Source organism: Ochotona princeps, chromosome X (genome assembly GCF_030435755.1).
Source record: "Ochotona princeps isolate mOchPri1 chromosome X, mOchPri1.hap1, whole genome shotgun sequence".
Classification (NCBI taxonomy): domain Eukaryota; kingdom Metazoa; phylum Chordata; class Mammalia; order Lagomorpha; family Ochotonidae; genus Ochotona; species Ochotona princeps.
This window is the reverse complement of record NC_080865.1, coordinates 2,546,596-2,656,590: the sequence shown is the minus strand read 5'-3', so window position 1 is coordinate 2,656,590 and position 109,995 is coordinate 2,546,596. Positions and strand designations below refer to the sequence as shown.

The 109,995-nt window shown below is 45.2% G+C and overlaps 2 protein-coding genes across 3 annotated transcripts; both read left to right on the top strand.

Moving 5' to 3' along the window:
* Nucleotides 1–2,650: 2,650 nt before the first annotated feature.
* On the top strand, nucleotides 2,651–24,705 carry LOC131478610 (sex comb on midleg-like protein 2). 2 transcript variants are annotated; one of them, XM_058659031.1, is made up of 5 exons: nucleotides 2,651–2,788; nucleotides 18,624–18,737; nucleotides 19,240–19,494; nucleotides 21,800–21,951; nucleotides 22,958–24,705. In XM_058659031.1, the coding sequence occupies exons 1-5, from the start codon at nucleotides 2,767–2,769 to the stop codon at nucleotides 23,096–23,098; spliced, it is 684 nt and encodes a 227-aa protein (XP_058515014.1). In that variant the 5' UTR covers nucleotides 2,651–2,766; the 3' UTR covers nucleotides 23,099–24,705. The 2 variants fall into 2 exon arrangements, with proteins under 2 accessions (XP_058515014.1, XP_058515015.1); XM_058659032.1 differs by lacking the exon at nucleotides 2,651–2,788 and adding an exon at nucleotides 9,450–9,562.
* A 9,702-nt stretch (nucleotides 24,706–34,407) lies between these two features.
* On the top strand, nucleotides 34,408–85,418 carry BEND2 (BEN domain containing 2). The gene is made up of 14 exons (XM_058658714.1): nucleotides 34,408–34,520; nucleotides 39,118–39,222; nucleotides 40,527–40,660; nucleotides 51,684–51,779; nucleotides 52,335–52,659; nucleotides 53,717–53,854; nucleotides 67,796–67,918; nucleotides 70,739–70,831; nucleotides 72,680–72,844; nucleotides 76,111–76,311; nucleotides 76,477–76,598; nucleotides 78,196–78,415; nucleotides 81,093–81,296; nucleotides 85,249–85,418. The coding sequence occupies exons 1-14, from the start codon at nucleotides 34,508–34,510 to the stop codon at nucleotides 85,416–85,418; spliced, it is 2,109 nt and encodes a 702-aa protein (XP_058514697.1). The 5' UTR covers nucleotides 34,408–34,507.
* Nucleotides 85,419–109,995: the final 24,577 nt, after the last annotated feature.

The window sequence follows — 109,995 nt, the reverse complement described above, 5'->3', positions numbered from 1 at the left end:
TCTTGGGTTTGTGTTCTGGCTGCCTCAGTTCTGACCCAGCTCCCTACTAATGGCCTAGGGAAGGCAGTGGAAGACAGCCCAAGTGTTTGGCGCCCCTGCACCCACATGGGAGGCCTGGAAGAAGCTCCTGGCTGTTGGCTGGCTCGGCACCGCTGATGCCGCCGTCGGAGTGAAGCAGCAGATGGAAGGTGCATCTCCCTAGCTTTCCCTCTCTGCCTTCCAAGTAAATGGATACATCGAAAAGATTTACCTGCTAAGCTACAGTGCCGGCCCAAATAAATCTGCTTTAAAAAATATAGATAGGTTCATTTATTTTTATTGGAAAGGCACATCAGATTCACAGAGAGAAGGCGAGGGAGACAGAGGGCAGACATTCCATCATTTGGGCAACTTCCCAAATGACCACAATGGCCAGACCTGAGCTGATTCAAAGCCAGGAGCCAGGAGCCTCTTCCAGGTCTTTGCTGTGTGTGCAGGTGTCGAGGTTTTGAGCCTTCCTCTAGTGGTTTCCCAGGCTACATGCAGGGAGCTGGATGGGAAGTGGAATTGCGGAGACATGAATAGATGCCCATATGGGATCATGTAGCGTATAAGAAGATTCAGCCACTGACCCTTTGAGCCAGTCCACAACTCTGGTCATTTTCTCATAAATCATTTCATTAAATTGATAGCATTTGGTTTAATGCATGGTATCTATATGTGTCTATGGGGTATAGTGAAACATGTTCATATACAAAGGATAAAGTAAGCTTGGTATCTTTACAGTCTCTTTGTATTTGCATCCGACCGTTCCTTTCATTTCTTCACACAGTGTGTAGTGCATTATTATGTTGCAATGTCCTCAGAATGTAGTGCAAAATTATAACTTGTTAATTTTGAGGGAGAAGGGGTGTATCATTTTCTCAGAACTACATCTGATAAAACAGATGGAACGAGATTGTCTTAAATGAAATCCACAAGCCACAGAAAGATAAACTATATATTGTCTCTTATTTTGGCAGTTAAATAGTCAAGCCAATCTGTGTCACATAATACAATGTAATTAATGAATAAATAAAAAAATAAAAATAAATAAAAAGATAGTCAATCCAAACTTGCAGTAGTGATTACTAGAAGTTGGCAAGAGGGAGGCAGGGCAAAGGATCAGTAATGGGTAAGCTGCTTGCGCCCCACAGGAAAGGCCAGCTGGCCGGGGCAGTGGGCAGTCCTGACCCCCGTGTCCTCCACGCCTACATGGACGTTCATAATTGCTCCCAGAGTTGCCTTCTGCCCCTCTGTTGTCACCTTCTCCTCCACAACACAGGAGCACCCGCCTTGTCAAGAGAGGCTCGTGGTTTCTCCAAGCACCTGAGCCATCCTCTGCCACTCTCCTAGGCTGCAAGCAGGGAGCTGGATGGGAAGTGACACAGCTGGGATAGGAACCAGCGCCCATGTGTTGTGCTGGTGTCTGCGACGCTTTCAAATAAAATAAATACATGTTTAAAAACTGCTCAGCCCTGATAAACATCTGTTCTTCCTGATGTTATTAAAAAGGAAATAACATGTCCCACCAAATAGAACGACCTTCTTTAATAAAAAATAGCAAGTGTTGGTGCTAGGAAGATCGTGTCACCTCTGTACGTTTCCAATGGGAGTGTAAACTGGCACAGCTGCTGTAAAGGACATAGCAGTTGCCATGCTATACTTCAGTTTCACTTCTGGGTACAGCCCAAAATGTTTTTTTTTTAATTATTATTATTTTTAATTCATTAATTACATTGTATTATGTAACACAGTTTCATAGGTACTTGGATTCTCCCCACCCCTCCCCAAACCCTCCCACCACAGCCCAAAATGTTAAATCCGGCACTCAAAGACATACAGCAGTGTTCAGTGAGTGCATCATTGCTCACAACAGTCAAGAGGCAGAAAGGTCTATCAACATGAGCATATACACAAACTGGTATGAAAGTACCGTGAAACATTTAGGAAAGGAAAAGCAAAAGCAAAAATACATGAATCTACTTAGATGAGATGCTTAGAACAGCCAAATGTGTAGAGATGGGACACAGAAATTGCTAAGGGTATGTGGGGATCAATGAAAGGGAGCTATTAAAGGATACAGGGTTTATGTTTGGTGTGATGAAACTGTCCTGCAGATGAATAGTAGTAATGGGTGCATGGCATGCAGTCCGTATTTAATGCTAATTTTCTACTTAGAAATAGTTAAAGTGGTTCATTTTAGATGTGTCTTACCCCAGTATATTAGCATAGGGAAGGCTTCAGCCGAGCAATATGGCATAAAGGTACACTGGTTTCTTTGTCCTCTCAAAAGGCAATGCGGGGAGCCCCGTATGGTAGCGCCCAGTCCCTTGAGCCATCCACCATGGTGAGCTCCCCAGGGTCCCCGTTGTCTGGCAGGTGAAGTGAGGAGCCCGAGGCCGGAGCTGAATCTGGCCCTGAGAGTGGGATCAGCGAGGCTCACCTGGGGTCTCTATCGCCCGGTCAAATGTAGGGCCCTCTAAGGATCCTTTAAGGAGGCGGCCTCGTGCCGAGGCGTAAGGCTGCGCCCCATGCAGCCAGTGCGCATGTGCTACTGTTGTTGCACCTTGTACGCATGCTCTGCTGTTCCCTCATGCAGTGCGCATGCTCCGTCCCACGACCACGCTCAAGGCCTTCTGCGTAGTGCTCCTCAACTGTGCAGGACTCGTGGAAGGTGGAATAGGTGGCTTCCAGGTGTTCGCCTGGGTTGCTGTGGGCCAATGAGGTTTGGGGTCGCTGCAGGAGATGGGAACTTCGGCGTCTTGTGGTGAGTGTTTGGTCCCAATCTCCTCCCTACCGTATTGGACCCATCTAAAGCCCCTTGGGTGTTGGGGTGAATGTAACGCCCCAGGTGTTGGGATGAGAATAAAGCACTCAAGTGTTGGGGTGACTGTAACACCCCCCCCCCAGGTGTTGGTGGTGAGTGAGATGACCCGGATGTTGGGGTAAGTTGACGCTGCCCAGCTGTTGGAGTGAATGTAATACACCTGGGTATTGGACTGAATGTAATGCACTCAGTTGCTGGGGTGAGTGTAACACGCCCTGTGTTGGGGTGACTGTAACACCCACCAGATGTTTGGGTGAGTGTCAAGTTGCCCAGGGATTGGGGTGAGACTGACACGCCTAGGTATTGTGGTGAGTGTATTGCCCCCTCAGGTGTTGGGGTGAGTGTGACACACTCAGGTGTTGGGGTGAGTGTAACCTGCTCAGGCGTTACATTGAGTGTAACAAGCTCAGGTGTTGGGGTGAGTGTGATGTGCTCAGGTGTAGGAGTGTGTGTGATGTGCTCAGGTGTTGGGGTAAGTGACCCCCACAAGTTTGGGGTTGAGTGTAAATGCTCAGGTGTTGGTGAATGCATCACCCCCAGTTTTTAAGGTGAGTGTAACAACCAGAGTGTTGTGGTGAGTGAGACACACTCAGCTGTTGGGGTGTGTGTAATGAATGTCCCCCTCAGGTGTGGCGGTGATTGTAACATGCTGAGGTGTTTGGGTTAATGCATACCCCCAGGTGTCGGGGTGAGTGTGATGTGCTTAGGTGTTGGAATGCATGTGATCCCCCCCAGGTTTTAGGGTGAGGGTAAATGGTCAGGTGCTGGCGAATGCATCACCTCCAGTTTTTGGAGCAGGTGTAACATTCTGAGGAGTTGGGGTGAGTGTAGCGCCCCCAGGTGTTGGGGTGAGTGCGATGTGTTTAGGAGTTGGGGTGAGTGTGAACTCCCAAGGTGTTTGACTGTGACACCCCCTTAAATGTTGGGGAATAATGTAAACCCCCAGTTTTGGGGGTGAGTGTAACATGCTGAGGTATTGGGGTGAGTGTAAAGCGCTTAGGTTTGGGATGAGTGGAGTGACCCAAGTGACCCAAGTTGGGGTGATGTGACACTCCTTGTTGTTACAGTGTGATGTTTTGTGTTTTGGGATAAATGTGATGCCCCAGGGATGGGGTGAGTTTGATGCCCTGGCTGTTGGGTGCCTTTCTTTTGACTTTCTGGAGGAACGCTTTCTCAAGAGCCTCCCCAGGCAGCTGGGCCCTCCTGGGTAGCAGAGAAGGTTGAGGCAGAGGGGCAGAGGGCAAGTCTTGGGGCAGCGGTGATGGTCCATGTGGGTGTGGTGGACAGAGGGGCTGGGACTGGGCGTGAGCACGGCCAGCTTGCCTTTCCTGTGGGGTGCAAGCAGTGACAGCATCATGCAGGAGAGTTGGGGGGCCTCTGGCAGGGGCTCGTAACTCCCGGGATTCCGTGTCCCTGTCAGGGAGGGCCTGCGGTGCCTGCGTGCTTCAGGAGTGCAGAGGCCCATGGTGCTGCAAGTGTATGGAGGCCAAGCTCAGGGTGAGAGAGCCAGGTCATCCCCCATGGGCCTCTGAGCAGGGGTTGATGCAGAGTCCGGTGCTTGTGGGGCCACTAGCAGCCGCCTTGGGCTAGCCAGGGCCAGCCAGGGCCAGCCTTGGGCCAGCCGGGGCCAGCCAGGGCCGGCCAGGGCCAGCCAGGGCCAGCCAGGGCTGGTGTGGCAAGCAGTCAGCCCCTGCAGCCCTGAACACCCCAAATCCTCAGGCCGCCCTGGGCAAGTACGAGGACAGCGGGGCACGGGGTCCAGGTCTGGAAGTCCAGGGAGGTGGGAGAGAAGGCATGGCAGGGTGGTGGCCCTGGGTAGGGGCTGAGTGCAGGGGGCCCGGAGGAACGTGTTCCCGTTACACGTGGACCCCACGCAGACTCTGGCAGAAGCCACCCATCTCCACATGGCTCAGGGGGTGGGGAGAGTGTCTGGGCCCCTACAGGCAGAGCTTGGCTTAGTGTGCTGCATACCCCTCCTTAGTGTGCTGCACGCCTCACTTCAGTGTGCACTGCACCCCCTCAGTGTGCTCCATGCCTGCTCCTCAGTGTGCTGCACACCCTGACCCAATGTGCATACGCCTCCACCTCAGCATGCAGCACACCCCCTCCTCAGTATGTTTCACGCCCACACCTCAGTGCACATTTGCCCCCACCTCCGTGTGCTTCATGCCCCACCTCCGTGTCCTGGATGCCCCCCGTCCAGTGTGCACCACACCCCTTCCTCATGCGCAATGCCTCCACCTCAGAGTGCTGCATGCCCCTACAGCTTTTCCTGTGACTGCCTTGGCAGTTTGCTCTGTGCTGGGTTCCCCCTGGTAGACAGAGGGTGCATGCTCCCTGTAGGTCCTGCACAGGCCAGGTGGGATCCAAAGTCACACCCCACAAACACACACTTCCTGTGGGGAGAGACTCTGGCTTGGAGGCTGCGTGGTCCGGGCCTGCTTTCTGCCCACCAGAATGGGATCCCGGGTACCTGGGTGCTCAGGGCTCCAGGAGGCTCACAAGCCCAAGGGTCTGACCCACAGGGCGTCAGACTGGCCAGCCCTTCCTGTGCTCCCCTGCTGTGCCCTCACTCCCTCATCTGTGCCCTGTTCCTGCCCCAGGTCCTCAGCCCCTGCCAGGGAAGCAGCCCCGTGGCCTTGCTGTGAGGTGGCCCAGGTGCCATGTGGCCTGGGATCAAGAGTGCTGGGTAGTGCCTGGGACAGTGAATGGCCTCCAGTCATGGTGGGAAACAATAAAAGGCAGGTGACTGGGGAGAGACACATCACAGCATGATATGCTCAGTGTGGAGGGACCAGTGGCAGCTGTGGGGCCAGTGAGAGGCAAGAGGCAGGATACTGAGCAAACAGCACATGCCCATCATGCAGGTGATTTCCTGTGCGCGCAGCTTCCTTGGAGTCACCTCTAGCAACTCCATCGTGCCTTCTTCCGGGTGTTCTCAGAAGAGTAGCTACCCCTCAGAGGGTAGGCCGAGTTGTGAGGTCAGTGATAGTAAGAGTGCACTTAAGTACAGATTTCTTTCTGATAAACCCAAGAGTGTTTGAGGTATGAGAGGCTGAACCTTTGGCAGTAACTTTGTTGAAATTTTCACTAGAGCTTTTTTTTGAAGTTTACTTATTTATGTGAAAGTCAGATTTATATAGAGAGAGGGAGAGACATCTGCCAACTTACTGTTCAATCCCCTGCTAGCCAAGAGCTTCCCCCACGTCTCCCATGTGAGTGCAGGGGCCCAAGTGCTTGGACCGTTTTCTGCTCCTTTTCCCAGGCAAGTAGTAGGAGGCTGGATCAGAACTGTCGCGGCCATTACTCGAACAGACACCCATCTCAGATGCCGGTGTCACAGGCAGCAGCTAAATGTGCTGCACCACAGTGCTGGCCCCTCAAGAGAGTTTTCTAATGACCACCGTGCCCGCTTGCTTTCTCAGAATCGAGTTGCCAAGGGTTCAAGTCCAGACAGGTGACAGAGTACTGGGCATTCCCGAGCTGCATTTGAAGCTACAGACTCCCCATTCAACCGGCCTCCGGTTCATAAAACTCTGGGTTGCACGGGAGGGCAGAGTCCCCTGGGACCGTCGTGCTGGGCCCTGTGAAAAGGCAGGGTAGTGGGGACTGTCCCCCACCCGGCCAGAGGCCCCCAAGGAGGACATGCATTGTGTGAACACGTTGCATCTGTGTCCCCAGCACAAACAGGCAAGGGTGAGACGCAGGTCGGAGTTGTGCACCTGCACAGTCAGTGTGGCCCACATGGCGGAACAGGTTACCCCTCAGGTCCCTAAGGAGCCTCTGCTGCCCTCTGCCCCAGCTGTAACTTGGAGAGTGAGCCAGTGGATGGGAACTGTCTTTTTCCTCTCTTTGCTTCTCTGTCTCTTTCTGTCTGTCAAATAAATAAAGTACAAATTACATATGCATATACATTTTCATAATATGTGTTTCTTTTTTTGAAGATTCATTTATTTTTCTTAGAAAGGCAGATTTACAGAGAGAGGGAGAGATGGAGTGTCAAAAAGCTGCAATGGCCGGAGCTGCAGTAGTGTGAATGCAGGAGTCAGGAGCGTCTTCTGGGTCTCCCCTGTGGGTGCAGGGGCCCAAAGTATTGTGCCAACCTGTGCTGCATTCCCAGGTGATAACGGGGGAGCTGGATCAGAAGTGGAGCTGCCAGGACTCAAACTGTGCCCCATCTGGGATGCTGACACCACTAGTTGAGCGTTAGGCTGCCACAGCACCACGTTGGTCTCTATGCTTTTCCTTTTTAGAGTGTATTTTCACTTTTCACCCAAGAGAAGAGAGATGTGTTCATGGCAGTCAGTGCATGGAGCTGGTGTGGCATAAAAGGCTCGAGGCCTGACTGCTCCACCTCTGATCCAGCTCCCTAGATATGGCTGGAAAGCAGTGGAGGATGGGATACATGCTTGAGCTGCTGTCCCGGACGTTTCTGACTCCTGATTTTGGCCTGGCCCAGCCCTGGCTGTTACAGCCATAGGGGAGCGAACCAACAGGTGGCATATCTCTCAGTCTCTGTCTCTCCTTCTCTCTCGTAGCTCCGCCTTTCCAGCAAATGAAATAAACCTCTAATAAATGATAGACAAATGGAATCAAAACTCCAGGCATGGTGTGGGTGCTTTACAGCATTTAATTCTTAGACTCTCTGGGGGAGGTGCTGTTCAGATTCATGTAGGATTCTGTGCTGTTCTCTAGGGACTGAAAGGAGGGAGGCAGGGGCCACTCCTGTGACAGAGCAGGTAAAGCCACTGCCTGTCGAGCTGGCGTTCCTTATGGGCGTTGGTGTGAGCCCTGGCTGCCGCACCTCTGATCTAGTTCCCTGTCAGTGGCCTGGAAAAGCAGCAGCAGATGGCTCAAGTCCTTGGGCCCCCGCACCTGTGTGGGAGACCTGGAGGAGGCTCCTGGTTCTGGACTAGCCCAGCACCAGCGGTTGCTGTCGTATAGGAAGTGCAGCAGCACACAGATACACCTCTGGCTCCCCCACCCTCTGTGTGATTCTGCTTTTCAAATTAATTAGTTAATGGCTTTAAAAAGAGATGTATTTATTTTTATTGGAAAGGCAGATAAGATTGACGGAGAGCAGGATAGACAGATCTTCCATCCACTGGGTCACTGTGTGAGGGGCCATGATGGCTGGAGCTGAGCCGACCTGAAGCTAGGAGCCAGGGACTTCTTCCTGATCTCCCACACAGTTGCAGGGTCTCAAGGCTTTGGGCCGTCCTCTGCTGCGTTCCCAGGCCTCAAGCAGGAAGCTACATGGAAAGTGGGGCAGTCAGGACATGAATCAGCACACATTCTGGACCACAGCACTTCCAAGTTGAGGATTTAGCTACTGATCCATTGCACCAGGCCCAATTAAGAAATGTTTTTTATTGTCCCATATAAGATACTGGACTCTATGTTTGGTATACGCTTGCAATGGGGAAATCTCAACTGAACTTGAGCTGTGGTTATGCAACAAGGTGGAGGAATCCACCATGGTGGGAGGGTTTGGGGAGGGGTGGGGAGAACCCAAGTATCTATGTAATTGTGTCACATAATACAATGTAATTACTGAAGTTAAATAATAAATAATTAAAAAAAAAAAAAGATGTTTTTTAAAGTTTTGTTTTGGGAGGCGGATGGGGGCTATTGACAAGGAGTTCTAGTGTCAGGCAAAGTGGTTGAAGTGCTAAAAGGGAGAAGAGGAAGGCTGCTGTGGGGTCCCAGGAGAGCGTCTCATCCTTGCCAAGGGGCTGAGGAATAGATTTGGCTGGACCATTATTAGAACAGGTGGGGTACTGGAATAGGGCCTCAAGGACGAGGCTGGTGAGGAATAACAGCGAGAATAGGAGCGCATGGCCCTGTGCTATGGCGGGTTGCTAGGAGGGTTCAGGTGTGGCTCTGCTGCTAGCATTGTAGGTTTGAGCAGCATCAGTGCTGCCAGGCTCAGCTTTGTCGTCTGTGAAAGGGACGCGCCAACGTGGACTTCTTAGGACGGCTAGGGGTAGGAGGCTTGGGGCGAGTTGCGGTGGGCACTCGGTGAATCGTGTTATGCAGAAACGAAGCCGGTAGCTTTATGGAGAATGGTGTGGAGCGAGGGCGGGGTGGCTGAAGTCTAGGGTGGCAGGGAAGAATGGGTGGGAGTTGTTAGGCTCCCACTTGGCCAGTTTGTTTGCTTTGGGATCTGTTCCCGAAGCCAGAGGTGGATGTGTGCACTTGCCAACGCTGAACACCCTAGACAGTCCAAGCTGACTTCTGTTTCGCTACAGATGGTAAACAAACATGCTGTGCTCCGCGTGAGGAGCGTTTTGTGTTTGGGCACGCACTTCCATGTGTACATGCATGTGAGGGCGGGCCTACGCATAATATACATGTGTATATATTTGGCACTACTTTGGAACCCCCGGCCCCACCTCCAAGGCGCCACAGTTGAAACATCTGACGCCACCCCTAGTCACGCAGATGTAGGGGGCGCCACTGCGCAGGCGCTGAGCCCACACAGGCAAGGAGCTGGGCATCCCGCCTCCCTCTCACCTCACGTTGGGCGGGGTCGCCTCCTGTGTGCCCCTGGCGCCTCCCTCTGGCGTCGGGCGGGGTCGCCTCGTGGACGCCCTTGGCGCCTCCCTCTCACTTCGAGAGCAGACGCCTCGCCTCGTGAGCAGGACCCAGTTGCTGCTCAGCACCCTGGGCCTCAGTCGCTTGGGCTCTGGCGCCTCACGATGTCTGAGCAGGGTAAGGGAGCCTCTCCTCAGCTGCCCCTGCTAGTTTCTGCCTCGGGTGAGGTGCTGGTGGCACCAGTAGAGGGTCGCCCCGACGGGTTAGCTGGTCGCTGGCGGGGGGGGGGGGTGCTCTCTCTCTCATGACGGGGAGCCCTGTACCGGCTGTCAGTCCAGGGCGTTTCGGGGGTTCTAGGCGTGTTAGCGCTCGCCACTCGACGTGCTGCTTGGGCTCTGGGCGTCGGGCTCTGGGCGTCGAGTTGGGTTTGGGCTTCCCTGGGCGCGAGGCGACGTCGGGCTGGCAGGTTGTGAGGAGTGCTGAGGCGAGGAGCGCCCCGGGATCGAGTGGGGCGCCGGGCAGCAGCTTTGAGGTGAACCGGGTTAGGGCTGGCGGCCTCCCGGCACCGTAGCTCATTCCAGTGCTTAGGGCGTCTGGGCGGCCGGGCCGTTGGAGATGGTTCTGGGATTTTCGGCGGTGCCAGGAATGGAGCTGGTCCCAGGCCCGCGCACCTCCGGGAGGCTTGTGGTGACCTGGGGCTCTCGGGGCGGCGTCTGTCAGCGGGAATTGAAAATACGGTGCCCCGGTGGTTAGGGGCGGTTGTAGGGGCTTGCGGCGGAGGGGTTTGTGCTTTGGAGGGCTCTTGGGACCCAAACCCTCGAGGTGGGCATAGGGCTCGTGGCGCCCCTTGCTTTGTTTTGAGGGTTTATTTATTTTAGTTGGAAAGGCAGATTTACGGAGCGAAGGCGAGACAAAGACAAAGATCTTCTGTCCGCTGGTTCACTCCCCAAGTGGCCACGACTGCCAGAGCTGAGCCGACCCGAAGCCAGGAGCCAGGAGCTTTCTCCAGGTCTCCCACGTGGGTTCAGGGTCCTTAGGCTTTGGGCCGTCCTCCACTGCCTTCCCAGGCCACAAGCAGGGAGCTGGATGGGAAGCGGGGCTGCCGGGATTAGAACTGGCGCCCATATGGGATCCTGGTGTGCGAGGGAGGATTATCCAGTGGAGCCAGGATCGAAGGAGGTGATTTTAGGGCTCATGGCTTCTCGGCCCGACTTTGCCCTGAGCTCCTGAGTAACTGGGGCTCCAGGTGTAACTGCTAGTGCTGCTGGTGGCTTCCTGGCTTACAGGGTTCAGGGCTCTGGGAAGGCGGCCTCGGAGTGGCGAGCTCACCTGAGAGATGGCGCCTTGTTCCCCGGTGTGTGCGCCAGCTCTTTCTGGAGCCTGGGCTGTGGCGGTGTGGCGGGCGGGAGGGGCGGCCATTTTGCCTCGCCTGGTCTTGGAGAGTAACTTCTAGACACGCCTGTGGAACTTTGCCCCCTGCCTCTCGTGCAGCCCTGCAGCGTGGTCCTCAGCAGGGACGTGCTGGGCCTCTGGAGAGGGGGTGGGGCGAGGCGGGGAGGGAATGTGCTGTGTTTTCCACCAAAGCAACATCAGCAGCCTGGGGGATGCCATGTTCCAGCTTCGAATTTCAGCAGCTCCCACGTGAGATTCCCAACACCTGTCCCTGCTCCATGGCCCCCTCCACGCAGGCAGCCTTTGAGAGCTGACCATCTCCTGCGTGGTCCTCTCAGCCCTGTTTTACTTGAGGGAACTGAGTGAAGAATTAGGACCAAGACTCACGGATTTTCACAGTTTGCAGTTAAAAGATCAGGAGTTGATTCCTAGAATGTGTTTTGGGCTTGAGATGTGCGTTTCGAAGCCTTGCTGCTGACCCTCTATGACCAAGCGCAGACAGTAGGATGGTGGTATTTTAGGAAAACAGGTTTTTTTTAGAGGTCTTTCATTCGTCACTGGGAAGTGCCCCTCTATGAAGAGCTCCATTTGTTTGTCAACCATCTCATTTTCCCTTGTTTTTGTTAAACCCGAGTGGGCAGGGGCCAGGGACCCCTCGCCCCACGACGAACGGAGCCCTCCGGCAGACACGAGATAGGAGACCAAGAGATGCAATCATGCATGAGGCAAGGTTTATTTCACACGGGCTCGTGGGCGCTCCTGCTTGATCTAGTAAGGAGTCGCCCCGAGCCGCACAAGCTGGGTCTTTTTATAGGATATGGGAAGCAGGAAGCGGGGTTACAGAAGCAGATGCATAGCTACAGGGATCCCATTGGCACCTTTAAGTCACACAAGGCTATGATTGGTACAGGAGCTGCCCTTGCTCAAAGCAGTCTTCAAGAATGACTCAATGTCTGAGAAATGGAAACTTATCTTTCTTTTGTAAAATAGAAACTTGGGAAACTGAAGCTTACTGTTCCTAGTTCTTGGAAAGCACCCAACGGCTCCTAGCTCTCTATCTTGCAAGGTCTTCTACCGCTCCTTATCTCACAAGGTCTTCTGCCTGCAGGCATCCTATTGACCCTTTTTCTGCTGGAGCTAAATTTGGGCTCTACATTCCCCCCTTTTCTTTTGGGCATGAGGCAAATCATTGACTCAAGTTGCTTCTTGTTCTGGCCTGAGGGCTTGATACTGGTTTGTTAGTATAGAAGTCTGGATCACTGACAATCTTTCTCTCATGAACCATACTAGTCTATTGATAATATATGGCCCAATGGCAAAAACAGAATGATGAGTGGTCCCAGTAGTGAAGAGATTAAGGTAGTCAGCCAGGGTGAGCGGTTAAACACTCCTTCGAACCAGCCCTATTGGGCCTCAAATTCTCTCTGTCTCTGGTCTAGTCTTTTTCTCAGTTTATTTAATGTTTCAGTAACTATGCTTGTCTGATCCATATAAAAACAACACTTTTCTTTTAGGGCAGTGCACAATCTTTCTTTTTGAGGAGTGGTCTGCTTACGTGACTTGTCAGGTGTCTTGTCGGGTGTCACGTAGACTGTCAGGCCTGGAGTTTACACAGTTTTTAGCCAAGTTATTAGGGCAGAATCATAAAAGGCAGAGAATATTTAGGTTCTTTATTTTTCATTCATTTTTTAGTAGTTAATTAAATATCTGATTTAATAATACTTATTAATACAATTAACAATGTATAAGCATCGTTGAAAATACTAATATTTAAGAATCTTTTAGTGTTAAGATGTTACATGTATACGACACAGTTCTGTCAGGAACCGGAGACTTGAACTGTCAACTGTTAAGGGAAACGGGACGTCGTTGTCCGCTCTTGACTACTTCCTGCTGAAAATGGGCGCAGCCGAGTAACAGTAATAGTAGGGGGGCCTATTTAATGGTTTCTGATGGAAGGCAGAAGTCATCAGGTGCTCGAGGCACAGTCTGGCACATGAAAGTCTTTTTTTTTTGTTGAAGTCTAGATAACAAAACATAACATCAGTTTTAATACTTGAGCTTTAGAGCTTAGATGTAAGAGAATTGTTAGGTTTTAACCTTTGTTTTACTCAATTATAAAACTCTTTTTGAGCTGTATAAATAGTTGACCTAGATTAATTAGAAGGCACAGTAACAATATAAGGATTAGTATATATCATCAGGATATAAGTCCGCTACAGGACATGTAAATGCAAGCTGACTTTTTGGAAATTATTGCATAGGTAATGTCTACCACAGTTATTAGAGGAAGGTAGAGTTTACTTTTAATTAAACCTGGAATGCATGGCAGAACTCTGGTGGGGCCTCTTTCAGGTTGTGAAACCACTGTAGCACTAATGAGGGGGCACAAACCCACATTATTCTACTAAACAAGGGCCGAGGCGACCTTTATTTTAGTTTGTATACCAAGCGGAGTCTAAAAAAAAGGTTTTTTCAGATTTACAAATCACTACTTAAAAAAATCTATGAATATTAATAATATATCTTTTTAGTATAACTCCGAAGATAGAGGTCCTGCATGGGAAGTCAGTACACAGTGACTCTAACGAGTTTAACAAATTAACACTCTTATGTGTGACATCAGTGATCACCTGAGGCTCCTGACACACGATGCTTAGGCTGTGGAAGCTTCTTCAATCCACAACACTCCCAGGATTCTTTAGACAAGGCCATATACAAAGTGGAAGTTCTCTCCTCCATTGAGAGAAGAGCACAACCATCTTCGATGGCTGCTTCTTTGCACAGGGGCGTGGACCACTGAGGTTCTTCACGGAGGGACAGTCTTCGCAGCAGTGTCCTGGCTTTCCACACCTGATATGTTTGTTTTCATGCTGGCTCTTCTGTCAGACCAGAATGCCTTTGGGTTGATTCTGAGGCCACTGAGTGTTACTTAAGATTGTCAGTCTATGAGTCTGCTGTAAGAACCGTTTCCCATGTTGGAGCATTTTTAACACTACCTGACATCTAAATTATCATTGAACACTTATATATATATATATATATATATATATATATATATATATATATATAGCCATGCATTTTACCACTTAGTTCATGGGGATCTGGCATTCCATGACGATTTGAAACTGTGCCTTTAGCAGTAAGTCTATTTGAATGCATACAGAACTATTTAGTTGAACAGACTTTGTAGATTCTGAGAAAACAGGAACAGACATAATTCTCCAAGAACTTAATTATGCATCCATATATTATTTTCTAAAGAATTTAGCTTTACAATTTTTATTTGTGAACATTTTCATTTATAAGTCAATTAAAATAGACTTCACAGCTTTTCACATAAACGTGCACATGTATATCAGATAACACACACATTATGAAACAAAACAGCTTTTGTAACAGTTACTTGAAAATTCTCTTAAGTGTTTTAAAGTGACTAGTTATTTAGAATTACATCTTGCTCTTTCTTTAACAAAAGTACTCTTTTCATAACCTTCTTACCAAGAACACATTCTCAGGTTCACAACCAGCGCTTTCATCTGGCAATTCTCTGGATCTATATTTTGAAACATTTAAAACTCTAAACTAAAACATTTTCAAAACAAAAACAGGTTAATGTTTAAATACAATTGCTTTTAGGCAATCTTTAATTATTTTTCATATATAACTAACTCATCAATACATTTTAAAACACAAACCCGCTTCAGAACCAGAAGCGGTTACCTCCTTTTAGTTGATTTGGGAAGTTCCCTCTTTTTTAAATGAAGGCAGAGACAAGGTCAAGGTTCTAAAGTCCCAATTTTTTTTTCCAAAGGCCAGGCTCCAAGCTTGCCTCTTTTTTTTTTTTTCTTGGGCTGATAGGCCTGGACTATCTTCTTATTTTCTGTTTTACTGAAGTCAAGGGCATTGAAGAACTTCTGACAAGAACTTTTGACTTTTGTTTCAATTCTGTTGCTTTAAAAAGGTTAAATATTTAGAAGATTATATACAATATAGACAACTTTATTATACATCCTTTAAAAACTTTTTGTTTTCTTGTAAGGCAAAATTTTAAAAACCGTACTTCTTTATAAATAAGAACACAGATAACTTATAACCTGAATCAATTTTGTGATTAAAAACATTTTGACCAATGGACATAAACATCAATACACATTCTTTGTAACCATGTAAATATCCATCACTTTATAGAACATATGAAGCAACCAACTTTGCATAATTTTATAACATTGTGAGAATATAATCTAGATTGTTTCAAATAGGAACTGAATTATCTAAATTTTGTCTCTTTCTTTGAGAGTTCCATGGATCCTATGGAATTCCCAAAGTCAGGAGAACTGAGCATGCTGACAAGTAGGTCAGATCTGATCTGAGTTACAACACTAGAAACCAGTGCCAACTTTTAAGACCAAAAAGTAGCAAAGAACATTGTAAAACCCTGAGAGTTTATTACTGAAATCACTTGCCATAATATAAAAACTCTGATAAGGCACATGAACCCATTACTAATATCAGTAAAATACACTACAAAAGGCACATAGGATTTTACACTCCTAGTTAGAGGCAGAGACCACCCTAGAAAAGGAACCAAAATCTCTCAGACTAGAAAGAGTTAAATTAACTGAAGAGCTTGCTCCCGCCTAGGTTTTGTTGCCTAGAAATCACACTTTGGTCAACCAGCAGTACTCCAAAGCTGTGGGAGCCTTCCCAGGCATTTAATTCAAGCCTAAAATAAAAACAGGGCTACAAACAAGGACACATAGTACACATCCAATTTAGGCCTGCAAATATACAAATTTTCACAGTAAATCAATTTTCACTTGGACCGGTTTACTTTACACACTTTTCCACACATTTACCACTCCTCTAGATTTGGATCTTTAACCTGTAAAATAATGGGTAGATGAAAAGTTCTCTCTCGTGGCCATCCGACATCGAATGATGGCCATTCAGCCGCACAAAGGGTCATCCATTTTTTTTTTTCACATCCATGGAGAGGCTATGACCCCGGTCATGGATCTCACTCCAGTGATCTAGGGAGAGACTCAGGGGAGTTGTGACCTTTTGGCCCATTTTAACACATGCACACTACTTGCTTATCAAACTTTACACACTACAGGCAACATACACAGGCCTTTTTTTTTTTTTTACACACACACCCAGTGTACTTATTTATACACATACAGCGCGCTTACTCACTCACACAGCGCCGGCGCCTCCACAGAGTACACGGGGAGTTCAACCCCCGACAACAAATGCACCAAAAACAACAACAACAACAACAAAAAGGAAGAAAGATGTGGCCACCACACGAAGCCCAAAGGCTTCCAAACGAAGCCCGAAGGCTTCCAATCCCACGGGGCGTCCCCCGGGGTGGAGAGAGAGAAGTCCGAAGAGTCCGTCAACTCCTTCTCTAGTCTCCCAAACGCCTCATCAGAGGCCAAACGGCCACCACACGAAGCCCAAAGGCTTCCAAACGAAGCCCGAAGGCTTCCAAATGAAGCCCGAAGGCTTCCAATCCCACGGGGTGTCCCCTGGGGTGGAGAGAGAGAAGTCCGAAGAGTCCGTCGACTCCTTCTCTAGTCTCCCAAACGCCTCCTCAGAGGCCAAACGGATCCGTCAGAAAAAGAGCAAAGACCAAGTCTCACAATATCACAAAGAGATCACCAAAAACCAAATCTCACAATATCACGAAGAGATCTCCAAAAACCAAGTCTCACAATATCATAAAGAGAAACAACAATAAGAGACAACAGAAAGCGATTGACTGCAGTCACAGCCTTACCTCCTGTTGGCCAGCTGTCCCTGGGTCTGGAGGAGGGTCCTCAAATCTAATCTCATCTCGGTGGGACCTCCAAATGTTAAACCCGAGTGGGCAGGGGCCAGGGACCCCTCGCCCCACGACGAACGGAGCCCTCCGGCAGACACGAGACAGGAGACCAAGAGATGCAATCACGCATGAGGCAAGGTTTATTTCACACGGGCTCGTGGGCGCTCCTGCTTGATCTAGTAAGGAGTCGCCCCGAGCCGCACAAGCTGGGTCTTTTTATAGGATATGGGAAGCAGGAAGCGGGGTTACAGAAGCAGATGCATAGTTACAGGGATCCCATTGGCACCTTTAAGTCACACAAGGCTATGATTGGTACAGGAGCTGCCCTTGCTCAAAGCAGTCTTCAAGAATGACTCAATGTCTGAGAAATGGAAACTTATCTTTCTTTTGTAAAATAGAAACTTGGGAAACTGAAGCTTACTGTTCCTAGTTCTTGGAAAGCACCCAACGGCTCCTAGCTCTCTATCTTGCAAGGTCTTCTGCCACTCCTTATCTCACAAGGTCTTCTGCCTGCAGGCATCCTATTGACCCTTTTTCTGCTGGAGCTAAATTTGGGCTCTACATTTTCTGAGTTGGAACACTTTCTTGCCGCAGCTTGCCACATATCCAGAAGCCCAGCTCAAGGATGAGCTTTTTTGCCGTTTCAGTCCAGATGCTAGACCATGTACCAGCTCTGTAAATCTTCCTACAGAAAGCATTAATGCAAATAAAGAATACTTTTTCTGTTCTTTCTAAGGTCCTGAGGTTAGCAGATATCTGTAGAATCCACTTTTCTACGTATGAGTGTCTCTGTGTACATACATGGAAAAGATTGATGTATTTGTTTTGCTTGTTGGTTTTGTAGCCCATGATTCACATTAGAACTGAAGTGTTAAGAGTTCTTCTGAGCTGTGATTATCAGTCAGTACTGGGTTGGTAAAGATTGTTCATCATATGATGTTGGGAGGGGTTCAGTCAGAATTGTGAAACCGATTAAGTTTGACATCGGCACTTGCTTAACACAAACTGTTTTCCTTTTTGAGGTCCATTTTCAGACTTTGAAGATGTATGCTATGCCTTTAAGACCTTAGTTGATACTTGGGATGAACAGGGTAAACACCCTAACCCAAAACTGTAAATAGGAAATGCTTAAAAACAGATCTACCACTTTGGGACCAGTGTTGTGGTGTCGTGCCCGCGACACTGTCATCCTGCAGGTGCTCGAATTCATGTCACAACTGCCCCATTTCCTATCCAGCTCCCTCTCAGTGGCCTGGCAGAAGCAGCAGCAGCTGGCCCAGGGCTTTGCGCTCCTGCCACCCATGTGGGAGCCTCAGTAGAAGCTCGATGCTCCGGCCTGGCCACTCTGCAGGTTTCTGCGGAGTGCACTAGCAGATGGTAGATCTTTCTCTCTCTGTCTTTGCCTTTCTGCCCCTGTAACTCTTTCAAATAGGCAAACATTTTTGAAAAGATTCAAAGCTATTTGAGGATTATGGCAGCTTTTTTAAAGGTTTTTAATTTTGCATCTCTGGATTAGGGATCCTCAACAGTGATGTCTGTGCAAATATTCCAGAATGCATGAAGCTCCCAAGTCTGAAGTGCTTCTGGGGGCCAGGATTTTAGATAACCGTTTTTCCTTTCAGAGCCACATTTTGAAAGACTGATCCTTTAGGTAGAAATGCATTTGATTGATCGGTAAGTGGTAGAGTTGTCATAGGGGTATCCTTAGGCCAGAATTGTTAAAGTAGTGTCCATTGTGCCATATTCCCTCCTTACCTTGTCTTACCTTTTGTCTCCTTTTGTTCATGTGTGCAATTTTCCTAGTGCCTTGAAGACACATTAAAATGGGCTGTCTTCCTGCTTTCTGGGATGGTTAGAGAGATCTGGTGAGACCAGAATAAATGGAACCTAAACATATTCCTGGAAATGCTTTTAACTCTTCAGTATGATTTCAGCAGAAATAAGAGTATTTCATAATGAGGCTTGAAAAATTCCCGAGAATATCAATTAAAGCAGTGTATATATTTTTTAAAGCAGTACAGGAAGAAAGGAATGGAAAGAATACCATCAAACGTTGTGCTCAGTCACCGATTCCTTACATCGTGCCCGTGTCTCCTAAGCGTTCAGTGATGAACATCAATGTCTCTTCAGGTAAATAGCATTCACTGGTACCCAGATTGAGAAGGAAAGTTCCTCTGTCACCACATGGGTATGCTCTTGGGAGGGGTTGTATTGTGGAGAGTAGGGAGGTGCATTTGTCCAAATAAATGTGGCAGTTACCTACAAATCTGTAACATGGAAAATAAGAATAAAAAAGGAACTAATCCAGATTGTTCTGCAACAGATTAAGCTGAGCCAATATGAGCAATCCCAAAGATGTCCAGCAGGCATCTTAGCAACTAGACCAAACTATTTCTCTTTTCATTCTATTTTCCATGAACTTGATAGGTGATGTCACAGAATGAATTTGGGTTTCAGGACAGTATGAGTTAGTGCAAATGGCAAGGAGGGGATGGTCAAGTACTTTCTTTTAAGAGATTTGTGGTTTGTATGGCACGAGTTAGGCAAACTGTTGGAGCTGAGATCCCCTCCTTGCCAAGTACTTGAGCTGTAAGTCTGCTGAAGAGCACCACATTTGTCCTTTTGCCTATAGAAGAGCTGTTGTCCACCAAGGGAGGTGACACGTCCAGAGCGGAGGAGCCTCCAGAAAAAGGAGTGGACACTTCACTGACTTCTGGAAATTCTCTGATTTCTGCGGGTGGAGATTCTACCCATACTGGTACTGCAGTCTGCAAGATGATGTCTGAAAATGTGCCAGATGTGTCGAGTTCGCAAGCAGTCGGGAACAACTCCTCCGCCAAAAGCAGTTCCCAGGAGAATGAAATCCAGATGCAGAGGAAAAGTGAAGGTATAGTAAACACCCCTTCCAACCACCCAGGAGAAACAATGATTTGCAACCAATTTCTGCGTCTTTCCCTTGCAGTTTCTAAGCCCAACAGCCCCTGAGGTTGTATCACTTGGGAGATAGTCTTGCCCGAGTGTGGCAGGCATGTCTTCCCCTTGTTACAGCACTGTCAGGGCCAAACCATTATGACTGTTCTAGTCCTCATGAATCCACAAAACTGTCTCTAGGGACCTGGATCACCCACCATGTCACTGAACAACTTTCTGTTTTAGTGGTTCTTGAGAAGTTATATCTTGTCATTTTGGGGTACTGCTGGAACTCACAAGCCTGCCATGACTCTCGGGACTAGAAAGAAGCATTTGTCTCCTTTCTGGTGTACTCTTTGCTTGATCTCCCTGGAGAACTGCCTGGGCTCTAGCCTGTATTTGACTCCTATGTTAGGGCCTCACATCATTTCCACATCCTCTGTCATTCCCCCAGTCCCACTAGAGAGTCTTGGCATGACAACCAGGGCAGCATCTTGATGCCACTCGGAAGGAGCCAGAACAGTTTGCCAAGTGCAGAAATGGCTACTGCCTACATCACCTTTTTAAGAATTGAGCATCTAAGAGAATGAGGGTGCAAGTAAGTGTTCTGTGCTTTTTCTCCAGGTAAGCATCGTGGCAAGGATGAAGAGTGACGGTGGTAGGAATCACGTAACCCCACTGCCCTTCGTTGTTGATGTTATCTCTGGGCAGCCACACTACTGCACGTACTCTGTGACATGTTTTTCTACAGCTATCATTTCTTTATATAGTTTTATGTAGTGTATTCCATAGTACTTGTTACATGTTATTCAAAACAAAAATATACCAGATTGATGAGAGAGGTGATAAATTCATAAAAATGTAAGTTAGAGCTATGATTAGGCTTGCTACTCACCCGTCAATTTTATGTAGTGTTGTTGAGTTAAAAGGAGATGATTTTTGTCTAAATTATCAAAATTCCTTTGCGGAGGATGGTCTGCACCATCATGATTTCTACCTAGCTTCATACAATCTAGCAAATTTCTTTTCCTTACGTTTTTTCTTCTGACACGTAGAAGGAGGGCATGATTCAGTAAAATAGGTATTATTTTATGTCTAAGTTGTGATGCTGGAAAGACAATTGTGATATCTATACAAGAAGAATTATTGTGAGCCTTTTTATATTCTGGTTTTTATTTTTTGTTTTTGGATGTGTGGTGGTTTTTTTCTCTTTGCCCTATGTTTGGTTGAATATGCAATATGTTCCTTAAATGCCCAGTTCCTGGATGATAGGACATCAAAGACCATGACTTTGGCTCATTGGCACAAAGAACCCATGATGTTTTTGTTGATGGTCCATGGCTAGACGAGTGCTTATTCCTAGAGAAGTATAAAACTGCCTTTGGTTACCACACACTGATTTGAGGGACTCTGTTACTCTGGTGCAGTAATTGAAGACTTGTGAAAATGCAAAGATATTTAAGTGCAAGTTATTTAACAGCATAGCCCAAACCTGCTGATTTCTGAGCCCTGAGATTTTCTCATGGCTCCCTTTCCTTTAGCAACATAAGCCTTCAAGCAGAGCCTCAATAGTATAATAGTAAACATGAAAGAGGGATTAACTAAAATATTAAGGGTATTTGACCTATCTCATAAGAAAATCATTTCTTCAAAATTCAGATAAGTATTTAGCCATAAACAATAATAGCCTAGAGAGTGAAAGTGATGCAAAAGCTATCTATGTTGAATACATGGGCGCGATTTGGAAAAATAACTACTTTGTTTATGAAAGGTAATAGGTTATGGAAATTCATTGGTTAGAGAGTACAGATTGAAGCAATTACGAAGCTATATATTACAAGAATTTCCATTGTAAGTGAAGTTAACCATATCCAGACCAAGAAAGAGACAAAGAGGGGGATTGAGAAAAATCATTGGAATAAGAGTAAGTTAGATTTGACCAACCTACTTATATTCAAGTAACATGTTTTGTTATATTTACTTAAGAACATGGAAAACTGAATGCTCATTCTGTTTTATTACTTCCTGAAGCAGATTTTGTCCTTTGGGGAAGGTCAGATAGGACACGCTTGCATGGTTCTCTTTACAATCTTTTAATATAGACTTACACTTACTTACTTACTTACTTACTTACACTTACACTTACACTTACAGTTAGAATCCTGAATGCCTACTTGTATACGCAATAGAAAGTTCCAAGAATGAAGCTGTTATTTCCTATGTCTTTCAGGGAAATAACCAGGTCAAGTATGATTTGTCTTTTTTTCTCCTTCCCATTGAAGCTGCAAGTCCCACAACTGTACCAGATGCCAGTACCCCAAAACACGGCTTATCTAAGGACCCTTCCACGTGGTCTGTGGATGAAGTCATCCAATATATGAGAACCAAAGATCCTCAAATACCAGCTCCCATCACTGACCTCTTCAGGATACACGTAATGTATCTTTTGACTCAGCTTTCCTGTCAGAATGTCTTCGAGTGTTCAAGTGATTTTTCTAAAGATCCTTCAATTGCGTAGTGAACAAATCCTATCGAGGGATCTTTCCATAAAAGACAAAGGTTGTTTGGCCCATTGGCGGGCCCTTAGATGATGAGTTCCTGGCCCGTTCTGTGACCGGGCATTCAAGTGGTCCCTGCACTAACCAGCCTCAGGCTCTCAAGAGCCGAGCAATGAGCCTTGTTACTCCCAGTTGGGCCACCCTTGTGTGGTGGCAGGTGCAGCCACCCTCCCGGCTCTCTGCCCAGCCTCAGACCAGACGCAGGAGGGGGGATGCCCACGAGCTCCCAGGGGGTGACCTCCTTGATAGTATATGCAGAAAACCCAATGTTGTGTAAAATCCAGCGCAGCTTTTAACCAGGCGCTCAGTGGATACCAACTAATAATGCTTCTGTGAGATAAATTGGTTAATTAGGGAAATAAGGACTTTTAGAGGAGGATGCCTTGTGACTGTTGAGTGATATTTTCATGGTGTTGTTTCAGCGAGTCAAATTAGTGGTCTGTCTGATGGTGCCGTTTCAGTGTGTTGAGAAAATCATCAGTTAGTTTTAGCATCCAACTAGCTGTAGACACTTAACTGCATAGCACATGTACAGTTTGTAAAGCTGCTGATATAGTCCCAGCTATTCCCAGAAAGCTAATGACCCTCTGAAATGCTTTCTACCATTCATAGCGTTTGACCTTTTGTCATAATTTCATTCAACAAGCTAGTTAAAGCCAGAGCATTTTTCCAAACATACTATATTGACGTTCCCTTTTCTCAGAATTTGAAGTAGATTTAAAAATTATGAATTGATATTTCACCTTGCAAATTAGATTAACAGTTCTGAGGACTCTCATTCAGAAAATATGTCTAGCATGCAAATCTATAATATGCGTGTTATGATAAACATAACACTATAGGAAAGTATTATTAATGTTTATGATATTCTTTTCTCTGTAGGAAATCGATGGGAAGGCTCTGTTATTACTGAAGAGTGAAGTCATGATGAAATATATGGGGTTGAAGCTGGGCCCAGCATTAAAGCTATGCTATTACATTGATAAGCTGAGAGAAGGAAGATACAGTGACAAAAATACTTAAGTTTAGAGTTGAGATAATTCTCAGGAGTATTGCTAAAATGTTTAATTTAAAATGTGAAGTTTTTGTTTCATAGAAATTTCCTATAAAAGTATTTGCTCAGAATTAAAAATTAGGGTAACAGTCCAATTTTTAACAGAAGTTTTTTTTTTGTTGTTGTTTTTTACTGCTTTAAGAACTATTTAACATCTTAGGATTAACATATTCAGACTGGCAGTCTGTCCTTTACCTTACTATTTTTGCTGTACAGATATGCTTCACGCAGTGAACAGAAGAGACCTTTTACCTTTGTTCCATGTCTGTGTCTAGAACCAAACAGCTAAATCCCAAAGGGTAGGATATCAGGGATTGGCAACATCTGTAATTACAATTCAGGAGAATTTTTCCTCAGAAGAAAATTTAAAGATGTGCCCATAAATATCATCTCGTTCTCACATGTTTTCCCTACCTGATTCTGCAGTGTCTGTTCATGTTCTACCAATTTCTAGAAAGATACTAGCCGTAGATATTATTTTCCTTCCTGTTATCATTCCTGCGTGTGTTTTGTTCATATATAAAGGAAATAAGCCAGCTTATAAATGTCCATAAGTATTCTTACCAGGTTTTGATCCAGTTTTAAAGTTATAGCATAGAAAGGATGATCCTTTTATGTTGGAAGTATTTATACCACAAGGGCAGTTTGGTTGGAGTATGATTACATTTTTCCAACAAAAGATACATATTTTAAAGCTCCCCATTTTTTAAATGCTTGGGCAGGAAGTAGGCGTTTATTTCTCATATTTCTATGTGAAGATACCTGTGTCCCAATTTATAAAAGATATATATTTTATTGTATTGTTTATTCCCCATACAGACCTTTTACCATATTTATATATTGTTCTATACTTGTAGGAATACACACAAGTAAATCTTTTCTCTTTGAGTTTAATATGGCACTTTGCACTGCCACAGAGGTGATGATGAGCTATGTATATATTAGATGCTTGTATTTTGTTAAAAAAAAAAAAACAGCAGAAAGTGCAAATTGTTTGTGATCACCAGTACCTCTCAACTTAACTCTTCAGGGGATGGGAACCGATCTGTAGATTGGTTTCCGTACAGGGAAATTCTCTGTCCTATGCAATGTTTCTGATCGATGTGCTTAGTTCTGAGCCATATGTCTGCCTCACTTGAAAGATGCCATTAATTCTGACTTACTGTTTTAGGCTTTACCGTTTAAGTTAGGAGTTTCAAGGGGAAGTGGTGCTACGTGTGTACTGTTACTAGTCTGTATAATGTTGATGTTATGTTGATAAGCTACCAGAAGCAGTTATAAAAATATTAGCCATTTGTTGCAAAGGCCAATAGTGTGTTCACCAGGGGCAAGACTGTGCATTTTAGTTTTAGAAAACCAAACACATGTTAGACCTGAGAGCAACTATTTTTAGAGGATCATTCATGTGTGTAATTCCCTATGTGCTGTACCACTTGGTTCTTACTTAAACTTGGTCTTTCAAACTCTTTGTATGAAGATGCTGTGCCCAGCTGAGCAGTCCTCAGGTGTTTGTACAAATACTATGTTTTTCAGTTTTCAGATTTGAAGATATAATAAAATAACTGCAGCCATTCTATCAAGGCCTCCGGTTTTCTTTCATTTATCTTAACCGCTTCACCTGAAGGTCTGAGTTTGTTAGACTTGAATAAAGAGACACCCTAATGAGTTTGTGATTTTTATGTCTAAATTTTGAAGTTTTAAAACCTGCCCCAGTTTCCCTGACAAAGAGTTCCCAGCAGTAGGGGACGGATCTCTTCCTAGGGCATTGGAAGAGACTTCGGGAGGCCTGTCAGAAGACAACTCCAGGGGCTTGCGTTGTAGCATAGGTCTCTTGGGTTTGTGTTCTGGCTGCCTCAGTTCTGACCCAGCTCCCTACTAATGGCCTAGGGAAGGCAGTGGAAGACAGCCCAAGTGTTTGGCGCCCCTGCACCCACATGGGAGGCCTGGAAGAAGCTCCTGGCTGTTGGCTGGCTCGGCACCGCTGATGCCGCCGTCGGAGTGAAGCAGCAGATGGAAGGTGCATCTCCCTAGCTTTCCCTCTCTGCCTTCCAAGTAAATGGATACATCGAAAAGATTTACCTGCTAAGCTACAGTGCCGGCCCAAATAAATCTGCTTTAAAAAATATAGATAGGTTCATTTATTTTTATTGGAAAGGCACATCAGATTCACAGAGAGAAGGCGAGGGAGACAGAGGGCAGACATTCCATCATTTGGGCAACTTCCCAAATGACCACAATGGCCAGACCTGAGCTGATTCAAAGCCAGGAGCCAGGAGCCTCTTCCAGGTCTTTGCTGTGTGTGCAGGTGTCGAGGTTTTGAGCCTTCCTCTAGTGGTTTCCCAGGCTACATGCAGGGAGCTGGATGGGAAGTGGAATTGCGGAGACATGAATAGATGCCCATATGGGATCATGTAGCGTATAAGAAGATTCAGCCACTGACCCTTTGAGCCAGTCCACAACTCTGGTCATTTTCTCATAAATCATTTCATTAAATTGATAGCATTTGGTTTAATGCATGGTATCTATATGTGTCTATGGGGTATAGTGAAACATGTTCATATACAAAGGATAAAGTAAGCTTGGTATCTTTACAGTCTCTTTGTATTTGCATCCGACCGTTCCTTTCATTTCTTCACACAGTGTGTAGTGCATTATTATGTTGCAATGTCCTCAGAATGTAGTGCAAAATTATAACTTGTTAATTTTGAGGGAGAAGGGGTGTATCATTTTCTCAGAACTACATCTGATAAAACAGATGGAACGAGATTGTCTTAAATGAAATCCACAAGCCACAGAAAGATAAACTATATATTGTCTCTTATTTTGGCAGTTAAATAGTCAAGCCAATCTGTGTCACATAATACAATGTAATTAATGAATAAATAAAAAAATAAAAATAAATAAAAAGATAGTCAATCCAAACTTGCAGTAGTGATTACTAGAAGTTGGCAAGAGGGAGGCAGGGCAAAGGATCAGTAATGGGTAAGCTGCTTGCGCCCCACAGGAAAGGCCAGCTGGCCGGGGCAGTGGGCAGTCCTGACCCCCGTGTCCTCCACGCCTACATGGACGTTCATAATTGCTCCCAGAGTTGCCTTCTGCCCCTCTGTTGTCACCTTCTCCTCCACAACACAGGAGCACCCGCCTTGTCAAGAGAGGCTCGTGGTTTCTCCAAGCACCTGAGCCATCCTCTGCCACTCTCCTAGGCTGCAAGCAGGGAGCTGGATGGGAAGTGACACAGCTGGGATAGGAACCAGCGCCCATGTGTTGTGCTGGTGTCTGCGACGCTTTCAAATAAAATAAATACATGTTTAAAAACTGCTCAGCCCTGATAAACATCTGTTCTTCCTGATGTTATTAAAAAGGAAATAACATGTCCCACCAAATAGAACGACCTTCTTTAATAAAAAATAGCAAGTGTTGGTGCTAGGAAGATCGTGTCACCTCTGTACGTTTCCAATGGGAGTGTAAACTGGCACAGCTGCTGTAAAGGACATAGCAGTTGCCATGCTATACTTCAGTTTCACTTCTGGGTACAGCCCAAAATGTTTTTTTTTTAATTATTATTATTTTTAATTCATTAATTACATTGTATTATGTAACACAGTTTCATAGGTACTTGGATTCTCCCCACCCCTCCCCAAACCCTCCCACCACAGCCCAAAATGTTAAATCCGGCACTCAAAGACATACAGCAGTGTTCAGTGAGTGCATCATTGCTCACAACAGTCAAGAGGCAGAAAGGTCTATCAACATGAGCATATACACAAACTGGTATGAAAGTACCGTGAAACATTTAGGAAAGGAAAAGCAAAAGCAAAAATACATGAATCTACTTAGATGAGATGCTTAGAACAGCCAAATGTGTAGAGATGGGACACAGAAATTGCTAAGGGTATGTGGGGATCAATGAAAGGGAGCTATTAAAGGATACAGGGTTTATGTTTGGTGTGATGAAACTGTCCTGCAGATGAATAGTAGTAATGGGTGCATGGCATGCAGTCCGTATTTAATGCTAATTTTCTACTTAGAAATAGTTAAAGTGGTTCATTTTAGATGTGTCTTACCCCAGTATATTAGCATAGGGAAGGCTTCAGCCGAGCAATATGGCATAAAGGTACACTGGTTTCTTTGTCCTCTCAAAAGGCAATGCGGGGAGCCCCGTATGGTAGCGCCCAGTCCCTTGAGCCATCCACCATGGTGAGCTCCCCAGGGTCCCCGTTGTCTGGCAGGTGAAGTGAGGAGCCCGAGGCCGGAGCTGAATCTGGCCCTGAGAGTGGGATCAGCGAGGCTCACCTGGGGTCTCTATCGCCCGGTCAAATGTAGGGCCCTCTAAGGATCCTTTAAGGAGGCGGCCTCGTGCCGAGGCGTAAGGCTGCGCCCCATGCAGCCAGTGCGCATGTGCTACTGTTGTTGCACCTTGTACGCATGCTCTGCTGTTCCCTCATGCAGTGCGCATGCTCCGTCCCACGACCACGCTCAAGGCCTTCTGCGTAGTGCTCCTCAACTGTGCAGGACTCGTGGAAGGTGGAATAGGTGGCTTCCAGGTGTTCGCCTGGGTTGCTGTGGGCCAATGAGGTTTGGGGTCGCTGCAGGAGATGGGAACTTCGGCGTCTTGTGGTGAGTGTTTGGTCCCAATCTCCTCCCTACCGTATTGGACCCATCTAAAGCCCCTTGGGTGTTGGGGTGAATGTAACGCCCCAGGTGTTGGGATGAGAATAAAGCACTCAAGTGTTGGGGTGACTGTAACACCCCCCCCCCAGGTGTTGGTGGTGAGTGAGATGACCCGGATGTTGGGGTAAGTTGACGCTGCCCAGCTGTTGGAGTGAATGTAATACACCTGGGTATTGGACTGAATGTAATGCACTCAGTTGCTGGGGTGAGTGTAACACGCCCTGTGTTGGGGTGACTGTAACACCCACCAGATGTTTGGGTGAGTGTCAAGTTGCCCAGGGATTGGGGTGAGACTGACACGCCTAGGTATTGTGGTGAGTGTATTGCCCCCTCAGGTGTTGGGGTGAGTGTGACACACTCAGGTGTTGGGGTGAGTGTAACCTGCTCAGGCGTTACATTGAGTGTAACAAGCTCAGGTGTTGGGGTGAGTGTGATGTGCTCAGGTGTAGGAGTGTGTGTGATGTGCTCAGGTGTTGGGGTAAGTGACCCCCACAAGTTTGGGGTTGAGTGTAAATGCTCAGGTGTTGGTGAATGCATCACCCCCAGTTTTTAAGGTGAGTGTAACAACCAGAGTGTTGTGGTGAGTGAGACACACTCAGCTGTTGGGGTGTGTGTAATGAATGTCCCCCTCAGGTGTGGCGGTGATTGTAACATGCTGAGGTGTTTGGGTTAATGCATACCCCCAGGTGTCGGGGTGAGTGTGATGTGCTTAGGTGTTGGAATGCATGTGATCCCCCCCAGGTTTTAGGGTGAGGGTAAATGGTCAGGTGCTGGCGAATGCATCACCTCCAGTTTTTGGAGCAGGTGTAACATTCTGAGGAGTTGGGGTGAGTGTAGCGCCCCCAGGTGTTGGGGTGAGTGCGATGTGTTTAGGAGTTGGGGTGAGTGTGAACTCCCAAGGTGTTTGACTGTGACACCCCCTTAAATGTTGGGGAATAATGTAAACCCCCAGTTTTGGGGGTGAGTGTAACATGCTGAGGTATTGGGGTGAGTGTAAAGCGCTTAGGTTTGGGATGAGTGGAGTGACCCAAGTGACCCAAGTTGGGGTGATGTGACACTCCTTGTTGTTACAGTGTGATGTTTTGTGTTTTGGGATAAATGTGATGCCCCAGGGATGGGGTGAGTTTGATGCCCTGGCTGTTGGGTGCCTTTCTTTTGACTTTCTGGAGGAACGCTTTCTCAAGAGCCTCCCCAGGCAGCTGGGCCCTCCTGGGTAGCAGAGAAGGTTGAGGCAGAGGGGCAGAGGGCAAGTCTTGGGGCAGCGGTGATGGTCCATGTGGGTGTGGTGGACAGAGGGGCTGGGACTGGGCGTGAGCACGGCCAGCTTGCCTTTCCTGTGGGGTGCAAGCAGTGACAGCATCATGCAGGAGAGTTGGGGGGCCTCTGGCAGGGGCTCGTAACTCCCGGGATTCCGTGTCCCTGTCAGGGAGGGCCTGCGGTGCCTGCGTGCTTCAGGAGTGCAGAGGCCCATGGTGCTGCAAGTGTATGGAGGCCAAGCTCAGGGTGAGAGAGCCAGGTCATCCCCCATGGGCCTCTGAGCAGGGGTTGATGCAGAGTCCGGTGCTTGTGGGGCCACTAGCAGCCGCCTTGGGCTAGCCAGGGCCAGCCAGGGCCAGCCTTGGGCCAGCCGGGGCCAGCCAGGGCCGGCCAGGGCCAGCCAGGGCCAGCCAGGGCTGGTGTGGCAAGCAGTCAGCCCCTGCAGCCCTGAACACCCCAAATCCTCAGGCCGCCCTGGGCAAGTACGAGGACAGCGGGGCACGGGGTCCAGGTCTGGAAGTCCAGGGAGGTGGGAGAGAAGGCATGGCAGGGTGGTGGCCCTGGGTAGGGGCTGAGTGCAGGGGGCCCGGAGGAACGTGTTCCCGTTACACGTGGACCCCACGCAGACTCTGGCAGAAGCCACCCATCTCCACATGGCTCAGGGGGTGGGGAGAGTGTCTGGGCCCCTACAGGCAGAGCTTGGCTTAGTGTGCTGCATACCCCTCCTTAGTGTGCTGCACGCCTCACTTCAGTGTGCACTGCACCCCCTCAGTGTGCTCCATGCCTGCTCCTCAGTGTGCTGCACACCCTGACCCAATGTGCATACGCCTCCACCTCAGCATGCAGCACACCCCCTCCTCAGTATGTTTCACGCCCACACCTCAGTGCACATTTGCCCCCACCTCCGTGTGCTTCATGCCCCACCTCCGTGTCCTGGATGCCCCCCGTCCAGTGTGCACCACACCCCTTCCTCATGCGCAATGCCTCCACCTCAGAGTGCTGCATGCCCCTACAGCTTTTCCTGTGACTGCCTTGGCAGTTTGCTCTGTGCTGGGTTCCCCCTGGTAGACAGAGGGTGCATGCTCCCTGTAGGTCCTGCACAGGCCAGGTGGGATCCAAAGTCACACCCCACAAACACACACTTCCTGTGGGGAGAGACTCTGGCTTGGAGGCTGCGTGGTCCGGGCCTGCTTTCTGCCCACCAGAATGGGATCCCGGGTACCTGGGTGCTCAGGGCTCCAGGAGGCTCACAAGCCCAAGGGTCTGACCCACAGGGCGTCAGACTGGCCAGCCCTTCCTGTGCTCCCCTGCTGTGCCCTCACTCCCTCATCTGTGCCCTGTTCCTGCCCCAGGTCCTCAGCCCCTGCCAGGGAAGCAGCCCCGTGGCCTTGCTGTGAGGTGGCCCAGGTGCCATGTGGCCTGGGATCAAGAGTGCTGGGTAGTGCCTGGGACAGTGAATGGCCTCCAGTCATGGTGGGAAACAATAAAAGGCAGGTGACTGGGGAGAGACACATCACAGCATGATATGCTCAGTGTGGAGGGACCAGTGGCAGCTGTGGGGCCAGTGAGAGGCAAGAGGCAGGATACTGAGCAAACAGCACATGCCCATCATGCAGGTGATTTCCTGTGCGCGCAGCTTCCTTGGAGTCACCTCTAGCAACTCCATCGTGCCTTCTTCCGGGTGTTCTCAGAAGAGTAGCTACCCCTCAGAGGGTAGGCCGAGTTGTGAGGTCAGTGATAGTAAGAGTGCACTTAAGTACAGATTTCTTTCTGATAAACCCAAGAGTGTTTGAGGTATGAGAGGCTGAACCTTTGGCAGTAACTTTGTTGAAATTTTCACTAGAGCTTTTTTTTGAAGTTTACTTATTTATGTGAAAGTCAGATTTATATAGAGAGAGGGAGAGACATCTGCCAACTTACTGTTCAATCCCCTGCTAGCCAAGAGCTTCCCCCACGTCTCCCATGTGAGTGCAGGGGCCCAAGTGCTTGGACCGTTTTCTGCTCCTTTTCCCAGGCAAGTAGTAGGAGGCTGGATCAGAACTGTCGCGGCCATTACTCGAACAGACACCCATCTCAGATGCCGGTGTCACAGGCAGCAGCTAAATGTGCTGCACCACAGTGCTGGCCCCTCAAGAGAGTTTTCTAATGACCACCGTGCCCGCTTGCTTTCTCAGAATCGAGTTGCCAAGGGTTCAAGTCCAGACAGGTGACAGAGTACTGGGCATTCCCGAGCTGCATTTGAAGCTACAGACTCCCCATTCAACCGGCCTCCGGTTCATAAAACTCTGGGTTGCACGGGAGGGCAGAGTCCCCTGGGACCGTCGTGCTGGGCCCTGTGAAAAGGCAGGGTAGTGGGGACTGTCCCCCACCCGGCCAGAGGCCCCCAAGGAGGACATGCATTGTGTGAACACGTTGCATCTGTGTCCCCAGCACAAACAGGCAAGGGTGAGACGCAGGTCGGAGTTGTGCACCTGCACAGTCAGTGTGGCCCACATGGCGGAACAGGTTACCCCTCAGGTCCCTAAGGAGCCTCTGCTGCCCTCTGCCCCAGCTGTAACTTGGAGAGTGAGCCAGTGGATGGGAACTGTCTTTTTCCTCTCTTTGCTTCTCTGTCTCTTTCTGTCTGTCAAATAAATAAAGTACAAATTACATATGCATATACATTTTCATAATATGTGTTTCTTTTTTTGAAGATTCATTTATTTTTCTTAGAAAGGCAGATTTACAGAGAGAGGGAGAGATGGAGTGTCAAAAAGCTGCAATGGCCGGAGCTGCAGTAGTGTGAATGCAGGAGTCAGGAGCGTCTTCTGGGTCTCCCCTGTGGGTGCAGGGGCCCAAAGTATTGTGCCAACCTGTGCTGCATTCCCAGGTGATAACGGGGGAGCTGGATCAGAAGTGGAGCTGCCAGGACTCAAACTGTGCCCCATCTGGGATGCTGACACCACTAGTTGAGCGTTAGGCTGCCACAGCACCACGTTGGTCTCTATGCTTTTCCTTTTTAGAGTGTATTTTCACTTTTCACCCAAGAGAAGAGAGATGTGTTCATGGCAGTCAGTGCATGGAGCTGGTGTGGCATAAAAGGCTCGAGGCCTGACTGCTCCACCTCTGATCCAGCTCCCTAGATATGGCTGGAAAGCAGTGGAGGATGGGATACATGCTTGAGCTGCTGTCCCGGACGTTTCTGACTCCTGATTTTGGCCTGGCCCAGCCCTGGCTGTTACAGCCATAGGGGAGCGAACCAACAGGTGGCATATCTCTCAGTCTCTGTCTCTCCTTCTCTCTCGTAGCTCCGCCTTTCCAGCAAATGAAATAAACCTCTAATAAATGATAGACAAATGGAATCAAAACTCCAGGCATGGTGTGGGTGCTTTACAGCATTTAATTCTTAGACTCTCTGGGGGAGGTGCTGTTCAGATTCATGTAGGATTCTGTGCTGTTCTCTAGGGACTGAAAGGAGGGAGGCAGGGGCCACTCCTGTGACAGAGCAGGTAAAGCCACTGCCTGTCGAGCTGGCGTTCCTTATGGGCGTTGGTGTGAGCCCTGGCTGCCGCACCTCTGATCTAGTTCCCTGTCAGTGGCCTGGAAAAGCAGCAGCAGATGGCTCAAGTCCTTGGGCCCCCGCACCTGTGTGGGAGACCTGGAGGAGGCTCCTGGTTCTGGACTAGCCCAGCACCAGCGGTTGCTGTCGTATAGGAAGTGCAGCAGCACACAGATACACCTCTGGCTCCCCCACCCTCTGTGTGATTCTGCTTTTCAAATTAATTAGTTAATGGCTTTAAAAAGAGATGTATTTATTTTTATTGGAAAGGCAGATAAGATTGACGGAGAGCAGGATAGACAGATCTTCCATCCACTGGGTCACTGTGTGAGGGGCCATGATGGCTGGAGCTGAGCCGACCTGAAGCTAGGAGCCAGGGACTTCTTCCTGATCTCCCACACAGTTGCAGGGTCTCAAGGCTTTGGGCCGTCCTCTGCTGCGTTCCCAGGCCTCAAGCAGGAAGCTACATGGAAAGTGGGGCAGTCAGGACATGAATCAGCACACATTCTGGACCACAGCACTTCCAAGTTGAGGATTTAGCTACTGATCCATTGCACCAGGCCCAATTAAGAAATGTTTTTTATTGTCCCATATAAGATACTGGACTCTATGTTTGGTATACGCTTGCAATGGGGAAATCTCAACTGAACTTGAGCTGTGGTTATGCAACAAGGTGGAGGAATCCACCATGGTGGGAGGGTTTGGGGAGGGGTGGGGAGAACCCAAGTATCTATGTAATTGTGTCACATAATACAATGTAATTACTGAAGTTAAATAATAAATAATTAAAAAAAAAAAAAGATGTTTTTTAAAGTTTTGTTTTGGGAGGCGGATGGGGGCTATTGACAAGGAGTTCTAGTGTCAGGCAAAGTGGTTGAAGTGCTAAAAGGGAGAAGAGGAAGGCTGCTGTGGGGTCCCAGGAGAGCGTCTCATCCTTGCCAAGGGGCTGAGGAATAGATTTGGCTGGACCATTATTAGAACAGGTGGGGTACTGGAATAGGGCCTCAAGGACGAGGCTGGTGAGGAATAACAGCGAGAATAGGAGCGCATGGCCCTGTGCTATGGCGGGTTGCTAGGAGGGTTCAGGTGTGGCTCTGCTGCTAGCATTGTAGGTTTGAGCAGCATCAGTGCTGCCAGGCTCAGCTTTGTCGTCTGTGAAAGGGACGCGCCAACGTGGACTTCTTAGGACGGCTAGGGGTAGGAGGCTTGGGGCGAGTTGCGGTGGGCACTCGGTGAATCGTGTTATGCAGAAACGAAGCCGGTAGCTTTATGGAGAATGGTGTGGAGCGAGGGCGGGGTGGCTGAAGTCTAGGGTGGCAGGGAAGAATGGGTGGGAGTTGTTAGGCTCCCACTTGGCCAGTTTGTTTGCTTTGGGATCTGTTCCCGAAGCCAGAGGTGGATGTGTGCACTTGCCAACGCTGAACACCCTAGACAGTCCAAGCTGACTTCTGTTTCGCTACAGATGGTAAACAAACATGCTGTGCTCCGCGTGAGGAGCGTTTTGTGTTTGGGCACGCACTTCCATGTGTACATGCATGTGAGGGCGGGCCTACGCATAATATACATGTGTATATATTTGGCACTACTTTGGAACCCCCGGCCCCACCTCCAAGGCGCCACAGTTGAAACATCTGACGCCACCCCTAGTCACGCAGATGTAGGGGGCGCCACTGCGCAGGCGCTGAGCCCACACAGGCAAGGAGCTGGGCATCCCGCCTCCCTCTCACCTCACGTTGGGCGGGGTCGCCTCCTGTGTGCCCCTGGCGCCTCCCTCTGGCGTCGGGCGGGGTCGCCTCGTGGACGCCCTTGGCGCCTCCCTCTCACTTCGAGAGCAGACGCCTCGCCTCGTGAGCAGGACCCAGTTGCTGCTCAGCACCCTGGGCCTCAGTCGCTTGGGCTCTGGCGCCTCACGATGTCTGAGCAGGGTAAGGGAGCCTCTCCTCAGCTGCCCCTGCTAGTTTCTGCCTCGGGTGAGGTGCTGGTGGCACCAGTAGAGGGTCGCCCCGACGGGTTAGCTGGTCGCTGGCGGGGGGGGGGGGGTGCTCTCTCTCTCATGACGGGGAGCCCTGTACCGGCTGTCAGTCCAGGGCGTTTCGGGGGTTCTAGGCGTGTTAGCGCTCGCCACTCGACGTGCTGCTTGGGCTCTGGGCGTCGGGCTCTGGGCGTCGAGTTGGGTTTGGGCTTCCCTGGGCGCGAGGCGACGTCGGGCTGGCAGGTTGTGAGGAGTGCTGAGGCGAGGAGCGCCCCGGGATCGAGTGGGGCGCCGGGCAGCAGCTTTGAGGTGAACCGGGTTAGGGCTGGCGGCCTCCCGGCACCGTAGCTCATTCCAGTGCTTAGGGCGTCTGGGCGGCCGGGCCGTTGGAGATGGTTCTGGGATTTTCGGCGGTGCCAGGAATGGAGCTGGTCCCAGGCCCGCGCACCTCCGGGAGGCTTGTGGTGACCTGGGGCTCTCGGGGCGGCGTCTGTCAGCGGGAATTGAAAATACGGTGCCCCGGTGGTTAGGGGCGGTTGTAGGGGCTTGCGGCGGAGGGGTTTGTGCTTTGGAGGGCTCTTGGGACCCAAACCCTCGAGGTGGGCATAGGGCTCGTGGCGCCCCTTGCTTTGTTTTGAGGGTTTATTTATTTTAGTTGGAAAGGCAGATTTACGGAGCGAAGGCGAGACAAAGACAAAGATCTTCTGTCCGCTGGTTCACTCCCCAAGTGGCCACGACTGCCAGAGCTGAGCCGACCCGAAGCCAGGAGCCAGGAGCTTTCTCCAGGTCTCCCACGTGGGTTCAGGGTCCTTAGGCTTTGGGCCGTCCTCCACTGCCTTCCCAGGCCACAAGCAGGGAGCTGGATGGGAAGCGGGGCTGCCGGGATTAGAACTGGCGCCCATATGGGATCCTGGTGTGCGAGGGAGGATTATCCAGTGGAGCCAGGATCGAAGGAGGTGATTTTAGGGCTCATGGCTTCTCGGCCCGACTTTGCCCTGAGCTCCTGAGTAACTGGGGCTCCAGGTGTAACTGCTAGTGCTGCTGGTGGCTTCCTGGCTTACAGGGTTCAGGGCTCTGGGAAGGCGGCCTCGGAGTGGCGAGCTCACCTGAGAGATGGCGCCTTGTTCCCCGGTGTGTGCGCCAGCTCTTTCTGGAGCCTGGGCTGTGGCGGTGTGGCGGGCGGGAGGGGCGGCCATTTTGCCTCGCCTGGTCTTGGAGAGTAACTTCTAGACACGCCTGTGGAACTTTGCCCCCTGCCTCTCGTGCAGCCCTGCAGCGTGGTCCTCAGCAGGGACGTGCTGGGCCTCTGGAGAGGGGGTGGGGCGAGGCGGGGAGGGAATGTGCTGTGTTTTCCACCAAAGCAACATCAGCAGCCTGGGGGATGCCATGTTCCAGCTTCGAATTTCAGCAGCTCCCACGTGAGATTCCCAACACCTGTCCCTGCTCCATGGCCCCCTCCACGCAGGCAGCCTTTGAGAGCTGACCATCTCCTGCGTGGTCCTCTCAGCCCTGTTTTACTTGAGGGAACTGAGTGAAGAATTAGGACCAAGACTCACGGATTTTCACAGTTTGCAGTTAAAAGATCAGGAGTTGATTCCTAGAATGTGTTTTGGGCTTGAGATGTGCGTTTCGAAGCCTTGCTGCTGACCCTCTATGACCAAGCGCAGACAGTAGGAAGGCGCGTCCAACCAGTGAAATAGTTTTATCTCGGCACAGCATTTTCTGAATTTGTTTTGTATGAGAAATCTTCCAAAATGTTACCAACGTGGGCAACATGAAACTCTGTGTGTGTGTGTGTGTGTGTGTGTGTGTCCTTTCGCTTTAGAGTAAACACTGTTTTAATTCTCATCTTCCGTAGGCTGGATTGAACCCTCGTGCTGTCCTGCCTGTTTTACACGGAAGTGGGGGTCGGGCAATGGGAGGTCGCCGACTCTCCGGGCCAGTGGCGCTTTGCTCCAGCAATGCTGCAAACCTGGGGGTCCCCGTGTAGCAGGGACGGGGTCGCAGGATGTCGTGGCATCTCTGTAGGGTCGCTCTCGGATCTCTGCTGCCCGGTTGGCCGTCGGACAGAGTGTCCTCCCGAGCAGGACAGGGGCCCTGGCGTGCGGCGTCCCGAGCATTACACGGGACCGGGCCGTGTGGCCTCCTGAGCAGGACGCGGGGCTTGGCGTGTGGCCTCCCGAGCAGGACGCAGGGCTGGGCGAGACATGGGGCTTGGCGTGTGGCCTCCCGAGCAGGACGCGGGGCTGGGCGAGACATGGGGCTTGGCGTGTGGCCTCCCGAGCAGGACACGGGGCTGGGTGTGTGGCCTCCCGAGCAGGACGCGGGGCTGGGTGTGTGGCCTCCCGAGCAGGACGCGGGGCTGGGCGAGACATGGGGCTTGGCGTGTGGCCTCCCGAGCAGGACGCGGGGCTGGGTGTGTGGCCTCCCGAGCAGGACGCGGGGCTGGGCGAGACATGGGGTCGGGCGTGTGGCCTCCCAAGCAGGACACGGGGCTGGCCGTGTGGCCTCCCGAGCAGGACGCGGGGCTTGGCGTGTGGCCTCCCAAGCACGACACGGGGCTGGCCGTGTGGCCTCCCGAGCATGACGCGGGGCTTTGGGAGCGGCCTCCCGAGCACGGGCTTGGAGCAGCAGCTGCGGGAGCCTGGCCACGAGGGACTGAGTGGTCTCGGGAAGTGGGTAGGGGCGAGGAAACCGTGGATCCCTGGAACCTGTGGAAAGGATCTGTGGGTACATTACCACAGGTTTTGTTTTTCCCCAAATTGGCTTGTCGGGCTGCTGTGGGCGACCGGGTTCAACCACGTTTCTAAACGCAGTCCGGGGCACTAACCCTGTTTTGGTCCCATGTCAGGGTGAGCTGTGCCTTATCGGATACGCAGGTGGCAAAGCCAATGGCCTGTGGCTTGGAAACATGCTCTTCAAAAAACTTAGCCATGTTACAATACTTTAAAAATTTTGTTTAATGAAGATTACGTACATATTCCAGAGGAATTAATTGAAATTTTGGACATTTAAAAAAACTGATGTTATTAGAAACCCTGTGGTCAAAATAAATGTTCAATTACTGTTGTTATTTTCTCCTGATGATAAATCTGAAGTTTATTGCCAAAGTCTAGTGAGGATATTTTCCGTAGTTAGAGATCACCACCCAGGTAACATTTGAAGAAGTCTGTATCTTAACTTTAGGATTATATGTATTTTCCTGTGTGAAATATTCTTTCTCTCTTTAACATAACTTCACAAACAGTTCTAATATTGGTAAGTATTGTTTGAGAACATACTTCTCATTGCATACATACATTGTGTATATGTATAAAATTTCATATTAGGGAAGTACTGTAATTTATGAAAACTTCCTTATTTAATTCCCTGTTTTGTGGATAATTAGGTAGTTCTAGGTGTTGTGTCAATTCCCCCACTCCCTCACCCCCCACCAGACTGTTAAAGCAGAGTTCCTGGTGACTTTTTGAGCCCAACTTGGCATCTTAGGGATGGCAAAACAGACAGATGAGTGGTGCATGGTGTTTGTCCCTCAGGTCGTAGTTCTGAAAACTGCAGAGCCTGACTTGCAAACTTGATCCGTGGTTTCCTAAATTAGTTCCACTTTCTTTATTTTTAAAATAGTTTTTAAAATTTATTTTATTTTTATTTGAAAAGCAGAGTTACAGAGAGAGAGAGAGAGAGACAGAGGTCTTTCATCTGTGGGTTCATTCCCCACATGGCCCCAAGGATTGGAGGGGAGCTAACTCCAAGCTGAGCATTAGGGCTGGTGGCCACATGGGATGCAGGTGAGACAGGCAGAAGCTTAGTGTACTATTGCATGGCGTCGGCCCCAATACCACTTTCACATACTCCTCGCACTAACTACTTAATTGACTTTGATCTATTTCAAATAAATGCAGTAAATTCCAATTATGATGCTAGGTAGTATGAATAAACAATTCAAGCATATTCTTGCTTTTCCGGACAAGTTCAAGAAAGAAGAAAATTCTTCTAAATAACCAACATTTAACTTAATGTGTTGTTTTTCATGTTCATTAAAATGATATTCTGAATTGCTACTTCACATCTGCTTTTTTGTGATTGCCAATTTTATGTTTTGTTAGAGCCTGTAGCATTTGATATCATTTACTTTTACACTTTTTCTGTATTAATCATCATAAATATTGACATTGGTCATTAGAGAATGAGTGTGGAATTCATTGTGATCAGTAGCGGCCATATAACATCAGGTCCAACATTCACAAGTTAAAAGCATACAATAGCATGGGCCAAACAATCACATCTCTTGGATGAGAAGAAATTCATTGCTCTACGAAGTTGGAAGTACTAAGAATGATATTCAGTATGTACGCATATATAAATGCCTACATCCATCCATACATATCTAATAGCTTCATTACAGCTGGCTGACATGTAATGATTACAGACACAAACACCTAATACAGTTTTTTGGCTAAAATGTTTTTTGAAAAATCCATGACCTTATAAGGGTAATCTGCTCTAACAAGTATTTAATGAGATTTCCATTGCATTTTGCTTATTCTTAGATTATATTATTGTCACTGTTGATGAGGACTCTGATGTAGAGATTATCTCGGATGCTGCTTCCACTGATGACGTCTTGGAAGAACTAGATGATGAGCGTAGCAGTGGTAACTTTCAGCACCCCTTTCTAATGTCATGTAGTGCTTTTGTTCAAGTCCCACCTGGGTGGGAATTCCTAGTCTTCATGTCTAGTAAATGGATTAATTGCTAGTAAACTAGCATTTATGTGGTTATTACCAGAAGGCTGAGCAATGTTTGCTTGCGTTTTTTCTCCACTTCACCTCTGACATATTTTCTTTTTTAAATCTTTCTCTTTTCATCTCATTGGCCCTGTGGGGGATCGATCATGTTATTACATCTGGCAACTGCCATGATAACTTTTTTTTTTTTTGTGGTAAGACAAAAATGAAAAGCTAAAACTGAACTGATAGGCTTGGGCAAGGAGACATGGAGCAAGTGGCGTAGCACAATAAACTGCAGATTCTGGTACTGATGTCCCATGTAGGAGTGCTGATTCAAGATCCTCGTATGATCCAGCTTCCTGCTAACATGTTCAGGAAGGTAGTAGATGACTGCCTAACTACTTGGGCTGTTGCCATCAGTGTGGGAGACCAGGATGAATTCCCCGGTTCCTGGCTTCAGTCTGATCCAGACCTGGCTGCTGTGGCCATTTGGGGAATGAACCAGTGAATGGATTATTTCTGTTTCTCCCTCCTTCTCTTTGCTCTGATCTTCAAATAAAAAAAAAAAATAGATCGTGACATAATTATCTATGCAGAAAATGTCAAAAGAGCAAAAAAAATCTTAAAGTAGTAAGTGATTATAATCAAGTTGTAAGGTATGAGGGGTCTTTAAAAGTTCATGGAAAATGCATATTATGAAAAAAATTATAAATGATTAAAAATGTTAGATTTGTTTATTTATTTGGAAGGGAAAGTGACAGAGGAACGGAGGGAGAGACAGAGAGAGATTCCCAGCCCACTGGTTCACTCCCTAGATGACTGCAGTGGCTAGGGCTGGGCTAGGCTGAATCCAGAGCCAGGAACTTGCATCTGGGTCTCGCACATGGGTTGCAGGAACCCACTTGTGCCATTTTTTGACTGCTTTCCCAGATGCATTAGCAGGGAGCTGGATCAGCAGTGGAGTAGCCGGGACTCATGGGATGCTGACACCACAGATGGCAGCTTAACCTGCTGGGGCTCCTGATTTTTATTCTTATGCCTAATCATGGGAATATACCCTTTCTGTTTTTAAAAACTCATTCTAAATTGCATATGGAAGCGTTCTTCTTTTATCACTCTCTTAACGTTCAACCAGGACTGCAATTGGAGGGGGCATTCTAAAAGCATGTCCTTGTAAAGGTTATTGACGTAGTAATTGGGAAGTAACTTTTGTATGTGTTGCTTTTCAGAAGGTGAAGATTATGCTGATGAAGATGAGCAAGCAGGTGCACCAGTGAACCATCCAGGAAGAACCAACCCTAATTCAATGGGTGATGATCCATTGTGTGGAAAACCACAAGTATTTCTAGAGGGCAAATACAAGGTGTGTACATTGACATGAAAATCCTTGTTCTTTCTGTTGTATTGCTTTTTAAAATTGAGTTTCATTTTGTCTTTATCTTTTAAAGATTTGTTTAATATTTGTTTGAAAAGCAGAATGACAAAGAGAGAAAGGGAAGGTGAGAGAGAAAAGCAGGGAGAGAGAGAGAAGAGAAAAAAATGTTTTCCATCTGCTGGTTGATGCCTCAAATGGCTGCAGAGATCTGGGCCCGGTCGAAGACAAGAGCCCAGAGTTCCATCCAACTCTGATGTGAGTGCCAGGGGCCCAAGTACTTGAGCCGTATTCTGCTATCTTCCCGGATTTATTAGGGAGCCAGATCAGAAGTGGAGCGGCTGGGACTTAAACCAGCACTCTAATATGGGATGCTGCCAGTGTTTTAAGTGGTGGCTTGACCGCACTGTGCCACAATGCTAGCCCATATGAGATATATATATATGTGTATATATATATATATATATATAAATATATATATATACACACACATACACACTCTTTTCTGTTTTTAAAAATGTCATTTATTTTTATTGGAAAGTCAGATTTACAGAGAGAAAGATCTTCCACCTGCCGGCTCACTCCCCAAATGGCCACAATGACTGGAGCTGAGGTGATCTGAAGCTAGGAGCCAGGATCCTCTTCTGGCTCTCCCACGGAGGTGCAGGGTCCCAAGGCTTTGGGCCATCTTCGACTGCTTTCCCAGGCCACCAGCAGGGAGCTGGATGGCAAGCGGGGCTGCTGGGATTAGAACCGGCGCCCACATGGGATTCTGGGCATGTAAGGCCAGGACTTTAGCCACTAGGCTACTGCACCAGGCCCAATTAAAACTTTTGCATGAACTACAGGTAACTTCAGTGCACAATATGCAGAATTTTGAAAAATAAGAAGGCGTCAAAGAATTCATGGAAGAAAGGAAAAAGTATGTGCATTTTCCATAAACCCATGCCTCATCTAGTTAGGCACATTTGTAATCGCCCCAGAGAGCACTTTCATGCATCTTTGCAATTAGTCCACATCTCTCCCAATCATGGGAAATGCAATTGTGATGTTTTTCCATCCTAGACTGCTTTTCTCTATTTTAGAACTTCAAGGTAATAGCTTTGTAGAAATAGAATTGTATTGTACAATGTCATGTCTTTTGTGTCCATTTCTTTAGAGTAGTGTTTGGAATATCCATTTCTTGTCTTAATATTTAGTTCTTGTTTATTGCTCTGTGTTATTTCGTTGTGTGAGTGTCTGTAATCTGGGTATTCATCCTCCTGATAGACATTTGGGTTGTTTCCTGTTTTGGATTATTATAGTTATATTAAGTAGGCAGCTGTGAAAATATGATTATAGTTAATGTAGTTAAATTTTCAGGAATGGAAATATTGTCTCGTAGAGTAGATAAAAGTCAAATTTTATTGGAAACTGCAAAACCATTTTGGAAGTGTTTGCACTGTTTTACATTCCTATAAAATTTTGCTGTGTTGATCTCTGAAGCTGAGTAAAATGTATTTTTATGCTATGTGTGTTAGTATAATAGAAAACATGTTCATTTGCTTATATAAAGATTCTGGTGTTCATGTCACATGAGTAATATAGGCGATTCTAAACTTCTGTCAGTTGCAATATCTTCTTCTTTAAGAATAATGTTAATTGCCTACTAAGTGTTGTGGTTTAGAACATAATTATCTGGAAGTAGTTTTTAAATCATGAAGCACCATACATGGTTAAGGTAGTAATATTGTGTTCATAATTATTAGTAAGTATCATAAGGCTATATCATTTTGACTATTAAATCTGCATCATAATGCTATGTAATTTTGACTGGTGTTTGTAGCACGAAACTAGTTCAGGTAACTTTTTGATAATTTAAAATTAATGTATTTGAGAGAGTGAAAGGGATGAACCCAGAGAGATCCCATATGTTGGTTCATTTGGTAAATGCTCACAGCAGCTGGGTCTGGGCGGGGCAGTCTGGCTTTCCTCATGTGGGTGGCAGGAACCCAGCTGCTTGAGCCATCATTGTGTCTCCCAGTGTCTGACCTAGCAGGAAGTTGGAGTCAGAAGCTGGTGTGCGTGAATCCAGGATGCTGGTAAGCTTAATAGCCATGAGGAATGCTTGCGCTTTGTCGTATACTGTGAAGTCAAAACCTTGGTTACTACTTGGTATATTTATGTTAAGACTTTTATGATTCATCCTAAAGAATTTTTATAATTAACTGTAACTTTTACTTGCCAAGTGTTAACTTATTTATACTCTGTCTTGTCTCCATCTCCTACCTGAAAAACTACTTAAGGTGATTTAGAGATAAATATATCATGAGAAAGAGATGCTGAAGTGTACCCTGTCGTGTCCACAAAGTGTCACTGTTGCATTATTGGAAAATCAAAAGCTTTGTTACGTTTGGTTAACAAATATTTCCTGTAAATAATGGGCCCGGTACAGTAGCCTAGTGGCTAAAAAGTTCTTGCCTTCTATGCGCCAGGATCCCATATGGGCGCTGGTTCTAATCCTGGCAGCCCTGCTTCCCATCCAGCCCCGCTTTCCATCCAGCTCCCTGCTTGTGGCCTGGGAAAGCAGTGGAGGACAGCCTTGGGACCCTGTTACCCGCGTGGGAGACCCAGAAGAGCTCCTGGCTCCTGGTTTCGGATCGGCTCAGCTTCAGGCATTGCGGCCACTTGGGGAGTGAATCCGTGGACGGAAGATCTTCCTTTATCCTCTCTATATATGACTTTCCACTAAAAAAAGAAAGAAAGAAATATTTGCTGTGAAAGCACCTCTGGTGCCAGAGTGCTGGAAGGTTGGTCTTTCTGCCAGGAGGTACTTAGGGAATTAAGTGTCGGGGAATCTCCGGACCCGCGGAAGAAAACCCAACGCTGAGTGACTGTGTAGATGCTCTTTATTCCGTCAGGCAGCGTGCAAACAGGAAAGCCGTGTGCTCCTTCTTTCTCTCTACTATCTCTGCCTCTCTGCTCTGTCTGCTTCTCCACTCTGTCTGCTCTCCACTCTGTCTGCTTCTCCACTCTGTCTGCTCTCCACTCTGCTCTCTTACTCTGTCTGCCCTCTTACTCTGTCTGCTCTCCACTCTGTCTGCTCTCCACTCTGTCTGCCCTGTGCTCTGTCTGCCCTGTGCTCTGTCTGCTCTCCACTCTGTCTGCCCTGTGCTCTGTCTGCTCTCCACTCTGTCTGCCCTGTGCTCTGTCTGCCCTGTGCTCTGTCTGCTCTCCACTCTGTCTGCCCTGTGCTCTGTCTGCTCTCCACTCTGTCTGCCCTGTGCTCTGTCTGCCCTGTGCTCTGTCTGCTCTCCACTCTGTCTGCCCTGTGCTCTGTCTGCTCTCCACTCTGTCTGCCCTGTGCTCTGTCTGCCCTGTGCTCTGTCTGCTCTCCACTCTGTCTGCCCTGTGCTCTGTCTGCTCTCCACTCTGTCTGCCCTGTGCTCTGTCTGCTCTCCACTCTGTCTGCCCTGTGCTCTGTCTGCTCTCCACTCTGTCTGCCCTCTTACTCTGTCTGCTCTCCACTCTGTCTGCCCTGTGCTCTGTCTGCTCTCCACTCTGTCTGCCCTGTGCTCTGTCTGCCCTGTGCTCTGTCTGCTCTCCACTCTGTCTGCCCTGTGCTCTGTCTGCTCTCCACTCTGTCTGCCCTTCTTCTCTGTCTGCCCTCTTACTCTGTCTGCTCTCCACTCTGTCTGCCCTGTGCTCTGTCTGCTCTCCACTCTGTCTGCCCTTCTTCTCTGTCTGCCCTCTTACTCTGTCTGCCCTGTGCTCTGTCTGCTCTCCACTCTGTCTGCCCTTCTTCTCTGTCTGCTCTCCTACTCTGTCTGCCCTGTGCTCTGTCTGCCCTGTGCTCTGTCTGCTCTCCACTCTGTCTGCTCTTCTACTCTGTCTGCTCTCTTACTCTTTCTGCTCTGCTCTGGGACCCAACCTGCTTATATATAACACCTAACCAATCAGCTAAAAGATCACTCCTGCACGTGGGAAGCGACCAATCAGCCAAAAGGTCACTCCTGCACGTGGGAAGTTACCAATCAGCTAAAAGGTCAACCCCCCCAGGCAGGACACACAGCCTCGCCCCAAGGGGAAGACACTTCCTGAACTTGTTTACTGTTGCCCTCGTCAGGGCGTTGGTCTGCGGTGCTGTGCTAGACAGCCCCACAGATCGTTAGGTGCTCTCAACAATTAAGCTAGATGGTGATGGGGTCTTCCATGAGTTCAGATTAGTGAGGCCATCACTGTGCAAGCGCACCTTTCTGTGTGGTCCCTGGGCTACCTGCAGTGGGCCTTTGCCATCACAAATAGCATCCGGGTGCTTCTTGAAACAAAGCAAATCCTTAGATTTTCTTTGCACTTCTTTCATGTCTCGTTTTGATTAGATGAGAACGCCGACCCTCTGGACCCTGGACCCGATTGTGAAGAAGGTGGAAGTTTTGTTTGTTGGCTAATGTATGTGTTAGACTTCAACTAATTGTGTAACATTAACTGATAATTGGCCACATGTTTACCATCACCCAGAATGATTGAGATTCTCTTGCAGCCTTCTTCCGCTGTGCGGGTAAGGGTAACTCAGCTTGTGCACGAGGATACGGTTCTTTTCCCTGAATCAGCTGCTGCCTTGCTTCTGCCACGGAGCCCCTAACAGTTTTCTTCCCTCTTTTCTTTATCTAGTAGGAGATTATAGCATATTTGTATTCTGTTTCATTAGCTTTTTAAAATTTTTTGAAGGTTTATTTATTTTTATTGGAAAGTCAGATATACAAAGAGGAGGAGAGACAGAGAGGAAGATCTGTCCGCTGATTCACTCCCTAAGTAGCCGTGATGGCCAGGGCTGAGCTGATCCAAAGCCAGGAGCCAGGAGCTTCTTCCGGATCTCCCAAGTGGGTGCAGGGTCCCAAGGCTCTGGGCCTTCCTCGACTGCTTTCCCAGGCCAGAAGCAGAGAGTTTGATGGGAAGCGGGACCATCAGGACCAGAACCAGTGCCCTTATGGGATCCTGGTGCAAGCAAAGGAAGGACTCTAGACACTAGGCTACTGCACCGGGCCCATTTATTAAATTCCTGAGGTAATTTTGTTTTTATTTAAATTTTTTTTCTTTTGAAAACCAGAGTTATACAGAAGGAGAAAGAAGGAGAGAGCAAGAAGAGAGATGTTCCATCTGCTGATTAACTCCCCAAAATATTTGAGCTGGATCAGTCTGAAACCAGGAGCCAGGAGCTGCTTCTTGATCTCCCACATGGGTGCAGGATCTCAACACTTTGGGTCATCTTCCAGTGTTTTTCCAACACCTTTAGTAGGGAGCTGGATCAGAAGTGGAACACTTGGGATTTGAACGGGTACTCATATGGAATACTAGTCCCTCCACAGGCACCAGCTGAGCCTGCTAACCCGCAACAGTAACACCACTTCATGAAGCAATTTTAGATTTATAGAAGGGTACCAAATTATTGTGGTTTTCATTAATATATAGCATATAGCTTCTTTTAAAAAAATTTATTTGTATTTAATTAGAAGGCAGACTTCCAGATAGAGTGGGAAGAACACAGAAAGAGTGATCTTCTGTCTGCTGGTTCACTCCCCAAATGGCTGCAACGGCCAGGGCTGTGCTGCAGCTTTCTTTAACGTAGTACTTAATACTATGGTGATTGTATAAGCAAAATGCAATCTTCGAAACTGGAAAATTAAGTATGTTGTGGTAGGATTAGCTAAGCCAGTGGCCTTATTTACATTTTGTCATCCCTTCCTTCTCCGTGTCCTTTTTCTCTTCTGGACCAGCGTAGTGTCCCACCTTGAATTTAGTACTGTCTCCTGAGACTTCTCCATCTGTTACAACTCCTCATTCCTTCTTCGTCTTTCGTGACCTGGCATGTGTGATGAGTACTTGTCAGTTATTTGTGAAATGTCACTCAGTTTCTCTTGAATAGGCCGAAGTTCCGTATTTTTGAGCAAGGCTAACAGTATTGCCTTTTCATTGATTTTTATTTGAAATGTCTTTTTAAAAATTATTTTTATGGGTCTGGTGTGATGGCTCAATTGGCTGATTCTCCCCTTGCAAACACTGGGGTCCCGTATGGGTGCCGATTCATGTCCTAGCTGCTTCACTCTCTATCCAACTCCCTGCTTGTGGCCTGGGAAAGCAGTCGAGGATGGCCCAGAGCCTCGGGACCCTGCACCTGCATGGGAGACCTGGAAGAAGCTCCTGGTTTCAAACCAGCTCAGCTCCGGCTGTTGGGGCCACTTGTGGAGTGAACCAGTGGATGGAAGATCTGTCTCTCCTCTTCTCTGTAAGTCTGCCTTTCCAATAAAAATAATTAAATACATATATATATTTATTTATTATTGAGAGAGTTATAGAGAGAAGGAAAGGCACAGAGAAAGATCTTGTCTGTGCTGGTTCACTCCCCAAGTGTCTGAAACAGCTGGAGCTGAGCCGTACAATAGCCGGGAGCCGGGGCTTCCTCCAGGTCTATCATTTGGCTGCAGGGTTGCAAGCTCTTGGTCTGTCTTCCGCTGTTTTACCAGGAGTATTAACAGGTAGCTGTATTGAAAGTGAAACAGGAGTCAAGCAGGTGCGCATATGGGATGTCAGCACTGTAGGCAGTGGCTTTATTTGCTGCACTGCAGCGCTGGCCCCAGAGATATATCTTTTTATTGATAGTGTTAATATTAATGAGTTAGTTAATGTAGTATCGTACAAATTTTTCCACTATGAAGTTACTGTATTTTTTACCTTTGTGATACATATCTTGGGTGGAAGGGTGCTTTCAGGCTATAATAATATCCTGTTTTTCCTCAGCCCAACTCTCTGTGGACTTTATCTGTAACAGACATCACTGTGGTGTTACGGTGACTCAGCTTCCTTCGTTCCTTCCATATTCATCAATGGGAATTTGTAAAAAAAAAAACAAACAACTTTTCCTAATTTTCCATTTATTTATTCGGTTATGTGTATTTGTTTCCTTGTGGACTCATGGATATTTACATACTTTTTATAGGAGTGGTAATGTAATATGTATTTCATTGATCAAATGATCCGGCTATGGCTAAATGGAGTTCCTTCCAGTTAGCTCATGTGATCTTTTCACCTGCCACCACCACTTTTTTTTTTAAGATCGATTTGTTTTCGTTGGAAATGCAGATTTACAGAGATTAGGAGAAATAGAAAGATCTCCACCTGTTGGTTCATTTCTCAAATGAATGCAATGGCTAGAGCTGAGCTGATCTGAAGCCAGGAGCCAAGAATTTCCTTCTGGTCTCCCACATGGATGCAGGGTCCCAAGGCTTTGGGACGATTCTACTGCTTTCCCAGGTCACAAACAGGGAGCAGGAAGGGAAGTGGAGCAGCTGGGGGACATGGGCCAGTGCCCATGTGGGATTCAGGTGCTGCAAGCAGAGGATTATACTGTTGAGCCACTGTACCAGCCCCCCACCACCCTGGTTTTGTTGTTGTTGTTGTTGTTGTTTTTTAACCACTTCCTTATTTCTGAGATTATGAGATGCTTTGGACTCATATGTACCCTCTAGGCCTTGGCTCCTGTCTTGAGATGCCTGGTTTCTAACTTTTTAGAGAATGGTATTTAGAAACCTAGATTTAGATACTAAGTTTGTATGCATGGGTTAGGACAGAGCTAGGAGATAAATAAATGTATCCTATTCCATGCATACACATAAATCTGTGTTTATATTTCCATTATTATATATAAAACCTATGTTCATACTAATATTCGGTAATATTTTAAATAAAATATTTATTTCTTTATTGAAAGGTAGATCATAGACAGAAGGATATACAGAGAGAAAGATCTTCCATCCACTGGTTCAGTCTCCAAGTGGTCGCAATGGCCTGAGCTGAGCTCTCATATTAGGAGCCAGGGGCTTCCTTTGGATCTGCTATGTGGGTGCAGGGACCCAAGGCTTTGGGCCATCCTTGACTGCTTTGCAGGCCACAAGCAGGGAGCTGGATGGGAAGTGGAGCAGTCAGGACAAGAACCAGTGCCCATATGGGATCCTGGCAAATGCGAGGAGAGAATTTACCCACTAGGCTATCATGCCAGGCCCCAGTTTTTTTTAAAAGATTTATTTATTTAGTTGGAAGGCAGAGAGAGAGAACCGAACTGGCACCCATATTGTATGCAAGCCCCACAGGTGGTAATTTAATTGGCTAAGCCACAGTACTAGCACCGATTCTTGAAGTAATGATAGATTTATGCAAGGATTGCCAAAATAGTAGAGTTTGCATTTATCACAACACACAGCTTACTTTTAAAAAATTTATTGATATTTATCTGAAAGGCAGAATTACAGAGAGAGAGAGGGATTGAAAGATGGATCCTTCATCCACTGGTTTTCTCCTCAAGTGGCTGTGCCAGGCTAAAGCCAGGAGCCAACCAGAAACTCCATGGGGTCTCCATGTAGGTGGCAGGGACATAAGCACTTGAAGCATCATCCATTGCTTGCGATGCCCACTAGCGGGGAGCTGGATTGGAAGCAAAGCAGCTGGGACTCAGATCAGCTATTCAGTATGTGATGGAAGTACACTAAGCAGTGGCCTAAGCCACTGCATCCCAGCGCCTGCTCCAGCAGGGTGTTTTCTAAACCTTGTTTTCTGTTTTAGTTCTTTCTTCATATTCTTTATTAATCAATACTTTACACTTTCATTCCTGTATGAATGTGGCTTTTGGTTTTACCTTATCACTTCGTGAGAAATCCTTTTGCATGTAGGTGAAAAGTAAAGGTCAATTGATACAGATAATTAAATTGTTAGTTTTGTAGTGCTTAGTTTAACTCCTAGTATCAAACATTGACTACCTATTTTTATAACACTAATAGGAGAGCAATGCATTGCAGTTTCTTATGATGAAAATCAAAGTCCGGGCCCGGCGGCATGGCCTAGCGGCTAAAGTCCTCGCCTGGAACGCCCCGGGATCCCATATGGGCGCCGGTTCTAATCCCGGCAGCTCCACTTCCCATCCAGCTCCCTGCTTGTGGCCTGGGAAAGCAGTCGAGGACGGCCCAAAGCTTTGGGACACTGCACCCGCGTGGGAGACCCAGAAGAGGTTCCAGGTTCCTGGCATCGGATCGGCGCAGCACCGGCCCGTTGCGGCTCAGTTGGGGAGTGAAACACCGGATGGAAGATCTTCCTCTCTGTCTCTCCTCCTCTCTGTATATCCGGCTTTCCAATAATAATAAAATCTTTAAAAAAAAAAGTATAAAAAAAAAAGAAAAAGAAAATCAAAGTCCACTTCTGGATCCCAGTGCTATTGTGAGGTATCAGAGTTGTGCATCTCAGATGAAGTTTTCTGATATCCTGAGCCAATATTTCCCTGCTTACAGTGAACATCACTGCATTCATAGAAATGCTTTGTGTCAAATGATTTTTAATTAATTTATTTATTTGAAAGGGATTCAGAGAAGGAGGGAGAGACACAGAGAGGTCTTTCATCTGCTGATTCATTCTCCAAATGGCTGCCGCAGCTGGAGCTGTGCTGATCTGAGACCAGGAGCCAAGGGTTTCTTCTGAGTCTCCTACATGGGTGTAGGAGCCAAAGTATTAGGATTATTTTCTGCTGCTTTCCCAGGAACATGAAAAGGGAGCAGGATCAGAAGTGGAGCAGCCAGGACTGGAAATGGTGTCCAAATGGGATGTCAGCATTGGCTTACCCTACTACACCATACTCCTTGCCCCATGTCTGGTTTGTCTGAGTATTACCCCACTATAATGTATTTAAAAATTCCTAGTTAGAAAAAAATTACAAGGTGAAAATTTTGAAATAAAACATGCCTTTTTACAGCCTTAAAAAAAACTGTTCATATGCCTGACATTGTGGCACAGCAAGTTAAGTCACTGTTTGTAATTCCCCGACCCAGCACCCCATCCTGTAGTACAGGTTCTAGTCCTGGCTGCTCCTCTTCTGATCTAGCTCCCTATTCACTGTGCCTGAGAAAGTGTAAATGATGGTTCAAGTACTTGGGCCCCTGCTACCCACATGGGATACCCAGATGGAATTCCTGGCTCCTGGCTTCAGCCTGGTTCATGGCTGCTGTGGCCATCTGGGGGGTGAACCAGTGGATGGAGGCCCGTCTGTCTTTCCCTCTCCCTCTATTGCTCTGTCCTTCAAATAAATAATAAATATATTTTAAAAGTAGATCATAACTGATCAAATGTAGTTAAGTACCTTTCTCAAACAATCTTTAAAGGAAATTGATTTGGATGAAGTTCAATGTATGACTTAAATGCATATCGGGAGCATCTCAATTTAAACAAAATGGCATCCTACCCATGATTTTTTAAAAGCCTATTTTACATGGTTTTGAGGCTTTCTTTCTGTTTATTTATTTGAGAGGCAAAAAGAAAGAGAAAGAGGATGGAGAGATGGACAGGGATCTTCTGTTTGTTGGTTCACCTGTCAAATACCCATAGACAGCAGAGGCTCAGTTAGGCCACAGCAGGGAGCCAGATAATCATTTTGTGTCACTCATGTGGGTGGCAGAGAAACAAGCACCTGAGCCGTCATTGCTTTCTCCCTGGCAGGAGAGTTAAAAAAAATTAACAGGAAAGTTGGATGGGAAACCAAGGAGCTGAGATTCAGACCCAGGTACTCTGATGTGGGACGATGACCCCAATCATTGTCCAGGTCCTAGGTGCTGGACCAAACACCTGCTTTGAGGCTTTTTTTTTTTTTTAACGTTTGCTTGTTGATAGGAATTGATAAAAGCTTGTAGTTACCAAGGATTTTGTGAACTGCTCACCTCAGAGGTTAAATTGATTTAAAAAAATGAGCTAAGATATCTTGAAAAGTACTAATATTTGCAGAACCTTTCTCATTCATTGCTAGGAGGGACCCAAAGTACAGCATTTCCTGGGGTTGCTCTTGTGCAGTGGGAAGGCCCCCTGGGGCATGCTGGAGATGCAGTGAGGGCTGTCTTGGCTGATGCTGCCCTTACCCCAGCAGCCTGAGGAGCAGCGGCGCTTAGATCGCTTTGCTTTTAAAATAGGAACTAAAATGGCTTTTTTTTTTTTTTTTGAATTGTTGTAGACTCTACAAGGACTTGTTGAAAACATGAACAAACAGATTTTCCACCTTTGTGATATTGTTTCAGTAATGAAAAAGTCTTCTGGAAACATTAGATGCGTAAGTGTTATAAAAATATTTTTTACCATTGATAAACCTCCGGCTCCTAATGATATCAACCAGTTGGAAGTAATGAAGAGTCAGTGTCTGTGAGGCTGCTCACCCCGCTAGCAGACAGGGGGATTCAAATGGTGCGAAGCATGTGGAAGTTTCGGTTTGATAAATTATGATACTAAGCAGTTTATGTTAATAATCCTCATGCATAAAATACGGCTAAAATGTAAGGTTGGAGAGGAATAACATTCATATAATTAAATATAGCATTCGCCATTAACAGTGTAAATGATGCTACAAGGAAAGAGGTATGAATGCTTTTACCAACATTTTAATTTCCATTTCGACTCACAGTTTGTTTATTCTGGATTGCTGATACTTTAGAGGTCGTCTGAAATTACAAAAAACAAAACAAAACAAAAAAAACCAAAACCTAAACAAACAAACCACCCCCCAAGACACCAAAAATGCACAACCTTTGATTGTGTATCCCATGGAGAAATTGAAGTTTAGGAGTCAAAGAAAAGAATTTAACTAGCTCTGTTCTCTTCCCTTGGACAGGGAAATGACAGTGCCTCATTACCAGCAGACAGGCAGGAAATCCAGGCTCTAGGAAATTCCTTTCAGCTGGAGGATTTTCCTGAACTCCAGCAGTCTGACTCCGAGAATAGTCCACTGCTTTCCAAAATTGTTTCCACGTGTTCATTACAGTTGGCTGCTGAACCAGGTAGCAGTGCTGCCCCGCCTGTCAATGCCAGTATAACCATACCTGAAGAAGTTCCACCACCAGGAGAAGCCATTATGGTAAATGCTGATGATGTGGGTGGTTACCCAGCATTGCTGCGAAAGCAGATTGTGATCCGACACACTCCCTCAACATCTACTGGTGAGTTCGAAATAGAATGCATTATTAAATGACACCCTACATTCCAGGGGCCCTGGGCCCACCTGCAGCCAGAACCGTAGATCTTCACCTGGATTTTCCACGTGGGTGGCAGGGGCCCAGGCACTTGAGCCATCATTTGCTGCCTCTCAACACAGATTAGCACAAGCTGTAGGAGAAACAGAGGTATCAGGACTAATGGGCTTTCCAGAAATGGGCTACAGGTATTGCAAATGCAAGTGGTGACTTCACCTGCTGCATCACAGCTCCTGGCCCTGCTTGGAGAACTGTAAAAAAGCCACAGAAGTATTGAGGTATAATTGATGTCTTAGGGCACATGGGCTGCTATAACAAGATATTACAGACTGGCTAATTTAGAAAGAATTTATTTCCCTGCCAACCACCTAAGAGTAATAGCATATCACTGTATTCATGTTTCTGGACTCTATGCTGTGCTTTCCTGGTGATTATATGAAATTTCTTACCTCATTATATCCTTTTTGAAGATTGTTACTATACCAACTTTTTTTTTTTCACAGGTATTTCTTTTGTAGACAAATTATTTTGAGTTTTCCTTTGAGTGTGCATATCTTTATTTCCCTTTCTGGAAGGCCAGCTGTGCCCATTATAAAATTTGTGGATGAAATTTCTTTTATTACAGCACTTGAAAACTTTTCATTGACAGAAATGCCAGGAATTGCAGAAATTAACTTTGAAAAAAGCACTGAGACAGTGAACAACCCAACTTCTGAAGGAAATAACAATGGTCAAATATTAGATTTACAACTTGCTTCATCCCTTCCAGTTATGGTATATTGCAAATGATAGTAGTTAGTTTTCATCCAAATTCCCAATATTCCTAATATAAGCTAAAATAACTCTTTTTAATTTAAACATTTCACTTTTAAATAACTGAAAATTCGCAGGCATTTGTAAGGAATAAAAAAAGAAGAAAATGTATGCCTGCTACAGAGAAGTCTGGTTATTTTCCTTTGTGTGTATATAGTGTTTTTAAAGTGGGATGGTTTTGAATGCAAGATTGCGTGTTGTTTTCTTTCAGAACCTGAGAGAATTGTACTTACAGAAGTGCCATATTCTGCAGAAAATGTGGCAATTGACAACTCTGCCAGAAGCTTTTTTCCAACTTTCGTGGGCAACATCACTAGCTCCAATGATGCTTCTGCCACTTCCAGTCGTGGTGAGTTTGAGTTGACAAGTACTGCAGGTATTAAATCTAGTGTCAGTGATATTTCTAATGTTAATTGTGATGGGATGACTGTTTCATTTTTATTTTTTTTTTACTTTTTTATTATCATTTTATGACACAGTTCCATAGGCCCTGGGATTTCCCTTATCCTCTCCCCAATTCCCACCCCCCTCACTGAGTTCTCCTACATTATTATACATTATTATATTATTATAATTATACATTATTATATTATTATTATATTATTATAGTGTAGATCTTCATGCACAGTCCCATGTCCATCATTGCGGGCATAGACAATGGCAGACAGTCCAGCATCCTATTGTCAAGATATAGTGAACAGTTTCATTGGGAGTCCATCTTTGTCTGAAAGTACAGAGGCATACTGCATTGTAGCCTCACCTCTGGATATGATAGTCTCCATGACACAGTTACTATACATCCCCTTAAACGAAAAGCCACAATACAAAATCAACAACAGGAAGAAAAATAGAGATTTACGTTGCCATGAATTTAAATAACATGCTACTAGATATGATAGTCTTATATAGTACTGTACATCCTCTTAAGTGAAAAGCCACAAAACAAAATCACCAAAAGGAAGAAAGAAGAAATTTATAACACCATGAAGTTAAATAACATGCTACTGAATGACTAATGTGTCCCTGAAGAGATGAAAAAGAAAATCAAAATCAGGAACCTTCTTGAAGAAAATGATGCTTCTGTATGATCTATGAGTCATTGAAGAATTTAATCAGAAGAAAGTGTTTTGAAGAGATGAAACTAACAAAAAAATTAAAATCCATGAGATACAGTTTCCGCTGATTTTTGTTGGTGAAATATGTCTCCTGTAGGCAACAAATAGATGGGTTTTGTTTTTTAATCCAGTCTACTAATCTATGACATTTGATTGAAGAGTTTAAGCCATTTACATTCACGGTTAATATTTTGACTGGTATGATGCCATAGTTGGTATTATTTTCCTGTGGGACCAGTGCAATTCAAGGAGCTCAGGGAGTTCTCACCAGCTCGGCACATGCACAGCTCACTGTTGTCCTCTGCAGTCTTAAGTTCTTTGCCTTGCTGTAAGAAATGGCGCCTGATGTGTCACTACTAGAGTTCTTGATCTGCTGACCATGAAGTCTAGGGCTTCCTGGACCTGTCTTGGGTGGAACTTAGGATTCCATGTTGTTGCAGTTCACTGAGCCAGCTCTGTGCATGTGCAGTCCTGCTGCATAGTCTTTGCCTCCTTAAACAAAATGGTGCCTAATTCAGCTCTAGGAGGCAGGCTGGGCTGTGAAATCCACCCTGTTACCGCACTGCCAGTTTGGGGTCTGCCACTGCTCCTGATCAAACAAAAAGACCAGCATAATGGGCAGTTCTTTGTCTGGGTTCGCCTCTGGAGCTCCCAGTAAATGTCCCTTCCCACCTTGTTGCTGGTGGAGTTCAGATCACCACTCGCTGAATGTGGCTGGGTTATCAATCACTGCAAAACCACACCATTGTGCCCGCTGCTTTCCTGTGTTTGCCAGTCTCTGGGTATCCCTCTGCTGTTGTTCTGTCCTCTCCTATTTCTTGGAGGGGCCCTCTCTGCTTCACACTGGCCAATATTTCTGTGTATGTTTAAACGTGTCCTTACCCTATTCTGCCATCTTGATTCTCATGGGATGGCTGTTTTAACATTTAACTTTCCTTTGGAATTGTTTCAGGACTACCTGCAGCTGTTGGAAACAAGGCAGAGTTTGTTCATCCTTTACCCAGTGTCCCCCCAATAGCATTTTGCCACACACAGTAAAATATCCAAAGCAGGATAGGACCATCGGTGTTAACATGTCCTCAGCTTTGCTTGTGTATGTTTCTGTGTGCATGTGTGTGCTTAGAATTTGGCCGTTTCATCTTTAACTGCCACCACTTCACGATACAGAAAATTATCAGCACAAATAACACTACATTGTCAGTTTTAACCATAACTGCTTCTTCCCGATCCTTGCTCCCACCGTGTCTCATCCTGACCACTGAGAAGCACTTATGTGACTTCACTTTTCACAGTTTCGTCACATGAATGTCGTTTAAATGGAGCCAACTACTACATAACCTTTTGAGCCCGGATTTTCTCCACCGGAACTGTGAGATTGCTATGAGGTGTTGCATGTCTCGGTAGTTTGCCTCTGTTTGCTGCACAGTGCTATTCGATGTTGTTGATGCACACTGGTTTGCCCATTCATTCCCCCTGGAATGACACCTGTGATATTTCTACTTTTGGACTATTGCAAGTAAAGCTCCATGACCATTCATGTACTTGTTTTGGTGAGAGCTTAAGTTGACATGCAGTTCAGGATTATCTGGTAACCCTGTTCTGTAATAACCTGCTAAGAATCTGTTTCCTCTGCCTGTACCATGTAGGGTTCTCAGCAGTAATGTGTGGGAATCTCTCCTTTTGCATTATTGCTTCTTTCTTCCTGATGCTTAAAGATCATTCTTGCATCACACCCTTTCTGTGGAAGACATTCTTGCAGCCTTTCTTTAAAGATGGCTCCATGAGGGTAGGTGGTTTTTGCTCCCCCTGCATGTGCACATTTCCTGCACGTCACTCGTTGGTATGTCACTATGTATAAATGATGATTGAAAGGTTTTTTTTTTTCTTCAACATCCTAAAAATGTGTTCTTTGTACCAGAAACCAGCCTGGGAAGCAATACTGAGGCAACGAGTGGCCCAACTGTATTGGGAGATGACACTAACCAGGGTTCTACATCTTCCTGTGCTGGTGTCCTGCCTAATTTTGGTGAGTTTCAGATGGTACTCGCTATAAGCAGCACTACTATATCTGGATCCATCAGCATCCTTAATGTAAGCTGGTTGCAGTTCATCTCACAACTCCCTTTTTTTGTTTTGAAGTGATTTGAGATTCGGGTGTATTTGTAAGAAATAATATAAAGTGGTCTGCTTTACACTTTACCCTTTTGTCCCAGTGACAACTAATCCTGCATCATATAACCAGGATGTTGATGTGATGCGATACACAGTCATTACTGAGATGCCCCAGCTTTACTTGTTGTGATTTGCATGTGTTTATGCAAATGTGTTTATGGACATTTCTTTGTGGATTAGGTTTGATTCTGTTCAGCACCACCAAGATCTGGAGGTTTTCTTCACTACCGGTGGGGGTGGCTTCATCTTGCTCTTTTATAAGCACCTTGGGCACTGCATCTTGGGTTATGCTTCCCTTTGCAACTGCCTCTTCCCTAGCCTGTGGCTAGACAGTGATCTTTATGAATTTTTTCTCAGCACAATTTCTTGAAGACACACATAGGTTATAGTGTGTGTCAACACTCACTGCCTCGCTTAAAAATTTATGTATTTATTGAAAGGCAGCCTCTCCCTCTCTCTCTGTCTCACTCTGTGATACCACACTCTTCCCCCATCAATTCCATCTACTGGGTCACTTGCCAGTTACAGCTGTGACTGGACCAAACTGAAGCCAGGATCCAAGTACTTGAACCATCACCGACTGCTCTCTGGGTGGCCGTTAGCAGGAAGCTGAATTAGAAGCAGAGCCAGGCACTACTTGGGGTCAGACCCATCACAATGTGATGTGCATCTGTCTTTCTCTGTCTGCCTGTGATGTGCATCTCAGGTAGCTTCTTAACCCCTGTGCCTGATGCTTGTCCTGGGTCCTCCCTGGTTTTTACTGAGTAGCTTTCTCAGATTGCTCTTTGATAACCACAGCTGACTTCGTTCTTCCTGACACTTCCAGTAGCAATGAATGAATGTTTCAGTTTGACTGCATGTATTTTTCTGATCTTTCTCATTGTTCTTTCTTCCTTTGTGATGTTTTAATTTGTTTACTTCATCATATCCTTTCTCTTTGAGGACTTCCCTCTTGTCTTCTTTTAAGGGTATGTCTCTAGAGACAGATTTCATTAGTTTTCCTTTGTGTGGAGATATTTTTCTTTTGCCCTTTCCAGTGGAATAATTTCCAATTTCCAATTGATAACTTTTTCTTCCTTCAGGAGTTGAAAAAGTTGTACTTGTAGAAGTTCCAAAGCATGGAGAACCTCATCTGAAGGACCACCGTGAGACAATGTATTATCCAGCTTTAGTGGGAAGTGTCACTAGTTGTTCCAATGGTGATTCTTCATCTGGCATTGCTTCCCATTTTAGTGAGTGTGAAATGATTTATATTATAAGTTTGAGTGTAGTTTCAGCAACCTTTTTAATCCTTATTGTTGGTGATTTTCCATATTACTTGCATTCTGAAGTGTTTGACAACCATGGGCTAGTGTGAGAAACAGTACAGGGAGCTTCTGTGTGTCTTCTTTGCAGCTTCACCCAATAGTAGTATTTCCCCATAATACAGTGGAATGTATAACCAGGCTTTGGACATCCACAGCGCCACAGCTTACTGAGTTATCCAGTCTTTTGCTGGTATGTACGTGTCTGTGGACCTGTGTGCTTTGTATTGGGTAGTTTCCTTTGGTGAGTGTGAATGGGATGCTTGCTAACAAAACCAAAGGAGAGATGGCTTTGTGCACCACATGGAGCTCTCACATTGCCATTGATAACCACACAGAACTTTCTCGGGCCTCTCTCTTATGCCTCTGTGTATCCATCCCTGTGATCCAGCTGCCCTGTAGCTCTCCTCTATCCTTTCTCTTCGGGCTGTTACCTAAGTGGCATCGTGTTTGAGACTGGCTTTTTATGACTCACTCTAATTTCCTGGAGACTCATGCAGTAACGGTTTATTCCTTTTATTGCTGAGCAATATTACACAGTCTGTATATGAACTCCATTTTATTTAGCTGTTCACTTCTTGAAAGCTTCTTTGTTTCCCTAGCTGTTATCTATTGGGCATAATGCTGTTGTGAATATTCCTGTACACATTTTTGTGTCAACATGATTTTTCATTTCTTAATGGTACAGATATGAACAATTGAATAACAGCTCTTTACCCATTGAAGGACAGCTATCTGTTTTTACAGTTAGGTTTTTTTAATATTTAATATTTAACATTTAGCAAATGTGCTATGAGTATCTATGTATTTGTTTTTGTATAAATATAAGTTTAAACTTCTTTATCATGAAGTGCCAGGAGTGCAGTTTCTGGTTCTGATGATAATACTGTTTCTATTTTATGAGAAACTGCCAAACAATTGTTCAGATAGCTTTCACTGTTTTGTATTTCCAACAGGAATTCAATTCCAACAGGAATTCCTTCCAACAGGAGGGATCCAGTTTACTCCCATCTGAAGTTCTCATTGTTACATGGTTTTTCCCTTTTGTCATGGTGTTCCAAGATTCTGGAATTCTTTTGTATTGTTCTTTCTCTTAGAAAATTTTCTTGTAGCACTTTTAGGCTAAATCTTCTAGGGATCAACTCTTTTAATTTTACTTTTTGTGAAGATATCCTTACTTTCTTTCCTAAAGAATTCCAGTCTTGAATTTATGATTGGGAGTTTTGTCTTTCAGTGTTTGAAAGAGTTGTACTCATAGAGATGCCAGGGAATGCAGAACAAAGCCTGGGAAACAACCAGCAGACAATTAATGATCCAACTTCATTGGGAAGTGGTACTAGCCAAGCTGCTGCCCCTTCTTCTATCCTTCCCAATTTTCGTAAGTTTGAAATGATGCATAGTAAGAGTAATGCAAAGTTAGTGGAATCTCATTGCTAAATTGAGCTTTCTGTTTTTTGGTTTTTAAATTTGCGGTTATAAGAAATAATATCTTTTACACTTTACCCATTTCTTTCAACAGTAACATCTTTTAAAACTGTAAAAATATAACAACCAGGGTGCTGACATTGATGCAACCCATAGATCTTTCTGAGATTTCCTTGGTTAACTCTGTGTATGTGTACATTTAGTTCTGTTTGGTTTATCATAGGAGTAGTAGATTTGAAGTCCACCATCATTGTCAAGATATGCATTTCTTTTTTTTAAGATTTATTTTTTTATTAGAATGTCAGATATACAGAGAGGAGAGATAGAGAGGAAAATCTTCTGTCCACTGACTCACTCCCCAAGTGGCCGCAATGGCTGGAGCTGAGCTGATTCAAAGCCAGGAGCCAGGAGCCTCTCCGGGTCTCCCACATTGGTAAAGGGTCCCCAAGGCTTTGGGCCATTCTCAGCTGCTTTCCCAGGCCACAAGCAGGGAGCTGGATGGGAAGGAGGGGTGTCGGGATTAGACTTGGCACCCATGTGGGATCCTGGTGTGTGCAAGTTGAGGACTTTTGCCACTAGGCCACCGTGCTGGGCCCTAAACATTTCTTTTAACAGCAGGATGTCTCATCTTGCCTTTTCTTTTTCAAGAACTCTGGCTAGCATAATTCCCTGGAGATTTATCCAATGTGTTGCATGTATCAGTAGTTCTTTTTTATTGCTGAGTTATATTCCATAGGATAGATATATTCCACCTCATTCATCTCTGCTCATGGAAGAACACTTGGGTTATTTCTAATTTAAGATTCATGCAAGTAAAATTGCAGTAATCTTTCACATATAGATGTCTGTGTGAACGTGAGTTGTTACGTCTCTTGGTTAAACATACAAGAGTGCATATGCTTGGTTCTATAGCAATTGCGTGCTTACTTTCTTCAGTCTTCCATATTGGTGTTCCAAGATAGATTCTCTCTTTCCTGTTTGAATATTTCCCTTTAACTATTTTAGCTAGTGACCAGTACTTCTGGTTTGCCCTCATTTGAACATGTACTTCCCCTATGGTCTTGAAGGGTGCTTTTCCCTGATATAGAATTCCTGGTTGAGATGTCTTACCTTCCAATGCTTGAAAATATTTTATTTATAGAATTGGAAGAAGCACCAAGCAGCCTGGCAGCAAGCTCTGAGATGGCAAACGCTGCACCGTCATCACAAAGTCACAGCTTAAGTGCTGTCTCAGGCACCGACTGCATCCTTTGCAACATGAGTGAGTCTGAAACCCCGCTTATTATTAGACTGCTATTGAGTCAAGATTCTGCAGTATCCTTAATGTAACATAGTGGGAGCTGTTTATAATTAAAGTTAATTTTCAGAGAACTTGAGGTGCGATGCCATTGTCATAGTTACTGCAGAGTTATCCACAGTTTTCCTTAGTGGTAGTATCTTACAAAGTACAGAAAGCAGTCATAATGAGGATACTGATATGATACCATGTGCAGCTATTATTGTGTTATCTCCAGTTTTACTTATAGTCACTTGTGTGCATACATTTGTCTGTGTTGTAGTTCAGTTTTTTTTTTTTTTTAACGTGGAATCAAGGGGTAAGTTTATTTTGGTGCAGAACAAGAAAAGGAATCCGCGCATGTTTTTTTTCATAATACGTACCCCCATGAAATTTTTACAAAAAAGACCTGTTATTTTTCTTTGAATGTCAGATGTACAGAGAGAAGGACACACATACACACATCTTGCATCCAGTGGTTCACTTGTCAAATGGCTGTGATGGCTGGAGCTGAGCCAATCCAAACCCAGGAGCTTCTTCTGGGTGTTAGAAAGGAAAATAATGCATCAATGTGTTACTTAGTCGAGAGAAGTGGGATCCAATTCTCAGGCTAATGGAAGAATGCAGAATAAAAAATGGAATGTATTTCTGGCTTAAGCACATGAAGAGAACTGAATTTTGGTTTTTTTTTTTAAATATCTGCACCATTAAGCAGAGAAGAAATCAGCATGAACATGGAAGAAGGGGCTGTAGTTCAGTTTTGTCATGTGTGTGCATTCCCATATCCATTGCCGCAGACAAGCATCCTCCCCTAATTCCATGACCATTGTGATCCCTTACATTGCTCTTTCATAAACTTATCTGCATATCCTTGGGTAAGTATCTTCCCTTGCACTGCACCCTGTGCGTAACTGCTGACAACCACTAGTATGTTGAGCAAGACTTTAGTTTGCCAGTTCCATTATAGACAGTGAATTGTGTACTGTGTTGCCTTTTGGGGCTGGCTTTATTCCCTCATGTAATTCCCTGAAGACTCATCCATGATGTTATGTGGGACAGGAATTCCTTCCTTTCACTTGCTGAGTTGTTGGCTATGGTGTGGACACTCTGTGGTTTTGCGTTTCCCCCTTGAAAACCATTGACTGTGCTGTTTTTCTGTCTTATAGGCATAAAGTTGTTGTGAATGCTTGTTCAGAGTTTAGGTTTTTGCTTCATTTCAGTTGTTTTACTCATTCACACAAGTTCACTTTCTTGGAAATGAATGCCCAAGAGTACAATTGCATGGCAAGCAGTTGGTATAGCGGTTAAGCCACCTGGATTTTAGATCTGAATGCCTGAGTTCAAATCTCTGCACTGTTTCTGCTTCCAGCTTCCTGCTTAATGCATACCCCAAGAGGTAGTGGTGATGGCTCAACTACTGGGTCCCTGCCACTCACATGGGAAACCCCACTGAGTTCCCAGCTCCTGCCTTCAGCCTGGCCCAGCCCTGGATGTTGTGGGCTACTGGGGAGTGAGGAACAAATGGAAGGTCTCTGATGCTTCCTGCCTTTTAAGTGCAATGAAAATAAAGAAAAGATGAAGAATGTGGTTGAACAACCTTTGGTTAATGCAGATTTTTATTTAATAAGAAACTGGCAATCTGCTTTTCAGTGTGCTGTACCATTTTGCATGCCTGCAAGCAGTGTGCCAGTGGCCTCTTTCCCTGCACCTGTATTGCTGAGGCTCATTCCTTCTGTCATACCCTTCCTTGGTGAGAAGTATCCTATAGCCATTTCAAAAAAGATTTATATAAAGATTTAGTTAAGTTATTTTAAAAAGATTTATATATTTTTATTGGAAAGTCAGATATACATAGAGGAGAAGAGACAGAGAGGAAGATCTTCCGTCTGATGATTCACTCCCCAGGTGACCGCAACAGCTGGTACTGCGCCAATCCGAAGCCAGGAGCCAGGAACCTCCTCCAGGTCTACCCTGCGGGTGCAGGGCCCCAAGGCTTTGGGCCGTCCTTGACTGCTTTCCCAGGCCACAAGCAGGGAGCTGGAAGGGAAGTGGAGCAGCCAAGATATGAACCAGAGCCCATATGGGATCCCGGGGTGTTCAAGGTGAGGACTCTAGCTGCTAAGCCATGCTGCCGGGCCCTACTTAAGTTATTTGAAAGAGTTTACATGGGAGGTGGGGTGGGAAGGAGAGACTATCTATCTGTTTCTCTATCTATTTCTCTATCTATCTATCTATCTATCTATCTATCTATCTATCTATCTATCTATCTAGTTCACTCCCCAAATTTCTGCAACAGCTAGGGCCTAGGCCAGGCTGATGCCAGTAGACAGGAACCCCATCCGTGATACAGGGACTGAAGCAGCTGGAGCCATCTTCTGCTTTTGCAGGCACATTAGCAGGGAGCTAGATCCAAAGTACAACAGGTGGACATAAACGGGTGCCTTTAGGGGATGCTGGTGCTGCAGGCTGTGACTTTATGTCACAACCCTGGCCCCTTCAGCCATGATTTAAGTGTAAATTGGCTGATAACAAATACTTTTGGTTTTCTTTTGTCTGTGAATGTCTTTCTGCATTATTTCTGAAAGATAGCTTTACTGAATATAGAATATGTGTCTTAGGTTTTTCTCTCCCTCCTTCCCTTTCTTTCTTCCTTCTTTCCTTCCTCCCTCCCTCCCTTCCTCCTAGTTTTCCTTTGGCCTTCTTTCCCTTCTTTCTCTTTGTCCTTCTCTGTCTTCCTCTTTTTTATCCTCCCCTGCTTTCCCATCCTCTCCCATCCCCCACTCTCTCCTGTATCTTTTCTCTCCCTTCTGTCTTCTTTCATTCTTTGTTTCCTTTTTTCTGTTATCTCTCCCTCTGTCCTACTGTCTTATCTTTTCCCTCTCTCTCCTGTTCTTTTCTCTACTCTGTTTCCCTCTCTCTCCCTCCCCCCTCTTTTTTCTTTTTCTTTCCTTCTTTTCTCTTCTCTCTTTCTTTCCATTTTGTTTCTTGATTATTTCTTTCTGTTCAATTGCTTTTCTCTTCTCTCTACTCTTTCCACTGTTTTTCTTCCCTGGTATTCCCCTCCCCCTCCTCTGATTCCTGCCTTGGTCCCTTCTCCCACTCCCCTTCTCTCCTCTCCACTTCCTCCCCTGCCCTCCCTCCCCTCCCCTTCTCTCCTCTCTGCTTCCTCCCCTGCCCTCCCTCCCCTCCCCTTCTCTCCTCTCCGCTTCCTCCCCTGCCCTCCCTCCCCTCCCCTTCTCTCCTCTCCGTTTCCTCCCCTGCCCTCCCTCCCCTCCCCTTCTCTCCTCTCTGCTTCCTCCCCTGCCCTCCCTCCCCTCCCCTTCTCTCCTCTCCGCTTCCTCCCCTGCCCTCCCTCCCCTCCCCTTCTCTTCTCTCCGCTTCCTCCCCTGCCCTCCCTCCCCTCCCTTTCTCTCCCTGTCCTCTCCTCTAGTCTCATCCGAGATCCTAGCCCTCTCCCTTTTCTTGCTTCCTCTGTCTCTACCCATTTCTTTATTATTGCTGGCTATTTGTTTTTCTTCACTTGCTTTCCCATTCTCTCTTCTGTTCCCCTCCCTCTTGCCTCCTTTCCCTTTCTGCTCTCTATCTCTTTGTCCCCTCTTTCCTTTCTGTCTCCTATCCCTTCCCCCTCCTTCCTCCCTCTTCTTCCTTCTCTCCCCAGTCCCCCCTCCCTTTCTTTATCTTCCTTCCTTTTGTCTTCCACTTTCCTCTTGTCCCTGGACTCCCCTCCCCTCCCCTTACCCTTCCCTTGCGTTTCTCCTTTTTCTGGTTTAAAAAAGGTTTATTTTTATTTAAAAGGCAGAGTTACACAGAAGGAGAGGCAGAAAGAGAGAGAGAGAGAGAGCGAGCGAGAGAGAGAGAGATCAAGCACTTTCACCTGCAGGGTCACTCCCCAAATGGCCACAATGACTGGAGCCAGGCAAGCCCAAAGCTGGGAGCCAGGAGCTTCCTCTGGGTCTGCTATGTGAATGCAGGGGCCCAAAGACTTGGGCTATCTTCTGATATCTTACCAGGGACATAAGCAGGGAGCTGGATGGGAAACAGAGCAGCCAGGACACAAACTGGTGCTCATATGGAGTGCTGGTGTGACAGATGGAGACCCGGCCCGCTATGCCACAGTGCCAGCCCTTCTTCCTTCTTTTTTCTTTCTCTTTTTCTCCATCTCTCCTTTCCGTTTCTTTTCCTATTCTCTCCTCCCTTCCAGTCTCCTCTCTTCCCACTTCCTTTCCCCCCTCTTGCCCTCTTTCTCCTTTCTCTCTCCTCTGTGGCTCTTTCTGCTCTCCATTCTCCTTCTCTGTACTCGTTTCTCATGTTCTGCCTTCCCATCCCCTCACCTTTTCTCCTCTCCCCACTCCTCTCACTCTTTCTCTCTTCCCTACTCTCCTTCCCTTCCTCTCCCCTCTTTTCACTTCTCTCTCCTTCTCTGTCTTTTCCTCTACTATCATCTCCTCCCTTCCCCTTTTCTTTTTTCTCTTTTCCTCTCCTGTACTCTCTTCTCCACTCTTTTCCTCTCTCTCTTCCTTTCCTTTTTCTCTTGTCTCCTTCCTTCCTTCCTTCCTTCCTTCCTTCTCTCTTCTGTCTCTTTTTGCCTCCCTCCCCTCTCCTCCCCTCTTTCCCGCTCTGCTTGCTCTCTTTCTCCTCCTCCATCTCTCCTGTTCTTTATCCATCTGTGGTTACCCTTTCAATCTCCTGTCTTCTCCTTCCTCCTATCCTCTGTCCTGCCCTCCTGTCTCTGCCCTCATCTATCCTCCTCCCCCTCCTGTCCCATCCTCTCTTCTCCTTTCTCACCATGCCCTCTCCTCTCCTCCCCTCTCTTGCTCTGCTCTCGTCCCATCCCCTCTTTTCTTTTCTCCCCTATCTTCCTAGCTTGTTCTCTCCTCTCGTTCTTTCCTTCCTTCTTTCTCCATCTCTTTTCTGTCTTACCTTCTGTCTTCTGCTCTCTTCTTCCCTTCCCTTGTCCTTTGCCCTCTCTTTGTCCTTTGCCCTTCCTTCCCCCCTTGCCCTTTCTCTTTCTCCTCTTCCTGCCTTCTCAGTCTCCTTCTTTCCCTCTTTCCTCCTCTGTCTCTCCTGTTTTCCTATTCCCTCTCCCCTCATCCCCTCTCTTCCCCTTCCTCTGCTTTTCAACCATTTTGTGCCATCCCTCCCCCAGTATTATCTTTGAAACACTTTCTCATCTCTTGGATCTCATGTCTCTAGAGGTCTTCCTGTAATATTTGATGCATATTTATGTGATTTAGGACTTAGTTATAGATTTAAAGGGGGACTGAATATTGACACTAAATCTTTAGTAACTTAAAAAAATCACCTTTTCTGAGTTGTGACATTTGGTATTATTTACCGATACAATATGCAGTGATAGTTCAGTTATTTACTTTTAGTTTTTAAATTAGTTTTAATTTTACAAAACAAAAGTTATGAGAAAGTAAAAGAAGTTCCCATATACACCTCAGTCAGTTTCCCCAACTGACATCTCATATTAGTATCTGCTTATCCTAACTCCCATTCTTCCCAACCTCTAGTAATGAGCATTTGTGTTCACATTGAGATTATTTTTAGTTTTGATTCCCACATATAAAGAATATGTGATATCTGTCTTTTATTTTTGCTTGTTTCAACACAATATCCTGAGCTTCCATTTCTTTTTGATATAATGGATAGAATTTCATGCTTTCTTACAACTGAATAATAATTCACTGTCCACATAAAATATATTACCACATGTTCATTACTCATTCATCTGCAGATGGACACCTTGGTTCAGTTCATATTTTGGCTACCATGAGGAGTGTTGCTGTAAACATGGTGAAGCAAGTGTTGTATCTTTGATACAATAGGTTCAAGATCTTTGTGTATACTCCCAGTAGTGGGATTATTAGATCATATTGTAGTTCTATTTCCATTTCAAAAGAAATCTCTGTACTGTTTTCCATGGTAGCTGCTCTAATTTACATTTCTGTCAACAGTGTTAAGAGTTCCCTTTCACAACATCCTTGCTAATGTTTGTTGCTCTCTGTGTTTCAGATAAGTATTCATTCTGACAGGCATTGAGGTGGTATTTCATTGTGTTATTGATTTGCATTTCTCTGATGGCTAGTGATGCTGAGGATTTTTTCATGTATTTATTGGCCATTTGTATTTCTTTTGAAAATTGTCTATTGAAGCTCTTTGTCCATTTCTCTTTTATTTTTCGAATGTTCACTTTGCTTATTTTTTGTTTGAAAAGCAGTTACAGAGAAGAGAGACAGAGAGAGACAGAGAGAGAGGTCTTCTGTATATTGGTTGCCTCCCCAAATGGCTCCAATGGCTGGAGCTTAGCCAATCTGAAGCCAGGAACCTGGAGCTCTTCCAGGTCTCCCATGTGGGTGCAGGGTCCCAAGGCTTTGGGCCATCTTCCACTGCTTTCCCAGGTTACAAGCAGGGAGCTGGATGGGAAGTGGAGCAGCTGGGACACCAGTGGGTGCCCATATGGGATGCTGTCACCACAGTTGGGGGCTTAACCTAACAAGCTGTGTTCTGGCCTTGTTGCCCATTTCTTAGTGGAATTGGTTGTTTTGTTGTTGAGTTTTTTAGTTGCTGACATATTCTGGATATTAATCTTTTATCAGATAAATAGCCTGCAAATATTGCTTTCCCATTCCATTGGATGTCTCTTCACTCTGTTAATTTCTTTTCTGCATGAAAGCTTCTGAGTTTGCTGTGATCCCATTTGTCTAGTTGGCTTTTGTTACCTATGCCTTTGAATTCTTATCCACGAAGTCATTCCCTACACCAATTTCTTGGAGGGTTTTTCTTGCATTTTCTTCCAACAGCTTCATAGTCTCAAGTCTTAATTTTAGATCTTTAATCCATCTTTAGTAGATTTTTCCTTGTGGTGATAGATAGAAACCTAATTTCATTCTTCTGCATGTGGGTGTTTATTTTTTCCAGCACCATTTATTGAAAAGACTATCCTTTCTGTAGTGTTTTCTTAAATTATTGGAAAAAAAATGTTTCCCTTACAGAAATGGTGACCAGAGAAAGAAGTGGTCTGAAAAAGACATGGCAGCTGGCAAACTATCAGGATTCAGCAGAAAATGATAGTGATGACGATACTCATTCATTTTTGTTCATGCCTGTGTGTTTTGGTGAGATTGAAATGATAACACTACAAATAGCATTTTTCAGTCTAGAGTTGTTAGCTGCTTTAGTGCAAGCTAGTGCTGACCCTTCCTGCTTAAAAATCAATGAAACAGTGAGGGTTTCTTTGAGAAAATTATAGGTGTACAAAATTACTCCCATAACAACACATTACAAAACTGTAGCATGGTGTCAAAATCGTGGTATTGGCATAGAGTCGATCCGTAGATGTTATTGGGGACTTCTGAGTTTCCCTTATATTTGTGTGCATTCTATTTTCTGTAATTTCATGATGAGACTAGATTTCCATGGCTTTCTTCACAGTCACATTACAGAGCATTTCCATTATCACAAGAATCCTGTCCATCACCGTTGAAAACCATACCCACCTTTCTGTGTCCTTTTCCTGACCTTGTCAAACACTAATCTATTCTCCTGCTTTATAATGTTGTCATTTTCTGAATTGTATGTAAGTGGACTCCTATAGTCTGTGACCATTTGGGATTGGCTCTTTTTTTTCCTTTAAATCATCCACTGTAGATTGTACTGCTGTAAATATAGGATTACAGATCCATCCCTTTCTCATATGCAGATATCATTTCCTTTGGATATATTCCCAGCAGTGGGATAGCTGGGTCATATGGTAGGTTTATTTTCAGTTCTTTTAGCAGCCTCCATAATGACTGCCATACTGATTGTGCTAACCTACACTCCCACCAGCAGTGAAGGAGGGCACCTTTCTCCCCAAATCCACACCAGCAGGTGGTGTTAGCAGAGTTCTGAATGTAGGCCAATCTCACTGGAGTTAGATGGCTAGGGAGTCTGAGCATTTTTTCGTATGTCTATTAGCCATTTTAATTTGTTCTTTTGAAAAATCTCTTTTCATTTTCTTTGCCCATTTCTTTACAGAGTTGTTTGTTTTGCTGTTGTTGAGTTTCTGAAGCTCTTTGTAAATCCTGGATATTAGTCCCCTATCAGTTGCATAGTGTGTAAAGATTTTCTCCCATTCCATTGGTTGCTTCTTCACTTTATTGTTTCCTTTGCTGTACAGAAGCTTTTTACCTTGATGTAGTCCCATTTGTTTTGGCTTTGACTACCTGTGCGTTTGGTGTCTTTTCCAAGAAGCCTTTCCCCATTCCTAGATCTTAAAGAGTGCTTCATATATTTTCCTTTAATAGTTTGATAGTTTCTGGGTACAGATTTAGGTCTTTGATCCATTTAGAGCTGATTTTTGTATAAGGTGACAGGTGTGGGTCTTGCTTCTTCGCCTTGAATCTGTATATTACTTTTTGTAATACAGACATTTTGATGATGTTGATCCTGTTGATCCAAGAACATGGTAAGTTTCTCCATATTTAATGTCTTCTTCTATTTCTTTTTTAATATTCTATAATTTTCATCGTAGAGGTCTTCCACATATTTAGCTAGATTAATTCCAAGGTATGTAAGATTCCTCTCCACTATTAAAGGGGACTGTATTTAGAATTTCTTTCTCAGCCATGGAATTATTTGTGTATATTAGCACCATTGATTTGTGTTCATTAATTTTGTATCCTGTCGAAGTCTTTTATGAGTTCTAGTAGTCTTTTAATTGAATCTTTTGGTTCTGCTATGTAGAGAATAATGTCATATGTAAACAGGGATAATTTCAGTTCCTCAATTCTGATATGAATTCCTTTGATTTGTTTTTCTTGCCTAATTGCTCTGGCAAGGACTTCCAACACTATATTGAATAGCAGTGGTAAAAGTGGACATCCTTGTATAGTTCTACATCTTAGTGGAAAAGCTACCAGCTTTTTCCCATTTAGTATGATGCTGGCATTGGGTTTTTTGTATATTGCTTTGATTGTGTTATAGAATGTTCATTCTATGCCCACCTTGCTTAAGGCTTTTGGCATGAAATGGTGTTGGATTTTATCAAATGCTTTTTCTGCATCTATTGAGATGATCATATGGTTTTTATTTTTCAATTTGTTGATGTGATGTATCATATTTATTGAATTGCGAATGTTAAACCATCTTTGTATACCAGGGATAATTCCTACCTGGTTCGGGTGAATGATCTGCTTGATATATTGTTGGATCCTGTTGGCTAGTTGTATTTCCTTTCTCGTCTCTGATGCTATTGATGTATATCTTCTCCCTCCTGTTTTTGATTAGTTGGGTTAGTAGGGGATCTATTTTACTAATTTTTTTCCAAGAACCAGCTCTTTGATTCATTTATGTTATGTATTACCCTTTTGGTCTGTATTTGGTTTATTTCTTTGGTTATTTCTTTTTTCCTGCTAATCTTGGGATTGCTTTGCTGTTGGTTGTTTTTGTAGCTCCTTCAAATATATGGTTGTCTCATTTACTTGGTGCTTCTCTAATTTCTTAGGCATTGAACTGAGATGAACTTTCCTCTTAACACTGCCTTGATTGTGTTCCATAAGTTTTGATATGTTGTGTAGATACATACCTTCAATTGTGAGATGTTGCCTAGAGTGCAGTTGTTGAGGCTTGTGATCATTGTATTTTGAGTTTTAGAAAATGTAGCTAAGTTGTTTTCTGTAATAACTGTTCAATTTTCCATTCCCAACAGTAGTGTATGAGTGATCCAGTTTCTCCAAGTGCATGTTTGCCTTTCTTCCTTCAGCATATTCTCTCTTCAGCTGTTCTTTAAGAAGCTGGCCAATGACACCAGCTTTTGCAAGTTTTCCTTTGTCCTGGAATGCTTTTATATCTTTTTCATTCCTAATGATAGTTTTGCCTGATGGAAAAAAATGGATAAGATATTTTTTATCTTTCAGCATTTGGAAAGGTTTAACATATTAAAATGTTCAAAACAGGACAAAGGCCATCTGAGACAACTATCCCAAATCTAGTAGAAGAAGATGACAGCAATCAAAATGATCACGGACTACCTGTCATCATCAACCAGGGTTAGTGAGTTTGAAATTTTATGTGTGTGTGTATATATATATATATATATAATTATTTATATACATTATATATAATTATTTATACTATTGTATAAATAAATAGCAGTCTTTAACTTCATCATCATTCTTAACATTGACTCTTTGAGATTGTTTTTAAAAATTAAAATTTCTATTTTCAGGTAGTTCAGAATCATACTAGCAGTCTGATATAATGCAGAGAGCTCTTATGTACCCTTTATCTTGTTTCCACCAATGGCAACATTTTGTCAAAATAAGTAAAATATCATAACCAGGATATGAATATGGATGCAATCCACAGAACTGTTCAAATGTACTTACATTTCCTCATATTTGTGTGTGTGTGTGTGTGTGTGTGTGTGCGTGCATACTACTATATTGAGTTTTCTATAATTTTATGACATTTTTAGGTTCACTGAAGTCATAGCCCAGAGCTATGCTCTCACTTTCAGGAGTCCCCTGACATGTTTGCCATTTGCAAGGACTCATGTAGCATAGAACTTTAGGGGATTGGCTTTTGCCGTCCAGAATAATTTTCTGGAGATTTATCCATGTTTTTGTGTGTATCAGAAGACCCTTCCTTTTTTAAAAAAAAATTACTGAGTAATAGTCTATGGTATGGATGTAGTGTCATTTGTTTATTCACCTGTTGAAGTGCATGTGGATTGTGTGCTGATTTTGGTTAGCCCCAGTGAAGCTGCTGTGGGCACTAATTTGAACATATGATGTTTCATTTCTTAGTGACAAATGTTCAAGGGTATAATTACTTGTGGGGTGGTATGGTAATTTCATGTTGGGTCATATTAGAAGCAACTATTAAACTGTTACTGGAATGCTTATATCATTTTATACCCACCTCATACACACAAACACATACACACAAACACATCCCTCACCTACCTTAGTAATACAATAGTAATTCAGTTTCTACATGTTTACCAGCATTTGTTGTTTTCACTATTTCTTTATTTTGGGCATTCTGATAGGTATATGGTAATGCAGGGGTACCTCAGAAAGTTCATGTAAAATGGAGTTAAAAGAAATTTATTTTGATGCAAACGTTTTTAAAATGCATACATAGTTTTCTATTGGTACACATTTCCATGAACTTTCTGAATATCCATGTATGCATGTGAGTAAGCACAGTGTGTTGGTACTAACTTTTTATCACTTACAGTTAAGTATTTAAACTTAATTCTAGTTAGGTCTCTTTGCTCTCTTGGCTTCTTAATTCATTGTTGTAGCTACCAGATGTTTCTCTTTTTGCGGAAGTCAACATGACATAGCATTTAGGGTGCTCCTCTTGTGAATCTCTCCTTGTTGCTGCGGAGTTGGTTTGCATCACTGTTCACCTGATGAAAGGCATCTGCATTGTTTTCAGTTTCTGTCTGGTATAAGCAAAGCTGCTAAGAGCTCTTGGGCAGGTTTTTGTGTCAACATGAGCTCTCACTTCTTTGGTGTAAATGTGCAAGAGTGATATCGCTGGATTATTCAGTACTGGCAGGTGTCATTGATTTTTTTTTAAGAAACTACCAAGCAGGGTTCCAGTGTGGCTGCTCCATCTCCATCTCCCTGACCACAGCCGAATGAGCCCTTGTCTCCATGTGTGCTCTCTTTCTATTCTTCCTTTCTTCTTGATACCTGATGTTCTGGAATGCTTTGTTGCTTGGAGCTCTTCCTTTAGCCATTCTTTAGGACTGTGTCTTCTGGGGCCAGATACTTGGAAATTTTTCTTTTGTTTGAAAGGGTATTTAGTTCCACTTGACGCCTGCAGAAATCCCGCCTGGTTGGATATAGACATCGCAGTGAGAGATTTTTTCTTTCCCCCAGCACCTACACAAATGGCGGAGGCAGCAGAACTTAACACCAGAAAAAATACTGCCACAGTGAATGCCACAGGTGTCGCAGGTGCTGCAGAGAACAACAGAATTGTACTGGAGAATAATGGCAACTTGTATTCCTTCTTCTCTGCTGCTCCTCCTGCTACCAGTTTTGGTGAGTTTGAAATGGCTCACCAATGTAAACTTCTCTTCATCAACATTTGTTGGTGCAAACTCCTGGAAACTGTTTGTTTCCCATATCAAAGGTGGTTTTATGTGATTTTCAAAAGAAGATTTGTCTTATTACAAAGAGAGCAGAGACAGGGACAGAGAGGCCTTCCACCCACACGTTCACTCCCCATATAGCCACAATGGTAGGACCTGAGCTGATCCCAAGTCAGGAGCCAGGAGCCAAGAGCTTCTTTCAGGATTCCCACATGGGGCCAAGGGACTTGGGTTATTCTCTGCTCCTCTCCCAGGCCACAAACAGAACCCTGGATTGCAAGTGGAGCAGATGGGACATGGAATGGGCACCCATATGGCATGCCAACACTAGCAGGTGGAGGATTAGTGAGCTGCACCAGCACGTCAGCTCCATAGCTGATATTTTTAATACTGTCAACCATCTGCTAAGTGTCAGCCTCTTGTGCTGAGTGCCTAAGTGCCCTAAGTACCACTGTGATGAGCAGCTGGATGCCATGAGATCCCTCCATACTGTTCTTTTTATAACCCCCATCCCTGGGCTCACAGAGCTGGGGAGTGACACTGGGAACACTCCACCCAGCCCCTGTGAATTTCAGGCTTGTGTTTTTCACTCATGTACTGTACTGACTACTGAACTGCACTACCAGTGCCAAGGGCACCCTAGGCTCTATGGTTTCTATAAGGGCAAGTCTTCCAGATAAGTGTCCTTGTGTCCTTTCAAGCAGTTAATCCCTTGTTCATGTCCTAGAGCAGAGGCTAGCAAACGTTCTCTCTCACAGTCACTGACCCCTGGTGTTGTAACAAGAAGGCAGCCAAGACCAGAGGCCGATGGACTGCTGTGGCTCTGTAGGCAGTGGGAAGCAGGTGCATGGATCCACCTGGGGACTGTGCATTGATGCCTTCTGCCCAAGAGCAGGGCCTTAAACTTTAAATTGCTTTGTCTCTCAACATAGGAGAAACTTCAAAAATGGTGTTGTTTGTATGGTAGCAGGCACTTGGATGCAATGTCAGTAGAAGTAGAAGTGGTGCAAATTGAAGGGTAGTTTATATGAAGTCCATAAAAGGATCTCTGCCAGGTGACTCAGTGATCCTGCTTCTATCTGAAGGTGTCGTAGAGCATTCACCTTAAAGGTTTGTTACAAGACTGTCCCTTGTAGAATCATGAGATCACTTCTCAGCCTTTTGGCTAACATCAAGTGTAGAATCATGAGGAGGTGGGTGCAAACAAATGAATGACACTAGGAAATTAGTTCAATGATCCTGCCATTTCCACAGCAGATAAGCCACTGAGGCACAGTGGCTAAAAGTATGGGCCTTTGAGTCAGATAACCTGGGTCCAAACCTCAGCTTTCTCTCCCCCAGCCACTTTCCTCACCTACACATTAGTTCCCTTTAGCTGTGAAGTGACACAAATGTCAGGACCTACTTGATAGATTTGTGAGGTTCAAATCTGACAATGTAAGTTCTTTTTTTTTTAAATACTTGTTTATTTTTATTGGAAAGGCATATTTACAGAGAAAGGAGAGACCGAGAGAAAGATCTTCTATCTGCTGGTTCACTCCCCAAGTAACTGCAATGGCTGCAATGGCTGGAGCTGAGCTGATCCAAAGCCATGAGCCTGGAGCTTCCTCCAGGTCTCCCATGCAGGTGCAGGGTCCCAAGGCTTTGGGCCGTCCTCTACTGCTTTCCCAGGCCACAAGCAGGGAGCTGGATGGGAAGTGGGTATTAGAACTGGTGCCCATATGCGATCCTGGCACGCTCAAGGTGAAGATTTTAGGCACTAGGCTATCATGCCAGGCCTAGGACAATGTAAGTTGTTTAACGTAATGCCCAGCAGATAGTGCAATATACATCTCACCTGTCAGGACAGTCGTGGCAGGGATGTGAGCTCAAAGCCTACGGAGAAATGCTCAAAATATAATATGTGACAATGATGTCAGTGTTGTGCCTAAGAAAAAAATAGAAAGAAGAATGCAACATATTGGCAGATTAGTGGTTCCAGACCACTGGCCTGTTAACAGCCATACTTAGACTTCCAAACTGGTGCTATAACTGGCAGGTGACCATGTACAAATAACTTAGCTTCTGTGGGCCTCAGTTTCTTCATCTGGTATATGGGAATAAAGACAGTTGTTACAAAGATAAAACTGAGTTTATAGATGGCAAATATTTTTTACACAGTGCCAAATATATATATATATATATATATATATATGTATATATATAGTAACTACTCAATAAGTGCTAGATGTTTGAACATTTTCATGTTTTTAAATAAAAAGATTTATATATTTGAAAGAGTTATAGAAAGGGGGAAGGAGAGGGAGGGAGAGAATGAGGGAGGGAGGGAGGAAGGGAGAAAGAGAGAGAGAGAGAAAGAGAAAGAGAAAGAAAGAAGTCTTCCATTTGTTTACTCACTCCTTAGATGGCTGCAACATCCAGGGCTGAGCCAGACCAAAATCAGGAGCTTTATCTGAGTTTCTTATGTGGGTGGCAGGGGCCCAAACACTTGGGCCATTTTCCACTGCTTTTCCATGTCATTAACACGGGTGAGATTAGAAGTGGAGCAGCTGGAACAGAAATGGTGCCTATATGGGGTACCTGTGTCATGGGGTGATTTTACCTGCTCTGCACTTATGCTTCCCAAATTGTCATGCAAGAGCCTGTGCCAAGTAAGTAATGGAGTTCTGCATGTAGTTGACGAGTGCAAAACTGAGCAGTAGATTGTGGCAAATCAGGTCAAGCTCCTGCTTCCAGTGCCAGCACCCTACATGGACACCAGTTTGAGTCCTGGCTGCTCCACTTCCCTTGTAGTTCCTTGCTAATGTGCCTGGGAAAGCAGTGAAAAATAATTCAAATCCTTGGTCTCCTGTACCCACATGGGAGACCTAGAAGAATCTCCTGGCTCCTGCCTTCAGTCTGGCCCCATCCTGGCCAATGTGGCCATTTGGGGAGTGAAGCAGCAGATAGAAGATCTCTCTCTTTTTTTCTCTCTCTCTAGCTCTGCTTTTAAAATAAAAATCAATTTATTTGAGCCAATAAGCAAATTAGTTCCAATATAGCCAGTCCAAGGCTAGCAGAAGTGAGGAATGCTGACAGATGGGCAGGCGGTATCGAGAGACCCATTTAAGGAAAGGGAAGGAACAAACATTGTGGGAATTTGTGAATTTGGAATCAGAGAGTTGAATTCTCAGCACTTTGATGGTATTCAAGATTTTCCTCTTTGTGTTTCTAAAGGATACCTTGGTAACCCCAGAAGACAGGTCAAGATGCTGAATATTCATTTGTTGACTGCACAGCGGAAGAACAACCCTAAGCAGGCAGCCCGCTACCTGGTTCGGCATTTGTTCCCCAGGGAAGTGTTGATTGCGAGCTCAGTGAATGCCAGTTGCCGAGACCGCCCACATCTGGATCCCAACAAAATGGCTGCAGTGCGAGGTATGTAATTATTATGGGGTTTATTTACTTATTTTTTTCAGTTGATCTATGATGGTCATTGGCAGTTAAAGAAATCATGATGGAGGTTGTGTGAGTCTTTTAACAGTTTGTCAACCTGCTTTCACTTTTTTCCGAATCTTCCTGGATATATTCTGCTGTCTGCAGAGTATCTGGCCACAATGTTTCCCATGTATGATTTGAATGAAAATGGAAAAGAGTGGAAAGCCTGCATTGCCAATGTTGCTTCTCTGATCCGCTACTTAAATTCTGAAGCCCAAAGAATCCGGGTAAGTAGGTTTTCATGGTATCTGCTGCTCAAGTCTACATGGTATATCCTTCAGACATGATCGCATGATGCTAGGGTCTTAGGAACATGTGCTGAACATCCCATCTATCTGATTTCCCGGACAGGGGTTGTCCTTTCAAAGCATACTCTGCTTATTTCACTTTTTGATATTCGTAGTTAATATATTTGAATCCAAAGGCTATTCTAGAAAGAAATCTGAGCTACAAAAATACTTGGCAAATACACCAAAGGAGCCAACTGTGTGGAGACAGTGCACACCTCTTGTAACTTGCTCACTTTCAGTGATGGTGGAACCTGCTGATAATAATGCACAGATACTTATTAGGAAGCCGTGGGGTTCTCTTTTCATCCATCTTTAAAGTGCATTAGAGATATTCTCTCTCTCTCTCCATCCCTCCTTGCCTCCCTCCCTTTTTACCATAAACAGGCTCTTACAGAGGAGTGCCAAGTCTGTTCTGTTTTCCTGATAAAGCCTTTAACTTACCCACAGTTTGTACTTTTCCCCCAATCTCTCTTGGTGTCTACCCTTGTGTGTCTCCAGCAAGCTTAGGACAACATTTTGCTTAGAATATTTGTAGCTGAGCTTATGATTTCCTGGAGGACGGCTGGATTTCAGTGATGGCGCCAGCACCATCTGCCCAAAATGGAATTTGCTTATTTTTAACATTCCATTTTATAGCTTTCAAAAATTGCACCTCAACCAGTTTGAATGTCAGATTAAGATGCTGCCTGGCAAATGGTAATTTGCATGTTTGCTTAGGCATCAGAAGAGATGCAGCAGCTGCAAAGGGCCCACTGTGTGTTAGATGAGGAGCAGGAAAGGTCCTTGCCATTCAGAGTGGAGCTGTGGCTGGCTCAGCAGCAGCCATGGCAGCGCTCCTACCTCCTACCCCCCCGCCCCTGTACCTGCAAGCACAGGAGAAATGCAGAGACTCAGGTTGAAGCCCAGATTCGCTGAAGCAGAATTTGTATTTTAGCAAGATCCCAGCTCCTTTCCTTGGCCCAGTTATTTGAGTGCACATTCAAGTTTGAGAAGCCTTGACCTAGAGCAGGGCTTGTCAACCTGGGGCTCATATCAGAATCACAGGAGACACTTAGAAAGTTTCTGGTGCTCGGCCTCCCCGTGTGCACCAATGATGCTGCTTCAGTTTATCAAGGAAAGGGCCCAATACAAGCTACTTACTCACAAGATTCCTAGGGTAATTCAAACAGACAGCCAGATTTGAAAGTCAACAGAAAAGAGAAAATCATCCAAATATTAGAAACAGACCAAAAGGTATCACCCTCAGGAAACTCAATTACTCATTTACTCATGATGTGTTTACTGCACACTTATTTGTGGAGTTCATTACACAAAGTGACCAAGTGCCCTGAGAGGCAGTGAGGATGTCAGCCTGAAAAAGAATCCACTTCTCTACCTGTCCTCCAGTGGCCTTCTGACACGAAATGTTTGCCTGGCTTCAGACGAGCTCACAGAGACTCTGCTTCCCTGGCAGTGGAGGGGCCTGAGGAGGTGGGGGAATGGATCTGCTTTCTCACGGTGGGACCTGGTGTCTGTGTGGGCTTCTGTATTGCAGCACAACACTGTTGACGGCTTCAGGCTGCCTTGTTTGTCGATGACCATGAATTGGAATTATGCTGGGGCTGCAGTGCCCCAGGACAGATTTCAGCTTCCTCAGCAGATGCATGACCCAGAAGAAAGAGAAAATGGCAATTCTGTGCCAAATAGAAATGCTATGCCTGAAGATGTGAGAAACCTTCTCACCGATAGTGCAGCCAACACAAGTGAACCACTGGGTGAGTTTTTTTTTTTTTTTTAAGATTTATTTATTTATTTGGAAGACAGAGGGCAGGTATGAGGGACACAGACACACACACACACACACACACACACACACACGTATATATATATACTCACAAGCCAAATTTTCCATCCACTGGCTCATTACCCAAGGATATCAAGAGTCAGGTTGCAAGAACCAGAAACTCCATTTAGATCTCCCACATGGGTAGCAGGGGCCCAAGTGCCTTCCCAGGCACACTGGCAGGGGGCTGGGTTGGAAGCAGAGCAGCCAGGACCTAAACCAGCATTTCACTGTAGGATTCTGGTGTTGTAGTTGGAGGCTTAATATTCTGGGCCATAATGCAGCCCCCTGAGTAAGTTTTATAAACGAGCTGTAAGGTGGGCATTTGGCTTAGCCTGAAAGTTGTTGGTTAAGACATATGTTGGAGTTCCTGGGTTTGAGCTCCACCTCCATGCTGATGTAGTTCCTAGGAGGCAACAGGTAATGGCTGGAGTAGCTGGGTTCTCCCATCAGCGAGGGAGTCCCAGAGGTTCCCAGCTCCTGGGGTGGCCCCGCCCCGCCCTGCCCCAGCCATTGTAGGAATTTAGAGGAGTAAACTAGTGGAGGACAGTCTCTCTTTGTTTCTCTGCCTCTCAAAAAAAAAAACAAAAACAAAAACAACAACATTCAAATCAAATAAGCAATTAAAAATAAATTACCTTGGTGGTAAGCATTGTACTGTTGTCCCTATTTTTATTTATGGTTGACCCTCCATATTCATAGCATTGCATTTTCAGATTCAGCAATTGTGAATTGAAAATATTTGTAAACTATCAAAAATAATGAAACGAAAAAACATTACAGGCAATATGGAGATGGTACTAGAAGGTCTTGCTCTGTGTGTCAGCTCAGTAAAGCTGTTGGCAGGATTCCGTGAAGTCTGGTTCCTCAGATCGCTGGTCTCCGATGCTGGCTGGCCTACAGAAGCACATCTGGCTGTCTTTAATGCTCGATGACAGTGACTCAGTAGTGGCTGCCACCATCTGTTTCCAGTGCATTCTCTGCAGGCCACTTGCTCCATCTTGAATGATGTCAGCCTTAAGGAATTCAAACAATTATTGGAATGACATAGCTTTATAACATATTTGGTTCTGTTATAAAAGTAACCTAACTAACATATCTAGGAAGGTTATACTGAAACATCAAAAATCACTGGATAAATAGCTCCTGTATTTAAAGAAGCAGTGAATGAAGTGAACCCCAGGCAGGCAGCAGCCAGAGCCTGCAGGCCTGTGAGAAGGAAAGGGGACCTTGTCTAGTGAGCTTGGGTCACAGGTCTCCATCCTGACTTGATGCCAGGTGCACTGATTGGGAGCCAGGCAGCTGCCAGTTGGTGTGTAGTGGTTACACTATGTCATTCTAAAAATTGGAGGATATTTCAAAAGGAGAGAAAGCTCCCACAATCAAGATACCTTCAAAAACTCTTGTGGGGATTTTCATTTTCTTACATGTTATTTTATTCTTATGAGTTTTAAAACAGACTTTCCATATAATTGTCCATCCTCTCAAAATTATTGTATGTGTTTTTGCTCAAGAATCTACATGCTTCACAATCATTGCTCTAAATAGGTTTACAATATTCCAGTGAGTTACTGTACTCTGATTTTTTTATGCAATTCATCTTTTTTGTTGTTGCTTTTGTTTTGGTTGGAAGGTTTGGATTTTTTGGAGGAGTGTAACTCACACTGGGATAACTTTTTACATATTTTGGATTATTAAATTAGGTTCTCAAAAATTGAAAGACTAGAGTAACAACTGTTTTTTTCTGACTTCTGATAAATCTTGCTAGTTTAATCTCCTTGGAGTCAAGTCTTTGGACCCATTAAGTTAGCTCCTAATAGTTTAATCTCTCTTGCTAAATGTGGAATCCAAGTGAGTCAGCAATTTATTCTGCCACTCCTTAAATGATGAATATCTAAAAGTAAAAAATAGGCTTATTGAATTATGAGAATCATGTCATATTTTAGTATTAATTTTAAACAAATAATTATATGAATTAAATAATACATAATTTATATATTCAACAGTTTAAATTTATATAATTATGATAATATGATATTATCAGAATAATAATTTTCAAATATGGTTAATTTGAATCAGTATGGGCCAAAGAAAGATGACATGTAGATTAAGCTGTAGGATTGAGAAATGATAGCAAGCTGAGAATTACTTTTTTCCAAATATTATGCCTAAAATGTTATTCAAGACAAAACAACAGTGTACTAATTTTTAAATGCAGTTAGTACCAAATAGAAACCCTACAGCTAAAAATTATGAATACAGTGTTTTGGTAAGATTTATGGTGTTTATTTGTGAAAAAAGCCTTTTAAGTAGGCAAATAATTCATTGAAATTACTTAGAATTTGCTAATAAATGTAATTTTAAAACTGTGTCGGGAGGTAACAGAAAAATTAGTCTTCCTCTTGAAAGAGGAATCACTGCACAGGGTTTTTGATCTCATTTCTCATGGTCTTTGAATCCACTACAAACTGAAGGCTCCAATTCTTTTAACCTTCCAAATTCTTGAACCTAAAAATGCAGAAAAATTAATCTTTCTGTTATAGCTTTAAAGAAAAAACGCAATCTAACATCTGCAATGAAAATGACTATCTTTCTCTTTTTGATTCTAGAATATCTTGGAGATCCAAATAGAAATATACGGGTGCCATCTTCATTAATCAGTATGGCCAAAAGCAAGTCTTGCCCGGAGCAGTCAGCCAGATTCCTTATTCGCCACCTGTTCCCAGAGGAAGTCTTGATCAGAAGTCACATCTATGGAAATACTGCGCAAGGCATTTGTGCCCTCAGCCCTGACATAATTAATGGTCTCCGAGGTTTGTTCTCTGTAGAATATGTCAGAATAAATAAAACACCACCCGGGTTAGAGAAGAAAGGCAGAAAGGAGAGTCCATTCAGTTTGTGTGTGTTCTGAGGAGGGGTAGAGCCCACAGCAGTCCCTTATTTGGGGCATAGCAAGTGGCAGATTCATGAATTGGAATTTCCCTTGCATTTGGACTCTGAAGGCTCATTGCCCTGCCTTGCATGGCTTCACTAGAATAGGAAAGGCATTCCTGCTGTGGGTATAGAGACTTGGGCACCTTCCCTCATTGAGGAGCAGTGTTGAGGTTTTCTCAACTCATGGAAGTTTGTGCAGTAACACAGCGGGTTACTTTGCTAGTTGTTTCCTTGTGCATATTCTGTGCACAGTCTCTGACATACATTAAGGAAGCAGCGAAGCTTTCAGAAACAGCTCTGTTGAAGCCTGACATTTCGGACAAAAGAGGAAGCAGAATATTTCTTCCTTGCATCCTGGGTGCCCAGCAGACATGTATCTCTGTCACCTAGCCTGGTTGCAGTTAATTCCTCTTTGGTTCTTCTCTCTGCATCATACATTCTCATATTCAGCACATGGGAACAGCATTTGGGTCACACGCCTGTCTCTAGCTCCTTTTGCTTCTTCTGAACTCAGTGTTTTGTTGTTTGTTTGGTTTTTAAAGAAGTGTTTATTTACTTGAAAGGGAGAGAGGGAGAGAGAGAGATCGATCGATCATCAATCTGCTGGTTCACTCCCCAAATGGCCGCAGTGGCCAGAGCTGAGCCGATCCAAAGCCAGGAGCTTCTTCTGGGTCTCCCGTGTGGGTGCAGGGGCCCAAGCACTTGGGCCATGGTTTGCTGCTTTTTCAGTCCACAATCAAGGAGGTGGCTGGGAAGCAGAGCAGCTGGAATACAAACTGGCATCTATATGGAAATGCTGGCACCACAGGTGGAAGAATAGACTACTACATTATGATGCGGGCCCCCAATTTAAATTTTTGTAATGTGAGTCAAAAAGACAACTTTTATAGTTTTTAAAATATCTGGAATAGATCAATCTCTTCAAACTGGCAAAAAATATTTTTCTGTTTATTTCATATTGTTTATTATAAAGTCATTTTAAAATCAAGATATCTTTTGTAGTCAAAGTCTGAGTTGCCACACTGTTCACATTGGGCGTATTTGTACAAATTTCCCGCAAAACCCAAAGGTCCACTGCTTCCTAGCAGGACAGTGGGAGTTATTTCGGCAGGGAGAAAAGAGCAGAGGCATTGTTGTCCCAAGGGGCAGGGCCAGGCCCAAGGAGCAGAAGCTGACGGGAAAGCAACTTTGATTTTATTCTAGGAAGACAGTGAACTTGGAGGACTGAAAGAGTCAGACCAAAGCCTGAGAGAGCAGGCAGGAGAGGCCGCAGCTACACAGGGGGAGGCCCAGGTGGATGGCCTCTGGTGACAGGCTCAGGTCACGATTAAGCACCACAGAATAAAGTAAACATGTGGGTTTTTAAAAAATCTTTTAAAAATTGTATAAATTTTTATTTTTGATAATTTTTGTGCATTTGATTAGGGTATGAAGGGTCAAGGGCTAAAGGAAAGTGGGTGAGACCATTGTTTTGACATTCTCTTCTTTCCTTCCTCTATCTGGGGGGAGGAGAGAGATAAAGAGGAGAAACCACACCCAGCCTCCCAACCATCCCAGGGTCCCCGATGTGGGGCATGCTCCAAGGGTGATAATTCAACAACCCACCGGGGGGGGGGCCATGGGCCAGCCCTACTTAGTCCACTTCCCGTCCTAGTAGGAACAGTAGCTTTTCCTGACCAGCCCTTACCCATTCCGGTTCTTACTATTGGATGCTATAGTCCAGCCAAGTCTAGTGCACACCCAGACACAGCTCACGCGTGGCTCAGCAGGGACAGAGACCAATCCAGCCCATTCTACACCTACCCTGGTTCTCACGATCACCAGTAGGTGCTGGAGTCTAGCCCAGTCTAGCATACTCCAGACCCAGTCCATACCTGTGCCGAGGGACACTGCAACCATGTTCAGACCAGATTGCAGCTCCCACTCTGGCCCCCACACTCACTTGTGGGACCCACAACCCAGCCTGGGCGTCCCCTTAGCTCCCCAATCAGGCCTGATCCCAACCACAAATCTCATGCATGCCAGTGGTTGCTCTGACCCAACTTGGCATATCCCCTCACCTGTCTTGCCCTTTGCGTTTGGATGCTGTAGCCTGGCCTGGCCCAGCCAGCCCCCAGTCCTAACTCTCGCTGGTGGGTGGTGCAATCTGACCCTGCTCAGTCTGCTCCCATCCCTGGCTCATGTAAACCAGTAAGTATGGCAACCTAACTCAGCATGACCTGCACTCCATCCTGGTTTCTGCACTCACCAGTGGGCTATGTTTTGCTTGGCCCCACCCAGTCTGCCCCCTTCCAAAACCAACTCACACACTTGCCGATGGATGGGGTTACCTTTCCCAGCCTGCCCAACACCCAGGGCTGGACCACGAGCACGTGGTTAATGCCCGTCTGCATGTTGCTGCTAGAGACAGTCTTGTGTGCTGTGGGCTTTGACTTTAAAGAGTAAAGCACTACTGCTATAACTAAAGTTGCAGCCCGTCAGCCCCTTTCCATCTCCTCCCAGAAGTAATCTTAGTACGGGCTATCCCTTGCTCTGCAGTTTGTATTTCTGGTACTTCTCTTACTAGATCCATATGTAGCATAGAATTACTGTTCTGTAGCTGTCTTAATGGGCCAAAGTGGGAGTTGAGCCCTTGGTACACTTTTAAAATCATCCAACATTATTTTAGGACCTATTCATAATTTTTCCTTTCAAATAAAGCAACCAATTTATTCTTTATATTTTAATGCCATTTCTTATCCTAAGATTTTGCTATTTGGGGAAACTCTTCTAAAAATTAAAAGGAACCATGTCCAGTAGCCCAAAGTGTTGATTGCATTTAGGGAACTATCAGAGGACTTAAAAAACTTAGTGGGAAATGGAATTTTAAAAGATAAGTTTATTTGTGCCAATTTTTGAAATCAAGCTTAGTTTTTCCATCATATACCTTTTCCATGTGCTTTTAGGACGCTTTATATACATGGATTTCAAAAATGTTTTTCACCAAAATAAACTTACTGTTGAATTCCATTTCCATGAACATTTCAGGTTTTCTCAAGATATTTGATGCTGCTCAGAGTTCAGTACTACTTCAGGGCTCACTAGAGAAGAGTTTCTGGAGAGAAGGTTAGCGGGCTGAAGAGTTGTGATCCAACAGCCCCGGCTGATCTAGTCGGGAGCTGTAAAGTCCTGCAGTGGGACTGCAGGAATTGCCAACTTGACTTTGACACAGAGTCACCTCCCCTGGGCTTGAACTCTCCCATTGTACACTGTGGTGGCCTTGTCCAAAGCAGATGAGACAAATGTAGCTGGTTAACACGGCCCAATAGGGATCTTCACTCCTTAGGCAGAGCACCTGCAGTCACTTTTCCGTGTTCCTCGAACTGGGTTCCACTATAACGTTCTTACACAGAAGGCTTCCTTTAAATCCAAATTGCAAAGATCCTCATTCCTTTTGGCAGAAATAAATCCAGATGTACCAAAACATTTGCAGTTATGGCTTATCATTCATTAAAGTGTGAAGGCCCTGGAGCCGCTTGTTCATTATAAAGGCGTAGGATGACTCTAGTTAGGAGAACGAAGAGCAGGCTGCATGCATGTTGGCCTTGAGTCTGAGTGCAGCAGGTACGCAGCAAGACCATGAAAGAGTCATCACACTGGGATTTAAGAATGGGGTCGCTTAGTAGTATTGCTTTTACTTTAAGAGACTTGTTCACCACACTTAATAACACACTGCACAAGTTGTAGTTCATTAAAATCTTTTTTTTTTTTTACAGTAGAATTAAGGTCAAGTATATTTATTTCTCTGAGAATTAATTTCTAACAATGATGTTTTGGGATTTTTGCCACCAGAATTTCTCAACGATGCCTACCCAGGCTTGGATGTCTCAGAGAACAGCTTTTGCTGGAAGCTGTGCATGGCCTCCATCAATGACTACATCGGCAGTCTTCGCTTTGACCGTGAGAGGTTCCCAAGTTTCACATTTTTCCAAAATGGAAGCCCAGACAGCCCAGCTGAGTGAAGCACCCGATGTCAACCCACCCATTTCTTGTTAGTGCTTTTAGTGTTCTCTAAGTTTTGTAAGTGAAAATCCCAAAGTCGGCCTGTCATTAGTGGCAGAGTAGCTTGGCATTGAGAACTGAAGTCGTGGCCAGCATTCTTTCCCTGCGCACAAAGGGAGCAGTCGCTGGGGCAGGTGCAGAATGCTTCAGCCCTGCCTCACCGAGAGGGAGGGCGCTGCTAAGAGTTCTTGTCACTCTTGTGCAGGTGCAGTGGCATAAAGGGACACTGAGCACTTCGGCGGTGACATCCATGTCGGCACATTAGAGCCACAGTTAGGCAAAGTGTCACAGAGCAAGGCGACTGGCACAGGCCAAGTGAATCCCAACTATACAGCTTTAGATGGCAACTCCGCTGCTTCTCAGGGTTATAGGGTTCCCATAGGGACTAAAACCTGCCGACCGCTTTTGTGGGACTGATAGCACATTATTTCACCTAAGCTTTTATGCTGTTGTTCTTTCGATTTATTCCTGATAAGCACAGTATTTTTTTTAATTTTATTTTTAATTTTTAAAATATGCTTTTATTTTTATTTTTTTTAGATTTATTTTATTTTTATTACAAAGTCAGATATACAGAGAGGAGGAGAGACAGAGAGGAAGTGGAGCTGCCGGGATTAGAACCGGCAACCATATGGAATCCTGGTACATTCAAGGCGAGGACCTTAGCCACTAGGCCACGCCACCAGGCCCAAGCACAGTATTCTTTTAGTTACCTCATGATACCATTGTACCACAGAAACTCATTCAGGGTAAACACAGAAAATCATAACAAGAGATGATTTTGGTCTCACTTAAGGAGTAAAAATGTCCATTACTGTGACTAGAAAGAATCTGACCAAATTCAGTCACTAACTTTATTTTTGGCCTTTGAAATGTTTGCAGTTTTAAAAAAGCAGTGCACATTATCATTCAAGCCAGGGATGTTTTAGACAAAAGTGAATAGCTTCAGAATTGCTCAAGTTAATCTTTGTTGTATCAGTTCAGTACTAAACATTTTCAGTGTTGTCCATAAGAGTTATTATGTTAAAAAACATCTTTATTATTGTTGCTTTCTAAATAAGTATGTTCAATAAACAGTTAAAATTTTTCTTGATATTGGTGTTTGGTTTATTCCTTTAAACTCTTAGAACTTTTACCGTGTTATCTAGGGTGTTTCACATTAATAAGCACATATTTTGTAGCCAGTTTCAATAATGTGGCAAAGTTAGAATATTTGTTTCCCTTCCCTGGACTAGCTAACCTGGTAGCAGTAATTGACCATGTGAGCCCATGCAGGCTTTGGCAGTCATCACTGTAGGAGGGAGATTTCTTTAAGTCCCTGCTGTGCACTGAGCACCTTATTTTGTTCCCTCATTGGTTCCTTTCTTTTTCCTTTTGTTTGATGTGTGCAGGTGCACCATTCTGTCAAGCTAACACCACACTGAGCTCTAAGCACAGGAAGAGAAAAATGAAGATGTGCACTGGCCTTCCCTGCAGGCATGCTGGCTCCCACCTGCTTACTGATCCCTCGGGGAGGGAGGGCCGGAGGAAGCAGTACTGTTTCTCTGGGTGTAAATGCTGTGGATCAGAGACCTAAAGGTGCAGGAGGGGGCCAGGTGTGGGGAGGAGTGTAGGCCCTAAGATAACAGGTCCTGGAAGGAACTGGATACTTAAAAGAAGTTATTTACCGATTTTGAGGATCTCCCGCTTGGGTGACAGGGAACCTAGGACTTGGGCCGTCCTCTACTGCTTTTCCAGGCCAATTAGCAGGGAGCTGGCTCTGTAGTGGAACAGCTGGGATACGAACCGTCCTCTCTGTGGCATGCCAGCGTCTCACTGAGGACTCCGGATTTCACTTTTGAAGAGAGAGATTCTGCTGGAGGGGTCCGGGTGCAGGAGTTGGAGAAGCCATGATCTGACTTCTCGGTTAGCAGGCGCCCTCTGGTGGCTATGGAGGGAACAGACTGTAGAAAGGGATCCAGGGTTGAAACAGGATAAGCCAAAGGGGTGGACACAGTCCTGTGTGCCAGTTGGGACTAGGCAATGCGCATGTGTAGAATGGTCACCCCCATCCCAGCACTTCAGGCGGCCCTTCCCCCGCCCTGCGGCCAACCCTGTGCACATATACACAGGGCCAGCTGCGTTGCTTCAATAACACCCTCAAACGCGAGCTTACTTCCCTGAAGAAAGGGGACATCTGGATGCGGTGAGAAGGCACCCGAGGAGGGCTGCATGTAAAACCCAAGTGAGAGTGCAGCACTCCCAAGAGTGGGACTCGGTGGACCATCCCTCCCCCTTTCCCACCTGTGTGTAAAGGGGGCCCGATACTGGGAGCCTGCTGAAATGCACTCACACATAGACGCGATCGTCTGCCAGGGGCCTGGGGAGAGGGGTAGTGGAGAAGGCCGCATACATTCAAGGCCCCACAGACTGGGGACTGGGATTGGGAGGGGGTAGACGATGGTCTGCCTGGACAGAGGGCAGGCATTTGAAACCAGGCTCCGGTCCTAACTGGCTTGCTGGCTGAGGTGCAGCGTGCAGCAGGGCCCCTGGTGATGTTCACAGTGCACTGTCTTGGCAGTTTGGAAGGCCCTCAGGTGCTGGGCTTTCTGGAGCTGCAAGCATCCCACTAGCCTTTAGATTGACTACCTGCTCCCAGTTTCATCAAGCCTAGGGCTTCAGACCCACTGTTCCAACATGTAGCACAACAGTTAGGGGATAACTGGATGTGTCCACTATGAGGCATGGACAGGGATAGGTGTGATGCAGTGATTCTATAGGCTAGCCTTCCATCTTCAAGTGCTGACATCCCATATGGGTGCCAGTTTGTGTCCCGGGTGCTCCACTTCCCATCCAGCTCCCTGCTTGTGGCCTGGGAAAGCAGTTGAGGACGGCCCAAAGCCTTGGGACCCTGTCACCTGCGTTGGAGGCCTGGAAGAGGCTCCTGGCTCCTGGCTTCGAATTCGCACAGCTCTGGCCATTGTGGTCACTTGGGGAGTGAATCAATGGATGGAAGATCTTCCTCTCTATCTTTCCTCCTCTCTATATATCTGACTTTCCAATAAAAACAATAAGTCTTACATTTTTCTATGTCACCTCTGCTCACTGCTCTGGAGTGCTGTCCACCTGGCTGCATCCTGCCACACCATGGGGGTGGGTGCCAGAGGTCCAGGCACTTGGGCCAGCCTTTGTGGCTTCCCAGGTGCACTGAGAGGGAGCTGGAGCAGAAGTGGAGCGGCAGGGACTGGACGCAGCACTCGCATGGGATACGGCATTGCTGTGGTGTCCTCATGAGAGAGAAAGGGTGAGGGGCCTCCTACCTGGTGTTTTTCAAGGGGCCCCAGTTCCATCCCTGGGAGCTGTGCTTTCACAGTGTAGTCATATGTGCTTATACTCTCACCTCATCACCTTGCAGCAGCGATGTTAATGGATGACTTTTGGGAAGACAAACATTTCAGATCATGGCCTAGTGGCTAAATCTTCACATTGCATGGAAAGGAATAGATGGCACGATGACTCTATAGGCTAATCCACCACCTTCAAGCGCTGGGATCCCATATGGGCACTGTTTTGTGTCCCGGCTGTTCCACTACTCATCCAGCTCCCTGCTTGTGGTCTGGGAAAATAGTAGAGGATGGTCCAAAGCTTTGGGACCCTGTACCCAGGTGGGAGACCTAAGAGAAGCGCTTGGCTCCTGGCTTCATTTTGGCTCAACTCTGGCCGTTGCAGAAACTTGGGAAGTGAATCAGTGGATGAAAGATCTTCCTCTCTGTTTCTCCTTCTCTCTGTAGATCTGACTTTCCAATATAAATAAAATAAAAAATTTTAAAGTGAAAGCAGTATTATGGCAAAGCATGTTAAGCCACCATCTGCGATGCTGGCATCCCATTATGGGTGCAAGTTTGAGTCCCAATTGTTCCACTTCCAATCCATCCTCCTGCTACTGGCCTGGGAAGGCAGAGGTGGATGATCCAAGTGCTTGGCTCCCTGTGAAAGATCAGTGGTCAAAGGAAGCCAATGTTTCCTCTGTCCCCAGAGTGGATAACATTGCCAAGGCCTTGACCTAGCCAGCACCCCTCCCCCAATCTCTGAGCTCAAATTTAACGCAAAGAAGAAAGTGCATGCTAATATGATCTGTGTGATGGCCCAGTGTCTGCACACCGGGTAGCTATAAAACAGAAGCTGCTCAGAATGTAACTACACTTCAACAAGTTCATGGAAACTGTTAGGGAAAAACCATGCATGGATTTTAAAATGCCTCGCATAAAAACAAACCTATTTCTTAATTACATTTCCCCTCTTTCTGGAAGTACCCACGTAATATTGCCTTTCTGCTATTTTCTCTATTAAAAAAAAAAAAAGAAAAGAAAAAACCTCGCTTGAGCCTATCAGCCTGATTTCCTTGTCTGAGAAAGGCAGGTGAGCTGCAAAGTTGCAAAGTGAAAGACAAACAGCTGAGGCCCAAATGCCAGTTTTGCCATAGGCTGGTGCTGGGGTTTGAAATGTTCCCCCAACTTCCAAGCCGTGGCCTGCAGTCACACGCAGCTGCCAGGGCGCGCTGAGCAGGTTCTGGAGACCAGGAGCAGGGCTGCGGGGAGGCGCACAGGTGCAGGTGCTAACGAGGGGGTGGGCCGGAAGCAAGGCTGCACGGGCCCAGGCCACGTCCAGGAAGCTCCTTCCTGCTGGCCCTGTCTGGGCTCTTCCTGGCTCCCCACCCGGCAGGCCTGGCAGGTGAGCGCTCCCCGCTGCGACCACTCTCAGGGGCTGGTGGGTGGGCGCAGGGGCTCAGGGCAGTCGCCCCAAAAGCTGTAGGGTCCTGACTGCCAGGAGCTGGGGAGAGGGGTGTGTGGCCAGCCAGGTGTCAGCGTTTTTCACTGGCTCGCCTCCACAGACTTGCCCGCACTTGCTATGTTTTTTCTTTTCTTTTATTTCAGACGGAGGGAGGAAGAGAGAGGGAGAGAGAGGGAGAGAGAGAGAGAGAGAGAGAAAGAAAGAAAGGGAAGGAAGGAAGGGAGAAAGAGAGAAAGAGAGAAAGAGAGAAAGAAAGAGTGCAAGTGACCTTCCACTTACTGGTTCACTCCCCAATGGCTACAATGGCTAGACCAAAACAAGGAGCTAGGAGTTTGTTCCAGCTCTGCAACACAGGTGCAGGGTCCTCAGGCACTTGGGTCATCTTCCACTGCTTTCCCAGGTGGAGAAACTGGGACATGAATTGCACCCATATGGGGTACCAGCACTGCAGGCTGTGGCTCAACTTGTGATGCCACCGCAGCAGCCCTTGGTGGCTCCCATACCCCATGGATCATTCAGGAGCATGCTGCTTAATTTCCGGGTTTTTTTTATAGTTCCAGAGCTATTGTCACTGATTTCTAGTTTCATTACTTTGTAGTTGAAAACCTTTGGATATGATTTTTTTGAAATTTAAAAATTGATTTAATTTTATTTGAAGGACAGAGGAGAGACAGAGAGGAAGAGCTGGTTCACTCCCCAAGTGGCCACAGCAGCTGGAGCTGAGCTGATCCAAAGCCAGGAGCCAGGAGCTCTTTTGGGTCTCCCACATGGTTGCAGGGTCCCAAGGCTTTGGTCCGTCCTCAACTGCTTTCCCAGGTCACAAGCAGGGAGCTGGATGGGAAGCAGGGCTGCCAGGACACAGTCCAGCGCCCATATGGGATGCTGGCATTGCAAGTGGCAGCTAACCCACTGAGCCACAGTCTTGCCTTATGATTTAAATTCATTGTGTTGTTGATGGAGTGGGTAGTTGGCCTAGCCAGTTAACATGCCTGGGTGCCACACTGAGTATTCAGGTTCGATTCTTCCCGCACTTCCTGGCTGCAGCTTTCTGCTAACACAGACCCTGGGAAGCAGCGGGGATGGCGCAGGAGCTGGGAACGTACCGCCCACCCGAGGGCCTCACTGGATTGCTAACTCCTCATTTTGGCCCCGGCTCGGCTCACTGTTGAGTGTGTTTGACATACAGTCTCTAGAGATTTCTTTTTCTTTCTTCCTCTCTGGATGTCTCATTCTCTTTTTCTCTCTCTCTGTCTGAATCTCTGTACTTCTCAAATGAAAAGCCTTTTTGAGGCTTTCTTTGTGGCCTACTATTTGACCTATCCTGGAGAATGTTCTACATCCTCTTGATTTTATTTGTTTTTAAAAAATTATCTCAACCTCTGCAGTAAATATAAATTACTGAATTATTTCTCTGTGCTGTCCTGAATTTCATTGCTGTGGTCTTTGAAGATTTGTTTTTATTCTTTAAGAAAAAGAACTCTGCTGTCCACTGATTGACCTCCTAGATGGGTTCTTAGAACTCCATTCCAGCCTCCCCAATACTTGGACCATCCATTGCTACTTTCCCAGGTGTATTAGTAAGGAGCTGAATTGGAAATGGAGCAGCCATGATTCAAAGGGGCGCCCATATGTGCTGCCAGCATTGCAAGTGGCAGCTAACCCACTGAGCCACAGTGCTGGTGCTGTTTTCTTAAAAGCCATTTTAGATTCTCTGTGAAATCCGACATATGCATAATTTAAGGTTATTTTTCTGGTGTGTCATTTAATCTTATTTGTGAGGTCATGTTTCTCTGCATGTTTCTAATGCTTCTGTATTATGACAAGGTTTGTATATCGAATAATTAGGTTATTTCCTTCAGTCGTTACGCATTTTTACATATCAACTTCCAAACAGGCTGAACTTCGGTGGTAGTGTGGGTGATGGGGAAATGTCATTACTGCTGTTTGACCACAAGATGGCGCAATAAGTCCCACGTTGGCCGCAAATTTGCGGTTGGTGTAATGCTGCATTTCGACACAGGCGGGCGCCCCAAGCCTGCGTTTGCCAAGAGTTTGGGTTAGTGTTCTATTAAGATGCGCTTTGGTGGTTGGGGGGGGGGGGAGGGGGGAGTGGGGAGGCAGGAGAAGGAAGTTCACTGCGCTGAGTTCGTGAGTTTCTGCCTCGGTCTGGGACAGGTGCGGTGGCTCTGTCTGCAGTCAGCAGCCTGTGGTCAGGTGCTGCACTGGGTTTCAAGGTACCATCCAGTGCCTACTGCCTACTTCTCCTTCCTCCGAGAGTTCGGCCCTACCCGCTGTGCTGCCTGGGGGACTGCGGTTACTGCAACACCGGGGGACAGAGCGCATAACTGCCGAGGCTGGTGTAACCTACGGAGGAGATGAAGGCTACTGGCAAGCTAGAAAGCTTGTGACCCAAGGCTGTCGCAATTGGCTGGCAGTGATGTGAGATGGACACAAGTTTGTCCCACTGGGCAGGTTCAGAGGCCCCATCTGTGGCTGCCAAGGCTGGGACTTTAGCTGGATGACACCCAAAGACCATGCGTAGTTCCAGGGCATGTCCCAGTATACTGTGACCAGAATTGTATGGGCCGGTTCATGAGCCCATGGTGGAGGCACAGGTGCTGTATGTGTGCCGTGGCCTGCGGTCAGAGGCTCTGGGATTCTACCTGATCCAGGGGTTCACCGCCTAGAGCGTGGTATTGGGCCCCTGTCAAAGGCCTGCACTTCCCTTTTCCTCCCACAAGGGGGCAGTGTGTCTTCATGTTGTTAAGATTTGCGTGTTCTTTTGTAGCATGCTAAAACCTTAAACCAAGTATGGAGGGATTTCTCGCCCCCTTTTTGCTTAGCGTTTTGGAAGGGTCTCCTCTAAATTTTGCTTTGGATATTGATCATGCAGATGAGGCTTATTTTGCCTATGAAGGAATTTGACTGTTTGGACACATCCCTGTGTATTCCCTGTCTTGTCTTCAGCTAAAGTGCCTTCCAAGCAGGGAACGTGCCAGGCCCTCGGGTTCTCCTGGCTTTTTCTTTTTCTACCTTACTGGCACTTGGAAAGGTCAGCTGTACTGGGTGTTTTTATGGAATACAAGGCTGTCTGCACCAAAGACTGCTCTGGTGGAATGCATTAACGTAGCCACCATTTTACAGTTACACAGTTTTACCAGTTATACAATTTTGTCTCTTGGGCCTTGCTACCATTTATTCAGACGAGGTGATTAGATGATTTTATGAGTGATGGAAGACACCTGGCTCCAAAGTAGAACGTAGCGTTGCTCCTCTTAGAATGGATTTGGCCTTTTAAAGTGAGTTCACAGGCAGGTAAAAGGGAAGAGACTCCTTGGAATTGTTTTCCAACATGCTGCATCTCTGGGAAGGGAGGCGTGGCAGGATCCATGGAGGCTTCTTGCTGGCCGAAGAGGGGTGGGGGGATGTGGGCTCTCACACCCGAGGACGCATGGGTGCATGGGAAGGCACTGGAGAAAGGCCAGGAGGGCTTAGAGGTGACGGGGTCGGGGGTCTCAGCTCCTACCTGCGATCACCACCGTACGAACCCCCCGGAGTCTCCAGGTGCCTTTGCAGCAGTCAGTTGTGCCATTTTTTCCTTTTTGTTTTTTTTGAAGATTTATTTATTTCAAAGGTGGACTAAGGGAGTCAGGTTTTCCATCTGCTTGTTAACTCTCCAAATGACCACAATAGCTGGAGCTGAGCTGATCCGAAGCCAGGAGCCAGGAACCTCTTCCGGATCTCCCACGTGGGTGCAGGGCCCCAAGGCTTTGGGCCAACCTGGACTGCTTTCCCGGGCCACAAGCAGGGAGCTGGGTGGGAAGTGTGGCTGCCGAGATACGAATGAGTGCCCATTTGGGATGTCTGAGCTTAACCCACTAAGCCACAATGCTGGCTCCAAGCTGTGCAACTTTTTAGAGCACACGCAGGCTGGTGTTGACACCATAATGTGAAGTGTTGTAAACCCCTCCCTGGCTGTACAGGCTGTGGGGTCTCCGTGTAAGTGAGGCTATCCATGTCTGACCCTGTATTGGCCGAGGCGCTCCCTAAATCCCATGATCACTGGGGACGTCTTCCCACAAATTCTCTTTTCACATGAGTCGAAAACCTCTTGCTAATGACTCAGTTATCTCTGACACAAAGAATGAGTCAAAATTGTGCTAGACAAGCTGCAAGCTGCGAGGTTTTCTTCCCCCTAAATGAAAGATTGTCTGAGTTGTCACACAAGACAGATTTAAATGTAAAATCAGTTAATTGGGAGATGGAGGATACACTGATGGGAGTGGGGCAGGGAGACAGGCGCTGCAGGAGGCTGGTCCCGGCTGAGGCTGGCGCTTGAAGCTGGTCTGAACTCTCCAACACGCCCAGCACCGGGTGCTCTGTTCTTGGTAAGCGGGCCACGTGAGCAGGGGCCTCCAAGGTGCTGTTGGACAGCCAGCTCCATGGAACATCTTTACCGCCCAAAGCCACGTCCCTCCCCTGCCCCCTGAGGTGGGCAAGGGCAGGCATCCTTCACCCAGGTGCAAGGAATAGGGATGGTTTGGTTTTTGCCACCTCATAGGTTTCTGGTGCTTACTCGTGCATTGATCATAGCTGCGGCAACAGAGCAGCAGCAGAAACCGGCAGGTGAAATGACTTGGCGGCTATGGTTTGTGGTGGGCTGGGCAGTGAGCCCAGGAGAGCAGTAACTCCACCCTGCTTATGTTTGGGGTTTTTAAGTGCATTTGCTTCAGAATCACCAAAACATGGAGTTTCCAATGACTTAGAATGACTTAGTTTGTGTCAAGTGTTCTTTTTTTTTTATTCAACATTTTTGTCTGTCTGCCTTTCAAATAAAAGTTTTACAGCTGCTGATTCACTCCCCCGTGCCATCAACAGCTGGAGGTGGGCCGGGCGGCAGTCCAGCGCCCAGCATTCTGTCTGGGTCTGCCACATGGGTAGCAGGGACCCAAGTACTGGGATCCTCACCTGGTACCTGCCAAGGTGTGCATTAGCAGGAAGCCAGAATGGAGGCTGGAGCCGAGACTCATACCCAGGCCCTCTGATATGGGATGTGGGGGTCCCAAGTGATGTCTTAGCTGCTGTGCCCACTGCCCACCCTGGCTGGTGTCCTGTTCTCCGGTTCGTCAGCAAGCCTTTTGCAGTCTAACATGATTTCAGCTTAGGCCAGTGGGCCAGTGCTTCTGAGTTTGCCATGTTTCCCAGCCTCTCAGCTAAAGGGTACGGTAGTAGTACATTTCTGCACCGGGAATGTGCTACCTGCAGCTGGCCCTAGTCGGCCATCTTTGGGTTTGGAGTTAGCAGAAGTGATCTCTAAGTGAACATGTATTCTGTATCGAGTGTAGCATTCTGTATGTAAAGTCACCCAAAATGTTTTATCCACCTGTTTGATAACTCGCTGAGAGAAGAAAAGTGACATGTTCCATGATGGTGTATGTGTTCAGTTTCAACACTGTTACAGCTTCTGCTGGACTGTTCTATTCATTACCAAGTGATGTGCTACTTTATTCCTACTAAATTTCCCCCTTCGAATTGTTTTGCTTGATATTTTTATAGATTATTTATTATTTTATATCTAGCAATAGCTTTTATTTTAACTTATGTATGTCACTGTGTTTTAGGTGTACCTTTATATATAAAACCCAGGTCTGTCTTTGATTTTTCATGATAAAGGGCTACAGTAGATCACAGACTCACTTGTCTATTAATATCAGCAATTGGGGGAGAGAGGATTGACTTACAAGGGGTCTCCAAAGAGTTTGTGGGGCAAAAGTGGAATTAAAGATAGTGTGGATTTTCCACGAACTTTTTGAAACTCTTGCATGTGGCTTTACTTTTTGTTCAGTTCCTGTTGTTTCTGCGCTTCCCTTTCCCTCCTCATTTGGCATTTTAACCCTTTAGCATGCATCCCGTGTTCCTTTCCGCCTTTGCCATTGGCCGTGTACATGGCTAGCGAGAGCTTGCCTCTGAGGCTGCTTGTCTTGCCTCTGCCCGGTGTAAACACTGAGTCAGCATTGTCGGGGTGCGGGTGTGGCCCTGGCCGTGGGGAGCAGAGGCTCATGGAACTCCCCCAGATGCTGACAGATGTTGCCATGCTCTCCCTCCTCTCTCCCTTGTTTTTTTCCTTTTCCTCTTTCCTTCCTTCCTTCCTTCCTTCCTTCCTTTCGTTCGTGTGTAGCATTTGAAAAGGAGCCACAGCCAGTGCAGACAAGAGTCATGAGCAGTAGCAGGAAGGAGGGCTCGGGTCATCCTGTGAAGGTGATGGCCATGTAAGAGGGTCACCCCAAGTCCCTGGCTGCAGGACTGCCTTGTCCTGTGACATGGGCAATGCAGCTGACTTTGGAAAGCCTGCTGTTTCAGAGATCAGAATTTGGACTGACGTGCCTATAATTAGTAAGTGCTCATTAAGTCCTCCGGCCTGAGTCCTTCTGCGGGGTGGCAGAGAAGGCTCTTAGCAGCTGCCAGGGTGATAACAGTCCTCAAGTTGAAAAGAGTCCAGTGGTAACCAGAGGATTAGCAGGTGCTGTCCTGGCAGCCGCAGCAAGGCAGGCTGGGATGGGGCGCTGTCCCAGGCGCTGGCGCCCAGCTCCGCCCCACTGTTGATCTCTCCAAAGCTTCCTACTCCACTGGCCGCCAGCCCTGTCTCTTCAGCTCTTTGGTGTCTGGCCTCCGAGCCACAGGTGTTTTCCAAGTGCTGATCTGCAGCCTTCTTCACTCTTCTCCACAAGGAACATTCTGTTCTGGGGGCTCCAAATACAGGCTTTCCGTTGATGCCTCCCACATTGCTGGCTTCTACCCAAACTTCTGGCCCACTTTTTCTATTTTTAAGATTTATTTATTTTCATTTTAAGTGCAGATACACAGAGGGGAGACACACAGAGAGAAAGACCTTCTGTGTGCTGGTTCATTCTCCAAATGGCTACAAAGCCAGGAGCCAGGAGCTTCTTCCACGTGGGAGCACATGGGTGCAGGGTCCCCAGGACTTGAGCCATTCTCTACTGCTTTAAGCAATGAGCTGGATGATAAGTGGAGCACCCAGGATATGAACTGGCACCCTATGAGATTCCAACACCACAGGCAGAGGATTAACTTGCTATGCTACCAAACTAGCCCCTGGTGCATATTCTTATTTTTATTTATTAAAAATTTGGGTTTTTTTTTTTTTGGTTGGGAAGACAAACTTGTGGAGAGTAAGAGATACTCTCCATTCAAAATCTTCCATTCATTGGTTCGCTTCCCAAATGACCACTATGGCTGGAAGGTGAGCCCAATGAAGGCAACCTAGTAGCCAACGCACAGGAGCTGGAGGGCCGAGTAACTTGGTTGTCCCAGGGGATGATGATTGCATGCCGATGCTCTCTGCAGTAAGGCTATGATGAGCTCTTGTCTGTTCTGTGGTGTGGACCCTGTGCTGGATCAGGAAAAGCCTGTTTGGAGGCTGGACATGGCAGGGCACTGTGCTTTGGGAGAGAGCGTGTGGGCCATCTCTTCTTCCAGGGCATGAGGAGGAGGTTGGGACAGGCACTGAAAGGATTCTCTGGAGATGAGATTGAAACTGCCAAGGGAGAGGGCCAAGATTCTTCTAGAATAATGACCCCCCCCAATAGAACACAAGCCCATCAGCTACTGCTGTGAACCTCAAGGCGATCATGAGCCATAGCACCAGAGAGTTCAAGGGTGTTTTCTCTTAAAGACCAGCATCTCACCTGAGTGGCATGTCCCCAGTGTTCATACTCTAACCTGAGAAGAGCCATGGCTTTGAAAGCAAGTGACACCTGGGTTTTGGAAGGACAATTTCTTAAGTGAAAAAAGAGGGAAATGCATTTTTGCTGCTTTTCTGAATGTGTATGTGAAACTTCAGCATCTACTCTAAAACCTTTGAAAGTTGCTAGATTGCCATATAAAATAAACACATGCTGTAGTCACAAGTTGGACCTTTGACAAAAAGATGGTAAACTCTTTGAGAGAAAAGTGGTACATCCCACACGGGAAAGGGTTAGACAATTCCAATTCATCTCATGTTACTTGTTTTCATTTGAAACTTATTCTCTTGTTTCAATCCACACTTTACAAAAAAGCCAATAGCAAATGTCGAAAGACACTAGGGGAGAAAGTATTCACTTATATGTTGAATTGGGATTCTGTTTTTTAAAAAAAAAACTACTTAGGTCCACACCTTACACTTTTATGTCAGATAAACAAATTACTTACAGGAAATTAATTCAAAAGGAAAAACCAGTGTGTTGTATGAAGTCTCTTCTCTGAAAGCAGTATACCTTTTATTTTTTAAAAATTATTTTTATTGATATCAAGGGAAGAAATTTCACATATTTCATATATGCAGTTTTAAGAGCATAATGCTGCTTCCCACCCTCTCCGCCCTCCCTCCCTTGCTCCCTCCTCTGCTGCTTCCCTCTCCCTTCCTTTCTTTTTAAAATTTTTGCAATAACACACTATCAATTTACTTTATAAGCTTAACCCTTCACTAAATAAAGAATTCAACATGTAATAAGTAGGAAAACCACTATTTCTCAAGAGTATTGATAAGGGCCAAGAACAATAGTCAAATCTGAAAATTTCAATGTCGCTCATATACATTGTTTTTTGTACTCTGTGTCTTAGTTACCAAAAGTCAGGGAGGACATATGACATTTGTCTTTTTGGCTGTGGCTTATTTCAATAAGCTTAACTAATGGTCTCTAGTTGCATCCATTTTATTACAAAGACAAATGCCTAGAAATAAAAGTTCAGTCTTTAAGTGATAAAACATTATGACTGACAACTATGGTTATGCAAATATTTAAAACAGTGTACGTAAGAAAGTACACAACACAATCTGAATCTTTTCCCACAACTGTGACAGCCTGAGGTTTACTGTCTTAGCGAAATGAAAGAGAACATTCATACTGTGATGGTAAAGAGGCAAAAGATAGAGGCAATTCCAAATGAATTTTACCAAATAAATGAACTCATGGAAAAATGTTCCAATTTTCCTTTCAACCTTTAACACTTACTGAGAATTTACTGTGGTCCAGACAGAGTTCTAGGCACGTTATTGAAGTAGCTTTAGGATTTGATCATCAAAAAAAGGAAAATACAAATGACTCATTAGATACTAATGAAATTAGTGCTTTCATGCAGTACTGATGGAAAGCAAAATAACATGATCTCAATTGGACTTGACTATACCTGTAAAGAGATGCAATATTATTCGGTCTCTTTAACTCAAAAATTCTGTTTTGGGAAACATATTTCCAAAGCAAAAGATTCCAAGAAGAAAACAATTACATGCCTAACTATGTGTGAGAGAAGAGTATGTGAAAGCATCCTAAATGCTTGTTCAAGATTTCTCCAATTTGCTTTCCTATAGAAAATGTTTTCCTGGAATGTTGATTAAGTTGAGAACAAGCTGTCAAGAAGAAAGGGGTCTGTAGTCTAGCTGAGCTCTCTGTTGGGGCTAGCAGGCTGATGAAATGGTTTCATACGGCTGGGTGAGGTATTTGGTGCCTGACCTACTTGTCAGCTTTGATCCAGAACATTAACACTTTTTTAAGGAGTATAATGTCTCTTGATGGTGTGAATCCCAGTAAGGCCAGATGGGACAGCCCCAGCACACCTACTGACTAGAGGCCCTGCACTGCTCTGAATATATGAGAATGGATCTTCTGTTCCATCATGACTGGAGCATGCGTAGAGAACAGGATCCCTTTGTCAGCTGCAGCTTCAGAAGAAAGGGCCAAATACCTGATTGGGCCTGGCAGTAAACAATCTCCTAGCAAATGGTGTGTGCCAGGAGCTCTCCAGGGTTCTGAACAATTGCTAATGTGTGTCTCCTACCTGCTGCAAGTCTCCTGTCACTAGGGTCTCACCTGAAGGGAGCACTACCTCTGCTTGCCTTGGCACTTGCTCTCTGCTGTCTGACTCTTGACACTGACAGTGAGCCTTCAGACACTGTTTTCTGGATATACTGGGAGCTTCATTTATCAGGTTCCTGCTAAAGGAAGTCTCTGTTGCTAGAATGTTTGAGGAAGTAAATTCTAAAAGAATGTGTTGAAGAAGCACAAGGAGATCAGAGTTTAGAGAACATCCTGCGTGTGAGCTGTCAGTCATATTTTTCAATCCTTCAATTATTGAAGTAGCAGAGTTTTACACAGTAACTTACGTATCACCAGTGCTGGCAAATTAATGAATATTAAACCTAACTCTCTATGAGGCAAAAAAAACCAGATTGCAAGTGGATTTTTGCCATTTCGTGATTTGAATACCTTGGTCAAAGTACAGTAGGATGCAGTGAGAGGGAAGTACCATTTTACCATTAAGCCTAATCTTGCCAGGTTCTTTAAGATATGTATAACCTCCCAGGTAATGAAACCTGCTGGAGGTTTGATAACAGGTTCTCAGTTTTGTTACTTGTGATATTCTTTCTTGCAGTGGTTATTGGAAACAAGATATTTAATGTGATTGGTTTACATGGCATTTTAATGTACAAACATATTTTACTTACACACATACATGCTCAGCAGCCAGAAACTGTTTCCTTTAATTCCCAAATTACACAAAGTCAAAAAATTGGCGTCCTCCAACTTTGCATCTTTGGCACTAATCAAAGCATCTGATAGAATTTCATTATGCTCATATACGTAGCCACACTCCAGTGGTTGCTGAACACTGATCACTCTTTAGTTTCATTTAGTTTTGACCTGAAGCTAGCATTAGCCATCTGGGAAGGGCTGTTATTTAAGCAAACATCTCTCAGCCAATTGCAACCAGAGCACTGGATCATGCTGAACTGTGAGATTTCTTCTAGGGATGAAAGGCAATAATAAGAAATCACAATAGCAAGGGACACATTTTGAGATCCAGCTTAGTTTTATGAAAGGAGAAAAAGAAAAAGACATTAGTTTGAAACTCTGGGCCTTAGGGTAGTTCACCCAAGCACAGAAAGCCTTAGGAATAAGGTCTAATTTATCTTAAAGCAGGCTGAGCTCACAGCTTAAAAATTTAAAGGGAAGATTATGCATTCTGAGTTAGACTCAATATGTATAAAATAATGGAATGGGAACATGACCTGAAGGAAATTAGACTGCATGTAATCAGGCATTCTGGTGCACTGTGGTATTAACTGGAAGATAGAGAGCCTTGGATTGTTGGGGCAGGAAATAGAAGTTGGGGTATAAAATGAAGCAAAGAGGAAATGTCTTTGGAAATATGAATCAGTATAAAACAAAAGCAGCATCTAATGGAACCAAAAGCCTTGTACTGAGACTAGCACCCCCCCCCCATATCCGTGTATCTTGACTATCTTATCAAGCAAAGAAGTGGGCCAGGGACTCTCACCGAAGCAGATCTTTTTTCAGCTGGCCAGGCTTGGAAGGAAAAGTCTGGTGTCCCTTCTTCCAGTGCCTTTCAGTGGATGTCTTTTGGAAACATCTTTTGCTGGCTGTGATTCTGCTTGAGTTTCATTTGGGTTCAACTTGGTTCTAGCACCAGTTTGCCTGCATTCATGATCGGTTCACTAAGAACACTGGAGGCTGCGTTGGATTGGACCCACTGAGAGTTTGCATTAGTAAATATCCTCGTTTCAACCAGGTTGAAAGTGAGCAGGAGACAGTTTTGTATCCAGAAGGTTGATCATTACGATACTGGACTTAGGATGGATTTAGAGGTCATGGGAGAGTGCAGGAAGAATTGGGATTCTGTGGTTCAAGATAGCTGGAATCTGATATTGTCTTTCACTGAATCTGTAATTTCTGTAAAGTGGCTGATCTCTCTGAGCCTGAAAGTTCTCATTTGAAAAAAAAATCATAGCAATAATGATTTTGTAATCAGTACTAATGGACAAATATTTTCTGGAGCAGTTTAGGTTCCAAGCAGCATTAAGTGAAAAAAATGTAGAGAAGTCCTAGCTCTTCCCTACCCCACCAAGGCATAGCTTTCCTTCGCTACTAGCAACATCCTGCACCAGAGTGTGACATGGACACATCATTATCAGCAACAGTTTATCAAGGTACTTCAAAAGGTTTATGGAAAAGGGAATGAAAGTATAAGTTTATTTTGGTGCATAAAAATCTATGCATTGCTTTTTCATAATTTCACGAGCATTTTGAAGAGTCCCTTGTATGCACGTGTCATCATTTCTGCATCAAAATGAACTTTTAATTTTCTTTTTTTTTTTTAAAGATTTTTATTATTATTGGAAAGCCGGATATACAGAGAGGAGGAGAGACAGAGAGGAAGATCTTCCATCCGATGTTTCACTCCCCAAGTGAGCCGCAACGGGCCGGTACGCGCCAATCTGATGCCGGGAACCAGGAACCTCTTCCGGGTCTCCCACACAGGTGCAGTGTCCCAATGCATTGGGCCATCCTCGACTGCTTTCCCAGGCCACAATCAGGGAGCTGGATGGGAAGTGGAGCTGCCAGGATTAGAACCGGCGCCCATATGGGATCCTGGGGCGTTCAAGGCGAGGACTTCAGCCGCTAGGCCACGCCCCCGGGCCCGAACTTTTAATTTTCTGTGAACCCATTGAAGTGTTGTTGTCCTTTGAGGTTCACTCCTGGTTTTGTATATTCTGTGGTTTTGGAAAGTGCAAAACAACACGTATCTATGATTACAGTATCAGAGTAGCTTCATTTGTTATAGAAATTCTCTGCACTACATCTATTCATCCTTCTCATCCCACACCCCTCTTCCCAAAACTGCTGATCCTTCTACCATATGCCTCGTTTCCCCATTTTCAGCAACTCATATAGTTAGGGCCTCACAGCATCCTCAGATTGCCCTTTTTTATTTGATTATAGGGCATTTAGGTTTCCTTTCTGACTTTGCATGGTTTGAAAGTTTGTTCCTGTTCCCTTTGTCTGGATGTGCTGCAGTTTCCTCATTCTCTTAAGCCTTTGACCATTGTCGGTGTTTTAGACTGTGGCCATTCTAAGAAGTGTGTAGTGATATTCTGTTGCAATTTGAAATTCCCCAGTGACAGATAATGTTAGGCATTATTCATGTCTTCACTTGTCTCTGTATTGTTGTCAGGCTTCCAGCACAGGAGAAGTGGCAGAAGCAGTGTCTGGCTCGAATCAGTCAAGTGCACATTTGTTCCACTGTTTAGAATCAATTTGTCAATATCCGTAAACTAAGTTGCTAGGATTTTGGTTGGGATAGATATTATCTGTCCATCAAATTGGGACCATCTGACATCTTGACACTATTGTGTCTTCTTATCTATGAGCAAGAATAATGTGCCTATTTATTTCGTTCTTTTATTTCATTCATCAATTTTGGTTTTGTTTATGTAACTTAATTTTTTTTTTGGATTTGCAGCTAAGCATGTTTTCAGGAATGATAATGTCAGTGTGTCTTAAATCAAATTCTACTTTGTTCATTGGTTGTACTTAGAAAAGTTACTGGATTTTTCAAGTCAGGGTGAATATGCATAGTTTATTGGAGTGTTTACATAATTACAATGACATGTTTGTATCATTTGAGTCAGTTCATCTTTTTAGAATATTCATTTATTTGAGTCAGAGCTACAAAGAGAAAGGAATCAAAGAAAGGTCTTCTATCTGCAGATGGCCACAACAGCCAGTGCTATGCAGGTGAAAGCTGAGCCAGAAGCTTTACCCGGGTCTGCCACATAGGCTCAGGGACTCAAACATGTGGACCCGCTGCTTTGGCCAGGCCGTCAACAGGGAGCTGGGGCAGCAGTAGCTCACCGGTGCCCATATAGCATGCTAACGTCACAGGTGGTAGCTCTGCCCACTGTATCAGGACACTGGAGCCAGTTCTTCATCTTATAGCAGATGAAGATCTATAGATAAAGCTAGAGATATAGAGTGATCTTTAATACACTTCTTGAGGCAAGCAAATTAACTATTAACTTTCTCTACAACTTAGCTTTGTGTTTACAAGCTCTTCCATTCCAATTGATGACACAATCAAGTTATTCAGTGTATATTTTCCGGTCATTATAGTTTAAATTTCATTGATTAAGAATTTTTTTCCCTTCCTTACACTGTGTTCAGACCATTTCAACTCCTGGATGTTTATATGAGCTCATTGTATTAGAGGTGACACAAATTGCCTTTTTACTTTGTCGATTGTTTCTTTTGCTGTTGATTGTTGTGCTGAAGTAATCCTACTTTTTCTCCCCATGCTTTTGGTAGCATACAAAAAAATCATCACCAATGTCAAGATTTTTCCCTGTATTTTCCTTTGGGGATTTTATGATTTCATGTGTTACATTTAAGTATTTAATACATTGTGAGTCAAATTTTAGATGTGTGAGATAAAGGTCCCATTTTGTGTATTTGATTTTCTCAAATATCTTTCCTACATTGTATGTTTTTCAAGAATGTTGTTCAAAGATGATTTGACCACAAATGTGTTTTATTTCTGGGATCTCTGTTCTGTTCTATTTGTTCATATGTCTTTTTATTTTTCTTTGATTTATATGAAAATGGGCAAATTTCGCATGTTTCATAATACAGATGGAGGAACACAGCAACACTTCCCTGCCCCACTTCCGCTCGCATTCCCCACCCACCCTCCTCCTCCTCGTTTCTCTTCCCCCGCCCCCCCCCGCAATTTTTACAATGGAACATTTTCATTTCACTGTGTAGTTACCAGCTTAACACTTCATTAGCTAAAGATAATCGACACATAGCAAGTAGACAAAATACCAAAGAACTTACTATTCCTCAGGAATATAAACAAAGGATGTAAACAAAAATCAAATCCCAGGATGTCAATCTCATATAGACTATTTTTCTTGTACTCTGTGTATTATTTATCACAGATCAGGGAAAACATATGCTATTTTTCTAAATGCCAGTATCATACCGTGTTGGTTACGATAATTTTATGTATTTATTAGATTTTGAAACCAGGATGTCCAGTGCTTTCAGCTTTATTTTCTTCTTGCTCAATATTGATTTGGCTATTTGTGATGTTTTGTAGTTCTACATAAATCTATTCATTTTTAACTTCTGTGAAGCATGTTACTAGGGTTTTGACAGGGTTGGCATTGAATATAACTTTAAGTAGTATGGACACTTTCGCAATCTTAATTCTTATTTATGAGTGCAGGATGTCTTTCTCCAATTTACTTCATGAATATTTTATAATTTTTGGTTTGTATTACTTTTAAATGTTAACCTTGAATCTTATAATCTTGCTGTAATTACTTACTAGTTCCAGGAGTTTTTGTTGATTCCTTTATGTTTTCATAGATGATCATGGCATTTGTGACGTGTGTCATTTAATGTCTTCCTTTCCGACCTTACACCTTTCCTTTCCTTATTGCGTTGGCTGGTACTTCCAATCTATTATTGTTCCTGGTCTCACTGAGAAGATTTGAAGCTTTTGCCATTAAGTATGAGGTCAGCGGTAGATACTTTGTAGAAAAAAATTACCTGTATTTCTAGTTTTCTGAGAGTTTTGGGTGTTAGATTTTGTCAAATATTTTCTCTATATATGTTAATATCATGTGGTCTTTAGGACAAATTATTAATTTTCAGGTATTGATCCATCCTTGTAAACAGTGGGTAAATCCCATTTGGTCAGGATGTACAATTGTTTCATTACATCATTGATTTGCTCTTAATTTGCTGTTAGCTGTTGTATTTATGTTCATGAGAGATATTGGTTTGCAGTTTCCTTTCCTCCCTTTTTTTAAAAGATCTATTCCTTTGTTTGTAAATCAGAGTTACAGAAAATGATGGAGAGACAGAGATCTTCCATCAGTTGGTTCACTCCCCAATGGCTGCAGTGGCCCAGTCTATGCCATAAGGCCAACCCTTAGTTTTATTATAATATTTTGATCTGGTCTTGATATTTGAATGATGCTGACCTCATGGAATGAATTAGGAAGGAGCCCTTCTGCTTGTTTAGGAAGAGACTGTGAAGAGTGTGTGTGTGTGTGTGTATTTTTTCTTAAATGGTAAAATTCTCCAATGAGCCTGTATGGGCCTGACACTTTGTGTTTTGGAAAACTGCTAATTAATGATCAGTCTCTAGTGGATAGAAGGTTATTTGTATCATCTATTTCTACTTATGTGAGTTTTGGCAGATTGGTTTTATCCAAGCTGTAAAATCTGGACAGAGAATTATTCATAATATTCATTTATTATCTTTTTAATGCCTGTGGTATTTTTGGTTATATCCAATCTTTCAGTTATTATATTATTATTTATTGTGTTTTCTCAACCTGGTAGAGGTTTATTGAATTATTGGTCCTATGAAAGAATCAGCTTTGAGTTTTGATGATTTTTCTCTGTTGATTTCCTGTTTTCTAATTCAGTGGTTTATGCTCTGATTATATTATTCATTCTGCTTGCTTTGGATCTAGTTTGTCCTTTTTTTCCCTAGCTCCTTAAGGTAGACGTTTGGATCATTGGATTTTAGAACTTTATTGTTTTTTTTAAAAAAGATTTAATTATTTTATCACAAAGTCAAATATTCAGAGAGGATGAGAGACAGAGAGGAAGATCTTTTGTCTGTTGATTCACTCCCCAAGTGACCACAACAGCCGGTGCACGCCAATTCGAAGCCAGGAGCCAGGAACCTCTTCCGGGTCTCCCACGTGGGTGCAGGGTCCCAAAGCTTTGGGGCGTCCTCGACTGCTTTCCCAGGCCACAAGCAGGGAGCTGGATGGGAAGCATGGCTGCTGAGATTAGAACCGGTGCTTATATGGGGCCCAGGCACATTCAAGTCAAGGACTTTAGCTGCTAGGCTACCATGCCAGGCCCTCTCCTGCCATTCTATTTGCTAACCACCCAGCTTTTCTTATTGAGTTGTTTAGAAAAGAGCTATTGCAAGTGAAGTATTTCACCTAGCACTTGGAAAGTGTTGGTAGCCTACAGTAGGTACTCAGACATGTTAGCTAATAAGAATGTGGTATTTTACAAATCTTCAGCAGGCTTAGTGTTGGAAATGTGGCATGCCTTGAGCTCTTTAAGGTGTCCAGCAGGAGGGTGTCTTGTTAGGCATGTGGTAATGTGCAGCCTGGCATTGGCTTAGTTTATAGAACTCAGCCCTTGGGCTATCCAAGAGCCTTCTTGGACAGGGAGCTGAGGTGAACCTGGCTATTTCTCATGCTGACAGGTGAGTGGAGCCATTCCTGGCCTTTGTTCCAGGCCTCCTGTTTGTGCGCAGTCTCATTCAGAGGCAGAGCTCTCTAAGTTAAGGGCATGTTCCCAACAGTACTGCTGGGCTGCCTAGTCGGGGTTCAATAGAGAACACCAGGCCTTCAAGCTGGAGAAGGCAGCCACAGTAAACAAGGTTAGAATCTCTTCGAGTGAGAGGGCTGCCACAGGGATGTGACTTGGGCATAAGGTTTTTTAGAGCAGGAAAGTGGGTGGGGGGAGATAGAAGTATTTCTTAGAATCAGAGGGGACAGCTGCTCTGCCCATTTGCATGTGGGTGTGGGGGTGTGTGTGTGTACGTATGTGTGTATGTACATTTACTGCTGTGGCAACCTTTGATCATAGGGATCAAGTAGCAGTTTCACTCCTTTTATTTAGCTGCTCAGGTAGCCCTCCCTCTTGAAAACATGAATCCCCGTCCCCTTGCTATTAGCTCTTCCAAAAATCCCTGCTCATGACACATCACATTCCACAATCTGGTTTTTAGATCTCTCCTGTAAATCCCTTAGCATGGATTTCAGGTATAAAGAATAGAATAATATGAGGTTCTGGCCATCAAAAGGTCCAGAGTGCTTCAGATGATCAAGACCTTTCAACAGATAAGAACAACACTAAGTAATAGGCCATTAGACAAGTCCCTTGGATTTCTTGCAAATAGAGTCGTGCAGCAAGAATTTGAGTGTGTATGTGTAGCTTATTTAGGAAGTGATCCCAGAAAATACTGGTAGAAAAGATCAGGGAACTGAAACAGGGGAGAAAAGAAAGCTGATCAAAGGTGCTCATTGAGCTAGATACGAAGATGGGTACTGGGATTGACTCTTGGGAACTCTGGGATATACCGTAAGCATGCCTCAGTGTTCTCCACCAGAGGCCACAAAGCTGGGGGCATTTACTCATGAGATTCCTCTTTGTCTTTGGGAGAAGTCTTCCTCCAGGGCTGAGGGCCATGATCTTGTCTGTAGTTTGGCCCAGGTGTGCTTTAGTGGCCAAAAAGTCGCAGGTGGCACCATGGTTGTGTACAGTAAGCAGCCTTCGTTGGAGCTGTGAGTGCTAAAGAGATGTGGCCAGGGCCCCAGCACCACCTGTCAAAAGGAAGTGTGTTGAATTTAGAGTAAGGGCATGCAGAAGAGGTTACTTCTTCCCAGCAGGGGTGATCATTGAAGACTTTCTGGAGGAGAGCTTTGGGCCTTGGGTACCAAAGACAAGAGCATTTGGAAAAGTAGCTGGCAAGCTGGCAGGGTCTGCCTCAGGGACCTGTAGTTGAGCTGCATGCCAGTCACCATCCCAATATACATGGCTGTGCTTGCCAACTCGAATGATTGGTTTAGCCTGATATCCAGAGCAGGTAATACTCCTTCCCATTTGCGTCTTTCCTGCAGCAGTTGAGAATCACCCCAGCGGTGGTAATTTGTTCCCATCAGTTCACAGTTTTCCCGCTACTCCCAGATCTGCTTCACTGTGTCCCCTCACAGATCTCATAATGAGCTGGTTGGTGACCCTCTTCAGGCACTTGGGGCTCAGACACTATGGGGTCCCTCCTCAAGCTTCCACATTCTTATACTCTCCACCTCCTCTCTGTGTTCCTCCAAAGTGCAGCCAGGGACAGCTGCTGTTCCTTTCTCTGTGGTGTTTGAGTGTCTCTGGTCCCCCAGCTGTTTGAGTAACTTAGCCTCCAATACCCAGTTTCCCTTGGTTGCAAAAACTGTTGCCAGACCTGGCACAATAGCCTAGTGGCTGGATCCCTGCCTTGCTCGTGCTGGGTTCCCATATGGGCTCTGGTTCAGGTCCTGGCTGCTGCACTTCCCATATGGCTCCCTTGTGGCCTGGGAAAGCAGTAGAGGACAGCCCAAAGCCTTGGGACCCTGCACCCATGGGAAACCCAGAAGAAGCTCCTGGTTCCTGGCTTCAGATTGGCTCAGCTGCAGCGGTTCTAGCCATTTACAGAGTGACCCAGTGGATGGAACATCTTTCTGTCTCTCCTTCTCTTTGTGAATTTGCCTTTTGAATGAACGTGGGTAAATCCCAAAAGAAAAAAAAAAACAGAACAAAACCTTTTGCTGTTTGTCTTTCTGCCTGGATTCTGACTGATGAAGAGAAACAACCATGCATGTGAGAAGTGGCCTTAGACCAGAAACCATGATTTTGCAGCAATAGGCTTGTTTGAAATTTTTGTTGCTGTTGTTTTTCTCTTCAGATTTCTCAGTAGCCTGGAAAAGGTAGATACTTGGGCTGAATCAGCCGCGGGGGTTTGTAGAGGAAGGTAAGAAGATTCAAGGAGGCAGATAAACATCAGAGGCAGTGGGCTGGATGATGGCCGAAGCAGCGGCAGCCACAATAGTAAAATATACACTTGTAATTTTGTACTTACCATGTGGCAGGTGTCCACTCTTAAAAGCACTTTGTACATACTAGTAATTAATGAAAGCCTCTGGACAACCACATGAAATGGGTGGGTACTCTCATTCCGCATGTGAAGGAGGAGGACTCGGAGGCACCGGGAAATTAAGTGATGTACCCAAGGTCCAATCCTGAGAAGGGGGCAAAGTTGCTGATGAACTTGAACAGCCCATCCAGATGGGTGGGACTTTTAACCACTACAAGGGGGTAAAAATTTTCCTTCCGTGGA

Excerpts from the sequence above, each read along its gene's own strand:
- LOC131478610 (XM_058659031.1), top strand. The coding sequence starts at position 2,767 with ATGGGAACTTCGGCGTCTTGTG. Across the intron at positions 18,738-19,239 it reads GAACATCAATGTCTCTTCAG|AAGAGCTGTTGTCCACCAAG; the intron begins GTAAATAGCATT and ends TTTTGCCTATAG. Across the intron at positions 19,495-21,799 it reads GATGCAGAGGAAAAGTGAAG|CTGCAAGTCCCACAACTGTA; the intron begins GTATAGTAAACA and ends TTCCCATTGAAG.
- BEND2 (XM_058658714.1), top strand. Across the intron at positions 40,661-51,683 it reads TTCTAGAGGGCAAATACAAG|ACTCTACAAGGACTTGTTGA; the intron begins GTGTGTACATTG and ends GAATTGTTGTAG. Across the intron at positions 81,297-85,248 it reads CATAATTAATGGTCTCCGAG|AATTTCTCAACGATGCCTAC; the intron begins GTTTGTTCTCTG and ends TTTTGCCACCAG.